Genomic DNA, 102,947 nt, shown 5'->3' with positions numbered 1-102,947 from the left:
TTTGGAATGGAGATATTTTAGTTCAAGCTCCTAAAGTTTCTGGGGAGTACACAATAATTGAGGTCAGCATACATTTATCTTCTTAAACCTTTACCACATATCCAGTAGTCAGTGCTACCTAKCAGAAACTGAAATAAAAGCAAATAGTGTCCGTCAATGCAACGTGTTTTACAACAATGGCACAGGTTTTAAAAAACTCTTTAGCAAAAAAAAAACCACAAACCCCCCATACATTAATTAAAATATTCTGAATTATATCAAGGGCAGTTACTTGTCAAAGGTATTTTTCATTCAAACATAAACAAAGTAAATGGCCCAGTTGGGAGCTCTTTCAGTGCCTGTTGGTCAGACCTATCTACACTCTGGCCAGGTGGAGAAGCACAGAAAGAAAGAAGATGCAAAAGGGAAGGTGTGTTCTTACCCAATTTCTGATATCTARTGTGAAAATGGAGACACAATATTAATATTGAGACAATGTAAGTCTAAAAAAAAATTGCATTAATAGAGACATTAACCRTATACACACATCGGGTATTTTTGTTGAGACACTTTTATACACAGAGGAGTCACATTTTTAGTAAAGCACACAGATGAGAGTAACTGGAAAGGGAAATGAAGTTAGGAACAGTTATAGCTTGGAATGAATTTTGCCTTTCCTATACAAATGTCCTGTTGTGGAGTAATCTCCATCTAGGGACCAAGGATTGTTGGCTCACATCAAAACTTGCTGTAATTGTTCTCTGTCATTTTAGGAATGTGGGAAGCAGATGGGCTTTGGAGCAAGCCAAATACAATCTGATTAATGAATACTTCCTAGTGGGAGTTACTGAAGAGCTTGAAGACTTTATMATGTTATTGGAGGCAGCTTTGCCCCGGTTCTTCAGGGGTGCCACAGAACTGTACCGGACAGGTATTTAAATACTTGATTTCCAAAGATTCCATGATTTTTCACCTTTTTAATTGCCTTTTTTGTGTGAATTCTTTAGATTTACATTAATAGTTTTGGGTCTCTGCCAGGTTTGCCTTTCAGCTGGATGATGCTCTTACAGAAGAGATAAACTCCTTTTAAAATATTCTCAGTACTTTCTTCCTTTTTTTTTGAGGCTGGTCCAAGTATCCTTCTGTCTTACACAAATTGTAAATATTTAAGGTTGGAGTAAAGGCAGTTGTGTAGGTATACTGCATGTAACATTGTGACATGTGTTTATAAAAGAACATTTTTTTAAGGTTTTGCAGTGACTTCAGTTTTGTAAAGTGGCTGATGTGGCAGATTTCCATTTCCTCAGAAGCCCTGCTGGAATTAACTGTGCTCGATGTAGTCTGGTTGGCTGAGCAATAAAGCCTGAGGGTTGCAGAGACCCAAGTAGATGTTTATCTTCTGGGTTTCTAGTAAGATGTAACAACTAGTAGCTCAGTTTCTAGGAGCTGACCATGCAATTTATGATGAAGAAAAGATCTATCTTAGCAGAGCTTYTATCAATATCTATTCTACAAATAGAAGGAGAAAGGGATCTGATGTACAGAGCCTAGATATGTAGTATTAATAAGTTAATTACAACAGGCAGCACTCCTTGGGGAAAATCTGGTCATCTTTGTCGTGGAAACTCTGAGGCTTATGTATCATTTATAAGACTACGATATCCTATTTAGATTGGGAGAATAATGCTTTAAAGGCCATTAGTAAAGATTATATTTTTATTAGAAATAGACAATTGAAATCATGTGAAAACAGGATTTTTTTTTTCTCTTTTGTGAAGAGCTAAAGAGAACTACACCAGAACAGGGTGATTTTTGGTAGTCTGAGTTGAATATAACCTTCCCTGGAGATATTTAAAAGACTTGTATAAGTGGTGGAGGTATTTGAAAGATGTGTAGGTGTGTCACTCAGGGACATGGCTGAGTGGGACTTGGCAGTGTTCAGTTTGTGGCTGGACTCAATGACCTTAAATGTCTTCCAACCTAAATGTTTCTGTGATTCTATGAAAGAAGTCTCTCCTGCCATTTCTAAAATTCTTAACATTTGGTACCAGATTAATATCTAAACACTGCATTTTGAAAGACCAGTTTTGCTCCAAGTACATTACRTGGAGTAATCTTATTCCTTAAATGAATGTTCATTCCCTGGGTTTATTACAGCAACGAGGAAGAATTGAAAAAATGGATGCAAAATTTGTAAACATTTAGTGAGAGAGTCTGCAGTTTTCCAGCTCTGCATGTTGTGTTARTAAACTCTGTATAAAAGCCTGTCCCTTCCAATGCAGTTTATCAACACACTGAAAGTATAAAAACTCTRTAAATAAAAGGACTGTAAATAATTTTTGAGAACATGAACTTGAAAGTGAAGTTATTGCTTTCATTTTGCATTTAGGAAAGAAGTCGCATCTTAGGAAAACAACTGAGAAAAAACTTCCCACAAAAGAAACTATTGCCAAGCTACAACAGTCTGAAATCTGGAAAATGGAGAATGAGTTCTATGAATTTGCACTGGAGCAATTTCAGTTTGTCAGAGCACATGCAGTTCGGGAAAAAGATGGAGAATTGTATATTCTGGCTCAAAACTTTTTCTATGAAAAGATTTACCCTAAATCAAACTAAGAACGCTATACTGTTAGATTTATGGACCTTAATCTTTGATTACATCATCATCTTAGTCCTCAACCATGGAAACTAGATTGCTTGTAGACCTCCAAGACATTTCTTTATACGAAAAAAGTGGGTTGTGGATCACCTCCAGGGCTTTGGATATAGCTGTGTTGGTAATCCAGAAGCAAAGGCTTCATTTCTTTTATCTAACTAATATTTTCAGTGGGAGTCAATATCCTYAACCTGAAGAAATCTGCACTGTAATTCGGAGCAATTAATACAGTTYTATCTGAAAATACAAACAGTCCAAAAACCACTTCTGTTGATRCTCTTTTTAATTTTCAGAGCAATTTATTTTCATTTATACTTCTGTGAAGAGGAAATAATTTTCCCCAGCTTTCAACATGGAAATTTTGGTTGTATGCAGTATGAGTAGTCTTAATAACTGGTTGACATCTGTGCTTTGTTTTTGTGAATCATGTCACATGATATTAATTGAGGTGGTTAATCATGTTCTGCTGAGAAATGCTACTGCTGCTGGAATTGCCCATATTTATATATGTGGTTTTATTAAAAAATTACAACTACTCATTAGTGTTAAAACGTCATTTTCACATTAATATTGTAAAAAGTTAAAGAATCAGAGCACTGGGGTTTTTATTTTGGTTTTTTTTAAATCCCCGCCACCACTGACTGAGGTTGGGAAAACTACAAAGAAATTTGGTATTGTCTGCAGTTCTAGTTGATCCTTACACAGTGGTATAAAAATCATAAATTCAGTAAGTTTCTCCATGGATTATTTGTAMTAATTGTAAACTGAGGTATTGGTGAATCCATATTATGACTCTATTAGTGAGCTGTGGTATGGCTAGGGTTTTCCTACTACTTCAATACTTTTATCTGTAGAATATTTTTACTGAGGTGCTTTATAACGTGTTTTAAAGCATTGCATTTACAAAAGGAGTAAAATGCTGTAAATACTGCTTATTTTATGTATTTGGACCAAAAGGTTTAAAGTAACTAGTTTAAAGTGGGGGTTTTTGCACCAGTTCTGTTACGCGTGAAGTGAAAAACATCACATCTGCTTCCTGGTTAACTGTTGGACATTGCTGACACGTACTTCAGTGACCTCTCTGACTTCAATACCAGAATGTTGTCCAGGGATTCTCTTTACAGAAATGTAGTCTTCATCTTTTTATTAGGGTAAGAGAAGAAGAAAAATGTCATGTGCAGTCTGGTTGAGAAAGATGCAGTGAACTTGACTGACATAATTGTATTTATGTAACTGCCTTACGTGACTGTTGTAAATTTGTGAGTTGCCATTATTAACAATGTGAAACACCTGGCAGATGAAGTAAATTGAAATTTGAGAACAGATGTTTGGGGCCACTGCATTATAGCAAATGGCAGTGGAGCACTGCAAGAATTTTTCCTATTTTCTTAAAAGATCTGAGTATTTACACATCTTACACCTGCCTTTTCTTAAAAGTGCTTTTTACAGGACTTGATGGGGAAGGCACTGAGGAGACAAAGAAAGGAATGGTGGGAAAGGTTTAAATTCCTAAGGTATGATGCTGAAGGCTTAGTTTAAAATTACTGAGTGGAGTTTCTTTAACCAGCCTGTTCTGGTAATGAAAACAAAGGAAATGGAAAATGGTCTGTGAACTGGATGTCTGCAGCCAAAAGCAACAGCCCAATTACRGAGAGGATAACAAGAGACTATCAAGTACATCTTGCAGTTTCTTTGTTTTCTTAGATTTTTCCCTTCTGATTTTAAAAATAGATCTGTCTTTGTTCTTTCCAAATAATCAGGGAAGTTCCTTCTCATAAGGTACCATTTATATAGCATGAACCATGCATAAGACTTCCTGTTCTAGGTCTTGTCTATTGACATCAATAATAATGCCAACATGTTTGGATATARGATGTGTTAGGTCACACATGAAGACATGTTTCCTAGCTAATGAAAGGCACTGAGCAGTCATGCACAAAAAGTTAATGGAGATCTAAAAGTTTTCATTGAAAAGCAGTCACTTTTTTCTTTAAATAAAATAAATATTTATAATCCCAGGAAAGATTTATGGTCAGTGATAGTTTTATGTTAGAGTATGTTTATGATGTTTTCCTTCAGAATAATTCAGTTCARTTTACCTTCTTGCATCTCCTTCAGAATTTTCAGAAGAGCACCTCTAAATGAACTGAAGAACTAAATGAAAATATGTAGACAAATGCTTCTCTATTGACAAGAAAACAATAGGCAAACTTCTGCTTTCAGTAGGATCTACAGAAACTTCTTCTATTCTGTAAGCAATTTTTAAAGTTAAGTTTCTTTTTTTTTTCCTTCCAAGATTTAGAATTTCTTAGTTATGAGTCTTCAATAACAAAACCAATACAACAATGCAAGGTTTTTTACTTTCAAAAGAGCAATATATTTTTCATAGTTCATGTAAGATAATGCATTTTATTTAATCAGATATCATTTCGTGTTCTTTGCTGTGAACTGTCAAGGTTGAGACAAATAAGAATTGTAGGAATATTTCTTAGAAATGCTACAGTTGGAGTGGTACTCATTACAGATGGACTCTGAAAATGTGATCATCTGTAGAATACAGAAGGAACCAAGACTGTCTACTTTTATATCTAGTACAACCATTACARCTTAAAACTGTGAACTTAGAATAATTTGAATGCAGAACTATGAAACTTGGATTTCCTAAGAGATAGTTTAGGAAAAGGAGCTTTACAGATTTTTAATAATCTGCTCTATTTGTCCTCTATCTGGAAATAGAAACAATCCAAGTTGTTGGCCATTAAAAATAYTTTGCAGTATATAGATATGATTTATCTCATGTATTTTCTCTTAATGACTCATAGAGGAAAGCAGCAATATGTGAGTTTTTGTTTTTGCAGGTTGTATGATCGGTAAACTACTATGCAGCCTCCAGATCTTCTGTCTGAAGTCATTATACTCTACATAGGAGTGAGATTGGCTTTTTGTGGGACTAAGTTCATTTGAAAGGTGCTGAAATGCTCATATATTTACATATAGTTGAGAGYAGATTTTGTTACACCGTTCAGTACAAAATTACTGCCCAGATTTTGTGCAAAGCTGTAGCCCTGTTGAAACTCGTGATGTCAGCACAAGGTACGAGGGAGGTCCTGCTGTGCTGGTGACTACACAGCTCTACCTACACCATGCCTGGAGCACTTGTGATACACTGGGCAGTGCTGGCAAGAGAGCAACAGTGTTTGTAGCTCCTTCCCTTAATAATTCTGCAGCCGTGCAACAAGAATTTCACTCTTTATTTTGTTAGTGCATTGATAGGCAGACCCAAGGCTAGGCTGCAGAATGTTCTCTTTGCACATTCCTGCTTGTYCARGGTAGATTTTCTGGCAGTCTCTCTGTTACTGGTCTGCTATCAGGGCTTCATTTCCAAATGGACATGAACATTTATAGCTATACAATATAGGAGATGAAGARCCAGCCCATCCTGGTTATTTGAAATGCCTTTTCTGGGTGTTTAGTTTTTCYGAAGATACCTAGCTATTTTTACATTACAGGAATAAACTTTTGCTTATTGATGGTCTCAGAGCAGTTCTATCTTACATCAGGAAAAATTCTGTTATTTTCTGTTACACTTCTGTTAACATTTTCCATTAAGCTTACCTGGCRTTGCTAAAGGTGTAAATGACAAAAGACATGTGGATGATATTGCCTGAACTGTGCTGCTTAAGCAGTCCATGGAAAAGCCTGATTCAAGTGCACTGCCAATTTAGCTCTTCAAAATTAGAGCTTATTTTATGACTACTAGAGATTAGTAGATTAAACTTTAAAAAAGTATAAGGCTGCTTAGTTGGATGGGATGCTTCCTTTACTGTAAGCCTATGCAACTGTGTAACCTTTGCAGCAGTATTTATAGAAAGAGCCCTCTTCCTGAGACTTTTCTGGAACATAATTATAAATGTTCATACACTTGTACTGTCTGATATTTACATCAGCAGCTTTCTGTAGCTTCTGCAAAAGAGACAGGTTTGTGAGCATTTCTAAAGCAGTACTGAATGTAATTTTGAAAAACATGGATTGTGCTTCATGACCTTTTTCTTTTTAAACACACACACAGCTAAATAGTGCCTTTTTTCCTCACAATCCATGTTGAAGATGCTTGCTCCCACTCACCCTCCGTAAATTGATTCTTTTGTGCAATACTATTCCAACTTGAAACCATTTTGTCACAGCTGTTTGAGAAATAATCTCAATTTTTCCTCACTGTGCTGCCAGCTTTCTGTTGTTTAAGTGTTTCAGTTATTACCTAATGCAAATGCTRTAAAATAAAACACCCATTGGGAAGGGGAAAGAAAAGAAGTCTGGTGTCCTGTCTTAATATTTGCATGTCACATTCACATTGAATGCTTTTTTTCTGGAACATGTTATACAGTATTGTGAACTTAGTTGGCAGCTATTGTAATTTTGGAGGGGAGAGACAATCTGGAGTGTAGCTTGTCTGTAATAATTTCATACAGCTTTAACCAAATATATTTATAGGYACTTAGAATTTGCATGGGCTTTGCCACTAGATATGTATTAAKTTTGCAGAGGGTATACACTGTGCTAAAAGTGTCAATGAACAGTTTTTAATAKTAAAGCCAAGATTTGTAAGAACAGAAAACTGGCATTAAAACAGTGGATTGATAGATTTGTGCTTCCCTGCCTGAGGGAGCAAATGACCAACCAATTGCTGTGGTATGGAAACACCCTCAGTTACTGCAGTGCTGAGAGTGGTGTAAGAACTTGAAATGTCATTTGGATTTGTAAGCAAGGACTTAAAACAAGAAAATACAGTGAGCATAGTATGCTGCTGTTTAGGATTTCTGAGGCATATTATAACCACTGCCCTATAAACATCCCTGGCTGTGTGTGCTGTGGAGCTGAACATCATCTGACCCTGCCAAGTTTCTTAATGCAATTCCTAAATATGAGTTATCAGCCTTGACAATTAAGAACCATAATGCAGTTACTCAGCAACTTCCACTTGAGGATTTTGAAGGCTTTTAAATCCCCCTTTTGTTGAAAATAGGCTTTTCCTTACGACTGTGAACGGAAGAGATAGGTGTAATTGTGCACAGRAAAAAAGGTCTCTCTGCTTATATCAGTCAGGGGGAAGTGGAAGAAAAAAATGCCTATATAAAGGTACAGGACTTCCTAAGGTCACTGTACCTGTCTCTGAAATGATGTAGTAAGCAAAATGACAGCCAAAACAAAGTTGCAATATAATAAAAATCTTTATTTAAAATGACATTAGCTCCTCCTCTGAAAGGCAGAATGACTGTAGTKTGTGTAGTAAGTACTGGTTGAACCATTTTTAACCGATTTTGCCATTTGCACAGGTAATTAATCTCAGCAGCTGGAATTCATGGGAGGGGAGCAAGAGAAGGGAAAGGTGGTTTTTGTTCCAACCAATTTTTTTTAGATCCTGTATTTTCATTTTATTTATTGTTTGCATCTTGCAATTGATTTCAGTATAATTTCCTTACTTTTTAATAAAATAAAAGAAGTTGCTAGTGAATGTCAAAGCAATGCCCAGATGTTTTCTTCAAGCACAAGTCCCCTGCTATGACCTCCTCCCCCAGCTTCATTACCACATAACGCAGATGTGGTAACTTTCAATAAGAGCTAATTTAAAGGACTAATAATACTCTTTATTAAAAAAAAACCTCTACAAAGAACACCTGTGGCCTAAAAATGAAGGCTTTGAGACCTTTCACCTTGTCATAATAACCAACTGCATCCTCATAAAAATGGAAAATACTGTGATAAACATTCTCTGCCCATTTTCTGCACACTTACAAGGCTGATACTGAATCCATTCTCACATTTGCTACACATAGACATTAACCTTTCATAATAAATATGACTGCCAAAATAATTGCACAGAGCATAATCTTCCTATTGAAAAAAATTAAAATCTGGGAACAAAATAAGTTAAAATGGTGATTCATGGGAGTTGTGGTTATAGTTCAAGTCTACAGGTATTGCATGCCTCCAGTGTTCTAAGAAATGATTCACTGCTGTGCTGTATACATGCATGTGTTATTTCAAACATAGTTTCAGTATTAATAAGGAAAAACCTTGTTCTGTTTTGAAACAGAAACATACCTAATTTGGTATGATAATTTGAATGCTCTAACTCTACCARAAATCTTAAGTTTGATGCAACAGTTACTGGAAAATATTATAAACTGTCTCTTTACCAAAAAAAAGAGAAAAGCTAGAGAATAATGGCCTAGAGAGCCTGAAGACATTATTATTGTCTTGACAAATATTGATTTAGCACAGAATAGAATTTGGAATCCTTGATCTCCTTTATTTAGAATTTAATAACTTTTAAAATGTTGCATGACTCGGAGAATTGGCAAGAGGAGAAGGAATGCCTAAGTGCTAGAGACTTACACAGTTACAGGCTGGCTTTGTCAAGACTTGCTCCCAGCAGTGTGTAACAATGGGTGTAAATATGGGCAAACATCRTGTAAAGGAGTCGATATGGAGGGAAGGGTGTATTTACATCTGTGAAGACAGTCTGTAAAGAAGAGGGGAAAGCATAGGCAGGAATATAAMCCACTATATATTGCAGTAATTGCTTAAATTAACAGTGATGATGGCTATCTCTGGCCTAATTATCTGCTTTGGATCTTCAGTGCCTTCTCTTGACTGAATTAATGAACTCAAAGCTGCAGCCATAAAGGCTGCTGCTATTATAAGCAAGGCCTGTACACCACCAAATGAAATGTCTCCTATTTATAACCCCAGACCAAATACCTACTTCCCGCACTTTGCTCCTGTACTACTTATAGCTAAACTATAGATCTGGAAAAGCAAATTTCATTGACTGGGAGGCTCATATGCTCTGCGTGTGATGTCTTTGCTTCTTGAAGGTATAATTGCATAAAAGAAGTCAAACCCATAAAGTGTGGGAGAAAGCATCTGACATTCAGATTATGTGGAGCAAAAATTGTGCACTTTTTTTGATGTCCATTCAGGATGAGTTCACTGGCTCAGGCAGATTCCAAACAGACATCTGTTAATACTAAAGGCTATTTCAGAGATATGGTTGGAAAGCTGAGTTTTTCTTTCAGCAAAAATTGCTGTAAATGTTTTCTACAAAACTTTTCCACAAGTTTTTTGAGGGGTTTTTTTGGTTGGTTTTTTTTTTTTTTTTTACGATGAACAGGGAGTTCTCTCCTTAAAACAGAGCCAAACAGGAACATGTCGGTGCCCTCCCCACACCAGCAAACATTGTCAGTGCCCATTTTTTTCCCAAGTGTATGGAAAAATATCTATGAGTGTATGACATCTGTGATCAGTCTCTCCTTTTTTCAGCTGGCTTTGTGAGATAATGGGCTAGTTTTTGTTCCTTCACAAGCCTTCCAAAGGCTTATCTTGCCATATTGTTGTAGCACATGAGATCACACTCCAGTATGGAGTTTATCAAATTTGCTGTTTACTCAGGGTCACCTTTGAGAGCCTGGTGGCAATGGAGGTCCCTGTCCTGTGTGTGGGGGCAGTGCTCGAGTGTTGTGCTGAATTAGCTTGTGCATGCATACGACACTTTGGATKCATTTACCCCATGTATCTGGCAAGGATATTTAACTTGGGGGAGATTTTTTTACTTTTTTTAATCTATGTGCAGGAAAAGTGGCTGACGAGAATCTGCAATCAACAGGTTTTATTAAGCAAAGCTTTGCAGTCAGCTTATGTGTATCTTTGGTTCTATACTCCCTCTTCCCCAACTCACCCATCCAGGAATGTTCTCTAATATATGTGTGTGTGTGTGTGTGTGTGTGTGTGTGTGTGTGTGTCTACACATAAAAAGTCATAGTTTTTACCACTTGATCATACTGAGAAGAATGAAGAGTGAATTACAAGGCCAAAGGAAGCTTTGGAAGACAAGGTTGAAAACCTTGTAAGTAGTCATGTTACAGGCAAATGTGTGAATGTGCTTTCAAAATCCAGCTTCTTTGTGTGTCTGAAATGATCTCTTAGCATCTGAGTACTGTTGGGACTGCRCTCTGATCAAGTGCCTAAGAAACAAGTTTGAAAGAGCCTTCTACAATGAAAGATCCTGATGTGATAAAGGTTGTTGTTCCTTTGACAACAGTGTTTTCCAAGGCAATTTTTTTGTGTACCTTGTGACTGAGAGAGGATAGAGAAACCCTGATGTCATCATGGTTTATCATAGATATTCACAGATGATTGTTCAAATTAATTTCATCATTTAAYATCTGTCTTGTGTGTGGTAATTTAAACTCTTTCTTATTCTTATCGTATGCATGAAAAAGATGTTCAAAATCCAAAATAATGTGCTTTTTTTTCTGTAGCTGCACTGGTAGATTCACCCCCTTGCCAATCTCATTTTGTTTATCCGAATTCAAATAATGGTTGAAAACTAGAAGTCTTTCTGTCTAGTTTCAAAAACAGTGCAGAAGACTAGGAAATGGGGACCTGGGTACCATACAGCCATACTGGATGTTCTAAAATTTCTTGAAGTCTGTGATAACCCATAGCTGAAAGCAATTCATACTACATGTTGTGACATTTGACAGTATTTGTCAATTTTTCAAGTGTGGACCTGAATTTAGTTATTTATGTTAATATGTAGTCATGTAGTAAATTGTTTATGGGTTGKTTTTTTTTTCAGATTGAGCAAGTATCAGTAACTTTTTAGGAAAGCCAAGGTATTAACATCACAACACTTTGGCATCTGAGTTTGTAATCCTTGACCTTATTCTTTTAAAACCACCCAGAAAATTGTTTTCTGTTGTTTCATGCCTTCTTATGAAAATACACATATACATTTCTAACAATTTAAAAAATCATTTCCTCTTCAAATTCTCTTCAGTAATCACATCTGCAAGAAAAATGTGASTTGGAAACATTAATCATTTGGGAGCCTTGTGTCTAAGTCTTTGAAGACAAAGTGCTGCTTCTGCTGACTGTAGACTTTTTTGCCCAGGGTGGTTTCCTCTTTCCATATAAATCAAAAAACCCATACTGCTGCTCTTCCCAAATCAGGTGGGGGCAGGGGAAACCCTCAAGGAATAAATAGCTGGTTTTCATGTGATGTTGCCACCACAAAAAACAGGCCATCAACGGAATCCTAAAGGATTTTTGAGAAACAAAGGTTAAGCAATGTAAATTAGAAACAAAGGTTAAGCAATATAAATTAAAAACAAAGCCAGATTTTCTCCCTGCTTAAAACTGGTGCAATTCCTCATGCACATCACTTGAAAATTGATAGGATTCCACCCTCTGAATGTCCCTTGAGATTAGTAGTTTTTCTTAGGGTCCTGCAAATTGGTTTCTAAGTTTCATCTGCTGATCTATAGATGCATCAAATGAGMTCTATTAGCATTTGTTGATCTCTCAAATTTCTGTGAAGAATATCAGAGAGATGAAACAGTCATCTGGGTGAAGACTTGCCTATTGAAATGCAGGAGGAAGGTTAGTTGTGGGATACTGACATCAGGTTTTAGGAATTAGGATTTTCCAGTCTCTCAAATGACACAGAGCACTACTGAGAAGTTGAAGTAACTTCCCCACAGTTACTCATCAGAGACAGATGTTTCACCCTGCACGTGCAAAGCAAGTAGACAAACAGATGCCAGAGGTGAATTGCTTCATCTTGCATGTCTCGTCTTTCCACTCATCGCTAGACACCTGTTGTCATCATTATCTGTCCAGCAGAGAAAAGATCCTCCATCAGGTAAGCACTTTCTTTACTATTTTGGAGCAGTATAGGTGCTTGTTCTTTGTAGATCGATTAGATAAAGGGCTGTGTTAGTATTATTGCACAGAAATATTTTTAATGACGCATAAAGCAAAAGTGCTGCAGATCCAACGGAAGCCTGTGTTGCTAAGAGATATTGCCATGTGGCTGYCATAATATCTGCTTATTACTGGATAGTATTGAATAAAATCTCTTTATCCTTTGCAGTGTTTTGGCTAGAAAATACTGGTACTGTTGTCCTGTGTCAGAAGTAAGGCACTGGAACACTGTTGGGGTTCACCTGTCTTGAGAAGCTGCATCTTGTGATCCCTGCTGCTGCCTGTGTGCAGCCTCACCCAGGCCCGTGGCTGGCTGCTGCCTTGGCAGGGCTGCYGTGCCCGGGAGAGAATGGCTCGCTGGATTCCACCTCTGCCGGCAGTGGGAAACAGCAAACGGGAACAGCTTTGAGAAACAAGGCTTACACCTGCTGGGTCTGCCTGCTGAGGTATTTTGATCCTGATTTGTGCTGGGATAGCAGCAAGCTTGGGCTTTTCTGCACTTGTAAACCAAGAGTGTGGTGCATTCAAATATAGCAGTGGTGTTGGTATACATGAATTGCTGCCAGCTAGGCAAGAACATTGTGGAGGAGCCAGGAATTCAGCTGAGACCTCTTGAGCCCTGCACAGGCTCCTCCTATGTCTTTTTGCTAATCTTCTTCCCATATAACTTTCTACCTTGGCATGACTAATGTTCCCAATTAGAGGTGTACTAACCTCTAGCATTTTAATATAATAAAGTAATAATTTATGTCTTAATACAGAATTTAATTTTTGTACTTGCCTGTCCCATTTCAGGCACCATGAAGGGTCAAAGAACAGGTGTGGGTGTCAGGAGAGTGCTGTATTTGCAGCACTGATCATGAGTTATGAATCCCTCAAATTTGCTRTTGTTGGCCATATCAAGGAACAAGATGTTGTTATTTGGGACTCCAGATTAATCCTAGTCCCTGAAGTGGGAAATAAAGAAATATACAACTGCTTTCTAAAAGTTGGACCTAACTTTGACTGATTTGGAAAAAAGTCAGAATAGGAACAGCTGTCTGTGCTGGCAACGTTAGGGGATTACAAGCACAGCAATTGCGCYTGCTTTTCTCCCCCCAAGTCTGATTCTTGCTTCTGAAGTTTTATGTGATTGGAGAAAAGAAATGTCACAATTACCTTCTTTGTTTGTCTGCTACATTAACTATTTTAAAAAACAAGGAGAAAAAGATCAGAGAAGGTGATCTGATCCTTTTGGACAGCTGTAGCTGTTGGTAACAGTGTTGTCTCAGAGCCCTATCTTCAGTTAGCCTTGTGGTGAAGTAGGCAGCTGGTGGAAGGAATTGGGGAGACACAGAAAGCATCATATTAGATAGAACATACACACTTTTGTTCCCAGACCGACATCCCTCTTGCCCAAACTCCATTAACATTTAACAGGGTAAAAAGAGGTTATTTTGYTTCATTTTGAAAAAGAAAGCAAGCATCATTCCCTGACCTAGCAAGGATTAGTCATAGAAAATGAAAGCATGAGACTGTTGGATTGAGATCATGCCAAAAAAGCCTCTTCATTTTTTGCTATACATTCAGGCCTATGTCKAACTAAAAACATGCCCAAGAGCACCTGTGCCCTTGCCATGCAGTAATACTGTCAAAAGGAATGTTACCTCCTCCTTCACTCCAAGGAAATACCAATGGGCCATAAATGCATGTCTATGCAAGCTGGGGGTTAGAACATCACATCTGCTTTAGAGAGCAATGCTCCTAGGGCTTTCCATACCCACCAGACCACTGCACACTTTTTGGAACTCTGGGCAAGTAACAGATTTAAACTCTGCCTGACTGTTGCTGCAAAGGCCATTGTAGAGCCCTCCCCATCCCTCACTACCCACTCTGGTTTAGTTTTTGAAGGGGAGACCTTTCACGACCTCTGAAAGCTCTCCCTGTCTCCAATGGYTGGGGGGTAGGCACCCTTCACAGGGCAATAACTGCTTTAAAATTAACACGTGTCTCCTGGCACTTGCTGCAATTATTTAGAAACCCCCTTGTCAAATGACCCAYGTTAAGCCAAAGAGCATATTACTAGGGGTGTGCTAGCAGCACCAGTGCACTAAACCACAACTGACAGCCTGACCCAGTGTTGTGCTTTAAAAGGGCAGGGCCACAGCGTTGGAGTTGGAATTCTGCTTTAATTAGGCCATTACCTGACCTTCAAAGCTGTATTTTCTTCCTCCTCTGCATGCTGTGCTGGAGGAAGGGCTGCTGGAGAAGACAGGAAGAGCCCTATCTGATTGTTATCAGGAGCGGATGAAAGCCATGCTTTGCCTTTTCCTTTTGACGTGTGCAATTAGTTTGGCTTGTGTGGAAGAAGCATGTCAAGGTAAATGGCTGACTCTGTCTTTCACCCTGCTGATCCCTGGCAAGGTCCATCATGCAAAAAGSTATTCAATCACCTGTTGACAGTGGTAACCCTCTCATAAAACCTGATTATACACCATTATGAAGTACCTTTGCCCAGTGGTGGCCTGACACTACCATGGGCTGTTTTACAGGCTGAGTGCACTCCAGCTCCCCTCATAAAACTTTGTTTGAACCCATTTGTTTCTATATCTCTCTGCCCCCTCCCCCCTGTTCTTGAAAAYAAGTTTTTCCATTTTTGTGGGGATTGAAGAATCTTTATGTCCAGAGCACATGGCATCTGTGGTGCTCACCGGGAACATGCTGCCATTATCCCCACATCTGCACAATCCCAGCCCTGCCAACCTTATGCCACGGCTCTGTTGCAGTCTTTGGCCTTCTTGTTAAAGATGTCGTGTGTTTCCTGTGTTTGCCCTGACTTCTCTGTCTTCTTAGGCAGGGATCTGTGCTAATGCACTTACCTTTGGGAGACCAGTGAAATCAGTTCCTGCCTGGAGCTGCTGCTGGCTGCCACCAGCACTGAGCACACACAGGGGACAGACCCTCCATGGCTGCCTGTTGCAGATGACTCTCATGAAAGGCAAAAGACTGTTTCATGTCTGGGGTTTCTTTTTCATCAATAGGCATAAGAATTTMTTTTCTTTTTAAAATTCAGTTCACCAGATTTAAGTAATGCTTTGCTTACAAGAAATTAAGTCCAAAGCAAAAAAAAAAATCTAGTGCAAGTGCTGAGAGAGAGCTCACTTTTAATTCACCTTTTAGGCCAGTTGCTGATGTGTTCTGCCAAGGAAAGGCATTAAGCTCACTCTGTATCCATATCTCAGAAACATGTGCATGTGCCTTTCCACCTCTGCTGAAGGGGTGGCCCCTTGCCGCGCCCAGCATGAGCCTTGGTCACAAGTCTCCGGTCATACCCTCCATCTCACTGCAGATTTCCTGTGTGGTCACGGGAAAGTCATTTTGAACTCGTGCTATCTCCTTTGCTTTGACCAGAAGTGCTGCTAATTCTTTTCCTTCTTGTGAAGTTGACTGTGCATGAACACCAGTGATGTGGCAGGCCAGTGGCTGCCAGGGCAGTGTCTGTCCCAGGACTGTGGGGGTGGTTGTATCTGTCCCCATCCAGGTGCTGCACATCAACAGATGGCAATGACACTAGTGCTCCCCAGCATCATTTAGATCACAGTGGACAATGTTTGAGAGAAARGTTTGAGAAAAACTTGTTCATTTAATCGCAGAGACTTTGTTTTCTTCTCTAAGCAATATTTGAAGGGTGATGGAGTAGCAGCTGAGTTAATTAGGGGTTAGAAATTAGATAATGAGTTACAAAAGGAGGGATATTCAGAGATGAGCACAATGGAAACAGCATGGATTTTTCCAGTGCTATTACACAGTTTAAAAAAAGTATTTAGCTCTGGTTTATAAAGCAGAAAAATGAGGCATGGCAAGATCCAGTGGCTTCCTCGAGGTCAGACAGGAAGTTCTTTTTATTGGCACTAACATATGGAATGATCTGGCCAACARATGACTGAAGTCCTGTGCTGCCAGAGAGCCCTGGAGGGTGGTGTGTGAGCGGGATGTGTCCCTAGCCTCCCTGCCCAGAGCCCCCTCTGCAAACAGGGACTTACACCCGGCTGCCCAAGGCCGGGGCAGCGGCAGGACCTCTGTCCRTGCAGAGCTGCCGTGACATCTCAGTGGGCGTGGGGAGAGGAGGCTGCGGACACGGGGTACTGCGTGTTCAGGCTGCTCGCTGTCCCTCTGCCCGCCTTTGGAGGTGGTGGTTGCGCAGTCACAATGATATGGCTGGTAATCAGAAAGATCATTTGTGCCTTTTCTTGCTTTATCACCAAAAAGCCTGGTCTTTAACTAGGTAACGCTCTAAGCTGGATCTCGGGACAAATAAACCACTAGCTGCTGAGTTCAGTCTTGGTCAGGGTCTGAGGCGATGGAATCACCATCCCTGGAAGTGTTCAAAAATTGTGCTGGTGTGGCACTTAGGGACATATTTTAATGGTGGACCTGACAGTGTTAGAGTAATGGCTGGACTCCGTGACCTTAGAAGTCTTTTCCAACCTTAATGATTCTGTGATTCTGCGGACCGCTGGCGAGAAGCAGCTGTGGGGTCGGGGGGCACTCGGCAGGGACACACTGCTCCCCGTCCCCTGTGTCCTGCGGGCGGACCGAAGCGCGGTGAGGGCRGACAGCGCGGTCSCGCTCGGCARCACTCTGCTGCCCGTCCCCGGTCTCCTGAGGGCGGACCGAAGCGCGGTGAGGGYGGACAGCGCGGTCSCGCTCGGCAGCACTCTGCTGCCCGTCCCCGGTCTCCTGAGGGCGGACCGAAGCGCGGTGAGGGCGGACAGCGCGGTCGCGCTCGGCAGCACTCTGCTGCCCGTCCCCGGTCTCCTGAGGGCGGACCGAAGCGCGGTGAGGGCGGACAGCGCGGTCCCGCTCGCCCCGCGGCCTGGGGGAGAGCGGCCACGAGATGGCGCCCGAGGAGCGGGCAGGCCCGGCCGCCCCGCCCCGCCCCCGCCACAGCGCGGCCCTCAGGCGGCCTTCCCGCGCTCGGCCCGCCTTTGCAGGAAGGTGGCTGCTTGCGGTGGCTAATTTTAGTGCTAAATTGAGCCCAATTATTATAGTTTAATGAAGGGCTGCTTCAAGTTAAATAATGACCCTGGCTTTGTATTTATATGAATGAAGAATTAACCTTAAAAGGTTGCCCTTCTCAGAAAATGGATTGCACGCTCGGATCTCTCTATTGATTAGTTTAGGTATTTAAAGTGCTGCATTTTATCTCTCCAGCCTCCCGGTAAATTTGTCATGATGATACTTAAAGGAGCAAATTGACGTTGTTTATTTTTGCAAACTTTTCTGGGCATATTTCTGAGGCTTCTTACTGCACCTTTGAGCTATACAGTATTGTGTGAAGGAACAGTGATAACCCTTCTGCTTAAATAAGCGTGACAGTCTAACATCTCTCTTCAGCTGAAATGCTACTGAAAAGGATGCTGCAGTGTGAAATGTGTATTACATTGCAGCTGATGGAGTAGGGTAAGCAATCCTAAGGAGGTTTTCAAGAGAGCTGGACTCTTCTCATATTAAATGACTGATGGGAGGGTTTCTCAGAATTTCTGTTCATTCCAAAAATTGGGAGTTCATTTCTCCTTGGAGGCTGCCAGACAACGGGACCCATCGTTATAATTGCAAAGTACTTCAATACTGAGTAGTGTTAGGGATTTGGAATGCAACTAAGCAAAAAGAGACAGGATGCATTCATGCATTCCCATATTACAGATTTCTGAGGAACTAATAGGATGACGTAAAGTTTTTCAGTTACATATGGGGCATCTGGTTTTCCTACAGAAGTTTTTAACCCTTTTAAAACTTAGTCCAAAAGTTTTGGGGAAGTGGGGGAATTTTATGCCGTGATGCTGAAAGTCTGTGTGCTGCTGCAGGAAGCACCACTAGCTGTGGTTGTGCCCCCTGAGATGGGTTGTTTCCCCACTAGAGCTCAGTACTCAGCACTGCTTGTCTGACATTCCTGTTTCTGGCGGATGGGTGAGGGCTGTGCTGTGACTCAGTGTCCCCGCAGGGTGACCCCATCGGTGCCACCCATAGTGGGACAGGGAGTGTGGGTGTGGGTACCCCATGCTGGGATGCAGGAGATTCGCGGGCACTTGTGGAAAGGAGGCACAGCAGCATCTGCACTCCCCWTGCTGGACCAGGGTCCAGCCATCCCCGTCGGGCTGCACTGTCCAGGGTGGTGTGTGAGGGGCAGCCAGCCTCCTCCAAGGCTCCTGTTCCCACAGCTGCCAGTCTCTAGCCTGCTCCTTCAGTTACCCTCTCTGGTTTCTCAAGTTTACAGATCTGCTTTTGGTCTCTGAGTGAGCGATTTCCACCCCTTTCCTAACCCCATATCCTGGCTGGCGGTAGGAATACGCACGCCACTTAAATTCCCCAAACAAAATGGAAATGGAAAGTCTTGGGTTTAGTTGAAAAGAACAGCGAATTCTGCTTGCAATCTGTAATGCAATTAGTGTTATTTGACTTGGCAGCCGTCGGAGGGCCTGCGTGGGCTGCAGGCTGTGAGGGCCCAGAGTCAGCCTCCATCTAGGAAGAGGACTTTGGAGGAACTCTCAGTAATTTTTACATCTGAAGTCTCTCAGTGGTTTCTTTCCCCCATATCCTTTTCCCTCCACCCTCGGCATTCAGATGCTGCAGCCAGTCCCTCTTTCCAGCTGGGAACGGGCGAAGTCGGCTGGTCCTCCAGCCCCTGGCCTGCTCCACACCCCCACCAGCCCCCCGGGTGTCTGCGTCCCCCCTCCCGGCCAAAGGAAAATAATTCTGGGTCAGAACTCACTGAGCCATCTGTGTTTCTGAGGCTAAATTATTTCTTACAAAGGAAATAGCATTAGGTCGGTGTATCTGGCTGCTAATTGCTTTAACTGGCTGAAAAGATTTCAGTCTGTTCCTGAACTGTTTGTGCAAACTTAACGGAATAGTGTTACCTTCAGATCCTGCCCCAGCCGCAGCCAGAACATATAAACAAGTCTTTTGGTACAAAAAGCAGCACAAAGTTTCAAGCTATGCTAGCAGAGGTTATGAGAGACAGGAAGTTATGGGCAAATTGATTTCACCACTGGGAGACTTGGGATTTTTTTGCTCCCCCCAAGTAATGACTGTAAAGCATGCTAATGCTATTCAACATTAGTGCATTAAAGTGTGGCCTTATTAATTCAAGGCATAAAGGCAACAAAATAAGCTGTTAAATTTAAAATATAATACATATATAATGAGAAAAGAAGTGTGAAAGCTTTATTCAAATGAAAATGCAGAATTGTTTGAGCTACTGAAGTATCTTTTGTGCTGAGTTATGAGCATATGTAATAGATTTAATTATTAATTTCTCCATTGTTCTATGCACACAGACAGGGTTCAAGGCACAGTCATTCTCTGGCTTTCATGGATCTAATTTGTATAATTATTGTCTGAATAAAGAACTACTCTGATTCCTAGCTCATTTTTTTCCTCTTCTAAGTACTACCTCACTGCTGCTTTCCAAAAGGAGAGCACCTGCCAATTCTTCAGGAATCAGCTGATCAYTTCCAGTGATGAGACGCACTCTCAGTGATGTTCCTTTTCAAGCCTTTTTGTCTAAATGAATTATTGTGCATACTTTTTAATTTTATTGAACAAATTAGATTTGTCAAGGTCTAGCTTTGTAAATAAATAGCTAGAGACACACGGATGCATATTGCTGCTGTTCAAGGTCTCCTGTTCTATTTATGGAAGCCAGATGAATGTGAAACAAAAGAGAAACTTTTCTCTAAAAGCAATTATCTTTCTGCATTCCCATCAGTATAATTATGTTGCAGGGAATTTTAAGAAGTCATACAAGTAGAATTGAATACTTAAAATCATGGCTGGATAGTTATGCAAAAGCTGAGTGGAGCATCTCACCTTGTGCTAACAAAACATGCTGTGGCTGGCTGTTCTCTTACACCTTTACACCTGGCATGTATGTGTGTATTCATCAGAAAATAAGAACCTGAGATCCATGATATACACGAAAAGTACTTCTGGCAAGAACTATTGAAATCCTCTCAGTTGAAGTAGTAATATTAATGGGTGGAATTCTTTTGTCACTCAGGCATTTAGAAAGTCATGGCCCTACTCTGTGAGCATCTTTAATCATGAATGTTTTCTTTTACTTTGGAGATACATTGTGTTATTAAAACAAGGCATCTTCTTTGTTTGTGGAAAGGTCTTCTCARATGGCAAAAAGGAATAAGGCTTAAGAACATTAGCAAGGTCCAGACCATGGTGGTAGAGGAGACTGGTAAAAATCATTACGTTGTCTGCTTAGGGATAAACATTTTAGGAAGCTGCAGTACTGGCGAGTGGTTTGTAATGAGTCACGTCATTCTGGGTGGAGGAGTAGACTAAGTTTGCCAGGAGAGAACTTTTTTTTTGCCRTTATCAAATTTTGAGAACTTTTCTTAGAAATATGGTTGCCTTTTGCCTTTAATTTTTTTGAAAAATGCTGTCAGAGCACCTAATAAAAACTATGGGGGTGTTCTATAGGTGCTTTTATATTCCTCTTAGAGCAGAAAGCTCAGCAAGAGAAGCTTCAGGGGTACTTCTTGAGGAGAAGTACCAGCCTTTGAAAAAGCCCAGCTAAAATCCTTCCAGAGCAAAGAAAGGGAGGTTCCTGCAGGAGGGATCTGCTACACCACAGTTTATCTCTCACCTACCTTTTAGGGAGGTGCTATGGAGAGGTGAGGGCATGATAGTACAATTAAAAAACATTCAACAGTCCTTGTATGAGGAAGTGAAATAGAAGTGGCATGGGATAAATATATGMTATTTCCAGATTTGAAGTGTAACCTGTGTGTTTAAGTGTATATTTGCATTTAATACTAGAAGTGGACATGTATTCTTTCCAGCTAGATTTTYCCATTTACGTCCCTCCACACCCCTGTTGTATCCAGGGCTGCTGGGTTTTTTTCCTTTGCTCTGCTGCCCCTCTTTCCCTCTTCCAGCCTTTTTATGTCAAACRGAATCGTGTAGATTAAACATTTAAAACCCAATTATGAAGAAATTATATATTTAACCTGACCTTGGCAAACAGCTTTTGCAAGTCAGGAAATGTTGGTATCTGCCCATGCCATGGCAGATGGCTGCACAAAGCTGCACACCAAGAGGTGCCCATCCCACAAGGACCAGCTCCATTCTGCACACCCACAGCAGATCCAGCCMAATGTTTTCTTTTCTGTGAAAGCCATTTTGACTGCCATGTGTTTGCATTTATTTCCTTTCCTGTTCTGTACATGACTCATCCACAGCAGGACAGAGGAGCCAGGGCAGAGCTGGGCTGCCTGGGAGCTGCTTTCCGTACTCACCAGCCCTGTTTTGGGCAGCTTTCTGGAAGACAGTCCCATGAAGAGGAGCAGTTCTCCAAGTTGCAGGAATTAACTTGCTGTGCATGTGTCAGCTGGGCTCAGTGTTCCTTTGCAGGGCAGGTACATGAGAGCTCCCGAAGCCTTCCCATACTAGAGACAGAGATGCTTTTCCCTCTGTAAAGTGATGAATGCAACTTTTATTTACTCAGGCTTTGAACCTTGTTGCTCCCTATAGGTTACCCACAAAGCATCCTGCCACAGGTCTGACATTCCTATGTTTTAGTTCATTCCAAACCTAATCTTTTCTTCTTTTTCCAGAAGTCCTATTGGCACCAGAGTTTTCTTGCATTCAGCCATAGGCAGGGTTGCAGTAAATGGTTTCCTTTCTCTTCTTTCTGGAATCCTGTGCCTGGGCAGAAGGTATGTTTCCATGTGAGGATTCCTCTTGGGAAAGACTTACTTTTTGGAGGGTGTGTGCTTGAACCATGATGGTATTTTAACTGACTTTTGTATTTTAGTTAATTATCGTCCCCTATCCAATAATCTGCAAATCTGTTACCAATCAGAATATGATACGTATCCTCAGCCAGTTTCAATGGGGTTTATTTCTATTACATCTGGCAGTGTGTCCAGAAGGGGAAAAAAAAAAAAACCTCAGCCAGAATTAGCTGCACTCAAATCAGCTGAATTTTGGATGTGTTCAACCTTTTTGGCCAGACTCATTCCGGCTCATGAGAAGTAATTATCTCTTGAGCATCACATTAATATTAAAGATCCATAGGCATTACCATTTAGGCAATATACCTTCTTCCTAGCTCCAAAAAAATGATGTGGGATAATTGATCTGAACATGCTCCAAATGTGCATATGTCTTTATTTATGAATTCCAGTGTGGATTGTTTGGGAGGATAAGATGGAAAAAGGAAAAGCAGGCAAAAATGTTGAGACCTCTTCATGTTGCTGGCCATTTCTGTTAGGAGTAGTTATAATSCGCTGAAAATGAGTTGTGAAAGCTAACAGCATGTTAATAGCATTTGTTACAAACACTAAATCCCTTCAGCTGGTACTTCTGATTTATACCTTTCTCTATTTCTTAGATCAGGGAATTCATGGTAAATGCAYTTTGTGTCTGCCTGCAGCCAGGCCAGTAACTGCAGAGCCAAATTTGGGCACTGATGAGTCTACTTCCTTTGGGCACTGATGAATCTACTTCCTAGGGACGGCATGAAATTGCACCCCAGCTTCTTCCTGCTGAAAGGAAAATTGTCCCTGAAGCACCCCAAATGGTGTTTTTTTCAGCTGACATGCATCAAATCCCAAACATGGAGGTGATGCTGGCTGTGCTGTGTCCCAGGATATGGGACACAGGTGTTCAGGCACTGCTTGCAGGGAGTGTGGCCAGGYCCCTTGCAGGTAGCAGTGCTGCTGGATGAGGGCTGGCCTCGAGCCACTGGGCATCCCCATGCTGACACTCTCCCCTACCTTCCACTATGTCTGTGACACTTGTGCCTATGCTCAGGTGTGCTCTGGGTACATAGCTGCTATTGCATCACTCATATTTCACTGGAAGAAAATTCGGTTACTCCACTCTAGCCAGCAATGTCATTACATGAAATAAAAAGGGAACTTTCACCTCACTTAATTCTTTATTGTGTTCACCTTCACTCAGAAGGGGAAAAGAAGTCTATAAAAGTGCCACTAGCTTGTTTCAACTTCTAGTATGCACCCACCTCATTATCATGCCCTGAAGAGGGATGTCAGACACAGCCTGACTGCCCGAGCAGTCATGAACTGGCTCAATTTCCTGCAGAGTGCCATGAAGGCCATAGATATCAACTTCAAAGGTAAACAATTACCTTTTATTATCACACATGGCTTTAGCTCTACCAGTTTCAAATAGCACATAATCACAAGTCTGTGATAACATTTACTCCTGATGAGAGAAAATTCACCAAGTACTAAATTGCTGCTGAGATGACGGGAATATGAGCCAGGCACGAATTAACTGCGATGATGAGTCAGCAGACGTTAATGTCTTGCACCATGCTGGAGACATCTGCTGAGCCGTCCACTGTTGAATCATCTTAAATATTTCTGTGTTATTACCCCTCCAGGAGCAAGCATCAGAGAACTTTTGTGTCTCTGTGTTATATATGCATAAGCTATTTTAAAATAAATATATGCAGGCACATAACAAGTGTATGCATTTAGGTATGTAGGTAATTTTCAGCTATGGGAAAGATGAGCAAGTAGCAACTATTTAAAGTAAAACATGCATGGAAATGCTGATAGCAATTGCCCACATTTGGTGTTTGAAAAGTGATAGCTTTGCTTAGTTGTGGCTCTAATGAGCCTGGGAGGGTGACCTCATGTCTGCACCATACACTCTGAACCTTCATGCAGACCAGCCTGTCCAAGTTCTCAAAGTAGGAATTACAGGTTTATTGAGGGCTTGCCCAGTGTTTTGAAAATTAATCCCTCCAGAACAGCTGCAGGGTGCTGTGCTCAAGTGTATCATCACTTTAGCTTTTCTTAGGTTTTTTTCCCATGTATCCAGAAGTCAATATGTGGTTAGATAAATGTAGTAACTAGGCACTATCAGATGAATTCAGTGGAGAGTTGCAAATGGTCTCTTACATGAGGTGCCTTTTCACTGAGGGCCGTGCAACTCTGCCATAATGTACTGTCCTTCTTCTGCAGTGAATCTTCAGCAGATGCTAAAGGCCGTGGGGTATAACTGGGGATGCCAAAGGATGGCACTCTGAGCAATGTAATCATTGCACAAAGGAAGGGGCAGAGTTTGTATCTGGTAAATCCCCTGTTGCATTCAATTTAACTCACTGCAACAAAATAGYTCACACTTTTTAAACGCAGACTAGTTTAAAGTATATTTTCTGTTCTGGCCTTAATTTAAACTTTTGCATACATAATTACCCAATTGTGTGCACATGAGAACCACAGTAATTCAGTGCACATTGTGCAAAGCTGCATTTTTTGAAACTCYGACTCTCTGAGGTCTGGAGGTCAAAAGTTAATTCTAGTGAGATGTGAGAGTTGTCCATGTTTGCCAAAAAAAAATTGTTATTTCAAGCATTCTGCAGTCTGAGTGTCACCATTCCAATGTGTCTTTTTAAGGTTTCCCCACCCCCTGAATTTTCATATGCGATTGAAAAAGAATATCATCCAACCCACCAAATGTTTTGGGCAGCAAGATGGGAGCAGGCTTGGCTGTTGCAGAGGGGACATGACACAAACTGACAGTGGAACTGGTGCCTTATGGTGTGKCTGTGGGGCAGTGGGACCCGAGAGCCCCATGGTGCCCATCCTCTCTCTCCTGTTCTCCTCACTGCTGCTGATTCCAGGCTTAGCCCCCACTCAAGGCAAGTCTGTGGCTGCCATCTGATGGAGGTGCTCAGGGACCTCATGCCCCTCTTCTTGGGGCTTGGGATGGTTGCAGGTGCCTGCTGGTCCCCACTCATGGGCCTGAGGACCTCAGGTCTTCTGTACTAATAATTCAATGCTAGATGCTTAAAATAGCCCAAAGGAAATGATGTGAACATCCCCTACTTGCTGCGTTTTGCACTCAAACACTGCTTTTTCCAAAAATTAGCTATAGCCACACATTTTGAGGTGCCTTAAACTAACAACTTAGTATTTAATGAACATTAAGTGGAAATTAAATTAATCTAAACAGTAGCTAGGTTTCAGACTTTCAGTAGTGGCTGCACAAAAGTAAGGCAGTGTTTTTAGAGCAAATAAGAAATCCATCCTTTGAGGATTGGTTTACAGTCCTCCAAAATTTTCCATGAGGTTAATAACCAAGTGAAACATCCTGGCAGGAATGATCACATTCCCAGTACTGCCCAGTCATTAGAATGGAACATCAGGAAGTTTCAAGTAAGTCACAGGATTTTTCTGCTACTGTGGAAGACAATGTGTCTCCATATTTAGCTGAAAAAAGCTGTCTCCCATTTTGTTTTGCATGCTGAACTTCTTGGGCACAGTGCATTAACTCTTGTTGAAGTACAAAATGGAGAATTGAAGTGCCAGAACATTTTTGTCAATGGTTTCCAAAAACTATGGAATTTCCTGCCCAGCTACATCAGATCAGCCAACAACTTTGTAATAGCTAAAAACAGCCTGTTGATTTTCCTCCCAAGTGTTTCAGCTGGCCTGGCTGAGCTTTCTCTTTTCCACTGTCTTGAGATGTTTCTSTCATTGTGCACTGTACTGTATTTTTATGGTCAACATATCCTCTAGCAAACAATTTCAGGCTGATGGCGGAAGGGAGWTTGGATTCAGGTTAGAGATTTGAGCCTGGGACAGGGAGCCAGGAATGCCTCTGTTCCTGAATCAGATCTGCCACTAAATCAGGAATCCACATAAAGCAAAGCCACGTGATGAGCAATTGTATGATGATTTAATTTTCTGTGCAGAGGAGGAAGTGAGYCTTTGAATGTGGTTCTCTCCTTGGCATTCCCCCTGCAACTGAAGCTGCGGCTACAGGTGGGCCCATGAGTGGGGGGCATGGAGCAGGTTCCTTCCAAGAAGAGGCAGMGACTGGTGAGGCTTCTGTCTAACTGGAACCAGAAGTTGTTACCAGAGTGGTACTTGGACTGACAGCTCAGTGGTAAATGCAAATAAATTAGTTAAGTATGCCTGTATGAAATTTTCCTGCTGAAAAACTCATTCTATAAAAGCATTTATACTGTATTCTTTATTGTCAGCTAATCCAGCCCAAACTCATTAAATGGCAGTGTGTGGGTTACTCGCTGTCAGTGAAATTATCAAAGGCATTTTTCAGCTGATGCACTGGGAAAGCATGTGCTTCAATGCCAACTAAAACAATAACGAGGAAATGTTATGATCAGACTTGACCAAATGACCTTTCCCATTTTAGATTAGTTCTTAATTTCAGCACAAGGGTCATCCTGTGAGAATAGTCACAATAAGTCACTGCTCACCTCTCACATGAAAAAGAAGTGACTTATTAGAAATCTCACTGTACTCATTGCAGTTAATGAGATGTGGAAAGCTTTATAATTTGATTTGCTGGACCATATGCTGTAAAGGGATACTGCTGATTTCATTCCTCCACATTTAATTTAAGCAGTATGCAATGGCTTCTTCATATGGCTACTTATATAATAAAAATTAACTTGGAGTATAAAAAAAAATACACCATTGTGGGGTTTATTACTCTATGTGGTTGAGTTTCAAGTGTTTTTCATTGAAACATCTGTAAGTAATGTGTAGGTCTAATTTTAAATCCTGGCAAATATTTTCCATTTAACATTTGGTTTTACTGACAGACTTGGAGCGGTGGTTTTCAGAGCTTGTCAGTAACAGATACGTATTTTCAAAGATAAACAGTTTTTTAATTGAAGATAACTGTAACCCAATACCTGCTTTTCCTACCCCTCTTGTATTTTAGTGGTTATGAGCAGCAACACAGACACTCATCCCCTGTCCCCCAGACCTTGGCCATGGCAGCAGCACTGCGGTGGTGCGGGCTGTCCCCCATGGGCAGTACCAGGSATGTGGAGCCACCTGGGGCCACACAACATCCTGAGAGCGAGTGCAGCCCTAGGCATGGGCTCACCAACCCAAGGGACAAGGCGACAGTCCTGAACTCCCTGRGACTGTCTCCTTCAGAGATGTCCCCTGAGCTCTTTTGCAGGAAAAGTTACTTCTGGAGGGTGGATTTGTGCCTCAGCCCCAGGTGGGGCTTGGCTTCCCGCCGCCACTCAGCAGCACACGCTCCGCTCCAAGGGCCAAGTGCGCTCRCTTGCACTGCAGCGTCTCAGCATCACGGCTTTACTCCAGGTTATTTCGGTTTCAGCTGCAGACAAAATGAAACAGCTCGAGCAGGCAGGCTGGCTGCACGGCCCATAAAAGTGGAAAATGCACTGCCTTGTCAGTGGGCGTCACCTGGCCTGGCTGGGGCTTGTGCTCCTGGTGCTTTGTGTGAGAGCCAGGGCCACGGCCGGGCTGAAGGCAGTGGCAGAAATACCCAGTGTGAGCCAATGAAAGGCCAGTTTGGAAGCTAAATGTTAAGATAATTTTCAAAAAGAAGTCTTGAAAAGCTAGAAATGTGGGAGAGTCACTGGTTTCACCTGAAAAAAATGCCATGGCATTATTTGCAATTAATGCCACAATGACCTAATCTCTAAATACAAAGACTGTGTGCTGTAATCTAACCTGTTGGTAAAACCTGAGATCAGGCCAAGAAATCTTGTGTATTTGCTGCCCACGTGGGACTGCTGAGGCAGACCAKAGCCCTGCAGCGTGGCAGGGCTCCATCAGCTACTGAAACACCATTTTGTGCAGTGCTTGGTAGATGGATGGTGCCTATTTGTGTCACCCTACTCCGTAATTCCCTATCTCTACTTTTTAGTGTTTCCTCACCATGATTTTAYGAAGAAGTTTAATCCTGCTTTCAATGAAAAGTAATAATAATAGTACAGTATTCCCTTCAGACCCAGGCTGTTGTCTCATTGAATCCTGAACTGCAGCAGCAGAAAATGGGGTTTTGGTGCAGGGCCATTGGCCATGGTATGGGTCCCTAGTGTGGAATGCTGGTGGGAGGCCAGCAAGGGGCACTGTGGCAGCCAGCGGGAGCACAGGGMCCTCCAGGCTCCTGCAGCCCTGTGCTGAGCCTCCAGGAAAGAGTGTCAGTGTTACCTAATTTAACGACTTTTCATTTAGAGAGAAAAACACTTCTTTGCTACCAAAGACAACCACTTTCATTTAATTTGGAAACKGCCTTTAATATTTTCTGATGGTCTGTGTTGTGGATTCAGCAGCTGAACTGGAAATGTGGGCTTGAGACAGCTCTCTGTGCTTCCTGGGTCTTAGTCTTCTTGGTGGAGACCCTGACAGGGATCGAATCACAGGCTCTTCATGAGTTGACCTCCGGATTAAAAAAATAATCACAAAACCAGGTTTCAGTTTTAACATGTCCCTGTTTTCTTTCATCAGAAGTTTTGAAATGCTTCTGAGGAGGTTGGTGATAGCTGTAATCTCAGCCAGTCATTTCTCATAAACATTGAGAGAAACTGCAGCTTTACTGAATATAGCGTCTGTTTTAAATGGCTGGTGGTTCACTTGGTTTTAATATGAGTACAAGCACAGAGGCAAGTAAAATCTAATGAAAGTGCTTAGAAGATTTTGTTTGGATACCCCACAGCAGCCGTGGTTTATACTGAAAGGGAAAAGATTTCTTTATAGCCAGGTCTGCAGAAGCCAGAAATTTAATTTTGCTCCACAACTTATTTTATTGCATTTTTAATTTTCTCTTGCATTACCCTGACCCTTTTCTATAGCTTTTGACGCCTGGTGCTTAATTACTTATCATTAGCAATGTACATGGGGGCCTTCCTGCATATTTATAAATGTGATCATTAGTACATGGGAAGACAAAGACTTCTTTAAGACCATCATTAGTTATTCTGTTTTCATAGAAATGTTCATTAGAGAAACTACCCACCTGGTTAAATAATTATAATTAAGAATCGGTAATCTCCTTTGCATTTTTAACTTGATCTTGAGGATGCGTRTGCACAGCTAAAGGAGCCTTGTTTGGCCATCTTACTGTCTTTTCTTTTTGGTTTGAATTGTCAAGCAGATTTAAATTATGTGTTTTGGAACTGTGTACTCCATAGAATGATTTATGGAAAGATAGGTTATTAAAAAAAAAAAAAAAAAAAAAAAAAAAACCAGAAAGAAAGAAATCAACCCTGCAATTATCTCTGAATTCATTAACTGTGCACTGGCAGCAAGAGGTTGTGTAAGCCATTTACTGTAATGCACGGTATAGAGTTAAAACAAAATGTCACTGGAGCCTGATTTCCCTGCCCTAGCTGTGGTATTCACTGCAGACATCCAGACTGCGGGAGAACGCTTGCAGAAAGGTATCAGTTCCATGTCAGGCTCTGGTGTTACTGGGAAATGCTGACAATAAGTGTGATGGTGTCAGTAGTCCTGCTCCCAGCCATTGTGGGGAGCTGGTGGGAAACCTGTCCCAAATGTGCACGCCTGCCCATCTGCTGTGCCTGCAGATGGGGAAGGGAGAGCATCACACCGCCGTGCCCACMGTGGGGCACAGGGAGGGCTCACCTCTCAGACACCACGGCTATAGGAAGAGCTTGTCAGTGGCATAAATATCATCTGTAAACAATTAAGCAGCTACTGCTCATTCAGGGCAGTTCTGAGAAGCAAAGGAAGTCTGCAATCAGTTATATCTCCAATTACCATAAAAATATATTAGCCATTCATTCATTTATTAATGATTCATCAGTTAACCACACATAATGAGCAAATAATTAGCAATGCTGTACGGTTGCCAAAATTGAAGAAGTGTTGGCATTTTAAAGATGAAAGGTTGCATTTATGTAAAAAGTCGGGTGGTGATAAAGTTAATACAGAAGATAATTATAAAAGTGCCTGTCCTATTTTAGAGGCTGAGGTCCCGCAAAACTCGCCTAATTGAACCGAAATTAATATTCTTCAGAAGCACGCATGTTACTGGTTCCTCGCTGCTGCATTTAGTGGGAGATCTCCCTTCAGTAAGGTACATCGCACAATATAAGTTAATAAAATGCCAGACAGCAAGACTGCGTTCTTTGTTTGCTCGGTTCAGGGCCTTGTGGAAAACAATAAATTGCATTCATGTCAGCCAAGGCCCATCCCTTTGCTAATTACCGTTTGGTGYTGAAATGACTTCTGTGAAATTGGGAGCATGAAGAAACACACAGCCGTACAAGGGAGGCTTTTCAGGCAGTGGCAGTAAATGTGAGATAGGCCTTAGGCACACAGATGTTAAAACAGTGAATTCCCCTACAGATTACACTAATGGAAACCCTGTCAGGGTAAGTCAGATCTGGGGTCTGTGGTCAAAATCTAATTAATGTTCCTGTACTTAAAAAGAAAATGAATGCCTGGAGGTGATGAAGAACACATAAGAAACTTGCTTGTTTGTAAAATTGCTGGTGTGGATGGCAACTGCCACTGAGCCCTTCCTTAGGAGGYAACACCTGCTACAGGAGGTGCTAGCACTGCTTGGTGCAGGGAGGTGGGCACTGGGCTCAACCCCTCTTGCAAGTCCCACATGAAAATGGCTCTAGGTAGCTGACCCACAGGGAATGTGGATAGTCATCACCGTCATTGAGCACTTCTTCATTCCACACGGCCGCCCAGAGTCAGCAACTGTCGTTGTTTAGGAAATACTTGTACCTGACGACATAAGAGAGGACCAGCTCCTCTTTGTGCGAAAACAAAGGCTCAGCCATCTATGTTGAGCTTGAGGACATTGCCGGGGCTCTTACAGCTCTCACAGCTGCATTGTGCATGGCCTGTGCAATAACAGAGGAAATGAATTTATAATGCAACAATCTCTTCATTTTCACAAGCACAAAAATTCCCCTAAATACTTAAAATAACACTCAGAGTGGGACAGACCTTAAATTTTGAATAAATGAAACCCTAATCCAGTGTGTTGCTGAAACAAGCTTGTTATTAAAGAAATAAATTTGAAACAGCAAGTGGTTTGAGAATTTTGGATTTAATTATTTAAATCTGCTTAAGATAACTCTCTAGCACTGTGTTTGGGTTTCCTGTTGAGAGCATGTTTTCTGGGAAAGGTATTCCACCCAGTGCCTTGGAAATATTAACTTTCTCATGCAATAGTGGTTTAAGCAGTAGAGATGAATAATTATWATTATAATAAGCAAAATATTATATGGCAAATTGGTGGTGTTTCTTGGATGCAGCCTATCATAAAAACTGCACAGAGCCAATCGTGTTTGGAGAGATCACCAATCTCCTTGGTTAAAAGRCACATGGAATGTGGCTCCAAATGCTCTTCAGGTAAAAAGTGATTTCCTCAGCTGTGACTCATGAAATCTGAACCACCAGATTTGTAATTTTAAGCTAATTTGAAGTATCATATGTTATTTGATAGGTAAATATTGCAAGTCAGACTTTGTCCATTGCTGATTGCTGTACTTTAGTTAAAAACTACTACTTCATATTTAGGATATAAGACTTAATGCAGCATAGATCAAGATGACAGAATCTATCTTGTGTTTTGTAGGGTCATAACAGAAGTTTCCCAGATCCTGACAAGAAATGTATTCACGTTGACCCAATCTGCATGAAACCCAGCAGAGGGATGGGAACCAGAGAGGTGTTCCTCATCCCCAGCCACAACCCAGGCATGCAGTAAGTCATCTTCCCTAGCCAGGAGTGCATAGGGAAGTAACTTCCCTCTCTGAGTCATGTTTCCTTCCCCCCGGTTTGTTATGAGACAGAGGGATACAGCCATGCTACGTGCTGGCTCAGTCTCACCACTTGGCTTGGCTCCTGCAGGGCAAGCACACTGTACATATGCTGTGAAGATCAGGAAAGGTGTTTCTGTGCTGAATATCCTCACAAGTACTCATTTATGTCTTCAAGGCAGGATGCTCATCTTAGCCATTTTCTTTCAGTTTCTTTCCGTTTCTTTCAGGTTCTCTGCATTGTCTGTTTGCAGCACAGCTTTTTCAGGGGGATTACATGCTAGTTTGAGGACCAGACTTTGTTGCTAARTATTGCCAACATTCACTCTGTCAGTCATGTCGGCCAGAGTGACTCAAGTGCCACTCAGGCACAGGAATGAAGCCTTCTTTTTTTCCTATTGCTACTGAGGTTGCATTGATGTAACTGAATTTGTTCCTTCAGTCRTGCATATGAGCAAGGTCTTAGGGAGTATTCAGTTTTCTAGCCAAAATTTGTGGGGACAAAAGAAGGCAAGTCCAGACTTGGTATTAATYGAGTTAAATGGTTCAGTTGCTACTCCCAGGTCTAATGGTCAACACAGCAATATTATTGTCTGGTTCCAACAGCACCAACCAACTCAGGAGCTGGTGCTCAGTTCAGCGCTGGGGTCTCTAAAATTCACAACATGTGTAAGGATGCAGTTCAACCAAACCYCAAAGGATTTGCCTAGTTGTCCTCATTCAAGTATGCTTACTGATCTACTTAGTGATTATTAGCAATGTTTTCTTATAGAARTGCTTTTTATTTTCAAGGAAAGGTCCTACAAATACCTTTTTCTTGAGCAATAATGTCTATGTTTATGCGATACATGAGGCAGATGTTGATTTAAAGCTTAGTTCTTGCTTAAGATATTTCTCAGTCCACTGMAAGGGGTTGATTAGTGTCCCCTAGCTGAACCATTTTTTCCCTCTGTTACTTTGACCCACTGATTTAATTAAGGTCTAATAAAGAGAGGGCTGAAAGATTGTTAAAAATACTTCTTTTTTTCACAGATCTGACCTATGCTGGTCTGTCAGTGCAATTTGACTYGCACATGCCCTCTTCAATATGTGAGTACACTGATACAGAGTTTGTCTTCTTTAGAGTCAGTTGTTTTTTCCCTCAATGATASGACAGATTTAATTTTGATTTTAACCAAAGCAAATGCTTTCCTGGAGACTTTCTGCTTTAGTGAAAATAAGTAATGAAAAAATAACCAAAACAAGTCGCAGTATCAAAAGGGAAGACCTTAGAAAGCTTAGTGGTGACCCTTTCTTTTTCTGTTTCCTTTCCCATCCTCCTCTTGCCAGCACAGAGGGAGAAAGAGAAATGAAAACTCTGRGTTTGTTTTTCAATTAACAAGAATGACTCAAAGTTTATGAAACATGGTGCGGTTTTCATTGAAAATACTTGCTACTTTTCAACTTTGTGTCTTGCCTAGGTCAGTGTTAATGCTCAAAAAACTACTTCACAGTACTTGTCACATTGCCAAACTSCTGCTTTCCTCTCCCTTCTCCTCCCACCAGCTCTGCAGTTTGCTACTCTAGGGTGAGAAGAGCTGTTCCCAGCATGCTAATTTTGCCACTGAGCAGGCTCATCTGTATCTTGTAAAACAGAGATTAGGATGAATGTGCACCCTCACCACACTCTGCTTCTGTGGTAGGAGAGGACTTCTGGTGCTGGGGCTCCCAGTGCTATCCCTGCTGTGCCAGGATTGCAATKATGGTCTTCAGAAAAATAAAAAAGGAATAAAAGCCTAAGCTGCAGCTTCAAGGAATGGTTCGATATGCTATTCATGCCTTGAAAGAACAGCATGGCTATCCACAGTGGCAGTTTGTGTCTATGAACCTTCTTAGATGGCTCTCGTGCTCAGATTCCTGCGCTGCAGCTCGTTAGCAGTCGAGCTGCCTGTGGGGCTGCRGCAGGTTTGTAGTACAGCAGGATGTGTATTAAAATAAAAATCCAGTTAGGGGTGGTGTGATCCCAGTGCTGCCTAGGCACTAGCAATTAAACCTGGATGAGAATAAGACACCTGGACTTTGGGACTCCTGGGATAAACATACCACTTGCTGAGGGCAGTCCCTGCCCAGGAAAGCACTAAAACAGGTGTATAAATCCTACTGTGTTCAGTGGGATTTAGGCACCTGCTTAAACTTAAGTGCTTGTTTAGAGAGTTTCCTGAATGAAAGCTTGACAATTGTGCCCGAGAGTAACTTTTAAATTAGTTTTAATTTGCTCATCATAACCAGCTGTCATGAGTGTGTAAAAAAGGGGTTTGATTCTGGAGAGATGAAAGACTTCCCAGGCCTTTGGCTTTCATGTAAGCACACTTGCTGGATGGCCCGCTTGGTGCTGAGCTGAAGCATCCCTGCTCAGCCCTGCTTTKAATGTGTGTTTCTCTGTGGTCCCTCTGGGGCTGCAGTGCCAGCCCAGCCAGCAGCTGCCCCCACCTGCCTGCACCTCACCAGCAGGGTCCCATTGGAGGCAATCTGCAGGCTGCAACGGAGGAGGAGAAAGTCCATCCTGTATTTAGTAGGTGAGTGAAAATGAAAGTTAAAGGAATGGGAGAGGGGATTTGTGTCCAAGTGGAAGAGTCAACTGAACCTCCCASTTGGAAACAAAGCAGTCCTTTTGTGCCACAGGAGTCAGAAAGCTTCACAAGCTTTTGCTTTTAGGATTTTCCCCCCCTCTATAATCCCTTCTTTCTTACAACAGAGTTTGAGGATAAACTTGAAAATTAATTCAATGTTACATTTACACCAATCAGCCTCAAAGGAAAACCAAAATCCAACAAACTCAAATTACTACTTAATTCTGTATGTGCACATGTTTACATGCATTATCTGCTTAGGAGGCGCCGGACTATATGCAGGACTGTATCCATGTAGCTGAGAGTTAYTTTATTTTTTTCTTTATACACATGGTTAATTAATCAATGGATGGTATCACTGTTGTGCAGCWCTCAGAAAGACTAAATTTGCAATTAAAACATTTTAAAGGCTTTCTTCTGTAGATTCCWTAGGTAATTAAGCTGAAGTGCCTGAACATTTTATATACAAAYGTACTGGAGCAGTGGTAGCTGATGTAGTAGTTAAGGTCAGGTAGAAACCAACCTTCCATTTMGAGTCTTTTTCCCAGTATCTCAGTCGAAACCTCCCTAAATCTAAATTAATCTTCCAGAAATGTATGGGAAATTTGGTTTATGAGGGGAAAAAAGGTCTTACATTATTACTATAGTCTATCAGTCTTCCCTCAGCGTGACTCCATTCATTTTGCAATGCGTGGCTGTTCAGCATTGCCACGGCTGAACTTCAGAACGCTTTTGCTGAAATAAGGCATATCATGGGAACAGTCACGTTGGGTGCCCCCACCAAGGCARGAGCAGGAGCTAAACCCTGCCTGGCTGCAGCCCAGGGAGCTGGGGCAGGTGTAGGGAAGCCTTTGTGTGGCCCACAACAAGGGACTTGGGGACAGCATAATCCTCAAGGTGGCTGTGACAAAACTGGGAGTAAACATGGCTTTACTATGTGTCCTGCTGCAGTGCTGCTGTGGCCTGTTCCAATCCCCAAAACCCCCTGCTTGGGCTACAGCTTCCCTCTTTGCCTCCTGAAGCCRTTCCCTCCCTTGCAGTCTTGCTTCCTCTCCTCCTTGCCAAGTACACTGACTCCAGCCTGATCTGAAAGTTAATTTTAACAAACATCCTGGGCCAAGCCAAGTTAGGATCTGGAGATAGGACATGCCGTGGGAAGGGAGAGGGGTGGGTTGTAAGGGAGCATGAATGCTCAGCCTTGTAATACGTGTGAGAGCTGATGCTCTCTGAGCAATCGAGTGCTTATTATTATTTCTCTTGGATAGGTCACCTGGGAGTGGAGGAATTTTTCATTTTAAATTAAAARGAAATCTTTTATAATGCTCATTTCTAAAAGCAAAAAAAACCCCACCTCATCATGGAAGCAATTAGATGGAGGACATATTGAAAGGAGTGATTAGTTGTTAATTTTTGAGCTGTTGGCCCTGACAGAAGGTTTTATTTTGTCAAGGATTTTTTAAAGGTRTCTTTCATATGCTTGTAGTCCAAGGTTACTTCTCATTCAATAGCAATTACTGTGTGTCTATTACATGCTGGAGACAGCTTGAGGTGGATGCAGCAGTCCCCATCAGAACATGTGTCAAGTCAAAGTGCCAGCAGCTGTCTGAGCCATGGGATAATTGTTCCTATCTGTTTCTGCTCTTTTCCAAGTCCCAGTAAATGTTCTAGGGACTAACTTCCCCCTTCCTTGATGCAACCTGGAAGTACAGTCCAACAGTTTTCATTTTAGGTTCTAAGTCAGCCGTGTCAAGATTTGAACAAGAACCAAGGAGGATAATGGGTCAGATGTAAATAAGAAGTAAAACTACTGGTGAAATAGGTTTTCTTTATTTTTGCCCATCAGATTACAAACCTTAGCTCCACCATCATTTAAAAAAAAATTGAACCTGTAACTGCTGTATGACTGCTCTATTGTATTAGATGGAAACCAACTAACCAGACACCACAATACAAAAAAAACCTCACATTGTATCTCAGAAAAATATGGGGCTGAAAACACAGGAAAAATGCAGTCTTGTTAAAATGTGGACATGATTCAGTAATGGAATGAGTAGAGAAACTTGAATGGATCAGAGTCAAAAACCACTCTGCTTAATTCTTGAGGTTTTTTATTTGCCATTCAGCTTACATCAGTGTTAACATCTACTGAGAAATGCAGCCATTTACAATTTGCAGTTCAATGTGTTACTTTAATTAGTATGAAAATTAAAGGGCAACTATAGGCCAATGTGAATGATTATGGAAATACATGTGCATCACATGCTATGCTCTCATTTWATTAATCGTCTTGTAAACTATATCAAGCACTTTAAGTCAGTTGCTGAGTATAACAACTCTATTTAAAATAACCACTTAATACTTAACAGGATGTGGAGAAAACACTAGCACACGACTGCTTCTCAAGTTTCAGTGTCTGAGATTTTTTAAAGCTGACCCAAGTCAACCCAAAGAATGTTTAACACCCTGTGTCTGCACACAAGAAACTCTGTGATGTAGAGACATTCAATTACATTTTTTAAAAAGTGAGAAACATTTTGCAAAATAGTGACTTTAGAAAACTAATTGGCAGCAGCAAACTTGAGAGTCAAAAGCCAAAAGCTAGAGGGGACCTTTTACTACAGTAACYCTAGTCAAGGAAAATGAACATAAAGGCATCTTTGTTTCTCAGTCAAATTAGCTGATTAAGAAATAAAACATTTTAACATGCTTTAAATGCAGCATTAATTATTTATATGTAAAAAAAATTAAAGCCAGGTTCCATGAATTACACTTTGTGTGTGTGAATTGAATGTTACGGGAATACTAATCCTTTTACATTCATGCCATACTTCATTAGGCAAAACTAAATATTAAGGGCTCTATTCATTCAAAAAATTCTTATACATTCAAGTCACACCTTTTCTATGGCCTTTTTTTCCCAAAGAGTATAATTTACAGCACTGATTTTTAAGTATGATTCAGAAAAAGCAATCTGCTTCTACAGGATAGGCTCTAATAAACAGGTAAGTTTAGAAAAGGACAAGAATACAGTGGTGTGTCTTGCTTGTCATTGGTGTAAAAGACTAAGTAATGTCATGCAGTCTCAAAACTGGTGTAATATAGGAAATCAGATTCATTACTAGCAGGGTAGCTCTGAAATCTCTGAACCTTTTTTTGTACAGATTGGTTTGTAAATTATTTTTCCCCCTCATTCATTGTTTCCAGTGATTGGGTAGTCGTTTATTCAGGAGAATGAAAAAAAAAAAAGGGTGATTTACTCATGCAGAAGTGTTCAGGGATGTATTTTTCTGTTTTCCGTATAGATCTATTTTAGCAATGGTGTGTTCCATGTTTGGCTCCCTGGGAGGAGAGTCCACCCACTGAAGCTGCATTGATCTGTGGGATGTGGTTAAACACCCGCTAAGACTGAAGCTGGGACCATCAAAATCAGTTGTCTGCATTTTTCTGAACACGGACCCATGAGTTAAGGAGCTTGTGCATTCATCAATTGTTTTGCTAACCCTGAAGTGAAAAGAAATAAGAATTGAACTCTGGTTAGTTTCAGCTTCTTTCGTTTGGTGTTTTGTTGTTGTTTACTGAGTGAAGAGAGAAACAGCTAGAACTGTGCAATGATGATCATGTTGAACTTTCAAAATAATTAGAAGATTCACTTAACATTAAAGTAATAACTTTAAAGGAGAGAAAGAGGGGGAGAGAGAGAGAGAAGGGGGTGGGGTGGAAAGCAAGAAGTTATTAAAAAAGGGTTACCCAGAAGCTTGCAAATTGTCAACTGGCTGAATTTAAATAAACTTTTGGGAAACAAAATATTGGGAAGTAGGACAAGGCGTCAGATGGTTGGGTAAGATTGATGTATTTAATAGTTTAGTTAATATGGATCAACATCTGCCTTTAGTTACATCTGCACAACCCCCTGACTTCAGCCGAGTTGTACTTTTGCAACCAAGTTTGGACTGATGTTTTTAAACAGGCCCCAGTGCAGAATATCTGCAGAGAGCCTGCGGTGCTCAGTGCTGGTGTAATCAGGCAGCTCTGGAGAGAAAGGGTAATACAATATGTTATTGTTTCTCATGTAATTTTTAAAATACWTTGAGGAGTAATATATTTTTTATAATAGGGTGCTCCCTGTCTCTTTAAGCAACTGTCAGATGTAGGATGTCCTCGTGCCAGAATGCTACGGTCTGCTCCCTCTGTGCAATTGTTAATTAAATCCATCCCTTATTGTAGAGCCTGCCTAGTCTCTTACCCATTCTGCTTATCTGCGATGCCAGATGATGCTCAGTAATTCATGGCAACCTGCTCCCACCTTCAATAGGGCCTCCTGTGCACTGACCTTAACCAGCTTCACCTTTTCATTATTCCCAAGGAGRACAGAGCCCCGAAGGTAACAGTTTTATCAACTTTTCCTGTTGACCAGATGACGGTTCAGTGATAAATAAATGGAGTGTGCTTGAGCTGGAGGCCTCCCACACGCCATCACTCCCTRTCCTCTGGCTCTCGCTGCCTGCCCAGACACAGAGCTGTGCATGGAAATGGAACTGTCCTCAAAGGGCACTGCAGCCTGCCCCGCTGCTGGCAGGCARAAACCACCTTTGCCAATCCAGGTAATGCTACTCTGCTGCTCACCATGTCAGCTGAAAAGTTTCTCTGCTTGCTATTGAGCTATGYCACCTGAAAATCTCTTTTCCCCAGTGGTAAGTCTGATACACAGGAGCTGGTAGGAATATTTTCATAGCTGACAAGCTGTTTCCCATGAACAGTGTCAAAGATTTAAAAGCCACTTCTGCAAATAGGACTTTCTGGCAAATACAGTCTAAGCAAATCTTTTATTATTACCACATGGCTAGAAATACTCCTAGAGTTCTCCTGAAAATGGGTACTGTACCAGCAGAAAGCAATATTCCGTTGGCCTGTGCATTGCCTCAAGGGTATTTACTATGGTAATAAGATCAGTAATTCATCTCCTAAAATCACTGGGAGTACAAATGCTTATTTAAGTAGATGGTATCTTGATTACAACTGAGTCAGGAGAGTTCTTAAAGCTGCCTGTTTAGGCTACAGATCTTTTTTTAAAGGCAAAGGGCTGGTGAGCACAAGAACATCATGTTTCATAGCTACCTTACATTTTCAGCAATTCACAGTAGATGCACATCCCTTGACAAAATGGGCACGTACAAATAAGTCAGGAAATTATGCCTGTTGAGTGGTTTTTTTTTAGTTTTTTCTTTCCATAGAAATCCAATGAAAAGAGAGATAAATCTCCATATCTAAATGTTAGAACAAAAGAATCAGAGAGAAAGACATASTCTAACAGTATATAGAGCCATTTGAACCCCATTGTCCTGGGAGATGCACTACCAGCATCCATTAAGAGACAGCATTGGCCCAGAAAAACAAAAAGGGGAAAGATCTGGAGGTTAAATGATTTGCTTCATCACGAAGTAGGCCAGTGTTGGAGAAGTATCCTGTGTTCTTGAGACTCTTGCAAACTACCATCTGCTAGCTCACAAACTCAGCAGGCCTATTCTCTGGAAGTCTTGGAGGCAGAAGCCACCAGTCTTGGTCAACTGCTTTTGTTTGTTTGCAAATCTGATCAAGAGCAATGATGAGTTTATGAAAAAGGCATAGAAATGGAAGTTTAAGGACATAGTTTCTAATCCCAAACCCTGTCACAGGAAGTATTCACAGAAAGCTTTATACACTCTAGAGATACAGAGATTCATCCAATTTGTTTATTTGAGGAAAAACGTAGTTTGGCTTTTGAGGATCCAAAAGCAGTGCCCATAGCCTGCGCCAGTAAGGTGTCAGGTAGTCCATAGTATTTCACATTGGCGACGTGACACTGAATGTGAATCACAGAAAAACAGAGCTAGAAGTTCCTAAAACAGACGTTCTCTAGTTTGCCAGGAAGCCTGGGCCCTTAATGAGGACATGTGACTGAAATGGAAAGCATTAGCAGTTTCTCTGCTGAAAGTTGCTCTGTACTTTAAATTCATTGATACCACTCCTTCTATRCACAGTTACGAAGTTGAATATCACTGAGGTGTGTGCATATTTGATGAGAGAAATAGTTGTTTGTGCTCTTTATGTATTTCAGAAATTAAAGATTTTTCAGCAGGCACAATTCTGCCTTATGAGCCAGAATTTTCCCTCTAATTTTTTCTGCAGTCATGGAGCATAACAAACATTTGAAATAACTTTCCAGCTTGATCACTGTTGTCAGACAGAGTACAAATGCAAATGAAACTAGTTTTTTTGCTGAAGTTCTCTAGATTCCACCAGAATGTATGGAATTGTCTTTCATTAGTTAACAGTGCTTAACACTTATGTAGCAATTTCCATCCTCGGTGAAAAGCTTATTAATCAATGCAACACCTCTGAAAGGAACATTGCTATGTATTCCTATTAGAGTGTGAAATTTAAAATGTATGGATGTGCTCTGAAGTGTTGGTCAAATGGCCAAAGAAATCTTGGTTTCAAATTTGTGAGTTTGTGGTTTCTGTCCCCTGATTAGACCAGGCTCCTTTGACACACAGACCCCTTTATGCATTTAATAGATCAAGCTCCACTGGGTTTAGAGCCACACATCAGCATGGCCATACCCTGACTTTGAAATGTGGCGATAACAGAAATGTTTTCTGTAATTGCTGCCTTGAGGACCTGAAATGGGGATACAGCACACTGCTGTGATTTGCTCTTTGCAGCTTTGTTAAGAGTCACAGGAGCTGGAATGTGTGTTTCCAGTGCACAGTAAAGAGGGTTGTGTTAAATGACCAATGCCTTTTTTTCGTGCTAATAGGTGTGACCCTGTTAGTCTAACAAAGAAGTCAATCCTGACATAGCAATAATTTTGTATAGAGTGAAATCCATTGGATTCCCTCACCCYTTTTCAATGCCTTCTCTTGTAGGACACCAATGGTACTGCTGATTTGCTCTCCTTGCAGCCAAAAAAGTGTCAGATGAGACTGTTTTCTGCTTGCTACATCCCAGGAAAAAAGGTATATTCTATCCAATAGGCTTGGTTTGGAAAATGAGTTTTGCTGAATGTTACCAGCTCTGCAGAACCACCAGGCAAGTGCAGTGAAAAAGGCCTCCTATAAAGGTTATAACAAAAGATAAACCATTTCAGTTGATGACTAGAGGCATATCAATAAAAATCAACTTCTGCATATATCAAGTGGCTGATAGCAAGTTTGAAAGCTTTTTCACTTCTCTGTTGGTACTGTCCTACTGCAATAAAACACATGGATTTCTCTGCTACCCTTGCAGATAACCCCCCCTCATGCTGCATGTAAGAAGAGCTTCAAGAATTCTAAAAAAAAAAAAAAAAAAAAAAAAAGTACAGGAAAGTTTTGGTTTTAAGTAGCTTAGCCCATTGCTTTTAAAGGCGAAAATGTCTAAACTATAGCAGGAGGGGAGCTGTTAAACATCTCATTTTTCGCTCTGTCGGTACGCAGCCTGTGAGACTGTCAGCAACCAGGTTTTAAATCAGCCTGCTCAGTGATGACAGCCCTGCAATGTGCCCCATCAGCCAGGAGAGGAGCTTTTGGGATGTCTGAAGAGAAGATTTCAGATGACAATAGCTATCTAAAAATTCACCCCTCTGGCAAGTCCAGAAAGCATCGTCCCTCTGCTGGGTGCCTTGACAGGACAGAGCAGGGCTATGGGCCAAGCAGAGCAGGCTCCCACACATCTGCCTGCAAGGCACAGGCTGCAGTCCCATTCTCACTCTCTCCTCAATAGATAAGTTGCTTGGTTCTGCCCATGTTTGAGGTTGAGGCTTGTAGCTGCTTCTGTCCCTCATGGATACCGAGTCTGGTCTCTCAGGGTGTCTGGTGTTTGGCCTTGTGCTGTYAATAGGAACCGATTGCTCCTGTTGGAAAGGACTCTGTGTTTTGAGGACTTGTGCATCCAGACATTGTGAAACATTCATACCTAAAAGCAATATATGAGTTTTATGTGATTTTGTATGAGAAGCATTTTAYGGGTTTTTATGACCAAACCTGTATATCTATTTCATTGCCTCATGCACATGGAAGTCTTAAGTCAGCTCTGAGAAGCCTACAAACCTTGGAGAAGTCAAGGGCCTTCTAGAAACTCTTTCTGAGTTGAATTTTATAGTTAGTTGCTGTTCCTTCTCACAAGAAAAGGAAATTCAGGTTCATGAAACTTCAAAAACTGGGAAAGCACCCTGAAAATATCAAGGTTGATCTGCTTTGTTTAGAAATTGATTCCAGCTACAAGTTTTGGATTTGGTCTGGGTCCAAATAGTCCTTAATTCAAAGGTGAGACCTTTACCCTACTGGTGTCAATGTGATTTCTATCATTGGTTTAACTGGCTGAGGGTCTATGCTGTGTTTAAAACCAYAGATTTTTAGTTTGACCTATATGTAATGTAAAGACAGGTATTAACTGGGAAGTCTAAATTTCTGGAAGTCTCTCTCTCAGTAGTTCTTATTAAATTCACTACTCCAGCATAATGTAGCTTTCTRTTCTAATCATAGCATTGCTGTACTTGGGCATGGCACATCAAAGGGGTTACCTTGGTCTCGTAGCAGAATCCTCCTTAGATTCGCTYACTCTAGGGACCCACACCAGATTTTCCCGGTTCTGCACACAGGCCAGATTTTCAGCTCCCTTTTAATCTTTGACAATTTGAATTTATATGGAAAACTTACAGGTGACAGTCTGGCTACATTGAGACAAGTAGGATAGAAACCATGTCAGAACAGTCCCTGAAAGTCCTACGATGTGCTTAAAGCATTTCAAGAGAACCCTTGATCCAAAGTATCAAAGGGTTACAGTAAGATCAAGAAGAATTAAAACTGATGGTGTGCCAGAAATCACGTGCAGCACAAGGTCATTACTCACCCTCGTTAAAGTGGTCTCAGTACTGTGGCCTGATCTGAAGCTTAATTGAAAAGTTTCAAATCATGCATTATAACGAAGACAAGACAGGCACTGCCCATTCCACGACCCCTGCTAAAAAAGGCAGATCAGTAATAGGGCAGAAATCTAAGCAATTGCTTGAGGATAATCAAGGCCTAATGAGGTATCCACTTCAGTCTTTTAAAGGTGGAAGAAYCTCTCCCTTGCACCGGAGAGAACGCAAGGGCTGATGTGAGCAGGTTCCTACATCCAGGAAACAAGCCATTTGGCCAAWGTAGTTACTGTCCTTGGCAGTCAGGGGGATACAGAGGGTGACACAATATCCATGGTGCAGGTTTTCAGCTGAACAAAATGCTATGGCCGGGAAAGCCTCTACTCGGTTCCCTTCTTTTGCAATCATTTTCTGTTACCCCACATCTTGGCCCAAAGTAATCCAAAGGAGCCCATCAGGTCTAAATTATTAGTTATATTAGGAACCAAGAGAGTGGCAATAGGAGATATGTGACTGCTGATGTTATCAATTTTCCCTAAAAATTCACAAAAAAACCCCCAAAATCCGTTGATGTTCAACTTAAGCATGATAACAAACTGCAAGACACAATTATTCAAAGAAATCAAGTATCTCCTTGCCATCTTCCTCTTTTTTTTTGTTCTATTATCTGTTCTAGCAGAGAGATCAGGGTCCATATCCACATGATTATCTTCATATCCAGCTGCCAGTTGTGAAAGCTGCTCTTCCTGGGCTACTGCTTGGGCAGCCATACTAAAGGGTTTGCATATGCCTCTGCCCAATGAGCAGTTACAGCATGGAATCACCTTTCAGTCAGCAGAAGCCAAATGGTTTTTCAACTTTTTWAAATAGTCATTTTAACCCATTTTAACCCATATCTGTATGATGTGCTTTTGGCAGGAGAGGGTGTCTCTCCAAACTTGTATCTGTTTGCTGAGCAGATGTGCTTGCTGTTTCTAATATCTCCTGTTTTGGTAAGATCTCATTCCTGTCTTGAAATACACTGGCCATGGAAAGCTAAACTAGAGAAAAACATCGTTTTGGGTTTTGGGTTCAGTGACAGAGGACAGCCTTCAGTGATCAACTTGCTTAAAAGCATCATACTTAATGATAATTTATAAAAATTGTTTAGCACCATGGTACATTTTCTTTGGCCTTCAAAATCCTCCCTAATTTTAAGTACCTTTAAAATCAAAGCACCTACTTTCTTTGCTGTGAATCCTGCTTTAATTATCTTTTGCTTTTTCATATAATTTCCTTCAACTTTAAACATGTAGCCWGAAAAAGAAGGGTAACATTAAGGAAAAGTTATAGTAAAATAATTAACCCCTCATTTCTGCARCTCTTTGGATAGCTGTCTTGAAGACCATGAAAGATGCAACTGGCTTCACCGGGACACCCTTGAGCTYTGCACTAAACCATGTGTTTTGCTGRTSTAAGACTTTCAACATATGACATATGGCATCTGCTCTACAAAATATTACTTGTTGGCCGACAGCCCTGCTTCTGTCTGTTGCTTGCAAATTAATACTGCAAGTCTGTGTGCATAAAAAGGTTGTCATCACCAGTGCCCGTGGTGACTGCAGGCTGCACCCACCAGCCTGAGGACTCTGCATCAGGTCTTTGTGTGTTAAGCTGCTGGTGTTGCCCATTGAAGCTGTGGCTGAGCAGGCCTGCGAGGGGAACAACCGGTGCCACTTTGTTTCCAGGTGTCTGGGGACAGCACTGGAGGGGCATTACCAATTGCTGCATGGGAGCTGGAGCCACCAGTGGGGCCAGCAGTGAGAAATGGGCTGCCTGTACCACACTGAAGGTACAGTGTCAAGAGGCATTTCTTGATTTATTGGTTCTTGTTAACAACCAGTGATTGATTTAGCCATTTAAAGGAYATTTTTACTCATTTTGCTTGCATATGAACAGGGACAAAATACAGATGGAGGGATGTCTAGTGTGTCTCAGGATCTGCCTACTCTTCTCAGGAGTCTGCAAACCTCAGCTAGGTCTGATCATTTCRACTTCAGGGCTGCATTTTCCTCATCTGTTCCTGACAATATAATTCCCTGCTCTTTCCTTAGATCATTGCACCATTCAGATAACTCACTGGGTCTCATCTTACAATACCTTAGGTTAGGGAAAGTTGAGCCTTAATTTGTTTGTTTTACAAGTATTCTGCATGTGTGCATGCAGTGTGTGTGATGGGCCATAGACCATGGACTGGCCGCTGCTGGTTTGACTGTGAAGGATGAGAAAAACTTCCAAAGAACTTGCTATGGAGGAGGGCCATGAAAGGGAACTTTGCAACCTACATGCAAACCCCTGTGTTTGATGAGTTTTAAGTAATGAGGGGAAGAAAGATCTGTTGTGGGGTTTTTTTTTGGTTGTTGCTTTTTAATGCAGATCCTGGAATCCATGTAGCAAAAACCAGGGTAGTTGAGTTATCAGTAGTCGATGAGAATATCAGAAGAGTAATTATTGTATAGTCCTATTAATAAAATTGTACTGTGGCTCAAAAGGAAAAACAGAAAGGTGCCAAAGAGAATCCGGTGAATTACTCAAGGAGGAAAAATAGTTTCTATTATTTGAATCACAATATCATCTTGTCTGCTTAGCAGAGAGCTCYGGACACTTATGGAAATTCAAAACATTTCCATATATCCCAGTCCAGATTGGAATTAGAGTGTTGTAAAGCTTCCCTGGAAGCCAACATTTATCTATTATGTAAGCATATTTAGATTTCATTTTGAAATGGTTGTTAAAGGCTATCCTTTGGCTGCACTCTATCTTTCTTTCTAACTTTTTTTTTTAAATAGTTGAACTCTGAGATTTTTTTGCTAAGAAAAATGTACTTACAGAACCAGAAACATCTGAATGACCAGKTACAGCATGTACTAACCCTGAGAGTTATCCATTGAATCTGCTCCCCTCCTTCAATTTATTTGCTGTTTTTCCAATCATGCCTTGCATTAATGTTCTACACTTAGCTAARCTGTGTGTGTTATGTTTTAGATGTATTTTTGTTTTGTCTAAAAAATTTCCAAATTGGCATTAAGTATTCAAGATGTAATCTCTGTAGCAGGAAACTAGTTATCAGATTCATATAAAATAACTGGGCTATAGAAATAACTCTGAGCAGAAAGCTTTTTTTTTTTCCCTTAGAATTAATTTAGAGGGAATTTAATGCCTGTGAAAGGTGCTGGATTGCAACATCAGAGAACTGAAGCTGCTATTTAACCACAGAGCGGTTACAGGATGGGAGATGGCTTTACAAGATTCCCCATGAGGGTTGACAAAATATTTGTCTCAGGTTTGGTGCCTTTCATCTAGCTGGAACAGCCAAGCTTTCATGTGTTAGTAACAGTTGCTCTGTGGTTGTTAGCTTTCACTTGGGTGAAAAAGGCCTTCTGTAAAATGGGGGGGGATTTTGCTTTTGTGATAGCTGGCCAACATTTATAATATGATTAAACCTAAAAGACCAGATTTATTACAGCTGAATTGGCACATCAGTGTAAGAGACTGTTGTGAGTAGCAAACTCAGAGCACCCTGTCCTGTCCCCGTGCCACAGAGGCAGGTGGAACTGGAAGGGAAAGAAAAGGCAGACACGGTGACCTGTACCCCAATGCATGCTCTGCCATACTCCCTGCAGTGCCCCTGGGCATGGTGCCACTGTGCTTGGACCACTTCAGAGGGACTCTTAGACCCAAGTTTGCACCTTTTGCATTCTTTTGCCACCTGTTTATCAGAGAACAGATGAGAGTGGTAGGCTCTAAGTTGTCATTATTGGAACTATGCCAGGTTCAGGGTCCAGTTCTGATCTTTTCTCTTTGTTTTTCCCAGCATTTCCAGAACAGTTATCTCTGAAGGCCATGTATGGTGTCCGTGGTTTGGGTCATAGATCTCAGTAGTCAGTTCTATTACATGGATTGGGACAATATCAATATCAATATCAATATCATGTGTGCTCACTGCTAGTCTTGCCAGCTGCAGGAGACACTGAAAACCATTTCTCATTATACAGGTTAAGCTTCAATTTATATTTTCTACTTAGTTAAATTAATACATGTGGTGTTGATGGTTTTTACTGATTCCATGAGGAGGGAGAGGAGCTAATAGCCTCAGGGTAGTTCTAATTCATACAAAGGGAGAGACTTTCACGGTAATGCCTGCCTACCTCCTGAGCTCATCAGGAGAAGCAAATCACCCTTTTCATGTCTCCCMTGTGCCTGGTCTCACAGGCCCATATGGGACATGTAGCAGGCTGTCCACCATGGCTCTGCTGCTCTCACAGCAAGGCCAGCTGAAATACACCCATGGCTGAATGGACCAATGGATTTGTTACTGTAACATGAAGTCAACTTAYGCATAAGCCCCCTAGGAACCAGTTAAAAGTTTTTCCTGGGAAGCCACATTCTTCTGCTGGTTGTGGTATGTTGGACAGAGGCTGCATTCCCTCACACTGGAATTTCCTGTATTAGCACTGCAAAGGAGTGGGTTTATTTTGTAGTCCTTGAGATGTCTGAGCTTCATGGATTTCACAGCCTTTCTGCACCATGAAACAAAGATCTAGTTTCCACTGAGGCATTGCAAAAGGATGAGCATCTGCTGACTTGGTCTTCTGAAAACTGTTGACCTCCAAGACTGGAGGTGAACCAGACTGGGATCATTTCACTGAAGACTGAGGTATTGACACAGCTTGCATGTAGCTTGCATTTGCTTTCTGCACTAATTTTTAGAGCTAAAAGAAACATTTCCTTTTTCTGTTGTCAATTTAGACCCTAGTGTACTGATGAGGGAGCTCATGTTGCTTCTGTTTTTGCAGGAATGTGGTGGTTACAATTTGTAAAACATAAAACTAGGCCAAGGCACGGGCATCCTGCATCAACATCTCCCACCCTAAACAAGCTTGTCATCTTCTGGGCTTGTGGGCTCAGTGTTATAAAGGCAATGTTATAGGCTCACTTTGTGATGAGAGCTTTTTAGAGAGGCCTGTGCAATCTCTCTTTTCTCTAGCTCATGTGACTCCAGCCAGCTGTGCAATTCCCACTTCTTTACTTAATCAAAATTGCTTGTCATATATACAGTCCCCAAATTTACAGCTTCATTGAAATGAAGACAGGTTGTGTAAGACTTTCTGCACAAAAATATGTAATAAGTTACATTATATTGAGTTTTGTGGAAGAGTGGAAAATATCTGTTTGGTTTTGGAAATACTTTATAGAGTTATTTAGATGCCAAGTTTTTCATTGTTCTGCTAATGTCTTCCTGGCCTGTAAGGTTTTAAAAGATATACCTAACAAGTTTTGCACTGTGGTGTTGAGTCARGTCTCAGACTTTCACAAGAAATAAAGTGGCAGATGTGATTTTGTAGAACAGKTTTTCCAAAATTGCCCCAGCCCAACTCGTCACCTCTCTCCTTTATGCACTTCCCCATCTTAATCTGTGACAGTTTGCCAGGGACTCTGAGTAATTGGTCAAGTGGACTGAAATGCTCCATTTTCCCAGTATTTGTACTTTATGACTAATCTACATCATAAGTTTAGGATTTTTTCAATCTAAGTAAGGATACTTCSTATCTTAATTATATGCTAACATTTTGCCTTGTGCAGGATTAATATTATGTAAACTGTAGGCCTACCTCAACCATGTGTCTCCTATATCTGCAGCCCAGAAAACCACTTGTTTTTTTTCCCCAATGTGACTCTTGTGCTTCCCAGCAGGCCAACATGAACTTTCAGAATTGTCAAAAAGCTCCACAAATAAGCAGTCAAACCTCCCCCATCCAAACCTTCCCAACAGTGTCTTTCTTTTATGTCCTTACATCCTTTTTTATAAAATTTGCCTTGGTAATCAATATGTCCCAAACCTGTGGAGTGTCTTGGTGGGAAATTTCATCAGCCTCCGCTTAAAGAACACTGCTCTGCTCTTATGTCCCTGCTGCAGATCCCTGTGAAAGAGGATGCCAGAGCTGACTGATCTCATCTCTCCCAAGCACTAATTTAATTTGCAAAGTGTTGTGGTTTTTCTTCTAAAGTGTGTGAACTTTCCTTACTCTGTGTTCTTGAAACATGAGTCAATGCCCTGTTTTCATCTGTGTGGCCTCAGTATGTATCCTGCYTTTACATAAAAGCCTTCAAAGCTGTGTGGCAAAGATGGTATGAAAATAAATAGCTGTTCAAGCAATGGAATTAAATTTTCTATGGGTCCCACTGATCAGACGTTTGCAGTGGTTCTTACCAGTGACATTCTTATTGGTGCTAATGGCCAAGCCATCACACTTGGGTGGCTGTGTCTAGAACCTTTGTCTTGATCACTGAAAACTAACTGAATGTAAAGCAGAGCAGTGCAAAACAGCTGAGCTGTGGGGCACTGTTCACTGCATATATAGAGCCAGGCCATGACCTGTGTGCTCAAGCAGGGGGCTGGTGAGATCCTGCTATGTAAATATAAACATAACCATGGTAGTTTAAAATTTTCATTGAATTCTTGGGGTTTTTTTCCTATCCAGAGTTCATACTTATGATTTTTATTTGAAGCCATCTGGCATTTAAATCAATTATCCATGTATTACCCATGCCAAGCTGGGGTTTGAACTTCTTTTTAAAAATTCCCCTTGTTTTATAATTTCATCTGAATAGTTTTAATCACTTCTTGTTGTGAGCCATGATGCTGTACAGTAGGCTGCACATCACTGAGAAGCTTCAGTCTAGAGGTAGCTGCACTTCAGTGCCAAGAGAAATAATAACTGGATGGATGGTAAGCATCTGGGATTGATGTGGTTTAAAGGCGCTGTTCATGCAAGCTACTATCAAAGAGGGAGTTAGGGATGAGATTCATTCTTAAAATGCAGGTGCTCTCATGCTTTCTCTGACAGATGTGTTCCAACAGTGTTTTGAATTCTGTTTAAATTTTGAAAGAGCTAAACCTTCAGGCTCTTCTCTTCCTTTCTTAAATTCATTTCCCTGTTTAGATGAAAAAGAAACATTTTGCAACTTACTTTAAACTTTCTTCAAAAGAACTGCTGGAAAAGGAACATTTCATGTGAAGCACATAAGCTATAAATGAGTGTTAAGCGCAGCAGAAGAAGCAATTTTAAAAGTGCTAATGGACAGACATTAGACTGTAGGAATTTACCTAAGAGAAAACCTGAGATCTGGAGGGGCTACCAGGTGGGRATAAAACCCCAATAAATGAGCCAAATGATAGAAAGGTATTACCAGATTATTTCCAGAGTAAAGAGGTATACATGTGAAATAAATGAAATGGGAAAATAGTGCCAGCAAAGATACTGAAAAATGGAGAACATTTTGGTTAAGTGATGCAGGAGCATGTACATGCAGCCCATATTGAAAATGCAAGCTCTTAGGGAGAGTTATCTCTCTCTCTTTTTCTCTCTCCCTGCCTCATTTTGACATTTTTTCCCTGCTCATGACAGTAACGTAACAGAGTTTAYAGCATTAATGGACAAAGCTCCTTCCACCTAAATGTGCCACAGAGTTTTTCACAGTGCTCTGTCAGATGTTTTCAGGTGTGTACTTACCTCAACATTTCCAACAAACTCATTTCCTCAGATAATTTTTGATTAATTTKGTAGGTCTCCTGGCTGGTGGTTGGTTTCTCTGGCCATGTGAAAGTAGCAAAGCAAGTAGGCTGAAGTTTGCATGATTTGTGAATATGAAGGGGGAAAAAAAGGAACAGACTAAGAAAAAGAAAATACCCCACAGGAAAGAAATAATGGGCAATATATTTCCTTTTGAACTTTTTCAAATCAGCCTCTGGAAAAGGTGTCATAAAGCCCCCAGAAATAAGTAACAGCACAGGGACAAAGAAAACTCTGTTACAGATGTCCCTGCAAGTCTATGAGTAAATTGTTTTTTTCTAAATAACTCCAGAACATTATATGGCCTTAACAAGTTTCCCAGGACAGGAACTCCTAGTTTATTACTTGCTCACATTGTCATCAGAAATTAATTTTGTCCCTGAAAGACAAATTGGCTAGTAGCTTATGAAGTTAAATGGAAAGAACAAGAGAGCATCTGTTTCTTCTGCATTTTGTCTCCTTGGTGTCTTACATATAAATGAATCAGAGTGTTCAAACTTAAATTAAGATCTTTGGCTAGATAAACAGTTAAAACTGGTTCCCATAGCTACCTCTCACACATAGCTGTGATTGCATTATAATCCCCTAGTAATCAGGTCTAAATGAAAGAAAGATGATAAGGGTGCTATTTTCAGTTTTCAGTACTGATTTTTATTAGCTCTCAATCAGATCAGGACTGCTTTGCCTTTCATCACATTGTGGCAGTGTTTGTAGAATCATTAGAGTAATAAAGTGTAAATCTTACCAAGGTGCATTTTTCTTGAGGTGTTTTATATAACGAAAACTCAGAAGATTACATTGGCAGGTACAGGAAAGATTTGTTTCTGCAACTAAAGTGAGGATATAATGTATGCTGTATTCATTTATTCTTTACCCAAGCGAATATCTAATGAATTACCTTGCTGAGGTAAAACAAAAAATAGAAATATCCAAAGAATCAGCCTGCCTGAACATGGTCCTAATATACTGTATATTGCCAGTACTGAGTTTAGTAGTTTTTTTTAATTTGCCTTATTATCTTGTATCATATCTCTCCCTGTGCATTACCATCCACAAATGAATTACAGGCAGAACCACAAGCACTGCTATTACCAGCCTGCTGTTTTTAGTAAACTAGTGCAGCCCAATAAAACATCATGTTGCAGCAATATATAAGTATTTATTGTAAGCTAAATTTCAGCTAAACAAAAGCACACAGGGAGACCTGATCCTGCTGATAGGAGAAGCAGTGGTAGAGCTCAAGTTTGGCTCATACATCATCTCACCTGCACCCTTGATTTGCAGTATCCTTTGAGGTAAATTTTACTTAATGACTTTACTTTTAAACTGTTCCTGACTGCCAAGTTTAGAAAATACTTCATCCAACCTCCAGAGGTGTTCCTGGGTGTTTACGCAGGCAGAGCTATCCTTTAGCACAGAAATTGCCTTGTGTGGTGTTGCAGGATTGTTCACAGAGTTTGCAGGTGTGCCCCACATTTGCAATTAACTCCCAGTTTAATACTGGAGTGATTTTACTTTCCCACAGGCTTTTTTTTTTTTTTTTTTTAATATCTGGTGAATGTTACTGTAGCATAGCTATTAAAATACCTCCCCATTTTAAATATTTGAATTTTATATATTCTGTATTTAAATGAGTAGTAAGCTATCTCAGTACTTCAGTGTTGGATAGTTACAGTTATACRCACAACTGCAGGAGTATTAGGTAGTGACAGCAATTAGCCAGAAAGCTGAAAAAGATATGCAAACAGCTTTCTGGTTTTCTGATTGATTTTAACGTACCTGATGTAGGAACAATGCCTGATATTGACCTTAACATGTTTTATTTTCTTTTCTATAAAAGGTGGATCTGTTCAGCCATCCAATAGTGATGTTCATATAGTTAGCCAAGCCTAATATAGCATCTGAAGTTAGGGCATGGAATACTTTAGGACAGGGGCCATTTAAGTATACTAATTTATACCTGAGATAATTAGGTACTGATATTCACATCAGGCAATAAAAAAAAAATCAGTTCATATGATGTTATAGACACAGAAACAAAATTTATGTTTCAAATTTTAATCTATTAAGACTTCTAAGATGCAGACAGGTTCTCAGTCTAAAATGATTAATTTCCTACTAATATTTTGAACTAGAAAAAGCTCAAATTCCAGTGCTATTTCAAGGAAAATAAGCAAAGACAGCATTTTGGTCAGGAAGGTTTTGTGTGTGTGTTTGTATGTTGACACACAAACGTAATGTGTCTGGAAGATGTTGCTATGGCTAATGACACAAAAGAGAGTAAATTGTAGAGCCTGATTATCAACAGATAACAAGACATTCTGTATATAAATAAATGCTCAGCATCAAAATCCATTATTGGATTAGCTATATAATCATGTTTTAGGCTGTAAGTCTGTGCTGACAAATGAACACTTTTCATTTGGCTCAAGGTCCTCATCAGCAACGGAACTAATTTTACATTCTCACCCATTAAGTGAATAAGATGTGGAAAAAGCTGTCTGCTTTTTGAAGTGTAAATTTGCTGCTACAGGCTGTGCAGACCAAAGCTCTTTTGAAGCAGTGAAATGAGATCATCTCTAGGGACATGTGAACCTGACAAAGTTTAGGTCATTTCTGTGGAAGGTATGGGGGGGGCAGGGGGGGAGCCATTTGGATGTGGTTTCAGTAGTGACTTACACGGGGCAATTTGGAATATGCTAAACTTTACAAGCTTTTTGTTCAAATCTGTGAGAGGACTTGAACTGGAAGCACAGATGCAAGCTTTCAGCCCTCAGAAAGAAACCTCCATAAACATCTGAACCGGGTAGTTCACCAGAACAGTTTGGGAGTGCTAAGCAGGCTGCGTACTGAGCCTCTCCTGCAAGTCACTTTTAGGGGTTGGATGCTTCCCTTGCTTTCCCCTACACACACAAATCCATGTACAAATGGAGATCCAGAACCTAAAGGGGACCATTTTCTTGAGAAGGCACTGGAGGTGAAGGATCTAGACCATCACATCTCACTTTCCTCTCAGGAGAGAGGAAGATCACACCTCTGTACCTCATTGAGTTGACAGCCCCACAAATTGCAGCATGGCACCAGCTTTGCCCTCTGGAATCCCCTGGGAGGGGGCTGAGCCCATGGAAGAGAGGCATGGTGGGCATGGAGGGCAGCATGGACTGAATAGGAAACAAGAGAACTCCTCAGAGAGATCATAAGGATCCCTGTGGTCAGCTATTGTATGGGGCAGGATTGCAATAAGCTTTAGAGAGCAGTGTTGTGATGAACCACAGTTCAAGGAAAGGTGATGAAGATGTTGCTGACAACAGCTTAGAAGAAGAGTCTCATGRAAAACATTTAACTTTTAAGATTTCCAGACACCTACAGCAGTGTTTAACCACTGTTTAAGATCATGACAAAAATATCCCCAGGCTGTGTTGTGTGCCTAACCACAATGCTTTTCATTTGCAAGCCAACAAAAAATTTAGATAGGTTTGATTATTCATTTGTTAATTTGATTCTACCCCTTTCACTTTGCTCACCGTGGAATGTGCTTGCATGGATTAGGCTYTCAGTCTTCCTTGGAAATCATGGAGTTGTTTCAGACACCAATTCCTGATTTTTYGTAGCCCAGCAGTGATCCATGGACCACATGCTAAGAAACACTGCGAGAATCCTGTACAATGCTGTGTGGGTATAACGAAGCTAAGGGAAATTACAGGAAGCCCAGGCTGGCATATTTGCATGTGAAAATAAACCTAACCCATGATATGCCCCTATCTGAAATGAAGCACCCTGAGCATACGGTTTTGAAATTGTTTTTTTGAAGAATAATGGCTATCAAACAGCAAAGATGTTTATCAGGTGCTTGTATAAAGTGACAACTTTTTTAAAAATATCTTCTAGGCATACAATTGCACTGCTTTCTCCTTCGGTGTTTTTTGTCCAGATGTACTAATATTGTGAAGGAACATCTGACCAGCAGAACTGAGCAGAAACTTAGGTGGGTAATCTCTGTGGAATCTTCACCTAAAAAATATACTGAAATAAAGACAGCTGAAAGTGAGATTTTCACTCACTTCCCTGAGCTCAGCTTTCCAGGTTTGCTTTTGATGGTGGTGTGCATCTACTTGCCTGGGCACATAGACAGAGGTTTTGGCCCTTGGAGCAGCCCCTCTGCAGTCCTGCAYTGATTATGCAGGACCTCCCCTTCCCGTTCCTCATCAAAATAAAACTATAAATACTTCTCTACCTCACTGGCATGTTATGAAAGTTAATGAGTTGACGTCTGCAAAAGACTTTGAAGGTATAAAATGGTGTGGAAGTTCTGAGCACTGTGTTGTGAAGGTCTCCCTTTTCCCAGCTTAGGGCAGAATGAGTTAAAGTTAGCCAAAGGGTATAAGAGAAACAAGAGAGACTTTATGAGTGTACCAGGGGAAAAGGAAATACTGGAGAGAAAATAGACCCATTAGCAAATGAGGAAGGAGATGAAGTTAATTATGATTTTTAAATGGATGAGCGGCAGAGCTGCTTTTTTTTTTAAAGAAAAAAACCAGTCCTGAACAAAAATAATAAGGCTTGGCAATTAGGAAGAAGTGAAGGCTTTGTGAAAACAGGGGTTTGATTAAAAAGTGAGGGGGAAAGTACTTGTAAACATGAATATGTGTAAATGAGCAAGTCTAGATGAAACTTGTCTRAAGAACAGTGAGAAGCTAATGGATTTTTCCAAGTATTTACCCATGACAGATGAGGAAAAAGTCATATCAGAAAAAAAATACAATAGCCACAAAAAAGCTAAGGATGTTGGGAAAAATGGTGCCAGTGGTTACCTGCCAGTAAGTATTCATCTGTACTAAAAGCAAGAAGCACAACCAGAGTGAGCAGGCAAATAAAATGTCCATTGAGTTATGAAGCCAAGCATCACATTTGGTGGGTGATGAAGCCATGCTACACAAATGAGGTTTCATTATAGAGTTACAAAATACTGCAATGAGAAACCCAATACATGCTGGGTCAGATCCAGAACTGCTGCTCTGCCTCTTTACACCAGCAGATCTATTTGCAACATCTGAACTTGAGTAAATCATTTGACAGAAATACCTTGCAAACTTGTGTTTGAGAAAATAAATCCAAATTGGCTTTGATAGGAAGGGTGTCATTTGGGCTGAGAATGGCAGTATGAGGCCACATAGAAAGTGATCTGAAGACAAAAATTAAAATAGAGTCTGGCTGTAAATATGTTATGATTATTTCAGCATAAAGAATGATTAAGACATAATTAYAAAAAGAAAAACAAGTTACTGTGTGAGCAGCAGAACTAGGACAGCCTGGTTCCTGATGTATTTAGATACTGTGGCTGGATTCTCAGATGGCTGATAGGTTTCCTCTGTGCCAGCCCCTCTGAGGTGGGGGTGGGCTGACACCTCAGTGGGGGTGGAGTGGTGCACTTAATGGTATCTGCGATAGTCCTGTGTGTTTGAGCCCCACACAACCTCCAAATGCAACTGGGGTCAAATGGTCAACCTTTACAAAASTTCTGAGGAGGGAACTCAGAGATGGTGACCTTGTTTGCCACAACCATTTCTTGGGAACTCAGATTTTAAAATCTTGAAAGAGGGCAAGATCTGGCTGAGCACTGGAATGTCACAAATGAACAAAATGCTCAGAATTTTGAGATGYTGTCCCTCTTCTTTCTCTTGTTTCCAAAACACTGTGTCTACATGGATGTAGTACATAGAGATAATAGCTGTAATGATCTTTTCATATCTACTTCTCAGCTATTATTTTAGAAGCTTCCCATCCTCCCCTGCCAAAAGGASAAAGCATTTTTCCAAGGAGCTATTTGTTCCCTTTTAGTGAAAATGGTTAAGGAAAGAGTTTCTTAACTGATTATTTTGAGACATATTATTCTTTAAAGCCAGTCTCTGACTGTTGAACATGTACACCCAGCTATGATSAATAAAATTTCTTCTTGCAGAGAATGTTGCATACAGAACTTCAGACAGATTAAATTTCCCTGTTGTAGGGAGGGGATCAGAGCTCACTTACAGTTTATGATATTCAACCTTTAGTATAAAGCTAAATCTGCAGAACCTCCTGATTATCAGGTCCATGTCTCTGTTGTTGCACTGGGAATTGAAATGATGACAAGGGCACTATTTCTTGTCTGTAATTAAAAAGCATCACTGAGGTCCATGGGGCATCCAATAGCTTTTTATATGAGGACAGAAGGATGCAACTCTTTTTAAGARTAATGTTATGGTGATTCCTTTTCATGTCCAATTATTACTATYCTCTACTAGTTAATAGCAGGATTTTAAAAAGCTTCTAGCCTTATTAGATTTCACATTTAATAAAAAATGTGTCCTACATGGTTTCACACCAGTAGAGAGGTCATAGCACGCATGGACTGAGAAGAAATCTCCTTAAACAGGAGGAACTGTGTAAGTAACACCTCAAATACMGTTTTGAGAAAAGTGACTTAGCAGTTTTCATAGCTGGTAAGCTGGCTCACAGATGCATGGAAATCTATGGCGAAATATACTTCCCTGTCTACTATCAGGATTACAAAGTCCAAAATGGAAAATCTAAAAGAATGGTATGAAACCAGAGCCAGCATACATTCTGCAAGAGCAGCAAGGCTCAGAGAGCCCAACTCCCACTTGTAACTAGGCCTCTTCCCATGGGTCCCAGACAAAGTTGCATTTGGGGTGGCAGTTTTGTAGTGGAGAGGACTGGGGTGCCTAGAGATCCCTCTTCCTCCTCCCTCACTACTCCTCCTCCTCCTCYCCTCCCTTCAGATCACGTATCTGGGGAGCACCCAGGGCCCTTTGTCTGCCATTGGGGTAATRTTGAGCATGAGCGTGTGGATTGATGCACCCTGATTCCTTCTGTGTTCCTTAAGGTACTGGTTTCCCCCTTCTCATGCTTTCCCTTGCAGATTTGCTTATTTCTTAATAGTGCAACATAGTATARTGTGCATTTGCTAGGAGCCTAAAAAAGCAAGACAGATTTTATCATTTGGGCTGTAGCTATCTAATGCCCATTATGGGCTGACTAAATTTAGTAGAGTGGCAATTCACCAGACTACTAAATTTAGTTAGGCCATCCGGTCATATCATTTTACKTAGCTTAATATTGGATATCATAAGATAGGGCCTATCTAACAGTATGGCTCCAACTTCCCCAGCTGCAGATTACATTATCACTATAGCTTTTCAAAACATTCATGCTAACTTTTTTAAAGCCTTGGCATTTTTTAGTTTGTATATTTTGTTACAAGTTTATAAATATGGTCAAAATTAATTTGGTTTTCACAGTAAAGATCACTGTTAAAAAAAAGATGCTGCTGTTTTCATTTTAAGGGAAAACCTTGACTTTTCCTTGTTTGACTTCACTTAGAATAGGAGGAATTTTATCATCAAAGCTAGGTAGAAAAGRTGGAGTCCCATTTGGAGAGAAATTTTGCACAATGTTTTTCATTGCCTTCATGTTTTTCTCATTGCTATCAAGAAATTTCAGTTCTGTTCCAGACAAAAAAGAAAAAAGCTTTATGAGAATCCAGACAACCTGGCCTGTGACAGCAAGAAGGAGTTCTCAGTGCTGGAAATTCAAATTTGTCTTGACTGGAATAAATGGGAAAGAGATCTTGGTAGATCCCATGCACAAAAGCTAGAGTTATGGCAATGGGATCAAATATGACTAACAGAATTTCACTTAGAAACTCATCAGCCCTGCTATAGTTATTATGTATTATATGGAAAGAAAATTGCAGTAGCAAGATTCTGCAAGTCTGTGGACTTACTTTTTTTTGGGAGGCCTTGAAAGGGAGCCAGTGTCTCTCCATCCCGAGTCAGTAATTTCCTATCCAAGTAAACTGAACTGAGATCATCTAGATTCTGGTCTTCGTTTCTAATGAGCTTTCACAGTAAAACAGGAAATAATAATCTTGAAAGGGGAAAAAATGGTCAAAAATCACTCAGAGAACATTTAAAGGTTTGTTCTGAACAAGCAAGGCTAAGAAAAAGGCCTGAGAAAAGTGTGTCCTGGGATCACTCACAGTTAAAGTGCTGATTAATTAAGCAGAGGGTCATTCTTCAGAAAGACTCAAGGGCAGTTTTGGCCCTGCGGCTGTAATTTGGACACTTCTGGAGTTCTAGATACACTGAGCTATTCTGTGCGGGGCCTGTGAATATGTGCATTCTTCTGGCTGAACAATGGCATCTTTATTCAAATGGGAGCAACTAAGTAAGTGGCTGTCTCCTAATATGGGTGGTATTTCTTCCTGCTCTGCCTCAATCTCTGCTGCTTTCCCGTGGCCTTATCAGTGCTTTGTAGCACAACTTACAAAATGAAATCTATTCATAATGCTAAAACCTCCCCCTTTTACAGACACAGGAAAAAAAACCCCAAACGCTTACATATCCTCCAATTCTATGGCAGGGTGTTTACTTTTTTAAATGCAATTCTGCTTATCTGACRCTGGTTTGGAAATTAATAAAATGGTGCCTGGCTTTTATTGTTTTGACTATGGGAAGGAAATTAATCCACAACTATTACAAGTGTTTGATCCAAATAAGCAGAGATAAAACTACAGTTTCAAGAAATGTCGTTCCTGGTTTGTCGGGTATCCTAGTGCTCCTGACATGTCTGATTTATTCCTCCTTGTTTAGCAGCAACACTGTCCAGGTAGTTGATGCCCATTCATCTTGCTTTGTGTGGGTATTTCTTCAGGGTGGCTTTATTTATTATGCCTTAACTACTGTTCCTTCTTACTCACTAGGTTTAGCTCTGCCAGAGGTTAGAAAAGAGGTTGTTTATCTGAAGAGACAAGGGTGTGGTGAAAATGCTCTCTGCCAGCCAAAACCCAAACACTATCTGAATTACTAAGCACACTGGAAAATAAAATTTGGCTGACAGAAGATCTGGTCCCCACCTGGGTTGAGAGGCAGAGTGAAAGAGTCACAGGAATTGCCATGTACAATTAGAGRTAGGTCTGGAGAGGGGGACTGTGTCCCTCAAATCCTCTCAGCAGTTCATAGCAGAGGAGGAGGATTTATAACATTATTGCGTGGGGAAAGCTAATGTCAATGTTTATGCAATATTAGTTAGTATTGTTAATAGTTAATTTGGTGACAGCAGGCAAGCTGTCATACTGCACTGCAGAAATCTGTGACTCCTTATCACAGGGACTRGGCTGTGGAACCACTCACGGACCAGATCCATCCCAAAGTTCACTGGAACTAACCAATGGCTGCTGAAGTCACAGGGATTGGGGCGATGAGGCAAATGTTACTTGTTTCTACCAAAAGGTAGAGCCCAGGCATCTTTTAGCTGCATGGGCCTCCAGAAATTGTGCTTCCTGAAATACTTCTGAACATCCGAGATCTGTATAACCAAAAGACACTGTACAGAGTGCTGGTTTGGTATCTCATACAATAGCAATGTAATATGAAATACACYACCCTGAGTGAAGACTATCTTTGTCTTCCTCTGCAAGAGTCCACCCATGTGAGTGGGCAGCTGCCATCCSTCTTCCCAGAGGCTTTAGCTCCACTCCACCATCCCATGAGTGATAGGCAGACCAGCAGCCACACTGGTGGTGCTGGGGCAGCCTGGCAGCTGTGATCCTTSGTGGAGGCATGATTCCTCACAAACCATGTGGCTATCACCTAAAGCTCCATAGAAACACCTGCTAGTCTTTGGGATGGGGGCAAAATGGGAGTGAAAATGACTGCCATCATTTCCACATGCTGGCTGTTAAGTCTGCCTGACCTGCTAAGCAGTSCATACAGTGGGAGAGGGCACTGAGTGGATGTTCACTCCCCACGCCTGTGTGGGGAAAGAAGCCATGAGAGGAGCCCTGAAGGAGTTCAGAGAACAGAAGTTTTGCATTAGCCATGAGCTAGAGGCAGTTACTCGTATTTAAACAGTATCAGGCTCTGGGGAAATTCAGATGCAGATCTGAAATACATGGCTTGACAAATGACTTTTGTTACTGTCACATGTCTGACCTCTGAAAAATAATATTAATTCAAAAGTTAAATGTGTTCAACTGACAGTGATAGAGTATCTGTTAAGGAGRAGATTTTTCAAAGGCATAAAATCARCTTAGTGATGTGTTATAATTGCTTCCTTAACGTCCTACAGAAGGCCTGAGTGCAGCAGGTTTGGGGGGCTTTCAGCTGCCACGAGGCGCTCATTGCACACAGGGGTGTGGTTGTGGGCTCCCACTAAAAGGGCTGCATTTTCAAAGGTGGTTTTGGAKATTCATGGTCTTTCTGGACACTTTAAATACAATTCAGGATACAATTCAATTGAGGATATTATTTCTTCTTGCTTAGTTTCCAAGCAGGCAGTTAGACTGAGCAACCACAAACATAGATCTTGTAACCATGTGAGAGAGCAGCATTGCCATAATTCTGGAGATATCTCTTTCTTTTCARAACTATATTGGCAGGCCATGATTCCAGCATTTCAAAATGACATTCACTCTATATTACACAGACTGTGTAAAAATTTGTGTTTACATTTTGTCTCCTTTGSCCTTTTCAATTTTGCTTTATTTTTTTATATCTTTGTAACTTTAGCCATACATATTTAGAGAATTTTTTTTCTTTTCCTCATCTCACTTTATGGCTTGTTCTGGCTGAGACGTTCTTACATGATTTGATTTTACAAGAAATATAGGCTAACACATATGTATGCAATTGTTCCACAGTGAACCAATCTGTCTGGAGCACTGGGGGAAGATATAAAGTTTTCTTTCATGCTATTTACAGATTATATTGCTGGCTGTACRAATGATGTAAAATATTAGGAACTGCAACAATAAGGCTTAGGCTAGTAAGCAGGGAGCATAAATGTATGGTGGAGCCAAACACTCATCAGAGTAATATTTTCATCAGAAACAGAATGTACTGTAACCAAGGGAGATAAGCATGAGTAGGCAAAATTGTCTATGCTTAGAGCCAACATGCAACAGCAGCTACAAATAACACACTGCTGAGTGACACCTGAAAAATTGAAGCCTGATTCTTCCTTCCTCCTCTGAGTAGGGTGCGAGGCAGGAGCAGGTCATGGTGACTGCCAAAGTGTGCCAAAATGCATCTGTGCCAACACCACAGAACAGCTGTGACACTAGCTAAGAGGGGAGGCCAGGCTGTGCTCAGTCTCTGGAGATCTGCCACTTGGTCCTTGTGCTGGTGGCAAGTGGCCCTCTGATAATGGAGTGTTTAAGGAAGTGTCACAGAGACAAGTGGACTGAGAGCAGAGAATCATTGTGGAGGAACTCAGTAGCCTTTTCCACAARAAAAAAAGGTGGGAGGACTTTGGTGCTTCCAAGTAGGAGAACAGTGAAGAAAACAGCCAAGGATGGTTGCTGAGGTAGAGTAGCAAACCTTGGTTATCAGAGGGTGCATTGCAGTGATACCAGCAATGTGGAGTCAATGCTGCAAGTGCCGCATACTAGGACTTATTTAAAGAGGCTATTGTAAAAGCCTTCGAGCCAGTTAATTACCAGTTTTTTGTTATGTCAGGAACTCCTTGAGTTAAAGCAGAAAGAAACTATTCATGAATATGTTCCAGTTCTGTAGTTTAATGGGACAAATTTAAAAAAAAAAAAAAAGAAAGAAAGAGAGAATGAGACTGATAAAATGATTTAGTTCATGGAACATCTGAAAACCCTTACAAAAAAAGCTGAAATTACATATTGTGCCCCATCTACTCTTGCATAAGCCATTGAAATTGCTGGAGACTTAGTTGGACTAATCGTCCATTGCAGTTATGCATGAGCGTTAGGGAGTGCATATAGGCCAAAGCACCAGCCTATGAAAGAGAGAGAAATTAACCAACAGCATTTTTTAAAATGTAGATGTCCAGGTATGAAAAGCCAAGASGCTTGGCTTGCATTTAAAAAGTACTGAGAGCAAGTGAGGAATTTAATTTAATTTATTCACCAAATGGACTTGAAGAGGTGTAGAAAAAGGACTGAAGTAGGCCAGGTTGGATCTTTGTGCAACCTGCTCTCATGGAAGGTATCCCTGCCCCTTGCAGAGGGGTTGGAACCAGATGATGCTTAAGGCCTGTTCCAACCCAAGTCATTCTATAAAGTGATGCTAGGCAAGAGAAAACTTTCAACAGAAAACAAAAATCTACACAGGACATTAATGCAGACTTATTCTCTTCCTGTTACGTAAGTTTTTCCCTCTACACCTCCCTTTTTGCTGTGAAGTTACGGATGGATCATGGTTATTGCAAGCAATTTGGGCCCAGAAGTTCCATCTAGTCACAACAAAAGTCATATTGCATGCTACATATTGAATTGAATTGCAGAGATTGGAGGAAATGCCTGTTTAGAGCTTGTCTCATACTATCAGTATTCTTCAGACATCTACTTTGCTATTTCATAACACCCTGAAAATCACCAACACATCTACTGAATTGAGTTTCAAAAGCAACTCAGAAACACAAACAAATCATAGGTTTTGCCTCTGCTGACTGGAAGAACACTGTTGCAGAGGGAGTGCTTCCTGCCTGCGTCTGAGTTCTCCAAAATGACTTGTCATGTATATATGTGTCCTGGTTTCTTTTGTTGCAAAGAGAGTTTGCTAGGAATTTAGCTTACCTCTTGAAAGAAATTAGTCCAGCATACCAGAATACTCATCCTCCTAATTCTTACCATTCTACAACTGAGACCCCAGACCTGCTCATACATTATGAAGCATCTTGGAGAAAGCTTTTATGGTTTTGTGCCTAAAAATGCAATTATCTCTTAGGTTGTGGAGACAGTTGGAGATATTGAACATAATTTGTTAGAGCTTTTCTCTTGGTATTATTTGAATCTTTTCATCCCTGGTCGCTCTTGTTTCAGATGGGTAATAGAATAACTATGTGGTATTCCCATGCAGCTGGTAAACTCTGTGCTTAGTTTTTCAGAAGTCCCCAAGTACCATACCAAACACCTTAGGTTATGATCTTACTGGAGTGTAGGACTGCCCGCACKGTGGACGTTATCAGCCTTTCAGTTGTGCTCTCTTCCCAGGGCTGATTTCCCATTTGGCATGCTGCTCCTCACTTCTCCCTGCTCCTGCTCCCCTCCCCTGTCCAAGGGCTTTGCTCTGGGTGTAAGAGCCCCTCYGATGCATGCTGAACTTCCAGGGTTCACGACATTGAGGCTTTTGCTGTGTTTTTAAAGTGCTAATTTGGTTTTACTAATATATTTTCAATGTTTGGGATTAGCAGAGCTTGTAAGAAAACATCAGACCTGTCAGGTTTACAAGTCCACTTGCCACCTCCACCCCCTTACATATATTTTTAAATAGCTAATTAGGAGATAATGCCAGTGGAACTAAATACTGTCACAAGATAATGATCTCACACCGCTATGGAAATGGTAAGTGGAAATGTTTATTTTCAAAGGGAAGAAACACTGATCATGTGCCTAATCCTACMTTCTTAAACAAGTAAAATTTCTGTAGATTTCAGTAGAGCCTGAGGTGACAACATCCTATTACTGTGGTAGTATTTCTGGATACCAAACGGCTGTAAGTGATGCAGTCATTTTCTCCAAATGATACTGGTGCAATATTGGAACAGATGTTTCCCTTACCTTTATTAGCCTGTTGTATCTTCAGACTTGGAGGACAAATTTTGCATGTGCTTCATTGCACCAGCTTAGATGATTTTTTTTTTTTTTTAAGATGTGCTTTCGGAAGTAGTGAGCTGTGGTTTGGATGAAGTTATGCTTATTTTTAACTTAGTGACGGTTTATAATGGTGATACACAAGTCTCGGTTGCTACTGMAGGGTCCCTTTGGTACACTAAGAATCCTGTCTGTTTAAATCAAAGATGGTCTTACCTCTGTCCTTCTGGAATTTYGGAAACAAAGGTTGTCTTAAGTTCACCTTTCAGGAGTAAACTACATTACCTTTGTGGGGAGGAGAAGGACTACTCACAGGTAACAGCTCTTCTGACCTAACTGCTCCYGTTCCTCAGTAACAGAACTGAGACAATTCAGGGCAGCTTTAGCTCTCAATCAGGCTCAGCCTTGTGTTCGTATTCCCACCAGCAGTGCTGGTGGGGGCTGMGCCGTGCAAATTCTTTCCCAGATCACCTGCCAGGGAACCTCTCTYTGCTATGAGGCAGCAGTAATAGGATGGCTGCATTCACCTTTACTGCCTTCCTCCAGGGAAGCCTTCTTTCTACTGCAGCTCTGGACTCACTGTAGATGCAGAGTTATCTTACAGWCAGGTGAATACTGCAGTGGAAATTGGAGGCAGCAACAGAGCTGCTTTCAGAGAAAAGCCRGACAATTAAAGCACTGAGGTTTATCCTGGTCAGAATTAACTCGTACAAGTTGTCAGTGCTTCTCCATGRAAGGTGGCCACTGGTTTTTAGAAATTACTGCTGTTTTCCTTATTAATGAAGCTTTATCATTCCATTGGATCATCTCTAACCTGCTGTAATTGTTCTGATTTTTATTTTTTACCTTGTTCACCAGTTCATGTCTAAATACAAGAAGATGTTTATATTGCATACATTCAGCTTTAATTGGCCCTTAAAAGAAGGTGTTGATTAGAATCTTCTCAACATCAACAGCTCGCTCGCACAACATTCTCTAATTACTGTTTATTAATTTAGTTCAAGTGGCATAGTTGAAAGCCCTGCTCAGATGGGAGAAGTAAATTGTCACTGGTATTGAATATGTAAATTATGTGCCATGTAAGTTTCCATGAAGAATGTTTAAAGTTAAATGTTACCCACATAAAGCCTTCCAGTTTCATCTAAGCCAGCCATATGACAGCTTTGCAAAAAGTGTCATGAAAATTTACCAGCCCTGGCAAAAAAAGTACTTGCCTATCCTTTACTTTTTTTTCTATTAACATAATCATGATGATAATAATAATTTATTTGCCCATCCAAAAAAAAAAAAAAAGTAATCATTCATTCGGGCTGGCTGGAGATTTGCAAAGCTGCCAATTGAATCTGAATTACGTGTTGCTTTAGTATAGACATTCAGCAGCCTGGATTTCTTGCCCTAGTGCAGTAACCCKCTCTTCTCTTTAATTAGCTTATAAAGTCAGAATTTCTTTAACAAAGTACTCATTAAACATTGCCTTGTTACATTACTTTAAAATGCAATTAAAAGTTTTAAGAGTGTTGTGGAGTTTGTGTGCCATTGTCAGCATCCATGTCATTCACTATCAGTTTCCACCCACTCACACAGATCAGAGGCCTCCTGTTAAATATAGATGGCTCTTCATAGCATTTCTAAATAGACTAGGGATAAAACAATATCTTGATGAGGATGACCTGACTGCACCTTATATTTCTAGGATTAAGAGAGAAATGGAGCGGAGTGCATTCTAAGGGAAAGAGGAGCCCAGTGTATTCGTTGTTCTTCCACCTCTGCAGTTCTCTCTCTGTGACCCTTTGCGTGGGAGTAGCTGCACATTGCTGGTAAGTGTGTGGCTTCCAAGTCTTCCCAGGCAAAGCTGCATGGGAATACCACACAGTTGTTCTATTATGCATCTGAAACAACAGAGAGCAGACATCGTGTTAAAAGAGAAAGAAAAATATCCAATGCCTGAATGCTGCCTAGGCCTTCACCCAGTCCTCACATTCTTGCTGGCTGCTGTTATGAATGGCACTAATCGGTTCCAGGAAATCTCTACAACAAGCATTATGTCACATATGGTTACATCATTCCCTCTAACCTCTAGGGCTTCCTGTTGACATCCTTGGAGCTCTTCTACTACCAAATGGTATTAGAAGAAATGCCAAGCTGTATTTTTATCCATTTCTGTCTRCCAAAAGCAATTCAAATGTTTCCGTTTTGCAGATTTCACCTGCTGGGTCTCATCTTTGCTCCTCAAAACAAGCAAATCTTAGTGGGCCTGCTCAGGGTCTCCCCAGATATTTGCATAAAGGAGGGTAAGAGCATGTGAGGGGTTATTGAGCAGAAGGGCCTAATGACTCTGCAGAATGTATTTGTTCTTAATCCTACCAAATTGCTAATCCAGCCTGTCAGTTGTGTAACCTGTTTTAAATTCCACCCAGGAAGCTGTTTCTCTGTTTCTTAATTCTTTCCTAGTAGATGCTGCTTCCTAGTGTGGGTTATGTTTCACCGTCTCATTGATTTCAAGCATTGTGCTACTTGGCTTTCCCCATTCTCCTTGCAGGATCATCTCCAAAGKTGGGAGCCATTTCTCTCTGGGAACAGACAATGACACCCCATCAGCTTCTCCTTGCAACCCCCACTTATCCAACTACTTAGCTGAAAAAAGCAGGGCTCAAAGTCTTTCCAGATCTAAGGTGCAAGATTTTTCCTTCTCAAAAGCTGCTATGCTCCTTGGTTTGGGTCTTTTTTATTCTTATTATTTGTCTGGTTTATACCTTCCTTTCATTCTAAGAGTTTCATTTTTGTGGCTGTTTCTGTGTTTGTTCACTGCTGCAGTAGGTATCAACAACATGATTAAATTCCAGCTTTGACTGTTGCAACATAAGCGCTCTGCCTTCATTATCCGCGGTGCCTAAAACTATTTGATCTCTAATAAGTTCACCTGCAAGTGTGCCTCATTTGCATGATGAGGCTAACTGGTGCAGCCTGGGTGCATATTGGTCTGTGATTTCAGTTTCTCTTCGATCAGATGCATCAAACAGAAGGAACTATTAGAATTGCCAACAACTGTATTTTTTTGTGTTAATCATGCCAGAATGCTAGGAGTCCCAGGCAGCCTTACCAGGCTGAAGAAATCTGATGATAAAAGGCATGTGAGTGCTTCTGATGTCAAATCACATACAAAACAGTGTTGTGCTGGGGGTAGTTGGTCTGGTTTGATGGCACACAGTGTTARGATCACACCCAGCTCCTGAGCAGGTTACTCAGTAGCCTCCTTTGGTGAGCTGCACATCCCATTGCCCCAAGCCCTTGAGCAGGCTGTGCCACCCAGCAAGGACCTCTCCCCTGGCCCGTCAGACCCACAGCTGGAGGTGTCCTTGGGCTCTACCTGACTGCCTCCAGGACACATTCATCTTGGCTGGTGCTGCACTTGGACCCTAAGTTGACATTTATTTGGCAGTAGTATCAAGGAGCTTACTGCCCAGAATGTGTAGGGAGAGAAAATGTGTTTTCTTACACCAAGCTTTTAGGAGCCTGAACCTTTCTTTGTTTCTGAAATGGAAGCAGCAGACTTCAAAGCTAAGTGTAAGTAGAGAACAGCAGCTCAGTAGTTGTGAGACTCATAGCAATAGTGATGAAAACATATCAAGTTGCCTGTTTCCTTTCCAGATCAAGCTCAGTATAGGCCTGTGGGTTTTTATGGTGTTCAGCATGATTTTTGGTGTTCAGCATGATTTTAAAAAGTGTGATTTGCCCCATTGCAGCATCCCTTACTTCTCTAATTTCAGAATTCAGCTTCTTACATTGCATTTTCATTTGAGACAACTTTTAATTGAGCTGAATGATCTCTGAGAACATCAAAATGTCTCTCATTGATCCACATGGGTCCTAGACTGAGTTCACATTTCATACACAAAACCAACTGTTTTCTTTTGCTCTTGGGCTCACACAGAAATTAAAAATCTAAACCAAGCAGAACCAAACAAAAGGATTCTGAGGAGCTCATCAGCAGTACTTGCTTTGCACTGGACAGTAATTTTTCTCTAGCACATACTTCCAAGAATTTTTTTAAATGTCATTCATACATCATCTTCCCCAACAGACAATAGTTGTTCCAGAGAAGCTGTTGCTCTCTATTAGGTCAATGATCAGTGAACTAAACATTTTCTACTTAGGCCTTCATATGATAAAAGCCTAAGAGCTTTGAAGGAGCCATTACAGACTATTGCCTTTAAGAAATATCCATTTGAAAATTCAGCAATTATGTACTTCTATAATAGCGTGTAAAAGGAGCTCTGGACCCATTATGGGTTATTGAGTAAATAATGTATTTTTAAAAGTGTCTAAGTAATTTATATGATAGCCTGTATTGGCAGCAAAGAGTGATTGTAGACTAAACATTCTGTCTTTCTTTCTTTTTAAAAATCTCATTTAAATCCCTAAATAGCAATTAAAGAAAGAAATCCCTGATGCAGTTTCAGTATTTCTGTAGTAGTCAATAGCTAATGGCTCTGACTTTGCTGCACTGAGGCTGCCATTTTGTGCTGAGACAGTTTTCTCTGGTCTGACTTACTTATTCTGTCTTGATTGGATAAGACAGGAGGCTTCATTATCAAATATAATATGGAAGTGTCCAGAGGCCTCCTGGAGGTCAGACTCACACTCATCAGACCTACCCACTAGCCACTAGCCAGAAGAGCCATGAGCCCAGAGAGAGAGGACAGGAAGCTGTCAGTCCCTATTTTGGGGGGAAAAAAGAGGCTTGGAGAGAGGAAATATGTTGTTTGAGATCATGCAGGGGACAAAGAACCTCTGTCTCCCYGGTCCAAGTTTCGTTTCTTTGCTTTATATTTAGATCTTCCATGGAGAGGCACAGCCCGCGCTGTGCATCCTGAGTGCTAATGCAAACTGCTCCTTTATCAGGTGATCTCAATACTCTTGCTTCAAAAGTAAGAATGGTGAAGGACTGGTAACAGAGACAGAAATAAATGAAGAAACAAGGTGAAAGCTGTAAATACTTTAAAGTTGTATTTGAGCAAAACATATAACACCTAAGAAAGCAATCAGTCTCTCTCATGGTTAGACTGTATTTGTCACTTAGGAAAGGAGAGTTGTCTGTTGGGATAATTGACTGGAGTGATGATGGAGTACCTATCACTGGAGCATTTCTGACAGAGTAGTCAAAAATCTGGGGAATGCTGTCAGGTATTGGACAATCCCTTCCAGTTCTGTTTTCTATGACCTCAGCATCCCATAGTGTATGAGTGGGAGCAGTATCTCAGCTGCGAGGTCATGGAAAATCTGTTTCTGACCTGGTCACCTCCTCACTGAAACTCTCTAAGATCTCAAAGAGTAAACAAGGCACATATCTGGAAACGAAATCTATAAGGAATATTAATCTGGGGGGGTAGGGGGAGRGGTGGGAAGGAAAAGGAATCAGTTGATCTGCAGACATTTTGTTCTGACCTATGGACCCAATGCTACAACCTAACGTTTTCCTTCTCACACCAAACTGCCTCATTCTGCAACAAATACATAGTTTGGCTTAGATACAAATCCAAAGCCCTCAAAACTTGAGTTAAAAGACCTCAGTGTCTTTGTCCCAAGAACAAAGTTATTAATTGATTCCCTGTGCCTCAATTCTAAATAATTCTGTTCTCCCTTTCAAGGAAAATTCCKCCTAATTTCAACCCAAGTCATACTCATTAAGTGATCTGGGATTATTCCAGACTGATGATTATTACTATGCAAACCACCAGTTACCACTGGTGGTAAAGTGCAAAACAGTATTTTAAAAATAAAGTCTGGAGAGGCATCACATTGAGATAAAACAAACATTCATTCTCCCATCATGTTGAGTTTCTCAGGACTTGCCTGAGAAGTATGCTAATGTTAGTGGTCCTCTCCTAGAGGCAGGAGGCTTGGATTGCTCCAGTACAYATATGAATATACAATAGAGGAAGGCACAGGCCTTTAAAATGACSACTATTTCCCCATGCAAATCTGACCTGTGTTCTTATTTTCAAACTCAGGACCACTGAGTATAATGCTGGTCACTGAAGGAAACTGCTTTTTTTTTTTCCCCTGTCAGTGCTTTAGAGACATTAAATTCATTATTTGAGGGTGTGTATGAGATTCTGGAAGTACAAATTTAAGTCTGCTATGCTGTGAGATTTTTGGTATGATATTAACTCACTCATTGGCACCTGAGAGAGGTTTGGGGAATTCAGCAAGTTCTCAACAATCCAGTTTGAGAGATTAAACAGAATTTTTGCTTGCTCAGGTTTGTCCTAATTTTATTAGATTTTCACCATTTATAATTGCATAAGCATGTGCAGCCAAGTACACAGATGGGGACTGGGATGATGTACAAGGACACTCAGGCTCCATAGACAGCTAATTGGTGGACTAAGGAAAAGGGACTTGGAAAGACTGGTATTTTTTTTCAGAACATTCCAGGGTAATATCCTGGTCCCCATTTAAACTGAGGCAATCAAGAGAGGAAAGATTTTAGCTGTAGATTTTGTTCGAACTGGAGAAAGAGATGAGAGGAACTATCTGATGCAGAAAATATCCAGGATGGAAGTTGTTGTTTTAGGCAAGATTCATTACTTATTTGTCTTGGACATAGGAAAAAGATAGAATGTCTCAAACCCATAGAATTAGCCTGATAAATATGGTGATATCAGAAGTTTTTTCATCAGGGCTAAACACAAGACAAGCAATGGTTAATGATTTCAGATAAAAGCAGGGCAAATGAGAARTCATTTTGTGTGAACATTGTTATTGTTAGCAAATGCCAAGCTGTAATGTTTTCAGCAATATTTTATATTTTGTTTTAGAAAATAGATCTGTTTTTTCTGTGGATAGGAGGGCTCTTGGGCCCCGAGGTAAAGTATGCTCTGGTAAAGTGACACCAGCTGAGGTACTGGCAGGGCTGTTTATGTGGGTACTTCCACATGAAATAATATGGCTGTCCATATTTGTTAAGGGAATGCTTCTCTTGACTTATTTTCTACAATCCAAACAGAAATAGGGTTAGGAGGGAAAAGTCTACACTCAGGTTTTTGCTCTGCAGTATTCTTTGTCTCTGATAAAGCATCTGCACTATGAAATTCACCCTGAATGAATGGACACTCCGATGTATTCAATTTCAGCAGAGAGGTCACAACTCTCAGGCTGAATTAGGCCATTTGGATAAGTTTAATAAAATCTACATGGGTTACAGACACAGAAGACTTCCCCCTCACACTGGCCTGGACTGAAGACTTGGTGGGTAACTAAAATGTTACTTTTTTGCTTTTGAAAAGCAGAATAAACCAAACAAGTTGGTCACATACTTGGACATGGACTTCCCAGCAAAGGGAAGTTTGCAAGGTCCTCTAAAAAGTCAGAATATTTGGTAAACAGATCGTGAAATATTTTCTACCAAAAAAAAAAAACCAAAAACCCAAAAAAAACCCAAGAGGGATTTAATAATGTTGGGATGTAGTTTTCTGTTAATGGCTTTATTTTCTTCTTCCTCCTGTTTAGACAGTAACATGTGAACTCTGACCACATCACCAGTGTGAAATTGCTGATTAACCTTTTGACTCTGACAATTGGKACTTCTCTCAACACCAACTGGTAATGCAAAAGACCATTAGTAGTTAATATTGGGACATCCCAGCTCCAGATGTCAAAAGGTTAATGAAAAATCAAGTATCGTGCTTTTACTGGGGAACTTGGAAACCTTCCCCCCAAAACAGTACATTTTTTTGTGATAAATAAGCCAGACTGCTTGAGCTGAGAAAGACGGGTGTTTTGCTAATGTGTACAGCTGTTAATTGAAAAAGATTTGGGTATGCTTKTTCTTCTGGATGTAGATAAAAGAGAGGTTTGTTGGAGAACTTAGCGGGTCTTGAACACCCCTTTGTTCAAATACATTACTTAATAACAACAATGCTTTGTTCTTTCTGTAACAGCCATGGAGGGATTTTGAGTGGAATACTCATTTTCTTTAAGTCATATCTGCCAGTAATCATTCCTGGCTTAAGACCAGCTGCCATTTATGTGTTTTATGAAAATATAACAGTTTTACACTCAAAACTATTTTCTTTTTAGGTAAAAGCTTCAGCACAAGCTGGTTCCCCATATCTACCATAAATGCTATTTATCACAGATTTCGGTCTTTAAAACAGAAAGATAATGTTAAAACATTTTGATTACCCTTTCCTTACTGCTATCATTCACAACCCATCTTTTCTAATTATGGTATTAGRACATTTACATAACCGGGAAAAGGGTCCTTTAACTACATTTCTATTATGTTTGGCACTTCTGTGAAAGGATATTATATTCATGTGCATTAGAGATTGCTTATAAAAGATCAAGACAATAATAGCAGATCAGACGATAAAGGTTCCCTTTTCTCCTCCCAGACAGGCTGTCTCTGACAGAAGAATACAGTTCATCAAAAGTGTCTGCAGGTTGTCAAACTCAGTGAGATTTGGGGACACTCGGAGGCTGTCATGGCCAACAAGAAGATTTTCTGTAGGGTTCTGCCATCATTCACCCTCAGGAAATAATCACTCACTACATTCTGCATGCTCTCATGATAGAGCTCTATTTGAGAGAAAAGAGCCATTTTATCAAAGGACAATATATCCCTTCTCTTGGTCCATGTAGCTTCCATTATCAGACCATAATAAATCATATTTATGTTCTCAGTTAATAAGACTGATTACAATGCAGGTTACAGGCATGGGAAAAGAAAATCAGGTGAAAAGATGTTTTAATGAAAATATGATAAGCAAACAGCTTCTTGTGAACATTTCAGGCTGTTATTTGTAATGATCACAGGCAATTTTTGATACATCTTCTTTAGCAATGGTTTAAGCTGCATAAATTGGCTTGCCACTTTATACGTTGAAATAGGAAGAATCCCAGTGTCCTTCTTATGTTGTCTAGAATCATTATATACATTATAAGCATAAAATGAGTTTAATGTATGTGCTTTGAAAAGAAGGGGAAAACAGAAAATCAGGGAAGACTGATTTTAATGCTGCTCAGAATGATTTTGAAATTTTCTACTCATCTTTGTTACTAGCGGTGCATTTTCCATGAAATTTAGGAATGACATGTACTGCTTTCATCTCCTTAAAATTAATATAGTGCRCTCTCTGTTTTTCTCAATTTCTTCAAAGTTCTTCTTAGAGCACTGTGCAAAGAGACAGAGAAAAATTCTCCACTCAAAGTGTAAGCATATCTGCTATTAATGCTGAGGGGTGTTAAGTGTCTGCTTCCCCAGGAGAATACACCCCTGTGTTCCTGAAGGGTACCCTGTTAAAATGGTGCAAGAATGTTYAACTCCATCACATGTGATACATTCAAAGGCCAACTTCCACAGATTTTTTTTTAAGTGATTAAGTCACTTTTTTATTTGGGCAAATATTTTAATATGATTTCATCATATGAGTGTATGGAGGGAAGTAGCTGATGGACTGTCTTGCTCTCATCTTGGGAAAAGTCTTATTTTGCTATTATGTTTAGTGTCATACTTTCAAGATGAGGTTAGAAATTTAAGGAATAATTTCCTCCTGCTGATACATAATTTTGACCAGGTCTCTGAAATTCTACAGTACTTGTAGAATGCTGGTGACAAGGACTCCTTGATGTTGTGTGTCTACAGGACCTATTCTGGTCTCTGGTATTTCCCTAAAATCACTCTTAAACAAATTTTAAAGCTTTGTATTTGGCCTGGCCCTGGAGAATGGCCATAAAATTACCTTAACCCTTTTAGGACACTTCAAAAGAGCAGTGCCCTTATATAAGAAAYAGCAAACTGCTCTTCAAAGGCAATATCCTGATATAACAACAGACATAGATAATGTACTTCATGATGGAACTGCTTGATACAGAGAAAAACATGTTGTAACTGCCTTCACCATGAAAGGGGTTTAAAAATGCTGCCTGCCAACTCCACAAAAACCAGAGCTGCTATTTCGGTTAAAGGCCAGTGGCTTGTATTTTTCACGTCAGTTTTCACTAACCTCAAACATCACTGTTATGACAGACTGTCATCCAACCAAACCAGCACTTTGGTGCCATTCAAGCAAGCAGGAAGAAAGCAAACACGAAGGAAACTTAAAAGTTCAATTAGTAATTGTGGGGTGCATGTGAGTGAACTACTTTTGTGTAACAATACTGATTACAGAAAAYGAAACACTTAAAAGAAAGTAAACAAAAAGCAGTGCTTTCTGAGCCAGTGGTGTTTTCTTGGCTGGCAATTTCTCTTTGTTCTGTTTCATGACACTRGGCTCAATGGTTGAAGGGGTGTTCTGGGCCAGATGTCAATCACAATGTCTGACATAAACAAAAATAGCTAAAAAGGCATGCCAGCATCTTCCTTTTGTTTTCCCATTAGCTCCATTTTTCTTTTCATAGGCTGACAAAAAATTACTGCCTCCAAGTGAATTCAGTAATGTCACTATATATCTCATATCTAAGAGACCTTTTGTTTTAGCTTTACTGGGCTTAACCACAAAAGACACTTGACATTGACAAAGAATCTGTCAAACACACAATGATCAGTGCAATGAAACCTCTCATGACAGAAGGGCACTATTCTGCCTCCCCCTTGCCTCCAGCAGCAGCCTGTCTGAGCAAAATATGCTGGAGCACATGTAGCAGCTGAACCATTACAGAGCAGGCCAGAAGCTGAGATGTGTCTTGTTTAAATTGTCATAGCATATTAGTATAATTAAAACTGCCAAAAGAGTAGAAAAGATAGATGGAAATGTTACATTACTTGTTTCTAGAGATTAACCTCCAGCCAGAACTGAAATAGAGAGACAYGTTTTGGATTTCTTAGAGCTCTGATATAGAAGAAAACAAGCCCAAGAGTACATCTCTCGAAGTGTGAGACATGAAGTCATAGTTCCTATATTTACACAAAAAAAAAGCAGAAATAGTGTTTCAGACAGACACTCTGTTTCCTCTGTGATTACAGCTCCCGTTGTGGCTGTGCTCTGCAGAGCAGTTGTATCATCTCTCACCTAATTCCTTTTCACTCCCCACAGCCTTTGTGCCCTCAAGGCCTTAACACCTGAAGGCTTGCTGATGAGCCGATGCCACCACCCTCCATCCTGTCCCCATCTGTGGGCTTGGCAGGTGCCCAGCCCCACAGCAGTATARGGTGTCCCATGGTCCAGGCTCTGGGCCTCAGCAGTGCCCAGCAGCAATGGTCAGGAACTCGTCCTGCACAGGTTTCATCCTCTGGGCATGCCCATCCCAAGAGAAGAGAAACAAATTCTTACTGGAGGCAGGTACAGATAGACTGGCCCCGAGAYTGCAGTTGAATCCAGTTCTCTTGTGCGCAGGAGAGCCAGTCGGGGAGCAGGAAAGACATAGATGGCTTTGCCTAAGCTGTTTCTGCTTCTCATTGCAAGGGAAGATGTTTGAACAATGGCTTCAATTTAAAATTTGACCTTTCAAATGCCAAGCTTCATGCTTGTTTCTGTGTTGAATGTATATATAAAACATATGGCTTTCTAAAACTGACTGTGAAAATGGTGTTCTCTTCATCAATGAGATGTTTTCCTTCCTATGCATCGTTACTTCTCATAACTATTCAGGACAAACTAGTTATGATCCCAATTTATAATTACCCCCTGAGTTGTATCTGGTGGTGAGAAAATGGTGTAAAACCTTCTGTGTATTTATTCAGTTGTAGATGTTGGAACCCAATTTATCCAGAAGATGGGGAGGACCTGAACTGGCTCCAGCAGTTCTGAAACATAGAAGAAGCAACACAACTTTAACAGAAATGGTACACTCAAGGAGAAGCTTCAGGAATCAGGTAGGTCTCATGTTCATTTGTTCTAGTATCGATAAACTTCACAACTTTGCCTCATTTGCTGATTTGGTTTAAGTAGAGAGATGTTAAATGTGAGCCTTAAAATTTAGSTTCTTACATATTTCCTGTATTTTCCAAATTTAAATCTTGGTTAATGACTTCTCTGTATAAGGTTTCTCTTACATTTCTGTCAGGGCTCGTAGATGTGCACAACTAGTAAAAAATACGTTATCTGCATTTAGTGTTGGTTTTTGGAACCCTCACTGCCAAATCACCTCTCCACTGCATCTCACCTCACATGCATTTCTGTGTAGTGCCAGGAGAAGAATGGAAAATAGCCATGAAGTAAAAGCAGATTCTGCTTCCATTAAAGGCTATGAAAACTGTGCTTTTACTTCCACTTACTCATAATAGTGGAGAAAAATGAAGTGGAAACAAGCACAACAAAACACCTCGCCAGCTATCTACAAGCTAACCAAGGCTTCCACTAATGAGGTGCTCTGGCATTTTGAGAAAGACAGGTTCTTCCAGAAATGGAAAAAATACACTGAATTTTTCCTTCAGTTCTGAAAGACTGGTGAAAGAATAACAAATTGTATTTCAAAAAAGGGATGACAGTCAAACTTTTAATGCTGTCTGTGCTATTAAATACCTACAGATGCCCRTATAGTTTCTTGTCAACTAAATGCTTTTACATGTATGTTTGKCAGCTTATTAAATATTGATACTTACAAACCTCACCTAATAATCCAGTGTATTTACAGTGGCATCTAAATGACTACAACATTTTTAAGAAAGTTCACATCAAATCACAGTAATGGAGTAATTTTCAGGTCAAATTCTCTAGAAGACTCTATACCATGAACAATCACATAGTCTGTTAAACAGAACARTATAGTTTGTGGAAAAGATAATAGTCCAGATCATGAGATAGCACCAGATTTCACATTATGATTTCCAGATGTCTTTGTGAGCGTAATACATACAGCATTGGTTCAAGTCTAAYCTGCATGGCAGAAGTGCAAGTTCCAATTTTCCAATTTTCTCCTCACTGGGGCTGTGTGGAGGAACAGGAGGGCATTGTGCTGCTGCTTTGGAAAGAGGAATTTACCTGAAGARCAGGGGAAAGTCCCAACTAGCAGTGTCCACATTCTCATCTGGCTGCAGAAAGCTGGCAAATCTGCCCCTGACTGTCATCTTTCCCACCTCAGCAGCACTTTTTCTGCACACTTGTCCCACATGGACAGCACAGACCTCCCTGTCCTGTCCCTGTCCCTAACCAGTGGAATCATCAACATTCTCTTTTGCTTACAATGCCAAAAAGACTTGAGTTACAGCAGCCTGTCAGAGCTGTCAAGTTTCTCTGAGAGCCTGGTTGTATTATTCTAAGCAGTGCRTGTTGATTCACTGCAGAGAGAGAGAGGTTGGACTTTGCCAAACTGAAGCATCATATACTCATCCAGAAGCTCCTGGAGTGAGTGTCTCTGCAAGCTGAAGGCAGCTTCCCAGCTGTGTCCRGGRTGCAACTTAGGAAACAAAGTTCACYGAATGTCCTGTGTAAAACAATGTATTGCATCARTTTCCTGAACCAGGGACTAGGTGAAGTCGTGGTACATCGTTGGCAGCCTGGGGGATTTACAGCAATCTGCAGGGCAGTCCAGTATCCCCCTGCGCCCAGAGGGGCCACAGATGTCCAGGAGTTTCTGCTGGGTCACGTGTAACTATAAACATGAAACAATATTTCTTCTGTTCCATTCCTGCTGGAGAGCACTTTACTGGTGTAGGTAAATGGGATAGATAACAGTGCAAGGATCTGCCAGGACATTTGCTTTTCCATTTCAGGACTGTCGGGTTGGGAAGTGAAAAAGAGCTCTGCAAACCAAACAGATGTCTGACATGACAATGCAATGGGAAAAAAGGCTCAATGCTACATTTTCTCCATGGAAATTAGTACAAAAAATTGTCAGTTTGGGCCTTCATGAATTTCTCTCTGGAGTCAAACATTCAGTATGAATCTAYAGAAAAGTGCAAGAAAGGAGTATTTTGGCTTCTTCAATCCTGTGCACAAAACCTCCCAGGGTTTCAGTGAGGATTTTAGCATCTCTTGTAGTCTTCAAACGTTATACTGTGCAAGGATGTGCTTATACATAATTTTGTAATTGAAATGGCATGTTTACTGTTCTATTTCATGCTTGATTGTGTTTTTTAAACACCTTTACTCATGCTGTTAGAAGTGGGATTATAATTAAAATGTCCTGTTGAACACCTTGTTCAGTTCAATGAAGGCATAATAGAAGTATAAATACTTGTTCTCGTTGACTCTGTGATGTCAGCACAACAAACGCAGTAAATTTCATGAAACAAATCTCTCTTTCGCCAAAGCATCTTTCAGAAGGGAAGGGAAAATAGAATCTCTGACTGAGCAAAGAGGGGGCCTCTTCTTTGGAAAAAGGAAATATTTTAGAGATATTATCTGTGATACAGATGTGTTAACTAAGGCATGGAATGATTGATTGACTTAGCCAATTTTGAGGCAAAAAGAATCAGTGGAATTTGTTCCTCTACTCACAGTCCCTTGGCCTAAAGACTAGGCAGCACTTTCTCCTACTCTTACCTTGGAAATGCTGAGTCTGCCTGTGAAGTGTTAAGGAGCAACTTATATTTCTTAATATTCCTTTTTCCTTAAAATATATACAGATATAGAGACTTCATGCTTTTATGGTGGAGTGGAACKACAACACAACATCCATATGTTTCTAAGTCACCATCCAGTGGTTTCAGAACTTCTGCATAGCAATAATGGTTTCATTTTCTTCATGTTTTCTCTTGTACTCTTGTACTACCAATGATGTGATGTCTAACCTTTCTGGCAGGCAATTGTTCAGTCTTAAGGAGCTTTAAATTACTTCACAGCTTGAAATTCCATGTAAGTAGGGATGTTCCAACACTTAGCCTAACTGATGCTTTCTTGGGCAGTTTACTTGGATACCTTGGCTCAGTTTCCTCCCCTGAAAAATGGTAAAAACAATGTCTGTGTTCTTTGTGCACTTTGATGTAATGATATTTTTAATGTACTAAATACGAGGCTCTACACTGCACACACCTCATGAGGTTTTAGGTTTGTGTCCTTTCATTGGCTGCAAGAGGACTCTCAAAACCAATCCCAAGATGTGTRATATTTCTGTGCCAGAGCAGGACTTGCCAGTGAGTAGCTGCCCTATAGGAAAAGTCCACATGATTTTTATGAAGCAGGCAAATAAGAAGACCCAAAGGAGATTGCCTTCTGTGCCGTTTCATTTCCCCCTACTTCAAGCTCAACAGAAGTTGGACAGGCAGATGGTTCACAGAATTTAGTCTTTAGAATGAAAGCAGTGAGGAAGTGACAAAGTAGGAGGGTTTTTTTCCCTTGGGATGAGAGAGGCAGGTAGGTACACAGAACAGTGCAGCCCAGACTAGAGAAAGGTGCAGCAGCAGCAGGGATAAGGCTACAGAACACAGAATGTGCAGGATAAAATGGACAAGAATGCTGTCAAGTAGCATTGCAATAAAACTTGTTGTATTTCTTTGGATGTCTCATTATATGTACAGGTGCAGCTTTACACACCCACACATGCTGCATTTATTTCAGTGTGTGATCATATAAATACCTGCAGGTGCGATATTGAAGAGATACCCATGCTGAGGCATGAATATGGAGTTCCACATCTGTATTTGCTGCCTGGTTCACACAATGAATTAGTTCAGTCAGTGGGTTCTATTTCCACCTCCTGTCTGCACTTTAGAACTAAAACCAAAGTCCATCTTGGTAACTACATTTAACAGGATATCATGGCATAGAACTAAAATGGGACAGGGAAGGTGTACAGGACAATCATCATTACCTCATTGTGTTGCACATGTATATACAAARTTAGGAAGAAAGTAATTTCAGATAAAAATGACCACATCAGCTTAATGTATGGTAATAAATCCACAAAGTTGGAAATTAATTTGTCTTTTGGGACACCTAACACTTCAACTGGGCTTCAGTGCAGTGGCTGGTTTTTCTCTTGTGGCACACACAGAGATGGCTCCTTGTCTACAATACTGTCAGATAGCCCGTAATACATGGGGTGAAAATCATGACTGCTGCAAATCCATGATTCTGAATTCACTGACTTGCTTACATGTAAAAAAGTCTCAGCCGTGGCATTGCACTCATGCAGCTGGTTTCATTAAACAATAACATGATGCTGACTACTTGACTGCAAAAGCCCTCTTTTCAGTGTCAAAAATGAAAAGCAGTTAAGGGACATAAACTGGGGGCAACTTTTTGCATATAATTGCTGCCTGCAGAGACTCAAGATTGTCAAAGTTTCTTACCTTTTATAAGGCCTTTAGTGATAGCTTTTGTTTCCCAAAGAGAAAAATAAACCTACCAAAGTTCCTTTGAACATTTCAGCAAGCTTTCATAGCCTTAGCTGTGAAAGTAACGGTGTCACATTCCTAATAAGGATGTATAGGAACTGTGTTTCAGGAGTCCCTGCTGCTTTCTTTGTGGAAGCTATCTCAGATGCTTTGGGATTATTTGGCAGTAACTTCTTTTTGCACTGTGATTTCACAGAGATCTTCTCTGTTATCTTCTCTTCAGTATATTCCTTTGAAGATCTAGGCAGAAAATGTGGCACTTGAGCATTCAGTGAAATCKTTTTTGCATCACCATCTAGCTAAAGTCAGGGCTGTCCCGTGACAGAAAATGTGGAAGGACCATAGTGCCCAAAATTCAGCAAAAAATTTTAGACAGTGTTGTCCAAAGAATAATAATATGGTCAACTGCGATTTCATAGGAAGCAAAGGAGAAAAGAAAGCATTTTTTTTATTCTGATCTGAATGTCACTGCTTTACCCAGAGGGAGCCTAGCTGCCATCCACAGCTCAGAGTAGTGAATGTACTCTGCGCAGTGACACAGGAAAAGGATCCTAAGTGGCTGGAGCAATGGTAGAAACAACACTGTGCTAACGAAGAGTTTCRTCCAGGCAAATTTAACTCCCTCAGAATTAGCCTGGGTATCTCACCATGACACATTTGTTTTAGAGTCACAGCATGTTGCAATTATTAGGTTCTGGCAGGCTCCTACACAGGAACTGTGTCCAAGAGCCTTTATTTCATCTGCTCCAATTGGGAAGAGCGTGGCAGTTYCTTTTGGTTGAGACTTTGCTATAACGATCTGAGCTTTAGTCACTGTGAGATTGGCCCTCTGCAAAGCATTCAGTTGGTGTTACAACCAGAGACAACTGAGCTCCAAAAGTGAGTGCAGACTGTGTCTACTTATTAAGTAAAGGGGCATGTGGAGAGCCCATTACTCAGTAATTGGTGCTCGCTGCCAGTTAGCATTCAGCAGGACTTCCAGGATTTGTATAGACCTTACAGCCCAGAATGGCCTGGGATTGTTCTTGCTTTATTTGCTACCGCTATAATCAGCTGGTGGCTCTCTGCTTTGTAGAGCTACCAAAACCAGCTTGATCAGACTGAAAGGCACCTGGAAGTACAGGATGTCCCCAAGGAATTAACYCAGAGGGACACGCAGGTCTGAGAGACTTCATGGCTAAGGTTGGGTTCCAGTTTTGTGAACTTGCAGGTTTCTTCCCCTGCCAAGGAAGAGGAAAATGATGACTGGAACTTGTGATAGGTGATACAAATGCCTGCCTGATTGTGTAAAACCTTAAATAGGTCTTTAAAGATGAGGCCTTCAAGTGTCATGTGACTCTTTAGTTGAGAAAACAGCACTTTAGTATGGAGAGTCTGGAGAGACAGTGTGGGAAGTCTTTACAGAAAAGACTATGTGGGCATTTGACAAAAACACAGCTCTGTGGAGTACATGCCACTCGCAGCTTTGCCATGGGGAAACCTTTTGTTCTCCATGTCCCAASTGCTACTGTTGCTCCCAAGGAGGCAGCTTGGTGAGGATTCAGACAGGTGCCCACAGCTCCTGGACTGGCAGGCTCAAGCAGCCCACTCTGCTGCCCAGGAGCAGCGGGCTTCGGCTATGCAGGGGAACAAACAGGCTCTTCTCATATGCCTATTCCCTGCACTATTCTATTAATTTATTTWTTCACAGCACAAGCATCATTAGCCCCGGAGGCTGACATGGCGGTTGAATGTATGCAGACAAACTGCTCTCCCCAAGCAAGAGGGCCCTGTCAACACCCGTGAAGCGAAAACCTGTCTGCGCCGCAGGTGAGAAARTAAATAACGCAGCGTGCGGCCACGGGAGTAACGCCCGTCAGCGGGACAGCCGCAGCTACGTCCGCTGCCCCCGGCGACGGCGGCCCGAGGCCCGGGGTCCAGGGTAGAGCCCGTCGCGGCTCCCGGCCCATCGCGGCGCCCGGGCGGGCGGGCGGATGGCAGCCCCGCCATCAGCGGCCCCGCTCCAGACGGCGGAGGGCGCCGTTCGCCGCAGCGTCCGCCAGGTGGCGCCCTTGCTCGCCGAGTGGCGTGAGGGCGGGCGGGCCCGAGAAACGCASGGTGCCCACCCCCCTGCCCGCCCTGCAATTTCGGAAGCATTATAACTAAAGTGTTTTCAGCTTATTATTATGCATGAGTAAAAATTCCATGAATGTGTAACATTTTCGCCTGTATTTCCCTCTTTTATAACATCATTTAAATTCCTCATTAATAATTTAGCAACGTTCTGGATTTTAATCACTTTTCTCATCCCCGCGGTCTCTATCAGAGGCAGCGCTCTCCTCCCCACCTGAAGGTGACATGGAGGCAGGGCTGGGGCCAGGGGCACCCGCCCCAGCACCCTGTCCGGCTGCAGGGTATTTCCTTCATCAATTAAAAATCCAAAGTTTACCAAACCTAAGGCTTGAGTAGGTCACCATTAGTGAAAATTTAATATTTTTTTTTGTCTGAGTTTAATTATGGTGGTATTTATTTGATAGCTTGTTACTGTAAATAAAAGAGATAAAAGGAGCCCTTCACTCGAGCAGCTTCAGAGTTGTGAAATATGTACCTAATTAAAACTATTGGTGTAAAAGGCTAATAAAGTACATGTGCCTACTAGATGTCTCATTGTAATGAATCTCGGCTAACTTGCTCTGAGTGATGTATTTTGGTGTTGGTAGTAAGAGCTGAATAATGGAATTTATCATGAGGTGCTCATGAAGGACCACGGGGGTCTGGGAGGGAAAAGGGAGGGCATGGTGCCCAGCCACAGTGGTGTGCAGAGGGAGTGGAGCCCAGCTTCCCCGAGCACAGGGACTGCCAGGGCCCAGCCTCGACCCCCAGGTGGCCATGGAGCCCCCAGGGTGGCCATGGAGCCCCCAGGGTGGCCATGGAGCCCCCAGGCCAGGCCCCGCGGGTTGCAGCTGTGCAGGCTGGGGCAGCTGGAGGGGAGACACGAGCGCCTGTGTATGGCCTGGGTGCAGAGGTGAGAGCGCTCCCACTGCCCCTGGGCACTCCTCCCCAACCAGCTCCTCACCCCCTGATTTCCGCCTTGTTTTTGCCTGGCACGGGTGCGGCGCAGGCCACAGCATGCGCTCCTCAGTCTCCCAAACCCAGTGCAGATGGGTTGTCTAAAGCATTTCAGATGGAGTTTTGGTCTTGTGCCAGCAGCTAATCAAAGTCTTAATTCTGGAGAATAAAAAGGCTGGGCTTTCCAAGCTTCCTCCAGCTGGTTTCTGCCGGGGATGTGGACAGCCAGCACTGCTGAAAACCCTTTACTGTGGGTGCTCCCCGTGCCTTGGGCTGGGCGGTGGGGCTGGATGTGGGGCTCGCACARCTCTCACTCTGTGCAGCCAGGCTGGGCTCGAGGTCAGTCACCTGGCCCATCTGAAGGGGCTAGCTTTGTGCAGGCCTGTGGACAGAGCCCTCACATCCACCCCGGTCTGACCTGTAGTGAAGTCAAGCATGTGAAAAAGTGTGTGTCTAGTACCCCTGCCTGAGACCTGAGCTTTGCCCTTTGGAGCAGTACAGGCTTGTCAGGAGAAAGGGTATGTACTGAGAGAAGCTGGGTAATAATAAAGTGGCTGGTTAAGCAGAGAAAGAGCCTTCAGACTAGCACATATTTTTATTGCTTTTTTTTTTTGCAGCAGAGCAGTGAAAACATCCCAAGGCAAAGTGTCTATTGTAGGCTTTCCTGTAGTCCCCAGCAACAATTATTTAAACACTTGCACGTGTATGAGTCCTGTCGGCATCCCCCATTTAGCAGCACTGCGGGCAGCCAGTGGGGCTGCTGCACTGGGCTCTCCCATCTTAACCTGGGGCCCAGAAAATCTGCGGGGCCTCAATCATGCTGTGCCTCACCCCACATGAGGCTGGAGGGCTTTGTGTACAGCAGAGCCATCTGGGCTTTGCTGTCTGTCCCAGAGTCAGATCTGATGAGTTCAAATGACTCTGTGCAAGTGTGTGGTAGCTGCAGCTGTTGAAAGCGCCGGCAGTTTCTGATCTGCACATGAATTTGGAGTTTTTTTACAAGTGCTGCATCGGCAGTTTTTCTGCAGAATGGAATTTTCACTATTGCTAGTATCAGCTGGAGAGACGGGTGGAACTTGTTATCTTCCTTGCAAAACCTACCTTTTCACAGGGAATAGATTGTTTTTCATGCTTGTACAATATGTTTATTGAGTAAATTGAGAACAAGACTGGAAAGAACTAGTCTGTTTGTCCCTGACTTACTGTTTAACCTTAGTAAAGTCTCARTCATTCTGGAAACCTGGTTCCTCTATCTGTAAAATAAAGCAATAATAGCTATATTGGAAGGGTCAGTCATCAATATCTAGAAGTGGCTGCAAAATTTCAGGTGGAAGTGTTACGTATTGTCTCACAAACAGTGTCTGTTGTGCTTTCTCAGAGACCTGTAAAAATCTGGTTTTTCCTGCTGAGAGAATTTTTCCCATGTTGCTCAATCAATGATAATTTTAATATATTTTTCTGCCTCTCAGTTACATCTCAAATATTTGTGTCTGTGCAATTTTCATGGTCTCATATCTTGTCTCTTTCTATATAAAATGTATGTTGTCAGCTTGAGGGGATGCTTTTYCTTTCAGCTTCTTTGTAATTACCAAAAATAGTTTTAACCTGTTAAAACATTTCTGAGTTGTCAGCTTGGTGTGGTATTGAAACCTTGCCACTTTGCAGCAAACCTTCCTATGCATAGTGTTTACCTTCTGATAACAYTTCTAATAAGAAACCAAACACCAACACAATGAGGGGGATATTTGCACTGTTGGGTCCAGTGTGACTTTGCATTATGAAAATATGCAAAAATAAATTACACTTGCATAGGTAAGAGAGAGAAATACAATCAAGTTGTTTTTCCTGGCTTTCCTTCAAGGCAGAAGACCTGTGTGTGTGTTTTCTAGACAAGTTTTATGTATACTGGGGTCTGGGACCTGGGACAGGGATGCCAGCCTGTGCCAAGTTATTTTGATTTCAGCATGACTTCACCAAGAGACCGCAGCATAGAGAACTACCCCCTTTTAGAGGGCACTGAGCTTGGGTCCTCAGCCATGCCTGGATTAGAGGCCCTCTGAACTAAAGTTTTGGGTAGAACCAGAACAACAAGAGCTAAATTCAGTTATTCTAACAGAGATTGAGGCTGCAGGGGAACTTTCCACCCAAAGTGGGTTTCCTAGATGTTGATAGCAGATGGCCCTCCATTCCCACAGTCTAGGAATGTCCTGATGTTTCACTCTCAGCGTAACTTGTTCTCACATCACAGAACTTGTAACTTTTTTTAACAAGTGTTAAGATTTGTTAAGCTAAGCTAAACACTTTTAAAATTAATTTTTGTCATAAATTACTAATTCTGTCATTCAGATTCTCAGAGATGGTTAATATAATTTCCCTTTGGCACCTAAGCAAAAATGTGACCTAGATTTCATTCTTCTGGTGGTATAGAGAACAGTGTAACCATAACCAGAGGTGACCAGTACCAGCCCTATCTGAATGTGCCTTGCAATCTCTGCGTTTGTATATTTGATGTTTCACCAACATTTTATTTTTCTATGCTCTGCCTATATCCATTGCCTTTATTCTGCTTTTTTCCAGCTTTACCTTGATTTTCTCTATGAAGCCAAGGACACCTGACATTGGTTCATCACATTTTTAGGATTATGTGYTCAGGAATATCTGCTCAGGGAAGTCTATTTTCACTATTTTGCACCTCTGTAACAAGAGCTTGGGACTGGACGAGTTTTTGCCTGGACAAGTGTGTGAAGAGAGCTGGTTTAGACTAGTATTGCAGAAGGGAGCTGTTATGAATGGACTCAGATGCATGGAGATCTGAGAATGATAAGTCCAAGGCTTCATTCCTCTGGGTCAATGATCTTTGGGGACAAGGCAGAGAGGAGACAGGAGTTGAGGAGATACTGCTGTTTTGGAGTCTGTTTCAGGTCACAGTCTTGCCAGGTCAACAAAAGTCACACAATGTGAATGGTGCCAAAGCAGACTTGATGGCTCTACATGAATATTTATCTTCTGTCTTTTTATTATAAAGTTCATTTTGCATTCTGACAGAGTTGTCATTACACACCTTTTTTGATGACCTACCAGAAAAAAGACCCCAAATGTGCTTTGTTTTGCAGTACACCAGGCAACAAGCCAAAATGTAGGAAACCTTTGTGTCACCCTCTTCTTGGAGCTTTCTTCCAGAAATTCTGAGTTGTACTGGATCCAGCCTTTGCCAGCTGAGCTGTGGTGACCCTAGACTTTGTCCTGAGACATGTTTTGGGGCTGCTGTCTGGGCTGTAGTGCTACTGGCAGCAGCACTTGCATTCCTTCGACTGATCATCGGTTGGAGGTTATGGGTGCTGCTTGACCCCTGACTCGTGTCAGGTACCCTTGTTTTAGATCCTTGTGCTGACTGGTGGCCAGACTGCCTTTCCCCATTCCGTTCAAGTTGTATATAGTTCTTTGGCATGCATCCAAACCTAATGCAGTATAAAGGGAAAGGTCTTCAGGTTTCCAGACTGTATACACATGTGGTCAGAGCCCCAGCTCATTAAATTAGTATGTGCAGTGGAGATCAGCGACTGATTTATGTTTTCATCTATGCAAGGTAAATTGGATTGAAACTTCACACTGTTTAAAAGGGAGAGCTGAGATTCTTGCTTACCTTTGAGTTCTAAATTAGCAGGCACATGACCAAGCTGCATGGACCTGAAGAAGCTGGTTCTGTGTTAATTTGATGCCTATACCATTTATTTCATTGGAGCCTTTTGTATCAGAAACCACATGTACACAGCCTCACATTGTGAAGCAAGATTAATTTAGCTGTTGGCAAATTATGTGCTATATAAGAATGTTCTGTGACGACTTGGATCGCAAATTCTACTTCTTCATTTTTGCAATGCAAATTGCCAGTAACATGAACTACTGGTTTCAGCTGAACTTTACAGAAATGTGAATGATGAACCCAAAATAAGGAGATAAATGGTGGAGAACTAAATGACATAAGGCCTGCTGAGTCAGATATTAAGATATATCAATATAAACGATAACATAGAAGTTAGATGTGAAGGTAATGGCAAAGGTTTTAGAGCTTTGGTTCCTCTAAAAACACAGAAGGGGTAKCCTCTCAACAAAATGTTGATTTGTGATTCTCAGCTGTAATTACAGAGAGCAATACAGGGGTGACTACTGAGAATATTTCCATGTTTCAGTTTAATAAGTTATTTTAATGTTTCTAAAATCTCTCTTCTTTTAGAACTGAAATTCTTGTGCTCTCTCTTTCTCTCTTTGAATTGTTGTAGCAATAGCTGCAGTGAAACAAACTTCCCACAGGTCTACCTTGGAGAACAGAACCACTCTGGTAATAGAGATAAATTTATAATATGCAAGCTCAGTTTTTGGTATGCTTCCTAACTGTACCAATTCGCTTGAAGATTCATTTGAAATGTTCCTTACTCATGTCAGTAAGATGTAGAAAGATAAARTTGACTTGCTCTCTGTATTGCTGATGATAACTTTTTCCTTGAGTTTTATTTAACCTTAAGATTGTATTGGTTCCAGTCTTCATATTCATGGGCTCTCCTAGACCAAACGAATACCTTCACCAGTGSCTTTAGACACCATTTACTAGCTTAAAACCACACCAACATTTTGCTGCTTGTACCTGGTTCCTCCCTGTATCTCTGCCATCAAAGAGGCCAAGCAGGCATTCCCTAATGCAGGACAAGTAAAGCCAGCCTGGTTAGCTCATATCCATGTTCATCACCAGGTGAAATGAATCTGGCTGCCTTAACTTAAACAGATTAGGAGGTGATTTGTGATCCATTTTGCTAATGCAGCAGTATGTCGTGTACTTGGAAGACAGCAATAAGAGTTAGAGACASTGTTGTCATCTCCCAGAGGAGCTCCCTTGTAGTCTCTGGTTTTCTCAGCGCTCCCATCCTTGAACCCAGTTTTGTACCCCTCAACTTCCATGTTTTTTCTACATATATTGCCTTCGTTTTCACTTTAGCTGCCACAACTAAAGATATATTTTGACATTTTAAATGAGTCTTCTCTGTTCAGCTTGCTCTGTCTTTATTAATTAAATTTGTGTCTTCATTTTAGGCTCCTTCAGTTCATCTCTTCGAATTTCAGCTCTTACTTTCCATTTGCCTTCATTATACTTTGCCATCCTTGAACTGCACTGAACTCTTCCTCATTTCACATCTTCCCATACAATATTCAGATCTGCTATTCCTCTGTCTAATTTTACCATGGCTGATGTGAAAATCTTCTTTGCTAGAGAAGCAGCAGTGAGGAGGCAGACCTTTCTTCTCTTTGCTACATTTGTTCTTGCTCTTACATAAAATCCCAGCTGAAAAAGGGCATTCTCCTCTGTGATCRTAACTTCACATTCCTCTTTTTCCTCCTACTCTTCCCCTTGGAATACATTTTAATACATCCTCATCCATGGAAACTATACTGTTTATGTTTGCAATTTTTCAATGTGCCTGGAGTTGGTGTTTTTCAGATGAGCAGTGTATTAAGATTTAATCTGAACCTAGTCAGATAATATTGACCTGCAATGAAAAAGCTGTATGAATGAGATAGCAGCAGACAGCTAAAAGTGCTGAGTGCCAAATCCTGACTGAAAAATGATACCCCAGAATTTGGTGGTAGAGAGTAGATGGGACATTTATGAATTGAAAAGCTTTCTGATTGTTTAGATATTGTGGGTTTTTTTTTTTAAAGTTTCTCCATTTTTTCCCAATGTTTGCCAAAATTTGCCTGTGCCTGTRGGGTGGTACTGCAGCAAGCTTCCAGGAGCTGCTTATCCCTTTGCTAGCTACCACATCCTGATACCAACCCTAAGGCCTCTCTGTTTTGCCACAGTAGACGTCCCCAAAATTAAAACAAAGAACTGAATCTAAGACTTTGGATTCCTGAATCTCCTCTCTATGCCTATTTCAGCTATCTTTCCTGCTTTTCACCGTTAGCAGTCATCAAGTTCCAAAATCAGGGTTTCCTGAAACAAATCCCTAGATGTTAAAATATTGCCATAATTTGTGTTAGGGCCAAAAACAGTGAGTYGGCCCTTGCCCAAAGCAGCTTTAATCCTGGTCATGTATATGGAAGTTAGGAAGAGAAGCTGATTCTGCATATATCTGAGTTGCCTGGGTTAAATGTGGAGAATTATTTCAGCAAATAGATTCAAAACCTTCCCCTTCAGTTTTTCACAAATTCCAAATTTAGATGCTGCTCTAAATGAAAAGAAACAATTAAAATGCCTTTCTGAATGCATTTGGAATTAAATAAGTTACTGTAATTTCCCTGGGCAAGCTAGCTCTTTGGAGGGGGCAAGAGTTGCAAATGGAAAAACAAACAAACAAATGAGTGAGTAACTGTGSGATGTGCTGCCAGAGAATCAGAAACAAGCCTGGTAGAAGGGGGAGGAAAAGGCTCTTGTCTGCTGTGGGACAATTTGTAGAAACCAAAATGTGGGAGAGAGTTGAAATGAACAGGAAAAAAATTCCTGTCTTTTTTTTTTTTCATCCACATAGTCAGGCTACCAAGATGCATGATGCTGCTGTGAAAGAGGACTGACTTCAAGGTCTTTGAAAAAGAAAATAGAAATTTACAACTTTGTTGTTCAGTTTCCTCCTTTACAGGGATTCTTTTAGTCACACAACTAGGAGATGAATCCCTTGGTTGCAACTGTAAAGGGGAAGACTGAATGACCGTGCCAAATGCCCCAAGTTAACAGCGAGCTGAGAAAAACCTGACTACCAGCTGCCTTTCTTGCCTTCCAACTCCTGGACCAGTGAGAAATCAAGACATGGYTAGGTCAGTGTACAGGTACAAAGCATACTTCACCTCCCATGGACTGGGGATGGGGAAGCGAAGGGAAGAGTGCTGCAGAGCTGCTGATTGCTCTCCAAAGACTTCCTGTTAGGGAAAATCCTCAGTTGACCATTTAGGGTAGTATTAGAGCTGCTCAGTGCTGCTGAGGCATGCAGAGAAGCTGCAGATGGGGCTGAGAGTACAGCTTGATACTTCTCTGTTCAGCCACCAGTTACAGCATTATCAAATRATTGCTGGAGGTGGTACCAAGACTGTTGGAATGGCTGAAGGCAAAGAAGGAGCTCTGCTTTTAATGAAAAGGTAGTTTATGCRCAGCATTTTTCTTATTATAATGATAAAATGGATATGAAGCAGCTACACTCCAGACCCTTACTTTTTTTAGTGCTATTTATTTTTTTTTTCAGAGCATTGAAAACAAGACAAGCAAAAGGAGGGGAGGAAAAAAAAAGGAAAACGAAAACTCCCTTCAGACAACAATCACCTTTTGAGCTAAATTCCCATGCTTGGTCTTAGCCCAGAGGGATTTGTCTTGAGTGAAGTTCGAAGAAAATCCTTTCAGCAGTTTCTGAGTTACTTAAATGTAACTATGGAGGTTTGGATTCAGATGATTTTTTTTTACTTATATAACTCAAAAATAGCTTTGCTTTAAAACTTTTAAATTAACACTCCTTAACTTTTCAACTTGTCACCTATCCTACTGTATGGCTTATAAAATTTTAAAGCTAATAGTATAACAAACTCAAATAATGATACTGCAGATGTCCAAATGAATCTTGGGAGAAATAAATTACAGGAGTCACAATGGGTTGTTACTGAAGAAAGASCAGCTGCATGCCTAAAACCATGTGTTGTTACTGATCTGAAAAAGGCCCAGTTTTTTCTACTATTAAGAAGCCTAAGTGTGATTGGGTGTGGATTTTAATACACAGTTACACATACAAAATTAAGCATGTAAGTCCTGTTCCTTTTTTTCCTCCTGATAGACCTGATTTAGATTTGTCAAAACATTCTCTTAAATTTTCCTGCTTTCTTTTTAGCACAAACCAAATCAACAGGACACTTAAATGTCTCCTAAATATTTATGGACTTCAAAGTCACTGAAATGGTCTGTGATTTTCTTACTGTTATTATTTWATTGCCAGAAGATTGAGGCAATGAGAAGTGAAGTGTCTTGTAAGTAATGGTTTTTCCTTTTTCTTTGTCCAATCCTCCTATTGCTCTCTGAAGTTTCTTCCTCTTTGTCTTCTTTCCAACATTTCTGCATCACTTACTAGTCCTGTTCTCACTGTCTCCTATCTATCTTTCAACCATCTTTCTCYATTTATTCTTCTCCAACAATTGTATTGAAGAGAGCCCGTGATAGAAAATATTTTTACTTTGGCAGCAGCTTTTTACTTTTATCTTTTCCCTAAATGTCTGGGATGGGTCCAGGCAGCTCTCCCCACTTTCATCATATCTCTCCACGTCCCTCATGACCCTGAGCTCTAATCAGCCATCTGATGTCTRCCATGAGAGCACCTCCCATGATCCAAAGCCACAATCAGACTAAGGTGTTGTAACACCATGTGTTGCTTTGCCTACTTACCACTCTTGCTCTGCTGCTTTCCAGGAACTGCACACCTGTGCCTGGGTTTTCTCACAGAATAATAATGACAGCACTGTCGCCTTTTGCACGTCTCTTCTCCTTGCTCCTGTGCCCATCTTCCTCTCCTGAGCTTTTGTGGTTCAATCTCTTGGCTGGTGCAATTTAGGATATGGGAGATTTGTATTTAGGCTCTGCCTGAGGCAATTTGAACTTGAATCTCTTGCCTGCTGAATTTGCACCCTACAGAAGAGATTATCAGCTGTTCTGTGAGAAGGGTAACCCAAGTCCTTGCCTCAAGTGGCAAAGCTTGCGCTTGACTTTTCAGCCTTGTTGTGGAGACGCTCACCTGGGTGGGGGGAAACCACATTTGCCAGGGCCTGCCCCAGTCAAAACTTAATACAAAGTATGGAGATATTCCCTGGAAGAGGGTAGCAAACCCCAGGCTTCTTGCTTTCAGTAGTGCTTTGAGAGCAAGCACACAGAACAATCACTTCAATCCATTTAATTATCCCATACAAACTGGAATAGCTCCAATKGGATGGACTGGAGAAAGACCCTGTTCAACAAGATTCTCTTAGAACTGTGCTGATCTCACTGGGCTAGTGTGAGCCAGCTCCCTCATACCCCAGAGCAGYCATGGCAGCTGCCTCAGCTCCACTGTCTTGATATAGTACTGGGTACTGAGGACATGTGTGGAGACTGGAGGAAAGYGAAGTGTGCTCCTGAATGTACTGTGTTATCCATGGCGACAGGTTTGTAATTGTAGCTTAAACAAACACCTGCCAGTGCTGCCTCAGTTACCATTCTGGAGGAATGGCAGCAAACATGCGGTGGAGGGGAAAGAATTCTGTTAAAAGACAGGGCAGTAGGCTGAGACACTACAAGGATAATTGCTTTTAAGGGTGGAAATACCATCAAAATAGACTAAAGAGTCTTAAAATACAAAATCAATGCCAAAACAGAGAAAGCCAGAATGACTTCCAGATCTCAGCTATAGGCAGTTGTACCCCAACATAAGCCAGGTACTGTCAGTGTGTGGGAGACATCCAGGAATTTTCTCTCCTTCAAAAATATTAGGGACATTATATGTTTTAACTGTAATGAAAAACTAGAGCTCTAGTGCTCAATTCCAAAGAGGCCAAACCATTGGAAGTGATGTGGTACAGGGTGTATGTGTGTGTGTGTGTGTGTGTGTGTGTGGCTGCTCCTTTTCTCCTCGGGATTCTATAGCTTCCTTCATTCTTCGCTTCTCTCATATTACAGAAAGAAGGTAATTTTTCCTGGCCATTTACTAAAGCTCATTAAAGACCGAAGAGAACAAACAATGCTATTCCTTAGAGACTACCATTCAAAGTCATTCTACAATTCTCTGTTCTAATACTTGAGACAAATTAATTATTCCTTAGTGAAAAGTGTATAATTCCTATTCTTCTTTTTTGGGGTGGGGAGTGGGGAATAATAATAGGAAGTTTATATCTGAGTCAAAAGCTGTCTGTGCTGAAGGGAAATGAGAAAAAATGTGTGTTCCAAGAAGAGTAAAAGCAATTATTCTAATAATAATTCTAGGGATATTAATGTCTTTTTAAAGTAGATTGCTTTCAAATAAACACCAAAGTTGAAGGCATAGGAAAGGCTGGTTTATTTATTAATCATTCCAAAAGTGCATTTTTCTAAATGAACAAGTGCATGAGCAACTTCGCTGGCACATATTAAATTTAGTTAAACGGCAACTTGTAAATATCTAAAAACTTCTGTAACCAGAGACTAATTTGTTTAACGTGTTGAAAATGTTATGTGGATGTGAGGAGCTACATATTAAACTTCAAAGCAAAATGCTCTAGAGATTACACCATCTTAAAGACTGCATATTGGAAAGGCCTTTATACATTAAACATAAAGGATTTTAAATTCTCTTCTATTTTGAATACTTGTCAATCTGTATGACTCATGCTTAAGACTGTAAACTGTCATTTAAGGTGTGATGTCCAAGTTGAGACCTGGACCATGATTTGCAAGGGGCTGGGTTTTCTCTTTCATCTCTATTAATTAATCCTGTTTCAGTTTGCCCAGCGTACACTTCTGTTGACATCACCTTTTCCATATACTTTAAAGAGTCCCCAGAGAGATCTACTGCAGAACAAAAACTGGACAGAGAATACATTTGGAAACCATTTTATTTCTCAATTACCAACCAAAACGTATGGAAAAGATTTACACTCTATCTGATTTACACAATAATTATACTTTGAAAGCTTAGAAATAAATGGCTTGATCCCTGAAATCATTAGTTACTATACCAAATGTAATTGGTGTAAACTAATGAGTTTACTGGATGGCTGACCCTTAATTACTGATTATAGTTAAACCCTAGCCAATCAAAATTTCGTTTACTTATAAAAGTACAGTGTAGTATTAACAAGCATTACATTTCTAAGCAAGCAGCTTTATGATTAGTTGTAGCACACAACTCAAGCTTGTTCAGGGCCATCAAAAGCAGCTTTTCAATAACAGTGCACTAAGCAACCATCACTCTCTTACCTCAGCTTCTATCAGACAAACAGAAAGAAACCACATAATTAATCATCTCATGCAATAGAAATAAAGCRTCTGGGCCAGATCCAGGTGGGATGTACACAGCCGCCTCAGTCCAAAGAGCTGCAAGAGACTGAGGATCTGCCTTATGATAGGATAACTGACACAGGGAATTCTGGTTCTCTTGTGGGGGCAGTATGGGATATGGAAATGAAATACTGATCGATTGTGTGCAGTCCCATGTGATGTGGAGAAACCTATCAACAAAGTAGATTTAATAATTCCTTGAACTGAGGAGCATTTCTTAGACAGATTCATTATGCAGTAATAGGATATCTGGCTACTGTACTGGCAATCCCAAAATCCATAAGTCATGAATCCTCACTATTTATTTTATGAAATGGAGAAAAAATTTTTAAATAAAATACTAAAGGGGAACAAAGTATCTTCATTTGTCTCAGGTTGATCTTTAGGAACTAGTGTTTTACGTAACCAGGAAGACTCAAAATTCCTACTGAGAAAGCTGAAAGCAGATTTGTATTTAGGCCATGATTTCAGAGTTGTGACTTTAAATAGACAAACAAATATTTTAATAAAATCATAAGACTTTACAGTGCTTACAGTCCTTAAAGGTACTTAGGTAAATTACTCCAGTGATTTAAGAATGTGGAAATTCTCCATCTCCTAGATCATTCCTGCGAATCCTAAACTTCAGACAGGAAATTGATACCAGAAGACACAAGCATTGGAAGGTCAGCTATGGAGATTTAGTTGGAAGAATATGTATTTGTTGGAGCTCTGCACTGTGTGCTCTGTAGATGACCCAACAGACCTCACATCAGCAAGTGTTAATTCTGTTGGGATTGCAGGTCTCTTCCATTTCAGTTTTTCTCCATTATGTTCTTTCTGGGGCTTGTCTTTCATAAGAAGCTAGGCTCAGCAGAGGACCGACCTTACCTGAAGGCTCTTTGGAAAAAGTACTGTAACACTTGCCTATTTGTTAGTATTGAAATTGAAGAATGAATTTGTTTTCAGAATATCTGCACATGGGTTAAAGTGAAATTTATGTATTTACTGAACTCCTGTTTATGAGATGTGTCTGGGGTCAAGAAAAGGTTAAAGTTGTTTACTGCCTTCAAGCTTCGGTCTTATAAGTTAAATCAGAACTGTGCTGTGAGCAGTCAGAGAGAGTAAGTCCTTGGAGCAGTGAATTGCTGGTTTGATGTCAAGGTCCGTGGGCCTTAATAATAATATTAGTTTGTTTCCTAAGGAAATCCTAGCAGGGACTTTATGGTTATGTAAAGTCATCACATTGTTTTATGACATAACTTTAAAGATGCTTCAGAATGATCAGAGTTTGTGGGAGGGGATCACAGTTTTTATTATTTGTGCAATATCCTCAAGGTGTCATAGCTACAGCACTACCACTTGGAATAGCTGCTCCACAGTTCATAAGAAAAGACAAAGGATCTGTTGAAGCCTAAGTCAGGCAATTAGGGTACATCTGTTCAGAGAAAGCTCGTTGAATTGAATGGATCCCATGTACTTCCTGACAATTGACTCCAATTTTGTAGGAGATGTACATTTGGGGCAATCAAGGTGTTTTATTACAATTCCACAAGAGCAGATAGAGAGCCTATGAAGCTCTACAAGTTCTGCTTTTCWCAGTTCTCTGTTGGAGGATTCAGGAGTGAGCAATTTTGAAAGTCAAGGAAAAGGAAGAAGGCATATTTTCCCAAACTTTGTCATCCTGTGAATACGAAGATAGAGGAAACACTAGACCAGACAAAAACTTTCCTCCCCACCCTCTGCACAGCAGTGCTGGTAAGAACAGTGCTGCCATTTCTGTTCTGCTAACACTGAAGCAGCGCCCTCCAATGCAGAAGGGAGACAAGGAACCATTGATTTGGGAGGAGGGAAGCACACTATGGACAGGTTCACTCTTCCCAGCCTGCCATCCCTGCGGCACAGAGGAAAGGGGGAGCTTCTGGAATGACTGGTGGAGCAAGCACCGAAGGGCCCTATTTCCCTCCTTTTCTGTGAACTCTGTAACTGTTTCTGTGAAAGAAAGCATCAAGCCCCATCTCGCTCATGGAAATACAACATATTTTAAAGCCATAGTTAATGGATAAACTGTTTTCTGATTGGATGAGCCACACAATAAATCATTTGCCGAGCCAAGTGCAATGCAGCTTATTCAGTTACATGAAATGAGCCACTGTCACTTTGCTGCACTTACATACATCAGGCAAAATGCTTCCATCTTCATCAGTCTCTTAGTGAAATAGAAATAAAACAATTGTAACAGAATGGTGTCACTGGATCTGTGGCACCTGCTTTAAAAATAATCTCTTAGCTTTGTCTTCACTATTACTTTCAATAAATGTCCTAGGATTGCCACAGCATTTATCTAGCAGCAGGAAACCATTATCCTATGACAACAATCTATTCCATTAACATTAGCTCTTAATTGTAAGATTGTTTATAAGACAGCAAAAGCTACTGAATCATAGTAGAATGATATAAAGAGTTATGGTCATGGAGCATAGTAGTCGCTCCAGTTATGAAAAACAACTTAAAAGTAGAGAGTTATATTTTTATATGAAAAATAATGTAATATTCTTACGCAATACGATGTTTTAAAATAATGGATTACATCAGCAAAGTAACTATTAAAGAGTTGGTGTTAAAAACTGTTACTAAGAAACMCTTTCTTTGATAAATGGTGTTGCTGAAAAATGGAATAGAAAGCTTAGAAACTCTGCCTCTTGCTTTCAGTAATGCTGCACCAAGCCAAACAGAGAAATCATAATAACAAAAACACATTTGTCTGGCGGAGTGAACAGAATAAATGTTGCAGAATTGAGATATGAAGAACCTCACTGCAGAACAGAAGGAGAACTGTCATCCTGATTGTTTGTCATTATTGTTTCATGTCCAGTTAAGTGAACTTAAAGTGACAGTTGTGTCATAACTACTGGAATCTATGTAAATTTCAAATCAAATATGATAGAGTCATTTCTGCCAGACACAAGTCACCAGGCTGCTCTTCCTCTTCTTTTTTGTAACCCTCCATTTTCTCATCCATGCTGGTAACCCTTAAATTAAAAAGACAATTTCAACAGGGGATCTCTGTGATATGTGTTGTTTCAGTGCTCAACCTGTACCTTGATTTCGCTCAGCTTTTTGAAACAATGCCCAGTGTCAAAATTCCACCAGAAACAAGCACCACAAACATCTAGATAGATTAGCTAAAACTGTGCCTTCCCATCAATGATGTATCGTACAACAAAACCCTATRAAATTCTAGGTTGAAAACATCCCCTGAAGACCTACAGAGAAAACAGCTCGAGCAAATGTTCCTCCATTGGTTTACTATAGCCCAAGCCAGGTACCACAGAGGTCTTCTGTCTGGGTAGGTGCAAAATAGGCAGAAAACATTGGTCCCTTCTGTAAATTACATCATTGTTCAGAGGTCATGGGAACTTCATAAAGATATCAGACATACTCCTCCACTGCAATGAGCTACATGTAAATAATTAATTTTCTGGACACACTCGTAACAGATAGATATTCTCATTACATAGGATTTGCTACTGGACACACATCTTTGAAAATAATTTCAATGCGATTATAAAGGTATCTTATGTAGACTACATCATGAAAAAATATTAAACATGCTATTTATTCACTCAGATAATATACTAATTTCTTCTGCATATTTAGAGTTACTTGGCTAGCTAYTTAGATAATACAGGCAAGAGTTAAGTTTTCATTTTTCATTGTAATACATTGCATAAACTATAGTCTTATAAACATGRACCTCTGCATTTGGTAAGTGCATTTTGGTCAGCTAATTAAGTCAGATTTTTATTTTTGTAATTCCTTTCGAGCTGATCTTTTTTGTACTGTAAATTTAAAGTAGTTCAGTGGCCACTTTTATCTATAAATTGGGCCTGCAAACAGCACCAAATTGTCCTGTCCTATTCTCCCATTTGTTGAGGTGACTAGTGGATAGAGGCAACATATTAATGCCAGTACTATGAAAGTATCTGTGAAGAAAACATTTTTTTTTACCCCAAAGGGTAAGTTCTGTATGAGTTTCTGTGTTTGTCAAAGGATTTTTTCCTTGTCAAAGATGGAGACATACAAATCATAAAATATTCATATTTGAGACAAAAGGTCACTCTGCAGATATGTCATCACAAAAACCAATTGTCAGTATATGTTTAAGGGTAGCAAATTTAACTGATTTGCTTAAAAAATGCCTACAGACTGTGGAATGTAAAGCCCTCTTTCAAAATTCACATAGCATCTCCAATTTTAAGATTGTTTAAAGTAGTGAACTTGTAATTACATACACATTCTAGAGGCCTTTCAAGACTTTTTAAACAAAAATTGCATAAAATTTCAAACTCTAGCATCTTTGACAGTAGTCACAGAATCCACTTGCAGAACTTTCTGCTGCTGATGGCTTGTGGCAATATATCAGTTTCTCCCATCAGAAATGTGCACAGGACAAATTGGTGAATTTAATTTCAACCCTATGACATCATTACAAATAAAGCCATTGCTCTTCCAAAAATGGACTTTATTGTTAATATAAATATATATCTGTAATTACCGATGTTCATATTATTTGGCCCCTGTCCTAAGTTATGGATATAGTGATGATAAAAAGGTCTTGCAAGCCCTTACCTAAGCAAACTGTGCTTACTAATTACCTCCCATGGTTCTAGGTTCCTGTAAATAAACTTACTCATATATTTATAAGGAAGTCAAAATCTATACACRTATTTCTGAATGTAGCTTATCTTACTCTTTTGGGCAAACAATATTGTCTACTGCTTAGAAAAGAAGGCTAAGAGCAAAGCCATCCAGGATTCTTCCCGGCTACTGCCAGGATATGACTCTGTAGTATCATTGGATATCTGACTTAAATACTTAATCCAGTCACATTTCTAAATTGTTGGAGGTCTAAACCAGAAGATCCTATGTGAGTAAAAGGATTTACTTTAAAGTAAGAAATAGCTGTTGACTTTTCATCAGTGTTTCTGGAGAAATTGGAATCAGAGGGTTTGTTTTCAAAGTTTGTTCAAAAGGTGTAGCTCACAAGACACATGGATTAGCAAAGGGTCACATGGAAGTTCTGAAAGCAGCAGCCTCTACATTTCTCTCTAATGAGAAAAGGAAAAAAGAGTCCTCTAGGTATGCAGTATTCAGGGAGAGAATCTAGAGGTCCCATAGGAATGCAGTATTTAGGGAGAGAACCAAGACTCCTTTCCTGAACGGAGAAGTAACTCTGATGAGTTCTGGACTACCTGCTATCTTAGGGGCACATCTAGGTTTAAGAATGATTTGGATCACAGGCTGTAATATTTTCCAGACATTGCAGCTACTAAGCCAGCGATTTTATGCTTTCCTTTCCTTGACTCCAAGAGTACTGCAATATAAGCAGCCAGATTTTCTTCTGCATTGTGTTTTTTATCCATTCAGCCAAAATTAACAGTCTTCTAGGATACCGTATGCCAAGTGAATTTAAATCTTGTGGACTCAAATCGACCTAAAGTTGATGGATACATTCATGCCTACTGCTGAAATCTACCAATTACACAGAACTATGTTAACTTACCATAGAAACATCTCATCTAATAGCACAGATGATGTTGAACTAACTAATTACATTATGGCACATAGACAATGAAAAACATAACGAAGATGACAGCACAGCAACAGCAGATGCTGCACAAAAGAAAAATTAGAAAAATATTGCTCTGCAAAATGCTCTCAGTTAAGGTTTCCTCTGTTAAAATTAATCACAAAAATTAGTGATGATCAGATTTCAGAAAAAGATATGAACATTGTAATGCTATTTGGAAGATATCATTAAGTCGTTTAAAATTCTGTTCCTTGAGAAGGTAATTCCTGTTTTTTGTATCACTCTCATTTTTAAGACTAGTAAACACTTTAGTGCCTATGGCAGAGTTTCTTGGTAGAATATCTTTTCCAATAAGGAGAGGTCCTAATGGCTCTCCCAGAGTCTGAATTTGGTAGCTTCCAGCCATTACATGCTTAGATAATTAGACAATGTAGATTTTATTTTAGCTTGGCATTTGCTCTATTCTTGTGCTCTTAACTGTCAGAGAGCTAAAATATCAGTGATTCTTGATTATCTGTAGCATGCCTTGTTGCTTTATATATTTTAAATTGTACCAGATCCTACATAACAAATCTAAAACTGCTGAGTATGTTTAAATGTAATATGTACATGGAGATTACATCCAGATGAAATATTTCATAGACCTATGCTAAAAAAAAAATTTAACCACAACACTGGTCCTCTTCCCCCTTTCCCTGTAGAAGCTTTCCATGAGCTCCCAAGTCTGCTTTATGCAGACTCTGAACATATCCCAGTCTATGGAGAAAGACAGAAATAGAATTTTCTCCCGTGTTTAAATCATACCTGTGGTGCCATTCAAATTTCAGTATTTTATTTCCTATATATTTAGAAGCAAATTGTATCTTCGCTATTCTACGTTTTCCCAAATACATTTCTCCCAGGCAGATGATTTCCCTTTCAGTTGTAAATGGTTGCTGGGCACGGGGCTCCGTGCCCGGCCCAGGTCGGGGCTGCAGGGCTGCGGCAGACCCACAGGTGGCGATGTGGTTAAAGCACACCTGGGCTGTGACTGCCGGCCCGGCTTCGCCGCTGGGCTATCAGCGAGCGGGCGGGCAGCATTCCTATGCCGGGGCACTTAGGAAATGCTCCCGGGAAGAATTCCGTGTATCTGTGCGGCGCACCGCGTCTGCGTTAGCCGCCGACTGGAGCAGGTTTAAAATACTTTGTTGCCTCGGACATCGGGTGGGCGCACGGAGCTCCTAGCTCGGTCACGCTGCATCACCACATACTTGACCGAGCAGCGAGCGTGCCCGCGGGCGGCGCGGCCTCCGTGCCCAGCCCTGCCGTGCCCGCGGCGGGGGCAGCGCCGGCCGGAGCGCACATCGAGCGCGGCCCGAGCGCTGCTGCCGTCCGGCCAGCGCTGCATTGGCTGCTGCTTACGTCAGCGCTCTGGAATCGAGAAACTCCTGTTACGAAGTTTTTCTGTCCTTTTCCAAACCCCGGGAATGTRCCACTGATGGGGCTCCGCCGCCGCGGGCGGAGACCGACCGCGTGTCCCCCCGGTGCTCGGCATCACCGGGCGCGGAGCTACGCCGGGGACAGCACCCGCATTTAGGAGCACTTTGTTATTCCGGGGATGTGTTCCAGCATTTCGGGGCTGTGCTTATCTTGTGTATTGCACTTAGGCCTCACACGCGTGCAGTTAATACGCAGTGGTTTTTTCAGACTTTTAAGTGTCCCCACTGAACATTGCTGGTTCCGATTTGCCGTCATCCCCGTGTTCCTCCCTCAGAAACACAGATGCCTTCGCTGCTGTCGAACCGTGAGCTTTGCGGCTGCTTAACCCACCGACAGCTCCACTGGGGCGGCCACCGCGGGCCGCGCCCGCCTGAGTCCCGCAGCGCAGCTCCCGCGGGGAACGTGTGACACTCGGCACCCCGACACAGCCCCTCCGCCCACAGCGGGAGCCGGGCACGGCCCTCGCGGCCTCTCCCSGCCCCGGCGCGGGACCCTGGGACGGGGTGCGGGCACCGGGGCCGGACGCGGGCAGCGGGGGGCGCCACGAAGGCGGCGAAGAAGGGCTGCCGCGGCCGCGCCTCCCCTCGGCGCCTCCCCCTGGCCCGGCGGGGCCGCGGCGGCGGGCGAAGCGCCCAGYGGCCAGGAAGGGCTCCGAGGGACGCCGCCGCCCGGGCGGAGCGGGCCTGCCCTCGGGGACAGCCGGGACGACCCCTCGCCGCCAAGTTTCTCAACTGGTGGCCGGGAGCGAGCGGGCAGGCGGGGCGGGGCGGACGGCGCCCTCACGGCCACGCGCCTCCCCCCAGCGCCCGGGCGGGCGGCGCGGCCAGCGCTGCCCACCTGACTCCCTCCTTCCTCTCCATTCCCCTCCTCCTCCTCCTCGCCCCCTCCCTTCCTCCCTTCCTC

General features: G+C 41.1%; 1 protein-coding gene and 2 long non-coding RNA genes across 8 annotated transcripts in view; all 3 read left to right on the top strand.

Moving 5' to 3' along the window:
• HS2ST1 (heparan sulfate 2-O-sulfotransferase 1) overlaps positions 1-8,135 on the top strand; it is a 77,733-nt gene extending 69,598 nt beyond the window's left edge. The window contains exons 6-8 of the mRNA XM_057374458.1: positions 333-344; positions 753-910; positions 2,369-8,135. Of these exons, the coding sequence (XP_057230441.1) occupies positions 333-344; positions 753-910; positions 2,369-2,595 (397 nt within the window). The 3' untranslated portion in view covers positions 2,596-8,135. The remainder of the gene's footprint in view (positions 1-332; positions 345-752; positions 911-2,368) is intronic.
• Positions 8,136-11,981: 3,846 nt separating this feature from the next.
• LOC130578379 (uncharacterized) lies at positions 11,982-89,626 on the top strand. Of its 6 annotated transcripts, XR_008965878.1 has the most exons (6): positions 11,982-12,341; positions 31,790-31,917; positions 66,391-66,514; positions 76,384-76,515; positions 82,610-82,728; positions 86,545-89,626. It is a non-coding gene; the product is annotated as an uncharacterized LOC130578379 (long non-coding RNA). The 6 variants fall into 6 exon arrangements; XR_008965868.1 differs by lacking the exon at positions 86,545-89,626 and having other exon boundaries at positions 82,610-83,545; XR_008965876.1 differs by lacking the exons at positions 11,982-12,341; positions 86,545-89,626 and adding an exon at positions 22,034-22,116 and having other exon boundaries at positions 82,610-83,545.
• Positions 89,627-90,711: 1,085 nt separating this feature from the next.
• LOC130578372 (uncharacterized) lies at positions 90,712-98,028 on the top strand. The gene is made up of 3 exons (XR_008965866.1): positions 90,712-91,089; positions 91,194-91,381; positions 91,827-98,028. It is a non-coding gene; the product is annotated as an uncharacterized LOC130578372 (long non-coding RNA).
• Positions 98,029-102,947: the final 4,919 nt, after the last annotated feature.

Source organism: Malurus melanocephalus, unplaced genomic scaffold, assembly GCF_030028575.1.
Source record: "Malurus melanocephalus ecotype Western Australia unplaced genomic scaffold, MMel_1.1 scaffold_8, whole genome shotgun sequence".
NCBI classification, from domain to species: Eukaryota; Metazoa; Chordata; class Aves; order Passeriformes; family Maluridae; genus Malurus; species Malurus melanocephalus.
This window is presented reverse-complemented; position numbering and strand designations above follow the sequence as displayed.